Source organism: Pteropus medius, unplaced genomic scaffold (genome assembly GCF_902729225.1).
Source record: "Pteropus medius unplaced genomic scaffold, Ma_sr-lr_union100, whole genome shotgun sequence".
Taxonomy (NCBI): domain Eukaryota; kingdom Metazoa; phylum Chordata; class Mammalia; order Chiroptera; family Pteropodidae; genus Pteropus; species Pteropus medius.
The window spans coordinates 4,539,611-4,683,789 of record NW_024349803.1 but is presented as its reverse complement, the minus strand read 5'-3'; the positions used below and the strand labels follow the sequence as shown (position 1 = coordinate 4,683,789).

Here is a 144,179-nt window from a genome sequence, read left to right as displayed (position 1 = left end):
TGAGCACCTACTATGTGGGAGGTACTGTTCTAGGCTCTAGGGATATATCAGGGAGCAAAACAAATAAGATTCCTGCTTTTTTGGTGCTTGAGGAAAAAGGATTGGGAGCACCTTATTAGATGATGGGGAGGATGTAGTGATAAGGTAACTTTTGGCAAAGTCTTAAATAGAGATAAGTAAGTCCTGAGAGTTCTCCGAAGGAAAAGTGTTCTATGCATAAAGAACAGTCAACACAAAGGCCTTGAGGCAGGAGCATGGCTGTTGCTTTTGAGCAAAGGGAAGAAGCCAGTGTGACTGAAATGGGGTGAGTAAAGGGAGGAGTAGAAGGGCATGAAATCATAGAGGTAATGAGAAGGAGGGCAGGTCGTGGGAGCAATGGAAGCTTTTAAACAGAGGAGTGACATGGTATGATTCCCGTTTATAAAGAATAGCAGATTATAAGGGAGCGGAGTCCTGGAAAATAGCTGACATTTAAGGAATGGATAGAGGAAAGGGTTGTTCCAGGCAGTAAGAATACAGCTGAAGGGTCAGATCCAGGAGACCTTAAGGATATTAAGATCTTGAGACTTTCCACGACATGGTGACTAGTTGTGAAAGAATGGTCCACAAGGCAAAAGGAGACCAGGGAAGAATATTGTCTTGAAGCCAGAGGAAGACAGCTATGTAGAAAGAGACTTGGAATGGGGCTAAGGGTCACAAAGGGGTCAGGAAGAATAAGGCTTGAGGAGTATCTTTTGGATTTGGCAGTGCAGAGAGCTCTGTAATGGCTGCCCCAGTAATGGGTGGGTGGAGGTGGGCATCAGAACCCAGTGGCCTATTGAGGGAGTGGGAGATGAAAGAGTTGCAGGAGAGCAGATTCTTTCGAGAAATATGGCAAAGAAGAGTGAGGATTGTAACTTCACCAAGGCTAGTAGTGAGGGTAAGTTCATCTTACTGATGATAGCATAGATTATTTTTCTTGGAAACAAATGGAGGAGAAATGTTGTGCTCATGAAGCAAACCAGGAATGGAAAAAGAACGTGCAGAAGATGTCCACATTGTAGGAGTTCTGACTTCCCACTTTATAAGAACACACTAAATAGGCTTATAGCCAACAGTTGGGAAGTGGGGTGATTTCTAGGATAATCTTTAATTGTACCGCAAAGATTCTAAAGTAGTACAGCAAAACCCCAGGCTGGGCAGGTAAATTGGGAACTATCACCATTGGTGATTGGCTCTTGTTCCCCACCCACCCTCATTCTCAGACAGAAGTGGCCTTGCTCAAGTTCTTATCATGGATAAGAAGACCAGTTAAGAAATAATTGTCTTCTTGTCACTGGGGAACTTGCCAGTTACATGGTCATTTGTACACGGTATATATTTCACTATCTTTACCTTTGTGTTCTCTGTGACCTTAAAGAATGCCCAGAAACATTGGTTTTTATTAATCTTGCAATAGTGCAACCCTGAATTTTATGCAATTGATTTTTCAGACCCCGCTTTACATATCATGGCAGGTGTTTACTGGTACAATTACTTACTTTGGGCATGTGTTGAATTAGTCAAAGAGAGATACGTTAAGCCTTTCAGTTTCGAATTAGCTGTGAAGTCAGAGTAGAGGAACTTTCCCCCAATTCAGTTAAATAAATGTTAAGAAGCTAGAGATGTTGAATCAGGTTCTCATTCTGTGATTTACCTCTCTGGTACAATCCTTTGAGAGGTCAATTCATTCTTACAGGCCTTTAGGGTATAATTAGGAGTCAGTGAGAATTTCTAAATCCTCTTCTCAAGACTGAATGGTATGTACTCCGTCTTTAAAAGGACTAAAAGGACTAAAAGAACAGAAAACAAAACCCATAATGGAGTGAAATTCATCTCATTTTCATAAGACAACCCATTAGCTCCTATAATCAAGCCAAAATATAATCCTCCAAGGGTGGCAAGGAAGGGGCAGCTAGACTTGGTGAATCTGACCATTGATCCCAAGATTTATCTTGTTTGTGGGAACTTTTCCTCATAGATGTTGCTATCGCTCCCAAGTATCTCACCTTAACACTTTGGCCCAGGAGGGGGCTCACAAGCTTTCTCTTAATTTCTCCATCACAACCAAGAAAGACCAAGATAAACCTACAAGATGGTCTAAAGACTCAGGATAATAACAGAAATAGCAATGACGACAACAACAGCAAATAGTCGATACCATGAGGCAGGTATCGTTTACAGATAAGGAGACAGGCACAGAAACTCAAAAATCCTGCCCAAGCTTTGTTGTACAGCTACTAATGGTAAAGCCAAGACTGAAACTCAAGAAATAAACCAGGATGTGACTATGCGGGTAATATACAAGCAACCAAACAATCTGACACACAAAGTATGGGTGGTAGATTGTATTTCTAAAGATGGTTGTAACAACATCCATCTCACAGGTTTCTGTCTCTGCCATTCGATTGAACATAATTTCATTGTCTTCTCTGTGCTAGGCATGGAAATTGTCCTAGTTTGCTCTCTCACTCCCACTCAGAAGTAGACTTCTGAAACAAGGATTTACGTGCAAGTAGTTTATTTGGGAGATGATGCTAGAAAATACTACTAAAGGAATGAAACAGGCAGGAAAGGGAAGGTTGCCAGGGAAGGGAGTGTTATCAAGTAAGTGACCACTGTGGACAACCCAGGCTTAGTGCTACTGGGGCATGCTCGGAAACAGTGCAGAACCATCTCCATTATTTACTCACCAAATGTCTTACAGGCTGAGAAGTGCTCTCAGAAGGATTAACTCTGGCACCTCTGGCTCACCCTGGGAACTGGCAGAGCAGCCTTCAGCATACAGGATTGAGGGCAGGGGAGGGGCATTGACAACATCTTCTGGAGAGACCTTTTGAGTCTGTGTGCCTGGGTCAGTGTATGAACTCAGAGGAGAGTGGACCAGCAACAGTAGAGAAAATTAAGATGTGATTGAAGCTTACCTTATCCAACTCAAACAAAACATAAAATCCTCTTAGGCTGTGTGCAGGCATGCTCCCACGCTGGCCCCTGTCATTTTCTTCTCTTGATCTTTGCCCGCCCTAAATTGTTCTCTCAGTTGGTTCCCAACTGCCCCACCCCCCCAAGCCTCTGGTGCTCATGGTGGAGGTGGGTGAACACCCATCTGCCTACGCAGATGTTACTCTAGAAGTAGTTACATCTCTATTTGAGAAACATCGACATGGAAGAAGTACCTGCATTGTCCAGAGAGGCTGTGTCGTATACTTTTTGCAACATGGAGCTTGCGAGGGGTTTTTAACTCTAGCTGCTGATGAGTTTAGTTGAAAATTATTGAAAAAGCACATATCTAAAGCTCCATAAGAATGTGATTTTCCTTTATCTGACGAGAATCATTCTTCTTGGTTACATCTAAAATAATTCAATTTGTTGACTCAGGGCCCAACCCAGATGATCAAATCTCTCCAAATTGGAAATTACCAAAAAGCTCTGAGAAAGATTTAAGCTCATAATCTGAGTGCCTTAATATATATGTATTTTCTTTCGAAAAGAGGTGGATTTATCTATCATAGTGCATTTTCCAAAGTTTTTCATTTTTGAAACAAAAACACCAATAATTTTGTTCTATTTAAATTTTATGACACGATTCAGAGATCCTCAAGAGTCTGTGAAAAAAATCCCTCAATAAGATACATGATATTCTTTGGAGGCAAACTTCATTTGAGGTTTCTTACCTCCTTTCAATTATTTATGAGTTTAAGCTAAGGCAGCCTGTGTTTTTATAAAGTGACCCACAAATATTGAATTTTCCAAGGCTACAGTTTCATATTAATAATAATGAATTTCAGATTTCAGACTTAAATATCGAATAGCCAGAAAGTGAAATCTCTCAATTTACAAGCAGATCTTTTAACCATTATTTAAGGAAAGATAGGACAGTGGCTGAAATATGTGATATAGGCAGCACAGCTGATTGTATTGGAAAGCTGTTTCCCCACTATATGCTCACACTCATCTTGCAGTTTTTTAAGAGGCATGCAAAGAGCAATGTTGGTTTTGAAAGGAAGCTTCTTGTGGTAGGCACATGGTAAAAAGAGTTCAGATAAGTGTTACTAAAATATTATTTTAGGTTTTTCATGGAATTAGAGGTGGACACCTTACTCTGAAGAAGCCCTATCCTGAAGAGATGGTGTTATTTAAACTACTTTAACTTAAGGACCATTTTAGGCATCTGGAGAAGTAGCCAATCTCTGTAGTAAAAAAAATAATAATAAAAAATCAGGATTTTCAGGAGAGTGTGATTCATCCCCTTAAGAGCAATTAACTATAGTCTTTTGGTATAAATTTTTAGTCTTCTAGTGTAAAGTGTAAATAGAAAATCTATGTTTCTAACAGCTTTAATACTCTGATAATAGCTAGAATAAGAACAAGGACAGTTAATAAATTGAAAACGTCAATGAATTTTTTTATGGAAGAAACAACAATTGTCATTACTCAAATAGTAACTTTTCTGTAAGAAAGGTTATTGAATAAATATGTGTAAACATCTTAGTGTTTTATTTATTTCAGCAAAGCCCTTTTAAGGAGTAATTTGTATTTTTCCCTAAAAGTTTCATAAAACTAACCCCATCTTGGATATTATTTCTCCTCCGAGGTCTCTTATGTTGGACTTTCTTATTAAATATTTGATATTATGTTCTTCTCCCACTCTTTTCCCCAAAAGCTTTGAAGGCGTCCAAATTTATTGTGATTAGTCAGCCATCCTCTGGGATCTGCGGTAAAGAATTATACATATTCATGCACATGCACAAACACACACACACACAATTCATGCAAAGATTCATATATGCATTCTTCCAAGTTGCTGAGGCTGCACTTTCTGGGGATAGAACCTAGAATTCCTCTGTACAGTAGCTACATGAGTGATAGAAAAAAATAGTTATGGCCATGTATGAAATCAAAATTTTCCTAAAGAAATGGAATAATCGGTAAATGCATCCAAGGTTCAAAGATTTATTTTCTATGACTTACTCTTGGGGTTTATCTGGTCAGCATTTTCCCAAGAGTGGGGCCTCAGAGCACTATCTCTTCTTAGTTACAATTCTGGGAACAGAATTTGCTTGCAGAACGCCCCTCCCACACACTCTATGCCCTTCTCACCTTTTTAGGTGATAACTTCAAGTTAAAATTAGGGAGTGAGGAGGAAATGGTACAGGTACATTTTTCTGGCTGAAATTATGGACTCACATGAATACTAAGCTGAGAATGATTTTTTATTCCTGGGAAAGAATTCTAAGACATTTATTATTATTCTAAGACATTATTTATTATTACTAAGGTTCAGAGCAGTTTCTGTTGCTGTTGTTACCAAGGGAACATCATGCAAAGGTGGAAAAATCCATAGTTTTTACTCTAACTTTTTTGAGGAGTGGATTATTTAAAGAGGAGAATATTAATTAGCAATCAGAAGTATCATGGCATTATTTCCATCTTTCCAAGAGTGAAGCTTTTTCTCTATTTGTGCTCAGAATCACAAATAATTTAAAAAAATCCTTCAAGTTTATCTAGTCCAACCTCTTTCCTTTTCATCTGAAGTAATAGAGGTACAGGAAGGGCAAGCAAAGTCACACAGCAGTTGGTGGCAGAGCCAAGCCCTAAACTACTGTTTCCCTGATCTCTTCTCTATGACCCGTTGTTTCTTACTCTGAGACCTGCTATGCTTTGAAGTACATAACCCAAACCAGTTTTTCTTTCCTAGGTAATCTTCCTCTAAGTTTCCTATGATTGATTCCTTATGAGAAATTACTTAATTTCCCATAAACAAATTCATAGCCCATGAAGGTATAGATTTTACTATTTATTTTAAAGACCATGAGTCATAACTACTAGGCTTCTAAGTTTTCACATATTTTGTCCAGAAATAGGCTACTTGAGAAGACTAATACACAAGGGAAACAATGAGATTCTTCTAAAAGAAACAACGGGTTCTCTTATTTCTTGGCTACCCAAGGAGGAATAGGTTCAATTTCTTTGACAAGTAAATGTGTCAGGCAGCTGGTACTTCTACCAAAGACTTGTGCTCTACCTTCCACAGTGTGACTTTTTACTGGGAATCTAAGAACCAAAATTTCTAGACTCCTTCACATCCATATATGGGCATGTGACTAGTTTTGGCTAATATAAATGCAAGTGAAGGTGATGGGTTATTTCCAGACTGAAGAGTTTAAGAAACAAATTTCCAACCGCACTTACTTTCTCCTTTACTTTTACTTCATAGAGTAACTGACTGCATAAGGGGAGGATGGAGTCAGAAGATGGAAGAAGCATGCATCTTTAAAGCCTCAAAATCACCATGTAGAAGTCTGCTTCCTAACCATAACATCAGTACTAGACTGCGAATGAGAAATAAACTTCTAATGTTTACACTCTATCAGTTATCTATTGCTGAGCAACAAGCCACTTTAAAACTTAGAGGCTTAAAATGACGACATTTATTTTGCTTACAAAACTTTAATATGGATAGGGCTTTCTAGGTCCAGTTGTTCCCTGCTTCACATGGTATCGGCTGGGACAAAACCACTGGAGGACCTACTTTCAAGATGGGTCAATCACATGGCTGGGTGTAAGCCAGAAACTCAGCTGGGGTTGAGGAATGGAGGCCCCCAGTTCCTCTCCATCTGTACTCTCCACTGGCTACTTGCCTTTCTCAAGGCACAGTAACTAGATTCCAAGAGCAAGCATCCCAAGAGACACATTATAGAAGCTGACTTTTTTGAAGTGTGGGCCCAGAAACTGACACAATATCATTTATGCCATCATTTATGGATCAAATAGTCATAGAGCCCAGAATCAAGGTCACAGGACATAGATCTCAAGTTTCAATGAGAAACATGTCAAAGAATTTTGTGGCCATATTTTCCTTAAACCACTGTGATTCCGAGGTTTTTATGGTAAGGCAGCTAATGGTACAACTACTGCAGTGAGAGAGAAGAGAAAATGCCAGTTCTTTAACAGTCTCAGATGTATTGATTATAAGTCAACAACTGACAAACAACAATAAAATCTGCAGAGGGAAGCCTTTAACTTTTATGAATTATAAAATCAAGAGATACTTAAGAGCTTCTGCAAAGCCCTACTGAGTTCAGCTTTAAAATGTACTTGTAGATTTCATGTAAGTCAGCAACAACAAAAAAAGCAAAACAAACAAACAAAAAAAACACTGCAGGATGAAAATAGACAAAGAACATGAATGACAGTTCACAGAAGGAAAAATGTATAGCTGATACAGAAAAAAGTTATCATAGTCATTTGTTAGGTTGGCTGCCCAATATCTATTTCCCCTTCATAACAACACTCTGATTTCCGTTGAGAAGTTTTCACTTTCCCTCTAGCTTTGGTCCAGTGGTTATAATCAGGGCACTGCCCATTTCCAGCCTGAGGGCAGGCATGTGGCTCAAACTTTGTCAACTGGGACTTGAATCTTATGATAGGAATAGAGAGACCAAAACTGTTGGGGTTGCACTTTGTTCTTGTGATGGTGTCATGAGCAGACCTAATCCAATGATGCCCTTCTATACTGACTCCATTGCTGGGTTCCTGCTTCCTTTACAGAAATGTCTGTGTCTTACCCATTCTAAGCCTCATTCTCCAGGTCCCATTAGTTCTGTGGGCTTCTGATGTCCTTCCTTTGCATTCCTCTTGATTTAACCCACCTAGAATGGTCTTTGTTGCTTGCAATAGAAGAACACTGATCTGTACAAATGTTCGCCTACAACAGTAATAAAATAAATATATATTAAAACAATGAGATACAATTTTGCTTTTTAAACTGGCAAAAAATTTCTAAAAATGAATAATACTACCCAGGTTTTTTCAGGTTTGGGAAAAACGACTCTACTCATAATTGCTGGTGGGAGTGTAAATTGGTACAATCTTTCTGTAAGGCAAGGAAATATATATGAAAAAAACTTAAAATGCACAATATTCTTGCATAAAAATTCTATATAAAGACTTAGCTGCTAGGATATTAAAGTGTTGTTTATAATTGGAAAAAATTAGAAAGAATACTTTTGAGCGTGCAAAAGGGCATTATTAATAATCATGCCAAGACAAGAGGCATAAACCAAGACTGTTTCAGGCAAATGGCAATGATCACAATCACCCTATATATAACCAATGACCAGGGGAGGGTACTGTATATCCAAATAACAGATTCAGTCAAGCTATTGAAAATGCTAGTATATTAAAATCCTATGTTTATTTGAGTCTGTTTCTGGAACTTTGTATCACTCCATTGATTCATCTATGTCTTTTTGTAACTACTTAAAACAATTATGGCTTCATGATAAGTTTTAATCTATGTTAAAGCAAATCACCCTATATCAATTTTTTAAAAAAGTTCTTCCAAATGATATTTATAACAATTTTCTCAAGTTCAATGCCCACCCTCCCCGACATGTTAAATTATAAAATTTAATGGAAATAATATATTAGTGAAAGTCAGTAATGTGTCGCCACTCTGTAAATGACTGGTAAATCAATTAGCTTTGCTGGGCTCTAGTTTTCTCTTCTCTGAAGATTATAATAGTACCTACTCATAAGGCTGTTATGAAGATTAAATTAATATATAAGGAGCTTAGGATAGTGCCTGGCTATTATTATTGCAAAGATCAAGTACTAAAGAATCATGTTAAATGGATATTTCAGGAAATAACTACAGTTCTACACATGGATCTTTGCACAGTAGGCGAATTTATAAGAGTAGTCTTACATTTTGGTGTAAGATTCTTAATTTAGGAACCCTTTTGAGAGCATCCTTGATATTAGTCACCCAGTCTTGGTTTAAATATCTTCTCTGCAAGAAAGTTCACTGCTTCTCAAAACCCCCTTGGACAGTGAAAATTTAACATTAATATATCAATTGCTCACATAGTCTCCCCAGTCTATCATTTTTTTTATTTCTATAAAAACTTTATTAAATTTTGTGGAACTGAATATTATAAACTTCTTTCCCTTGTGATTTCTTCATTGCTTTTTACATCTATGTAAAATATATATGGGCAAAAATAATTAATAGATAATTAACAGAATAAGAGGTATAAATGATTAATATATATGAGAGAATGTTTAACTTCATAGTGCTCAAAAGTATGTAAATTAAAATTATGGATTTTTTTGTATATAGATATGGAAAATATAGGAGAAAGATGATTACTTGTTAGGGTGTGATATGATGAACTCATATATTACAGAGGAGAATGTAAACTATTACAAATGATTTGGCGATACGTATTAAAAACCTAAAACTTAATATGATGGTTAATTTTATGCATTAACTTGGCTGGGCCACGGTACTTAGATACTTGGTCAAACATTATTCTAGATGCTTCTGTGAAGATTTTTTGATGAGATTAATATTTAAATAAGTAGACTTTGAGTAAAGCATATTATTTTCTATAATGTGAGTGGGCCTCATGCAATCAGTTGAAGGCTTTAATGAAAAAAAAAAAACTGACCTCCTATGAAGAAGAGGACATTCTGCCATAAGATAGCCTTCAGACTCAAATTGCAGCATTGACTGTTCTCTGACCTACCTTGCAGATTTTGGACTTGCCAGCCTCCACTAATGCATGAGCCAATTCCTTAAAATAAATCTCTCTTTACATAAAAATCCTATTAGCTCTGCTTCTATGGAGAACTCTGACAAATACATTTAGTAATACTTATACTTAGTAATACCATTTATAGGACTTTATATGAAGAAAACAATCATAAATACAGTACAAATTTATATAGCAAAAATAGAAAAAGGAGTAAAAAAGCAAATGTCCAAACCCAAAACCTTGTAATTAAATGGGTAGATTATGCCATATATACCCATAGAAGGAATGATACAATCTGAAATCACTGAAAGCCATGTGTTGGAATAGTATTTGTTGATATGAAGAAAGGCGAACTATCGTATCTCTATCCCTATATGTATATATCTATGTATCTGTATCTGTCTACCTATATCTGTGCTGTCCAATACAATATGTGGCTGTTGAGCACTTAAATATGGCTAGTCAGAATAAAGAACTGAATTTTTATTTTTACTTAATTTTAATTAAATCTAAATTAAGACTTCTGTGGAGTACATAAATGCTATGCTCACCTCCTCCTATGAACATATCAAAATTACAACTAAATTATAGAATGACTATCATTGAGAGCCACCTAAAGACTAGCTGAAAAGAAGTCCTGTAACTACGGATATAAAGAAGAGGCCACCACAAGACTGGTAGGAGGGATGGAGATGCAGAGCAGGCAGGTCCCACATCCATGGTGTGGCAATTAAGAATTGAGAGGTATATCTTGGTTATAAGGGGTCTCTCCTGAGAAGCAGGGTTCCCAGCCTTGTACCAGGTTCCCCAGTCCAGAGCACCAGTGCCAGGATGAGGAGTCTCCATAACATTTGGCTGTAAAAACAAGTGGGGATTGCATTGAAGTGAAATGGAGGGCTGCTGGAGACTGAGGCACGTCACTTGAGAGGCCCATGCACAGATCTGCTCTCTCAAAAACTCACTTATTCTGGGCTCCAGTGCAGGGGCAGCAGCTTGAAAAGTGCCAGGGAGATACAAGGAGAAACTGAATTGACTAGCTTTAGGACAAAGGCTAGAGGGGCAGGGGTAAGGGTAGCTCTCTCTGGGGATGCAAGCACTGGCAGATGCTATTGCATCTTTGTTGAGCAGTCCTCCCACCCAGCTAGCAAACACAGGCAGGTGTCAAAGTTGAGCTCTCCATTTACCTGGCTAATACCATTCACCTAGCCCTGGTGATTCCGTGAGACTCTGACCCATTCAATTCATGCTTCCTGCCAGAGCCACTTCCAGAAGATTTTCACACAAGCAGCCTACCTTGGCTCAATTGCAGACTTTCCTAAGATCTTTCAAAGGTCCATAAACCCCAAACAAGCAGTAGCTGGCCTTATCATTCCCTGTACCTCTTACTAAACTACCCCAAACCTGGCATCAGTGGCTACTGGTCTCAATTTGCATCGTAACTCTCATCAGGTGGCTTCAAGCCTGGCATAAGCTGCAGCTAGTGTTGGCTTGGGACATAACTTCAACTAAGCAGCCCACAAGCCTAGCACAAGTAACATCTCACCTCAGCTCACATTGTGGTGCCCACCAAAGGGTCCCAAACACAGCACTAGTGCAGCCAGCCTTGGTTCACAGCCTAGCCTCTTCCAGTTGCTTCCAAGCCCACCACAAGCAGCAACCAATCACAGATGACTTTGTAGCACTCACCAAGCAACCCCAAGCGGGGCACAACTGGCAGCTAAATTTGACTTGCACAAGAGCCCCTTCTAAGAGGCTCCAGAAACAATGCATCCTGCAACTGGCTTCAGACCACACCAGAATGCCACCCAACCGTCTCCACAAATGACATACCTGAAAGGTGGACTTAGCTGGCACCAGAGCTCCTCTAAAGCAACTCTTGTGCTGTAGGTTTAGCTCCCAGATTACAGCTTGTGTGCTGTAGTCACAGGCAGCCCTCATTGCCAGTCAGTCTGAGGGGCAACCCCACTCACTGATATGATAACAGAAACCAAGGCTCAACTATAACAGGAGGGCACACACAACCGACACAAGGGACCCCCAGAGCACTTGGCTCAGGTGAATAGGGAGAAAGCACTGCTGTGCCTCATAGGACATCTACTACACAAGGCCACCCTGCTGAGACAAGAGACATAGCAAATCTACTTAATACATAGAAACAAACACAGGGAGGCAGCCAAAGCTAAGAGTCAAAGAAACACTGTCCCAATTGAAAGACTAGGATAAAACTCCAGAAAAGAACCTAAATGAAACAGAGACAAGCAAAAAGATCAAAACCCTGGTTATAAGGATGCTCAATGAACTCAGGGGATGAATACATGAACTCAGTGAGAGCTTTGACAAAGAGATAGAAATCATAAAAAAGAACCAGTCAGAAATGAAGAATACGATAATCGCAATGAAGAATACTTTAGAGGGAATCAACAGCAGACTAGATGAAGCAGAGGACTGAATCAGCCATGTGGAAGACAAGGTAGCAGAAAACAATTAGTCTATGACAAAAGAGGCAACAGTATACAATGAGGGTAAAGACAGTCTCTTTAATAAATAATGTTGAGAGAAATGGACAGATGCATGCAAAAAAATGAAACCGAATCAGTTTCTTACACCGTTTACAAGAATAAACTCAAAATGACAAGGGAAACAAAAGAAAAATTTTAAAATAGGAATACATCAAATTAAAGAGTTTTTGCACAACAAAAGAAACCATCAACAAAATGAAAAGACATTCTATTGAATGAGAAAAGATATTCGCCAATGATACATTTGATAAAGGGTTAATATCCAAAATATATAAAGAACTAATATAACTTAACATCAAAAAAGAAAACAATTTGATTAAAACAGGGGTAGAGGACCTAAACAGACATTTCTCTAAAGAGGACATACAGATGGCCAACAGACATGTGAAAAGTTGCTCAACATCACTAATCATCAGAGAAATGCAAATTAAAACCACAATGAGATATCACCTCGCACCTGTCAGAATGACTGTCATCATTAAATCAACAAACAAGTGTTGGCGGGGATGTGGAGAAAAGGGAACAAAGGTGCACTGCTGGGATTGTAAATTGGTACAGACGCTGTAGAAAACAGTTTGAAAGGGTCCTCGAAAAATTAAAAATAAAACTACCATATGACCCAGCAATCCCACTTCTGGGTATTAATTCAAAGAAATCCAAAACACTAGAAATTAGAAAAGATATATGCACCCTATGCTTATTGCAGCATTATTTACAATAGCAACCATGTAGAAGCAACCTAAGTGTCCATCAATAAATGAATGGATAAAGAAGTGGTATACATACATACACACACATACAGTGGAATATCATGTAGCTATAAAAAAGAATGAAGTCTTCCCTTTTGCAACAACATAGATGGACCTAGAGGGTATTATGCTAAAGAAACAAGTCAGATAGAGAAATACAAATACCATATGATTTCCCTTATATGAGGAATCTAAAAACCAAAATAAACAAACAAAACAGAAATCGATTCACAGATACAGAGAACAAACTATTGGTTGCCTGATGGGAGGGGGCTGGGGAAATAGGAGAAAAATATGAAGGGATTAAGAAGTACAAATTGACAGGTATAAAATTGTCATGGGGATATAAAGTACAGCACGGGAATATAGTCAATAATATTGTATAACTATGTATGGTATCAGATGGGTACTAGACTTATCAAGGTGATTATTTCATAAATTATATAAATGTCTAATGAATATGTTGTACACCTGAAACTAATATGCTACTGGATGTCGAGTATAATTAAAAATAATATTTTTAAATTTAAATTTAAAAAGCTAATGCCCAACTTAGGTATTAAAAATCTTTTAAGTGAGTTTGAAACAACATGGGTATTTCAATCTATTCTATTTTATTAAGACTTTACTTTTGGGAGACTGGTCAAGATGGCATAGAATGTAGAGGCTGTGTACGCCTCCTCTCATGACCACACGAAAATTATAACAAAACTACAGAGTAACCAGCACACAGAGTCACCTGAGGTCTGCCTGAGCAGAAGTCCTACAACTGGGGACAAAAATAAGAGGTCCCCTTAAACCGACAGAAGGGGTGGAGATGCGAAATGGCCCAGTCTCACAACTTCTTGTGGCAATTGAGCATCAGGAGAATTATCTTGGCTGCAAAACCTCCGCTCCCCTGAGAAGTGAGGGGTGCCAGCACCACACTGGGTTTCCCAGCCTAGGGTTCCAGTTCCAGGAAGAGAAGTCCCCACAATCTCTGGCTGTGAAAACTAGAGAAAGTTGTGGCTAAGTGAGATAGAGGGCTGGGGGAAAAGCAGACATTCCTCTTAAACGGCCCACACCCAGCCTTACTAAATAGACTCACTTCCTCTGAGCTCACGTGCTAGGGCAGCTGTTCAAGGGGTGCCAGGGACACACGAGGAGACAATGAGCTGTTGGGCCTCAGGGCAAGGGCCGGAGAGGTGGCTTTCTCCTGGACAGAAGTGCTGGCAGTATCCATTGTTCTTCTGTTGAGCCTTTGCCCTTCCCAGCATGCTGACACAGGTGCTCCCATATCTGAGTCACCATCAACCTGGATCGCACAGGTCATTCTGCCCATGTGATTCCCTGAGACTCCGCCTCTCCCAACTCGTGGGCCCACCTAAGCTGCTTCCAGTGGTTTATTTCATATAGATGTTCACGACTCTTGCTGTAGACTTTCTTAAGATCTCTCAAAGGCTAACAAAACTCAAAGCAGCAGCATCTGGCCTCGGTGTGCCCTGTACCTCTTGCTGAGCAGCTCCAAGCCCCACACTAGTGGCAGCCAGCCTTGACCAACCTCAGTTTCTGGCTTGGCCTCTGGAGGCACCTATAAGTTCAGCACAGGTGGCAGCCATATGGGATTGCTTGACTCTTACCAGGTGGCCCCAGAGGTGCACAAGTTGCAGCTGAACTTGGCCTGCAGCTGGAAACCTCCCAGGACTGTGCCAATGGGCCCCACAGCAAACCTACTACATAAAGCCATTCTACTTAGACTGGAAGACTTAAAAAAAAAAAAAAGACTGGGATACTTAGGATCCCTTCCTAATACATAGGAACACAGGGAGGCAGCCAAAATGGGGAGACAAAGAAGCATGTCTCACATGAAAGAACAAAACAAAACTCCAGAAAAAGAACTCAACAAAATGGAGACAAGCAATCTACCAGATGCAGAGTTCAAAACACTGGTTATAAAGATCCTTAATGAGCTTAGGGAAGGAGTAGCTGAACTCAGTGAGAACTTTAACAGAGATAAAGTGTTTCAAATGAAAAAGAATTAAATGCTCCAATCAAAAGATAGAGTGGCTAAAATGGATAAGAAACCAAGACCCTTACATATGCTGCCTACAAGACACTCACTTCAGATTAAAAGACACACAGAGATGGAAAGTAAAGGTATGGAAAAAGATATTTCATGATGGACCTAGAGGATATTGTGTTGAGTAGAGTAAGTGAGAAAAAGACAACCTAAAGAACAAAATAAACAAAACAAAACAGAAACAGAAACAAACTCATAGATAGAGAGAACATTTTGAAGAATGTCGGATGAGGGTGGTAGGGGGATTCATGAAAAAGGGGGGAAAGATTCAGAAGTACAAACTGGTAGTTACAAAATAGTCATGGAGACATAAAGTATAGCATAAGGAATATAGTCGATAATATTGTAATAACTACGTATGGTGTCGGAGAGGAACTAAATTTATTGCGGTGATCACTTTGTGAGTTATATAGATGAATAATCATTATGTTGTAAACCTGAAACTAATATAATATTGTATACCAACTATAATTGAAAAATGAAAAATATTATTTTTTAAAAAAAAGACCACTTCTTTTTAAGAACAATTTAGGTTCCCACCAAAATTTAGAGGAAGGTGCAGAAATTTCCCATATACCTATTCCCACATAGGCATAGCTCCCTCATTATCAACATCCCCTAGTAAAGTGGCACATTCGTTATAAGCTATGAACTCACATCAACACATTATCATCACTCAAAGTCCAGAGTTTACATTATGGTTCATTATTGATATTGTACATTCCATAGGTTTAAACTAATGTATAATATGTATCCACTGTTATGGTATCATACGGAATATTTTCACTGCCCTAAAAAATCCTCTGTGCTCTACCTCTTCATGCCCCCCACAATCTACTTTTTTAACTTTGAATTTTATGAAATTTAAATACAGAATAAGTATTCTTGATGAAAATTGAGCATCCAAATTGGGATAAGCTTTCACTAATGTCAGATTTTAATGGGAATTATTTCTGAAATTTTCTGTGATGGATACATTATTTTTATATATTAGTTCAAAAATTTTTACATATATTAGTTCAAAAAGAAATATAAGGTCATCTTTAGCAGCAAGAAATAAAAAAAATAGTTCCAAATGTGCCTTTCATAGTACAAATATTCAACTTTTCATGAATAAGAGTCTCTAGGCTATTGAAGAAATGATATTTCACTGAGCAGTACCACAAATTTGAGAAAATCAGGCAGTCTGGATCTATATGTAGGTATTTGAGAACATGTGTTAATGTTTCAAATACAACAATTTAACACATTTCATGAGAGCCCTTTTCTTGAGCCATGAACATTTAGTTACTTCCTTATAAATTCTGGCTCTGAGTTAATGTTTTCTTATTCTTGAGGGAGTTTACAATAAGATTTTGAAAAAGAGAAACCGTCTTTGGAATCTATGTGAAAGACAACTTTTCAATCAGCCCTATGCTTGTGGAGAAGTCACGCTTTGACCAAAGAAGGAGAGAGTTTGCAATTGTCATCAACATTTTTCTCCCCTTTCTTTGCAATGTAACAATGTATGAGTTATCTTTGAGGATGATCCTCCAACAAAAAATTTCTGAAACGAAATGATTCTGTTAAGGTAGTTAAATGATCACTCCCCATTGTAACTGTTTTATTCTACACCATGGGGCAAAATGCTTAGGATCTAGAGAGATCGCAGAAATTAGCCTACATTATTTGTGACTTTCTTCCTACTTGTGATCCAGTTAACTCCAAGCAATCCCCAAAGAGGAGATCATGAACTCTATGCACCAGTCCTGATGCTTATAGGTGGGTATTCCCATATCTCTTTATAAACAAGGAAACAGTTTCAGGATCATTAAGAATATGGTAAATATCAGAATTGGTGGCTACTCATCTCTCTCAAATTCCAATGCCAGTGTTCTTGTTTAACTGGAGGGTTTTCACTAAACAAAATGATATAATAGAAACATTTGCCGTGTAATTTTCTTTTACATTAGAAAATAAAGGAAACTCCTGGTTCTGGGAGGAGCGCTTTGCATATAAGAAATGGAAATTAAAGTGGCATCAGACTCCTCAAACCAACACTGGAAACTAACACCATAGAGCGGTTCTGTCATTAATTTGGAGGCAAATTATGCTCAAGTCTATGGTCCATACAGAATTTTATACCCAGGTAAACCATGTGTTAGTTTCCTAGGGCTGCCATACCAAAGTACCACAAATTGGGTAAGCTTTAAACAGCAGAAATTTATATTCCTTCATGGTTGTAGAGTACACATGTCCAAAGTCAAGGTGTTAGAAAGAGTTGGGTTTTGTTTTTTTTTTAAAGATTCTGAGAGAGAATCTGTTCCATGTTTCTCTCCTGGCCTCTGTGGCTGTCGGCAATTCTGAGCATTCCCTGGCTTGCAGATGCCACAGTCTCTGCCTCTGTCGTCACATGGCCTTCTTTTCTCTGTGTGCCTCTGTGTCTTTACGTGACTTTCTTATAAAGACATCAATAATTGGATTTAGAGCCCACTCTAATTTATAACCTTATCTTAACTAATTACATCTGTGAAGATTCTATTTCCAAATAAGCTCATATTTTGAGGTTCCACAGATTTGGGGGGAAGACTATTCAACCTAGTACAAAAACCAAGTATGAGGGCAGAAAAAAAAGATATTTGAGGCATGTAGGGACTGCAAAATTATATCTGTGATGCGCTGGTTCTTAGGAAAGTTACTGGAGGTTGTGCTTTTTAAAAATAAGTAAATAAACTAAGAAAGAGGAAGCCATGGAACCAGATTAAAGGAAATCTAACAAAGAAAGCAGAATTAAGAGTCTTCAGGGAGCAGAAGAGTGGGGGGTACTCCGGGAGTGAAGTCTCCCAAAGCAAGGGAGAGAAACTGCCAAGTATCTGCTACATTTAAGTATTTAGAAAACAAAATTGACAGTTATTGGTAGAGCTGAAATTCCAAGATAAAATAGAAGTTGAATAAGAAAAAGATATGTATAGTCTTTTCTTGGCTCAATACTAACCAATCTTTACAATCTTTACATCTTTAAATAGCAATCCTGACTTTTGATTTAACAAAAACTTAAGGGACTATATTAAGAAGGTAAGGATGGATAATTATGTTAGATAAATTGCTAAATATTTATCAATCATTATAGGAAGGCAGTAGATAATGTCTAAAGTTAATATGACATAAAATTGCAGGATTCATACCTTATTTAGAAATAGAGAGGTAAAAACTTGAAGAAGAAAATAGTGAAAGCTTATATGATAACTTCCAGGAAATAAATCTGGAGGGGGAGAGGAGATGATGGCTATCTTTTATTATGAGCTTTTTAGTGCTGATTATTAAAAAATTTTGAGCAATACTTTTATAGCAATTTAAATTAAAAGAGAAAAGTATAATACAATACGCATAAAAATCACCTAAAGGGTATGTTAAAATGCAGCATCTGTGTTTACACCCAGAGATTCTAATATAGTAGGATTGGGAGGAGGGCTGGAACCTTGCATGTTAATAAGGCTGATGAAATTTTGATGGGCGTGGTCCCTGAACCATACTTTGAGAAACACTTGTCTGGAACACTGTCACAACATTGCTGGGACATCAGTTCCAGCTGGTTTCTGATAAAAACTAAGCAAATTTGATTCTATGCTAGTCATGTCCATTCCGTGTTGGCACTGAAGTAAAAAAATGTTGCATGTTAAAATGCTACTTAATTGAAAGTTATTGTAACTCAGAATAAGGGAAGAAATAAGAGATCTATATTCTGAGGTTTGGAAAGGTTTTCAGGCAGTTGGAGCAAACCTTCCAACCAGGCAGGTTGCGAACATTGGCAGAAACCCTGAGGTCAGTCACTCCTGTGTTCACAGGAGGCTGACTTGGGTCCTGGAAGCACACGCAAGAGGGAATGCCATTGATTCTACCCTGCAATGCAGTCAGCCCATTGTTATGGAATAGCTGTGGGTGTGAAGGTATCTGATGTTGTAGCTCAGCTTCTTTCAAGGAGAATCTTAGAAATGTATCCAGTGAAAATGCTAAAGTGAAAGCTACTGTGAAATCTGCTACTTAAACAGTGACAGAAGAGTCACAGTGACAGCGAATCTACTGTAAAATGCTTATAGAGTCATGATCAGCCCTCTCCACACAACCCTGTTCCTTGGTCTACCTTGAGAGTTACCACCAGCATCCCACAAAGAGTCATTAGGGATGGATCCTAACTTTTATTGAATAGTGGAGCAAACCATACACTGTATAGTGCACTTTATACATGCCAAGTCTCACCAACCAATTTCACAGCTGAGAAAAACAGAAGTTCCAGAAGTTAGGCCAACGTTACATAACCAGTATGTGGTAGAACAAGTCTTACTCTTGCCGTGATTCTAAATTGTATCCTGGACCATCAAACAGCCTACAGGATATCAGATAAAGAATAAGATCACTAGTGTCTAAGCTGTGGAGGGTGATCCGTTTATCACTGCAGATGTGTTCACTGGACAGAATCCTGTTGGTTGGCAGGAAGACTCTCATGCAGGTGCTGCAGAGGGAGCTGAGCGCAGCAACACAGCATGAGAGGCCCGGTGCCGCTCCTGCAAGAGTCACCAGAACACCGACACAGCTCTCTGTCACAGCTATGAATGAAACCCACAGCAAGCTGGACATCCAGGGATGAAGAGGAGCAGGTGGGTGGGTTATAGGAAGGGAGTGGCTGATTTTAGGCAAAGACCAAATTTTAAGATGAGATCACTGGTTGAAGGGTTTCAGGAAAAAAAAAAAAGCTACAGGTACTAAAGAAAGTAGCAAATTCCTAATCACAGAATTTATAAACAGAGAATTTTAGGGAAGATCATCCCATTCCCTCTTCCCCATTTTACATGATAATGAAAAGAAGGAATATAATAGGATTTAACATTATCTTCCATATGTGAGGCGTGGTGCTAAGTATGCCATTTAATTCAATGAGCTAGCTACAATTTTTATTCCAATTTTATTCATGAGGAAATCAAGACCCAGAGATGTGGCGATTCACTCAAGGTGGCACAACTAGTTAGAGGTAGAGTTAGGACTAGAATTCAAGCACCTGATGCCTAATCCTGGCTATTTTTTTCTATATATTATAGCCAATTTCTCTTCCCATGACAATATGTGTAAAGAATATGGTCTTCGGAAGAACCAGACAAATCCAGATCTAAATCCCTTTGTTTCTTGGACTGTATGACCTTCTCTTTCTGAGTCCTGGATTACTTATTTATAAAATGGAGATAATGATATCTTACTCTTCTTTTGCTGTCAGCATTAAGTGAAATGATGTATATAAAATACTTATTACAGCATCTGGTACACAGTAAGAACTCATCGCTTTTTTTTTTTTTTTCCTTTTCATTCTATCTCCTGCCTTAGGTATAGAAATAGTGTCTATTTGTTTTTTTTTTAATATCTACCCTTTTAGATAGTAATCGCCATATATCATATTGATCCAAACAGATCAACTATATATTTGCACACATATGAGGACACATAATGAAATATTTGGAGGGGACAAGAAAAGAATATTGAGAAATAATTTTAATAAATTTAAGAAATACCAAAATGTCTCCTTTTCCTGTGTTCCTAATATAAGGAAGTGGTATTTAGCTGATATTCAGCTACATAATAGAATCATCCAGAACTTTAAAAATGCCCGCTGTCCTGGCTGCACCCCATAGCAATTCAATCAGCATCCTTGGGTAGTAGGGACAGCCATCAGTAGTTTAAAAAGCTCTTCAGTTCTCTCAATGAGCTGTCAAAAGTGAGAACCATTGAGCTACACTAGAGCAGGGTTTCTCAAAGTGTGGTCTCAGCACCAGCAGCAGCAGCATCAACTGGAAATCTGTTAGAAATGCACATTCCCAGGCCTCTCCCAGATCTGCTGGATCAGAAACTCTGCAGCTGGGGTCCTCTAGAGCATTCAAATGCACACTCTAGAGCATTCTTAAGCACATTCTTAAGCACCACTAGTCTAGATATTGAGTCCTCTCCCTTATCCTTTGTCCAAACTAATTATCACGTCCTACTCATTTTACTTTTTTAGATATTTCCCTTATATGTTCATTCATCTCCAACCTGAGCCCCGCTGTCCATTCTTGCCTGGATAACTGATTACCCTGTGACCAGTTCTTCTCCCCTCCAATTCCCTCTTCTCTCAACAGCAAATACCAGTTTCAATAAAACCGCATTCCTTCTCTGGTGCCTCCAGGATAGATTCTTTGACATGGCATAGGAGGTTCTCTATGGCTGGCTTGTACTAACCTCTCTATCCTTATCTCTCAATCACTCCTAGACTCGGTTTAGCAATACAAAATTCATATAGTCATTTCCCCTTCTCCATGAATACAGTGGAGTTTATGGTTTAAACAAAAACCCATTTGAAGAACAAAGAGCCAAGAGAGACAATATTTTCTGCTAAATTACTCACCCAATTTTCACCTGGCTAAATTGAATCCAGTCATTTTCATTTCTGGGTCAGTCATCCCAGCTGGACCATAAGCTCCAGGCATATGTCTCCTTTTACTTATCTGTATATTCCCTTCTCTGGCATAATGTGTGCTACACAGTAGATGCTCAATATATGATGCCAAGCTAAACTTAAAAATCGATAAAATGCACCTACTCATCTGTAGAGCTTCAAGCGAGTGAATTCTAGGCCAGCTCCCAGGTGACTATGATATTGCTGGTGCATGAGCCATCAGCTACGCTTTAGGTAGCTAGGCTTGTGACCCTCCACAGCCATGCAATACTGGGCACGTACAGATCAATTTTATTCTACTAGAAAAAACTTATTTACTTTGCAGAAGTGCTAGTAACTGAGAGGATAAAAGATGATTTATGCTGCTTATTAGACTATTCTCATAATATCCATCATCTTGGAGTCTAATATATTCTTTTGTAAGAGATTTGCAAACAGCCATCTGGTGAGCCAGACCACACAGCTGTTGTCCTCATCACAGGAGGTGAGAACTTGTATAGAGGACAACTTCTACTTGTTACAGAACTTTTTCTCAACTCAGAATCCAAATTCAGTTTGGGAGAGGGAGGCCAACAGGATAGTAGCCAGGCTCCGCATGATAGGCCTTATTCATTCTGCACAACGAAAAATAATTATTGAGCACCTATTAATTTCCTAGCTAACTCTAAGGTGAGAGGCACTGGGGCTGTCAAGGTGGACAGTGGGGAGCTAGAGAAGAAGTTTAGTCAAAGGAATATGTAAGAGTTCTAGGTCAGAGACAGAAAGGTTCCAATTTAGGGTGTCCACTAGGGACTGCACATATTACCAACTATGACTATTTAAATTCTCAACCCCACTGCTCATACTCAGATAAAAGATTTAGGGATTATGGATGCATCTTGAGATAATCATGCTAAACAAAATAAGCCAGGCAGAAAACGTTGAAAATCACATGACATCACTTATATGTGGGATATAAACCTAAAAGCAATAGAGACTCGAACATGGACAGTGGGGTGGGGGGAGGTAGATGGGGTAAAAGAGGTCAAATATATGGTGACAGAAGGAAATCTAACTATGAGTGGTAAACACACAATGCATATCTATCTATCTATCTATCTATCTATCTATCTATTTATCTATCTATCTATCTATCTATCATCTATCTATCTATCTATCTATCTATCTATCTATCTATCTATCTATGACTTACTGTTGAATTGTACACTTGAAACTTAATGGACTTCATTAGCCAATGTCACCATAATAAATAAATAAATAAATAAATAAATAAATAAATAAATAAATAAATAAATGGATGAATGGATAAATAAATAAATAAAGTGTTAGATGAAGTGTTCCAGAGATATCACAGGATTCTTAGTCATCTGTAATTCTGACCAGCTGTTCTGCGGTGCATTGTCCATGTCACATGAGACTACAGCACCTCAGCTATGGATCATTCAGCCCAGAACCCCTGGGAAAAATGTATTATTAGTGCCTATTCCATGGCTCCTTTTGAGGACATGTGATTTTGCCTGCAGATCACTCCATATTCAAAAAGATTGGCTATTTTAAAATGGTTCAAGATTTCTTTTTAAGTTTACTGTTTTTTCTAAGCTTTACAAAAGGGATTTTTCAGCAACTCACCACACTTGCCATGGCCTCAGCTTCCACTAATCCCCAGATTTCCAATCCAGTTACACTGGCCACTTACAAGCCCTGCTCATACACTCCCGAGTTCCCCACTCACATCAGTGCAGAAATACACACACGAGTTTTGCTGGCTTTTGTTTCCTTGTCATTGCTCATGCTGGTTCCTCTCCTCTCCATCAAATGAAACTATATTTATCTTTCACGATGAGTCTGTTTCTTCATTCATCAAATCTTTATTGGGTGCCTTGTAAGTGCCAAGAACCATCCTGGGCACTGGGGGTACAGTGATGAACAAATAAGGATGCTCACTTCGGTACCTCTTGGGGTCACTTTGGGAAGTTTATGAATGGAGTTTCCAAGCAGATGAGAGCCAGTTCAGAAGGATGAATAGGAGGTAGGGTAGGAACTTCTGGGAAGAAGTTCCTTGCAGTGGGAAGAGTTTAGGCTGGTAAGATGAACACAGGTCAGATTTTGCGGGGTCTGTCAAGGCATAAACGGAGTTTGTACTGTAATCTCGGAGGAACCGAAAGGAGAGCATTAACGATCTGTAAGTAAGGACCTGGTGTGAGTCCCATTTATTCCTTGAAGACTTCTCCAGTCATTTAAATTCCAAGTGATTTTCTTTTCTTTCTTTAGTTTCCAAAGCAATTACTGACTCTACTTAACAGCCTTATTCTGAATTCATGCACAGTATTTTTATCATCCTATGGTCAACAACCCTCTGCTGTCGGTTCTTAACATTCTTGTGCCCACGGCACACAATCAAGCATCGTATTTTTGGATTGAATGTCCAAAATACATAATACATGTATTAAAAGTTCCCTATATTTACAGTGTAATTGTTCCTCCAGTGAAACGGTGTCACTTAATATCACCCTCCTTACCCATTATATGCTCGAACTGCTATACAATCTCAAGTGACCACTGAGACATAAAATTCACATCAAAAGTGAATATACACTCAGTGGTAGGTAACATCAACTAATTTTATACATTGATTAAAATTATGTATCTCACGCTAAAGGGGATAAGTTTCCCTGGTGCTTGGTGTTCAAGGAGAACCATTGTTCTAGAATGTCACCTAACTCTAGGTGCAATTTGAGGACATGCAAAAAAAAAGCTTAGAAAAAACAGTAAACTTGACAATGCAAACTCCTCAAGAGCAAAGATACTTATATAAATATTTTTTAATTCCTCACAATTCTCACCATGGTTCTAGATGTAGCATAAGGATTTACTTGAATTTTGTATTTATTTCATGACTTGGTTTACTCTTTTTTAATTATGAATATGTCAGACATCTAAAATGTATAAAAATTTTAAATCAAAAATAAGAAATACCTATTTTTCATCATCTATCATGAGATAAAACATTATCGGACCGCTACTTTATCCCTCCCTACTGTTTTGAATTTGACGTTTATCATCTCCATATATGGTTTTACTACAGTTGTGGGTATTCATAAACAATATATGATACTGCTTCTCAGGTTTTAAAAAGTCGTTTAAGTGCAATCATAATGTATCCTTCTGCAATTCTTTTTAATTCAGTGTTATCTTTGAGATTTGTCCATGTTTATAGAGACAGCTCTCATTTATCAATTTAACTGCTGTATCGTATTTCATTGTATAGATATACTGTATTTAGGACATTTTAGTTGGTTTCAAGTTTTCACTAAAATACACAATGCTGTGGAGAATGTGTTTACATTTGGTTCCTTATGTACATGTGTGAGTGCTTCTATAGGCATATAGATCTACAGTGGGATTGCTGGGTTGCAGAATATGTGAACCATCAACCTAACCGGATATTGCTAAAATGCTATTCAAGGGCGGAACAATTTATACCCCAATGAGCAGAGTGTGAGCTCCTCTAGCTTCGCATTCTTGATAACCCATGTTACTTTCAGATTTGCAGTTCTGATGTATTCTTTATGCACACATTTACACACACACAAACACAACACCAGGATCTTTGGGGAAAAATAAAACTGTAATTTATTAAATGAGTAGCATTTGCTTTAGAACTTCTCAGAGAGCAATAAATGGCTACTTTAAAATTTTTGACGGCCTAGAATTAATTGATTAGATTATTTTAAAATTATACAAACAAGAGTAAAGTTAAGGGAAAAAAAACATTAAAAAAAGTACAAAATTGCCTATAGTATTATCTTACTAACATAGTTGCTTTGAAAATATATAGTGCATACTCATTGACTTGGTAATTACTTGTTGCCTTAACCAGATTGAATGATATTTAAAATGAATTCACTATTGGCTTATTTTACATTTATGTCTATTTTCCAAATATGTTAAATCCTGTACTGGTGTTCCAATGGGTCTGAGTTAGACTAGTTAAATAAAAGTGAAGAAAATTGGTGAATTCACAATGCAAAATACATATGACATATTGAATTGTACACTTGAAATCTATATAATTTTACTAACCAATGTCACCCCAACAAATTTAATTTAAAAAAAATAAAATTTAAAGAAAAAGAAGAAGAATAAAATGAGAACAAGCTTCCAGGTCAGATTTATTTTCATTGTTGAACTTGTCTCTTGCTACGTTATAATTTCCAAGAACAATAGCTGTGGTCATATAGAGTATTTATGCTTTTCCATAATGTTTTGTTTTATTTTGTTGCAGCAAAATTAAGTACACACAAAGCAAAGCATGCTGAAATGTAAAACAAATAATCAGAGCACAAAATAGTAGTTTATCATATTAGCCTGGTCTCATTTTTTTCTCAAAAATTCCATTCTTTTGCAAAGACCCTGGTAAAGAGCAAGCATTAACTATGGTGGCAGCAACCTGCCAGGTGGGTTTCACGGGGCCACCTGTGAGAGATGCGACTTTAGGGTTGTAGCAGAACTGAAGATCTGGACACGGGTTTCTAATTCCGTGAATAAATAGAAGACATTTTTTAGGATATTCTAAGTCTAACCGCTTTTTACTCGAGTCCAATTTGAGATACAGATGTGATGAAAATGATGACAAAAGTCTTCTTTAGGCAGATACATCATCAGAATTAATGCCTGAACTGTACAGAGTTGTCAAAGAAAAGATTCAGTTAACTCTTCAAGGTCAGTTGTCCCAGTTCTCAGGAGAAATAAGATCGTTCCTAGTTTCTCAGTTCTGCTCACTGATGTCTTCACTCAGAAAAGTCTTTCCCGCAGATTTGAAACAGAACAAATTTAGCATGTTATTAGCCAATTGTTTCATGAAAAAGTTCTGCCACTTATCCCTCCACCTTTAATTGATGATATATACTTTCTGGTTAGAACCACATGAAATTACACATGCCAATGGAGAGGTCTATCTTCTTTCCTGCTATGATCATCTTGTGTCCTCACCATCTGTAAAACATAAAAAATACGATTGTTCTTAATGTCACTGGGTTCCTTTAGAATGTTATCTCTGGAGTCTATTCCTTTATATGCCACATATGAAACAAATCTATATGGTTTTTGCCATTTTCAATAGTCAAAATAAAAGTCCAATTCAAGGTGATGTGATAATACGTATAAATGAGTAACATGAATAGAACCAGTATAGATATACTTCTTCCTGGGAAAACACTAGTATATTCATGATCTGAAATTCCATGCTCAGCACATTCAGTGGCTGGTGTCATTGAATTGAAGCTAGAAGGAATGTGCAGTAGACAGCATGAGGACTCTGCCCAGAACCCCTCTGATCTTATATTTAGAATTCATTTCTAGACACCTTCACTTCTCCTCCTAACCCTCTTCCCTCTTGTCCCTTACATCCCCATGTAAGCTTTTGCCTTCACTATCAGCACCTACTATTATTCTTTGGAGGGCTGCCATCCAGCCACTGAAGCGGCTTTAACCACGAGCAGTATGAGTACCTGAGATTGTACAGCCCTCTCTAGGGCAGCCTTTGAGCAATCAGTGATCTACAAATGAGAAAGCCCGACTTTTTACAAATGTACATTATAATGACCAAACAGAAAATCTGTACATTAAGTAGATGAATAAAGCGAAAATATCAGAAAAATGAGAGACAAAAAGAAAAGCCTACTCTCTTTGGGAAAACAAAAGATAAGCAAGTGATATAAAGGCCGATCATTCATCACAATGGATTTTTAGTTTTAACTGTCAAATATATTAGAGATTTGATTTAGATAATTCATACAGGGACTTAGATAATTCATATAGAGATAGTAATATCCCTATACGAATCTCATAAACAACCCCAGCACCACTGTCTTCTGGCCTCCATGGTTTCTGATGAGAAATCTACAATCATTTGAATAGTCGTTCCCTTCTTTTGTCACATGTAGTTTTTCTCTAGATGCTTCAACCTTTTTATCTTTTGCTTTAAGCAGTTTATGATGTGCCTGAGTGGGGTCTTCTTTAAACTTTAAAATCTGTACAGTTATAGCTTTACCAATTTGGTAAGGTTTTGGTCATCATTTCTTCGAATTTTTTTTTTCTGAATAAATCTAACTTTCTACTTTCCTTCTAGAATGCCAATGCAACTGACGTTAAACCTTTTGATATTGTTTCACAAGTCTCTGAGGCTCTGTTCATTTTTTTAAATCTCTTCTCTCTTCAGATTATATAATTAGTCTATCTTTAAGTCAACTAACTCTTTGCCATCTTCACTTGGCTCTTGAACCTATCTAGTGAATTTTTAAATTTCAGATATCACATTTTTTTTAATTCTAAAATTTCCTTTGGTTTCTTTTTGCTATCTTGATTCACTGCTGAGAATACCTAGCTTTCTGTCCATTTCAGGTTGTTCACGTTAATGTCATGGAGCACAGTCATGATAGCTGCTTTAACGCCTTTGATGATGGTGACACCTGAGTCAGCTCAAGGCTGGCATCTGTTGATTGTCTTTTCCTTTGAGAATAGTTCACATTTCCTGGTTCACTCTGTTGCATAATTTTGGATTTTATCCTGAATATTTTGAACATTATGTTGTATAGACTCTAAGTCTTACTAGAATTTTGAGTTTTTTAAAGCAGGCAATGAACATGTGCTGTCTCATCTTTTGCAGGCAGTGGTTTCCAACTCAGTTTAGTGTCCAAAGCCTTCACTATTCTGTTTTGGGACTTTCTCATCCATGTACAACTTAAGGGAGAGCCTGGGACTTATACAGTTCCCACAATTAGAATTAGAGGATCTCATTCTCCAATTCTCCTCTCGCTGAGGTTATCCCTATACACTGACTAACAGGGCCTCTCTTCCCAGTTCCTCTGACCAGAAAGACAGGGTTTCTTTTTAATTTTAGACATCTAGCCTTCCACTCAGCTCCAAACTGTAGCCGCCTTTAGAGCAAAACCATGAGAGAAAAGAAAAGAGAAATGGGGATTTCTTCTACCACCTTTGACAAACTTTTTCTAGTTCTTCCACCTAGAAATATGGGGTTCCCACCAAGCTTTCACCACGTGCTCCACCCCTACCATGCAGCCCCAGGACTGGGGCCTGCCCTCAGCATCAATCCACAAATGAGAGAGAAAGGAAAGTGGGGAACTCATGCCCCTTCATAATGTATCTATTTTTGTTTACTTTTCAGAGTTCTCAAGTAGTTGCTTTTTGCATTTTGTCCAGAGTTTTCAGTTGTAATTAATCAGTGGGAGAAACAGGCAGTAGGGGCTTACTCTATCTTGATGCTAAAGCAGGATTCGTTCACTTTGACCAGAGCCAGATACTTTATCATATCTATATTTTATTTACCTTTTCTTACATCTTATCTTCTCTCCCCTGTCTATATTTTTCATATTTCCTCTATCTTTATCTCTCATATTTTTCATTTTGCTGATTTTGTTCCATATCTATAATTATACCCATATCTAACCTATATTATATGTGTAATACATAATACATAGTATATATATTGAAGTATATATATATAGTATTTTATATACATACTGCATACATATACAGTGTTTTATTATTATATAACTACACCACAATTTATTTATCATATCTACTGTTGGGCATTTTTGTTCTCACTTTGGGGCTACCACAAATAGTGCTGGTGTGAACATTCTAGTACCTGAATTTTGGTGAATATATATTTTTATATTGGATATATACATTGGAGTACAATCGCTGGATCATAGGATCTGCGTATTTTCAGCTTTAGTAGACACCCAGGAACATATATTCTAATATAATTTTGGTATAGGTAAAGATTGTGAATAGCTGCCCCCGAGCCTACTATAGCTTCCTGTTCTCCATCTCCTATTTTTTCTTTAGCTGTAGGTCCATAACCACTTTCTCAAGCAGTCTAAGAAGCTGCCTTCAGCCTCCACAGAGATCTCAGAACCACAGCAACTTTGCTCTCTCCAGGTACCACTGAGGCTGGAGCTCAGCTAGGAGCCCACATCTCAGACCAGGAAAACCCTAGTTGCTAAGGTCGAAAGAAGACCCTGAGTGTTCAAATGTGGAAGGCTTGTTGTATAGTTCCTTCTCACTCCCATTTTGCACAAGGGTGCAGGGCTCCTCCTGCTTACTCACGACCCGTGGTCCTTGCTCTTGTCCCTCTCCTGTTTCCATTCCCTGACCCCACACCAAACATTTATACCTACTTCTAATTCTGGTTTTGTAGAAACCACCGATTCTCTCTTTTGCCTTATGGAGTTTTAGCTTCCTTGACCCCTTATCTTGAGAACCCCTTGTATCCTTAGATGGTAAAGCCCCTCTATCCTATCATCTCTACCTGTCTCAGTGAGTTCTTGTTGCTCATCTTTGACCAGGGGAAAATCCAAACAAAGTACTTCAGCATCTTCAATTCTACTGTACTCAAGGTTACCTTTTTTATCTTGTTGTTTATCATTTGCTGGAGCCGTAATTTTTTCTGAATGTGCTTCTTCCTTGTCTTTCATCATCAGTTCCTTGGTTGAAAAGAGCTTGTATAACTTCTGGATCAAATCAGTCACGGTCTCAGAGCCATTACTGTGATCGTTCCCTAATACAAAGACGTGCTGCTCCTGGGAATCAAATTCACCAAACAGCTCACTGCTTTCTGCCTCTATTTCATACACCTCAGGAATAAGGCTGATGTGACAGAGAAAAATACATTAGCCGAGTCCCTTACAGGATTAAATGTAAATACAGCCAGATAATATGACACGAATCAATTTTGGCATGTGATTAGAATAATCCAAATGCAGTTTGAGGATAAAGTTTGACTGAGAGGTGATTTTTTTTTTTAATATTCCAAAGGGAAATTAAACATTTGTGTCAGTGTTTAGGACTCCAAATCAATATTATTTTCATTACTGAATTTTTATTGAGTACTTAGAGTTGTACTTTGCAAAATCAAATTTAAAAGAATCTTTCCTGCCTGTCGTCATATGGTTTCTGTTTACTAAATGGTAAAAGTTTTTGCTGCTTTTGTAACTTTTTCTTTTTCATGTTTTCTGCTGCTCTAAAATTGTTACATCTAACCTTTGATATTGTAAATTTTATGTTTTGGCAGTACCCAATATTAGAGCGGTGTTATAGAGTTACTAATAAGGTACTTTAAGGGCCTTGTTTTTATAAAAGCAACAGAAATTGAAACATGGTTCTTTCTAATATGGGTCATAGCTGATCTTTTATCAACACTAGATGTGCACTGTCATCACAAAGCAAGGGCATTTAAAACACACACGCATATGCACGCACGTACACACACACACACACACACCTTGCATCTTGAAAACTAAAACACCATTCATTTCAAATTCTTTTCTTAAGAGCTGTTTCCAGCTGTACTATTATCTACTGTGAATTTGTCAACTCACAATGCAGTGTTTTCTGTGCTAACGTTCTTTGGGTTGGGGGCGGTGATGTTAACACACTTGGGTCTCAGCTCTGCGGGAGGATAGTTATTGATGGCGCCTGGAAAGAGAGTGGGCTGGTTAATCTAAATTTTACTCTTCTGTATCCTGAGTATCACCCAAAGTCAGTTCATGTTTTCCTGTGGTTGGAGTGTTTTCAAGAGCAAATTAATTTTATACAGGCACTCTCTGACACTGTAATACCTCGTTGGCAAAGTCAAAACTTCTGAAGTTTTGATTGAGTCAAAACTTCTCATGCGTTGCTATGTCACAGCCTTGTGATATAATTCAAGGACATCTCTTAATTCCTTGTATCATTGTTTCTCTCCCTATAAAAAAAGGATCTTTCTAGAAGACATGATTAACTATTGAAATTATCTGGCCTATTTATCTTGGAGTTAGAAGAAGGCACCAACGTTTTGCAAGTGATAACCCTGTTACTAACTATAAATCCAGAGTCTAAGATTCCTGAGGGTTATTTGAGCCCTGGGGCTTTATCAGGGCCAGAAAATCTGCATCCCTGAGATTCCCTGGTAAACATGTAGGAGTTACAGATAACCAGTCAACGTGGCCTCTGACCTACTCCTAATCCCTAGCACAGGCCAGGACTTGCTTGATGCTGCAAGCTCTTAGGTATGCTACTATACCCATGTCTAAAATTACAACACATGGAGAGAGGCTGAGGCAGCCACTTTCAAAGCCTCACTGTAAAAAGATACCCTTAACTCTCCTACCTGGCTGTGCCCAAGCCAGCTGTCTGAGACAGGCTCTACAAGAGATTTGTGCCCATGGCTCATAAGAATTCAATTCATAACCAGAGGTCATTTATAATTGCAAGATAAAATACAAGTCCTTGGAGTAAATGGAAGGTGGTGGTACTGCGATATTATTTATTATAGGAGCATACCTTGTTAAGAGTTTAGAAATTGAAGTTTAGTTTAATGAACAAGAGCAGAGCTCTGGGGTCAGAATGCAAGGAGTCGAGTCTAGAAATTGCCAACTCTTAACTGTGAGCTTTTGAACAATTTATTTAATGTCTCTAAACCTGTTTTCTCACTTGTAAAATGAGGATACTAATACTTTCCTTTGAGGGCTATACTAAGGATACAATCCATTGAAAGAACTTAGTACATAGCAAACACACACAGGTTAGGGTTAAAAGACACCTTTACCCATATTGGGAGTTTTCTGGCAAAAACTTTAACAATACAGCAGTAAAGTTCAAGGCTAATAAGACCTGAGATTTTTCTCTGTGGTTTTCTCACTGCCTCTTACTCACGTCTTAAACTCCACCACTCTTGATTGAAGTGAGGATCGTGTTACTAAGTCAATTGGTGGATTGTATACAGAGACATTAAATCTATTTATTGCAAAAACAATAGAAGAGAAAAGGTTTAATGACTTACGCCTGATCAAGTGGACAAATGGCTTGACAAACTTGATGATATAATTCAGATCTGGCTTGTGGGTTCGGCCAAGCTGGACTAAGTGATGATCCAGGGGGTGGCTGGCTAATTCTTCTAATTCCTTGTCACTGTGTATAGGACCAAAGGAAAACACAAATATGGAGTAGCCCTGACACTTGGCTCTCAGAGATACATTTCTTAAGACTTCCTTGTCTAATGGGTTGGTTTCTCCAGCAGATATAACAAAGATAACTTTGTTTTTCCTCAGGTTGGGGGTTCCTGCAAAGACATTGTCAATTGTCCACTGCAGAGCATGGCCAGTAAAAACATCTCCATTAAGCTGTTGAAGAGAGTCCCGGAGATGATGTTTCATTTGATATATACTGTCATAAGTAATCAAATCAAATTCCAGGAAGACAGGGCATTCTTCACCGTTGGGCACATAGCCTGGAGGAGAGTAGCTCAGGACGGCCACTCTATCTCCTAAAGTGGAGGTCAGTGGATTTGGGGCAATATGAAAGTAATCAAGCACTGAGGTTATAAAAGCTTTCACTTCCTGAAATTCATCATTTCCTACTCTTTGGGAAGCATCAATGAGGAAAGCCACATCCATGAAATATTCATGAAGAGAGACATCTCCAGGTTCATCATTGAGACCTGGTTCTTTTCTGCCATGGTTTTCATATCCTGTAACAGAATAATTCAAGTTACTCGTTTTAGTAGAAGGATAAATTCAGAACTCCTAGCCAAGGACCACAAATACACAGCATGGGTGTTGCCATGCTTCACTCCCACACCCATGGTAGACATCACTAACCAATTATAGCACTCGTTCCCAGATTCATTCTCCAATTATGTCTCCACACAGTACATGGAGAGCTATTACCATTCAACAGGGGTTGTCACATGAAAAAAAATTTATTTGCTACCTCAACTCAGACTTTGTCAAAGGACTGATTGATCCTCCAGCTATTTGCATATGCAAGATAAGAAACATACAGCTATTTTTAGTGTACTCCATGTGGTTACAAAATTCGGAGTATACATTTGCATGAGATCTAGTTATATGTAATGATTCCAAGAGAAAAGTAGATATGTCAAAGTCACATTTATTGATGTCACAAACATATATACCTTCATACACATATTCAAAAAATGCACCATAGTGTGATGTCATGAAAGTTATACAAATGCTGACTTTAGAATTCTATAATCATTATAAATGCTGACTTTAGAATCCAAACTCTGTGCAAGCCATAATATACTCAAAGACTTTGGTATTCAAAGTGCCAAGCTACAACCAGTTTATCGACCCACAGCAAGATAAGAAGCTTGCACCATGATATAAGTTGACTATATTACAAAACACATTGATTAGTTCAGCTAACTTCATTTTTTTGTGCAGCAAGACTTTCTCAATGAAAGGAACAGTGCTTTGATTTAGATTCTGATGCTAACTTTCTATCTTGTTATAGATCAGCACTTCAAGTAGCATTGCTCTAAGGCTAAGGGATCATGAAACCATGTCCACAATCATGGGGATGATGGCTGGTTGGTAAGGCCACAACAGGAAATACCAGCTCAGAAAGACAAGAAGCAGGTGGCCAATGTTCTTTTTTTCATGAAAGAAGTATGTTTGTGAACCTAATCAAGGAAGAAGTAGATTTCTAACTGGCAAAATTTATTAGTCCCTTTTTGTGTTCAACCCATTATTAATGCTTCACATTTATCACTTTATTTAATCCTCATAATAAAATCCTCACAATTCTTTCTTTTATCAAATCTAATTTATCATTGAACCCATCCAATGTATTTATTGTTCATTCTAGACACTGCAGTTTTCATCTCTACAAATTCTATTGAATCTTTATTTTCTATGTCTCTATTTTTTAACATATGAAATATAATTATAAAAACTGTGTTAATATATTTGTCTACTAATTTTAACATTTGAGTCTGTTCTGGTTTAGTTTTGAGTGCTTACGCTCTAAATTATGGATTATGTCTTTCTGCTTCTTAAGCCAGACATTGTGAAATTTTCATTTTCAGATATGGGATACTTTTGAATTTCTATAAATATTCATGCACTTTGTTTGGGGAGGCAGTCAAGTTACATGGAAACGATTTTATCTTTTTGGGTCTTGCTGTTATCATTTGTTAGGCAAGTCTGGAGCTGTGCTTAATTTAAGGCTAATTATTCCCCATTACTGAGGTAAGACCTTCCTGCGTTCTCTCCCCAGTAATCTATGAATCATGAGTTTTTCCAGTCTTCCTGGTGAGAAAAGGCACTATTCTGGCCCTGTGTGAGTCATTGGCATTATTCTCTAATCCTTTCAGAAGATTATTCCTCCAGGCTCAGATCATCTCCTCACAGGTATGTTATCAGTACCCTGCTCAATAATTAAGGAGGACCCTTTGCAGATCTCCAGGGCTCACTCTTTGTGCATCCCTCTTCTCTCTGGTATTCTGTCCTGTGAACTCTTACTGTCTTGGTCTCCCTGGACACTCAGCTCTATCTCTTCACTATAAGGACTATATTGGGCCCCACCTGAATTCTCCCTTCCTGCACCATGGCAGGAAAACTTCCTCATGGCAGTAAGCTGGTGTAACATAAATTCACCTCATTTGTATCCTGTATCTACAGGATCAATGTCTTTCATTTCCTGTTGCTTTGTGCTTGCGTGCATGCGTGCTTGCGTGTGTGTGTGTGTGTGTGTGTTCCTCTGGTTATTTCAGTTGGGAGGTAAATCCAGTCTCTAATACCCCATCTTGGTAATTTCAAATAGATAATAACTGACCATATTGTTTGGGATGTTCCTATGTTCTCTTCCTTCTCATGAGGGGCTAAGAACTGGTCATTTATCTAGCAGATTTTTCTTTTATCAATACATTTGTCGTAACTGAACAGGATTTGAATTTCATAAGTATGTTTGAAATGAATAGGCCTCCAATTCTACACCAGAAACCTAGTTTTAAATTCTTCTTAGAATTTTTGATAAAGATAGAGGTTTCTGATTAAATTACTAAATATGAAACTGAAAGTGCAGACAAAAGAATATATTTTATATTCTTCTTTGCTGTGGATGCTATATAATATACTTTAGGCCTAAAACATCACCACAAAAAACAATTCTAGACTTTTTGGCTATAGTATGTTAGGAACTGTGAAGATTATTTAAATGGACATTTCTGTCATTTTGCAGTTTACAGTTCTGGAGTTAACTAATTATTACCTGTTCTGCCACTAGGACCTCCGTTTTCCAACGATAGCATTTTGGCTTCTTTAAAGAGGATGAGCAGATCAACACATTTAGTTAAAACACAAGGAAGAATATTTCATAAATATTCTGGTAGAAGATGAAAGGTTGACTTACCATGTTAGTGAAATATTTTTTCAGGTATGCATATCAGAAATATTACCGTTTTTTCCAGTTTTATCTTTATAAATGAGCAAAATCTCAATCCTTTCTCAAAGTACCCAACAGAACTATTTTCTAATGAGGTGTATTTTATCTACAAAAATCTCCAAAAATAGAGATTTTTTTTTACCTACTTACAGGATTAGCATAAGATTCACAGAAGCTAAATGTAGATGATTATGCCTTGAAAACTCTAAAATTTAATTAAACTGTAAGGTGTGATTATTTAACTTTGATTCTAAATTCATCTTATTTAGAAAGGTTGGGCCTTCTAAAACATTTCCTTCAAGAAAATTTCGCAGAGTGTGGATAAAATATACTCATAGTTCATAGCAATGCATATATTTTCTGGAAATATCACCAAGCCAAATTTCTGTCTTTAAGCTTAGGTAAAAATTTCCTAAGAATGGCAGAGGAGGAAGGACTGACTCACTTTATCATGAACAAGACTTGGAAAGAATGAGAAATCCAGCTGAATTTCCAAGGAAGCACCCCTAGAGATTAGCCTAACTTTGGCCAAGATTTAAGCCACAATGCCAAGTACACTTCAGTAACTGTAGAGAGAAGTGTGGGTGGAAAGGGAATTTAGGGAGAAGGGAGAATCTACAAGACTTGAGCCATTTGGACTGGGATTAAGTATGCTGCTAAGTAGCTATGCTGCCTTTCATGGTATTTGTGGGAAATCTCAAGATATGCATAAGTTATCCAGTGGTTTGCCTTGGATTTAGTCCATGGGTGAAAATTATCCATGTGGTCTCCATTGGTAAGCCACATGTACAACTGAAGCTATGTTATGTGTATATTTCTGTTCACATTAACTGTAGCAGGTGTTTTTCAAGTTAACCTTTTTTATAAGTCTTCTCATGAGGCTGGCAATGCTTTCTTTTTCACTTTCCACTTTCTGAGTACTTAATTGAGCACCTAGGACACTTCAGGTTTTGTGCTCAACCTATGCATGTTTTCTTTCATTTAATCTTCCATGTAGCACTATGAGGGTGAAATTATCATCATTATCATTTTACAAATGAGCAAGCTGAAGCTTGGAGAAGATAAATGACTTGGCCAAGAAATGACAACCTGTAAGTGGTAGAGGCAGGATTTGAACCCTACTCCGTGTAACACCTTCAGAAGAATTGGTCATCAGCTATGAGGGTAAAGCAGACACATTAAGGGGCATATTAACCACCTCACCAAAGGCCCCGAAATCTGGTTCGAAGAATGAGGGTCTTAGTCAATTGCTGTTATGTGTGAAGCCACTAGAGAAAGTTTTTTTTCCAAGAGTAGGCAATTATAGGAATTAAATAAAATTTGTAATTTTGTCTTCTGTAGGCATTGTAGAGCAGTGGTTATGAGCAGAACTTTTGAGTTTGAGTCTCAACTGCATTGGTTAGCTCTGGGATCCTGAGTCTCCTCCTTACTTCAGTTTCATTATCTAAAAAACAGTAGTAACAAAATACTGTTTATAAAGTTTTTGAGAGAATCAAATAAAGATTGCACAGTGCCTAGCATATCCAGTATACTCTACAAATATAATCTTTAGAGGGAAACAAATCGTAAAGTCTCAGACATCTGAAAATCTTGCCCATGATACTATATTCTGCAAACCAAAATTTCCCAGGAAAAAATACAGTCAACTGGTATTAGTATAACACAATTTACACATGCATGCACCTGCTTTTGCATGCATGCTCTCAGAAATGAGAAAATATTCTATTGTGTTCGTGCATACTTAACTGCAGAGGAGTTGGCAATAATTTATACACCTCTCCATTTAACAGTGCCATCCCAGGCCTGTCCTCCCTCCTGTCTGGTGAGGTCACCGGTCATGCTCTAAGCTGAAGCAGCACAGGAGGCGGGTACATGAGTGTGTATCTGACTATGTGTCATTGATTTTATGCCAAAGGAAAGTAAAGACACATTTAAAACTCACTTGTTTTGTTGTAAAATTCTCTTCTATGAGGTCCTCTTTCTCCCATTTGTCTCAAAATAGATTTCATCCTTTTCCCAAAAGATTTAAAATAAACGTCTTTCTTGGCCTAGATTTTTCTAGGTGACACTTAAGTCTGCAAGACTCATCCTTGCCATCTACTTGATACTCTGAAAAAACAATCTGCAGAAGCTACCAGCATACTGAGAAAAAGTGATATACGTCTTGGGAGTTATTTACACCCAAACACCTGGATCTGGCACTTTGGTTTTTATGGCATTAATGTGTGCTTTAGTCTCTGGATCACTTTCTAAGCATGGTTTTTTCTTAATAAAATAAAATTTTAAAACAAGAATTACACTACCATAATTATTTTTAAATAACTCTCTTAAATTATTCTCAAATTTGGCAATTGGACATATTTTCTTATTTGTAAATGCAGCCAATGTCATTACTAGACAACATGGCATACATAGTTAAAAGTTAGTATTTTTGTGTGGATGGGCACAAGCTTGAATCCTAGCTCTGCCACTTACAAGTTGTGTGACTTTGCTTGAGGTTCTTAACCTTTGTATCAGTATCCTCATCTATAAAATATAAAACGTTATACTAATATAGTTTGGGATAAAGATTAAATGATATCAGGTATATAAAGTGCTTATCATTGTGTCTGGCACATAGTTGCACTGAATAGCAGTAGCTTCTGTAGTTACCATTACTCCTCATGCATTGCTCAATCATCAAGTGAGACAGTGTATGTAATGCTTTAAGAATTGCACTGCATGGAATAAAGCATTCCATCTGTACTTTTCATTAAACTGAACATTTTCTGACTTGTATCGGGCATTATTTTATACACACAGAATATACTCTTGTCAGACTACAAGTTCCTTGATGACAGGGCTTCTGAGTCTTTTTTAAAAACAGGAACAACAAAAAAAACACCAAACCTTTCCAAGCCCTCCCACCCCCACCCCTCCATCCCCCACTAAAGAGACTAGATCAAGGTTTAATTCAAAACAGGAGTCAAATACATACTTGCTACATAAAAGGATGTCTAAATATTCATGGGAAAATCCATGTAAATGCTTAAGAGAATCCTTTTATGTAATAACACTCCCCGAAGCCTGCCACTGCTACCTCCACCAACACTGCTATCGACACTATTCCATCCTCATACCTTTACTTTTACCACCACTCCCACCCCTATTACTACTTCTTCCACCACCACCATCCCCTCCCCACCATTACCATTATCATTACCACCATCACCACCACCCTGCCCTCTTACCTCGACCTCCACCTCCACCATTAACAATATCACCAACATCTACTCCACCCGCCTCTACCACCACCACCCCCGTCGGCAGCAGCAAACATCTTCGCTGCCATTGTCTTTACTGTCACCACAACCTGCACCGACGTTATTATCACCACCATCTGTGCCCCCGCCACCGCCATCACCACCACCGTCACCCAATTATTATTTCAAGTATCCAAGTTTTCTCCCACTAGAAAGGGGTCTATATGATAAAAAACGTCACTAGAGTCTAGAAGGTTGATTTATTAATTATAACAAATGATTTCATGAAACATAAAGAAGCAATCTCAGTGTACGTTTGAATTCATATAGTCCACCTACCCTAAACTCTCAGTTCACATTAGTTTTGTCCACATGTAAAACCTTCAAGGGAGATAAACGGAATTATAATAACAATATAATACAGTCCATAAAAAATAGAACTACCATGTGATGCAGCAATTCCACTTCTGGGTACTTATCTGAAGAAAACGAAAACACTAACTCAAAAAGATATCTTCATCCCCATGTTCGTTGCGGCACTACTCACAAGAGCCAAGATATGGAAACAACATACATCCACAGTCAACCATAAAAAAGAATAACATCTTATCATTTGCAACAACTTGGATGGAACTTGAGGGCATGCTAAGTGAAATAAGTCAAATAGAGAACAAATACCATAGGATCTTCTTCATATGTGGAATTTAAAAGAAAAAAAAAAAACCAAGATCATAGATACAGAGAACAGAGTAGCGGTTGCCAGAGGCAGGGGTAGGGGCGGGAGAAATGGATGTAGGAGGTCATAAAGTAAAAAGATGATAGATAGATAGATAGATAGATAGATAGATAGATAGATAGATAGAGTATATTAATGAACAACAACAACCAAAAAAAAAAAAAAAAAAAATACCAAAAGAAGCTAACCTACGCAATAAGACTATTAAGATGATAAAATATGGCTATGTTTTGATTTAATAATAAAACTAGTAAACCATAGTCATAATATTTTCAGAACGTTATGTCAAATATGAAGCCAATAAAATCTGAACATCGTGGCAGGACTACTACGGGTTGGAGAGAAAGAAAGGAAGACATGGGAGTGTTTGGAGGAGAGGAAACTACAAAATAATGAATTTTTTAGAACATAAATTGAATTGTATCTTTGTGACAGCTATTTAGGACATTCCAAGTTTTTCATGGGTTCCCTAAGTATAGAGTCTGAGAACAAAAAATAATCTGGCATATATTTTACCACAAGGAATTCAGGAATTCAGGCAGCCACTGAAGCCCACATCAATCTAATTTTCCTGATTCCTATGATTTTAATAGCCACCTGCAGCATGAAAATTGTGTTTGCTATTAAATTATAGCTATAAATACCATATAATCAGTACACTATCAATATGTAATAATTCTGGAATGACCATGTGACTCCAATTGTTACAAATAAAATCAGGGCTATGCATTCTCACTATATTGAGGAATCAATTATGTCAGAGGCTCGCAGTCAAGTGATTTCTTTGTACCCTTCTCCCCGAACTAATTCGCATGTTTTTTTAAGTAAGGTAGAAAAACATACGAATGTGACAAAATGTCACTTTCATTAAAACCTTTAGGTTATTTTTATATTAGCAGACAGAGAAGTGTTCCTGAAGTGGAAAAGTAGAGCAAAAATCCTAAGATCCACTGCCTTCCCAAGAAAACCCAATATAATAAATTCTCAAGCAGAAATAAATGCAATAACCTCTATATACAGTTTAAATTGAGTAGGGGACTCATCTTATTCTCTAAGGAGCATCAAGATAGTTGAGATTGCCCAAAGAGTTCATGAAACATGTCATTAAAATTTAGACTTGACCATAATTCAATTATGATCTCTTTAGAATATGCAATGATATGAAAGCAGAACATTCAGCTGATGTTTCATGGGTGACTCAGAAGCCACTTCTGCTGCATTTAATTCCAGTGCGGATTGAAAATTAGCTGAAGTAAAGATATATATTCAAGTTTGCTACATGATAGCCAAATTAGAAGCAAGCTAAGTGTACAAGAGGTAGTTAAGTACAATCACTCATTGAAAGTATCATTATGAAGACTCAAAAAAATCAGTAGGAAGCTTGCGGCAATATGTAAAATCTATGACATAATATTATGTGAAAAGCAGGATATGCAATTGACTAAAACTATTTAAAACTATATGTCTATGGAAAAAACAAAGAATATATTCCACACTATAAGTAGTTGAACTTGCTAAATTGTTTGATTTGAGACCCTTTGTATTAAAAGTTTATATGGTAGCACAGTACCTTTATAGCTTTTGAAAAATTAGCAGAATCCTGAGGGTAACAATAGACAAGATACAGGAACCATGTGTACCTCTACTGAATCTTCTAGCTCCATGACTGCAGGGGCATGAAGTTTTTTCTAACACAGGGTTTCTCTAACTACGGACAGTTTAACTGGATCATTCTTTGTTGTGAGGAGGATGGCTTGTGCACTGTGGAATGTTTAGCAGCATCCTCGGTCTCTATCCACTAGATGCCAGTAGCATCTTCTAGCTGTGACAATAAAAAAAAAAATGTCTCCAGACATTGCAATGTGTCTCATAGAAAAGTGTAGAGTGGAATTGCCTCCAGGTCGGTTTGTAAGAAGTGATCACTAAATACCTTTCCAGCTTTAATACTTTATGATTGATTCATAATCAAATGACATATTTGCTTTAAAAAAAGAGACCTAATTTGTAGATCAGAAATTGATTAAAATAAATACATTTAGAAAAAATACTAAATATAAAACAAAGACTGTGCATACTCCCTTGAGCTCAATTACAGTTTCATTGAAAAGGAGAGTGTTGCTTCTCATTTTCAATGAAATTCATTTGAAAGAATATCAGTTGACATTATCCTAAGGCCTGGAACTGCTTAAAGTTTTGAGTGAGCCTGAGGCTGATTTCGGGTTAATATTTAACATTCATTACAAATTATCCTGTCCTTCTTTAATCTTGAAAGTAGACTAAATATATTTTAAACACTGAGTCAACAGTTGCAATCTAATTAGAATCAAATCACCCATTTTCCAAAGAATTATGTGTATTTTAATGGTAAGTAATTAGGAGGGACCGAATTTCTAAGGAATTCTTATGTTGCAGATGTTGCAGTGAAAATACATGATAGTATCTCTAAATAATCTCTATACATTGTATTTGGATCTTAAAAAGTGTTTTCTTAGATATTGGCTGGCTGGCTGGCTGGCTGGACGGATGGCTGGCTGTCTGGATGGATGAGATGGATGGATGCTCAGTGGTCTTGGATGAGTAAAATAAAATTATAGCCCAGTTTACTTGGAACTCTTTGGAAACAGGCTTTTGATATAGATTATCCTTGAGCTGCTGTAAGAAGTGGAGGGGGCCAGGAAAGGTGATGACATTGAAGATGAACTTGAAAGTCAGAGCAGGTAAGAAGCAGAGAGAAAGGCACAGGTAGAGAAATAGTAGTTGTGTTTCTTGTGACAGAAGGTGATATATACAACTCATCACGAGCCCACAGGATTCTGAGAACTTCTTAAATTTCTTAAATGGTTAAGATTCCTGACTTTCCCCCAAGTCTCTCAGTTCAAGGGCAGAAAGATCAGCTATAAGAATCATATTATGAACCAGTAACAAGCATAGCATATGGAGGTACTTATGAATATTATCAACCTTTTATTTGTGCAATACATCTGGAACTTATCAAAGCTCATCTCTTAGCACCTGAATAAAACATCTGAAACACAATTTACTCTCCATGAGGATGACACTTGATATAGAAAGTTCTCAGCAGGTTTTGGCAATTGGATAAAGAAAAAAAAAAAGGAATAGCACAAAGTCTCTAGACAATACTTATGATCTGAGAATCAGATTTATTTTAAAGGATAAAAAGTACATATTATCCCTAGGTCTGAGACTCACTGTTTCCAGGTTATCATAACCTGACATAATCCTCCACAGAACTCTCGGCACACTTCAGCCCACTCCAGGAGAAATTGGGTGGGGTAGGGGTAACTAACGAGTTACGTTTTTTTCCTACTACAGCCATGTACAATTATTTCTTCAGCCAGATTGGACCTTTCACTAGTTATTAGCATCTTAATTCCAAGACATCTGAAAAACCAAATGAAAAGTCTATTATCACTGAAAAATGGTCATTAAAGATGGTTGCAAAGATGAGTTTTTTTCTTTCTTAAATATTCAGTCATATCTGTGTTTCCTAAAAAGATTCACACTTTTAAATTATTAGACTTTAAAATGTTTACCTCTAACAAAATATCACAAATGACAGTTTGCTATTCTAACACTGCCCAAACAACTCTTTTTCTTCTTTGTAAACCAAAACATAATAAATTCTTGTTCCTTGAGGACTGTTGTTACTCCCATATGATTAAAAACTCAAAAAAATTAACTACATCTATTAAAAAGAACAAATATTGTATTCTCCTCTTTAAGCTATGTATATCTGACAATAAAAAACTTGTTTTAACTAAAAATATACACATTTGGGGTAAATACCCAGCAGAGGGATTGCTGGATCATATGGTCAGCCATAAGAAGAAATGAAATACTGCCATTTGCAACAACATGGATGAACCTTGAAATAATCATACTAAGCGAAATAAACCAGACAGAAAAAGTTGAAAATCACATGACAGCACTTATATATGGGATTTAAACCTAAAAGCAATAAATGAACAGGACAAACAAACAAAGACTCATGGACATGGACTATAGACTAGTGGTTACCAAAGGGTAGGGATTGGGGAAGGAGAGGGGAGGTAGGCGGGGTAAAAGGGGTCAAATATAGGGGGGTAGGGAGAAGGTGAAGTGGGTAAAGGAGATCAAATATATGGTAGCTGAAGGAAACTGGACTTTGGGTGGTAAATACACAATAGAATATACAGATGTCAAATTATAATGTACACCTGAAAATTATATAATTGTATTAACCAACATTATCCCAATACACAATAAAAAAAAATACATACATACACATTTGAATGCCTTGATGCCATGGTACTACATATACTCAATTTTACTGCATTATCTCTTTTTAAGCCTTATTTTCAACTAATGATTGACTTTTTTATTCTTAATTCTAGTTTCTTTTATGGAAATTTATTCCTTTATGGAAAGTTCAGCTATTTTAAAGTTCAAATATTTATGTTATAGAAATAAAGGATTCAATGTAGGAACATGAATGTTGAATCTAAGGAAAAAAATTATTTATCTAAGGAAGCTACTAAGAATAACTATTATTCATTTTAATGAATAATAGGCATGAAATTGGCCCCTTTTTCTTTTAAACATGTAAATTCTAACAACACACATGATACTTATGACATAACACTTTAGATGCTGGCTTTCTGGCCAAGTGAGCATTTTGGGAGACTCTAGAAGCATAGATGGAATGTCTGAGTAGTCTGTTCAGAATGTCATTTTTTTAAATGAAAATACGGACAAAAGTCCTATGTGTCTGATTTGTTTGAAACTACTAAATCCTGACAAAAGTTATTACTGCTTTGCCATTTGAATGTATAGAGTAGGCAGTGGGGGAGTTTATGCTTTATCATTTCTAGGTATCTCAAAAATAACATATCTTCTCATATAATCACAAATTCTGGACCTCTAGCAAGGCCAACTTTTAAAGTCATTTTAATCTCTCCTTTGCTCTGATGTTCTCTATCCTACCTCGTTCTATATCATACTAACCTAAGATGTGGAATCTAGAGAAATCTCAAATTTGATAAGAATATCAGGGACATTTCTTAGAGCTTATATGAGTGATTTCTTTAGTGGTATTTGTCACCATTTAAATCTTCACTTTCTATTTAAAAAGTAGTTGCAGCTACCATCTTGAACTTGAAAAAAGTTGCTTTAGATACCAGCCTTAATGTATTTAAGTCTCTATTAAGTGTTACGACAAGGACCCAGTGATCTAAAAATTTCTATTGTAACTTTTCATTTCCTTACCAGAAATGAGACTTGCAATTTCTTCAGAATTCTGATCTTTTTCATATTTAGTCATTAATAATGGTGGCATGAACATTTGGCTTGGAATGTAAACCAAATGGTCACTTCCATTGTCCTCAAAAACGAAAGATGAGTCTCTCCCAGCATTTAATTCCTGGCTAACAAAGCTGTTCTCTCCTGAAGAGATCTCATGTGGTTCATTAGTAAACCTAGAAGATAAAAAGGAAAGTTTTAGGTAAATCTAGATAGCTTTGGGAAATGTAAAGAAAGGATTTCAAGAACTTAATATAATTATTTCTTATAAGAAAAATGAGTGGTAAAAAAACTTCATTTCAAACAAATAATTCATGAAGATTCGTTATACTTATTATTTAAAAAGTATAAGCTGATAAATTAAATTTATCCTCTCCCTTTCCCCATTTGCTTATAGCCTATGAATAAGCTAAGTCTGGAATAAACTAAGTCTGATTTGCCACAGAGTTTTAGATAAATGAGAAAAAACTCATTCATAGGTTATTTGGAACAACCAAATAATATATCTCAGACTGATATCAATCATCATAGAAATTATAGAAAATAGTCATTTAACTTACCAAGATTGCTCTAAGAAAAATAAGACGGTACAAAATACATCTCATTGACAACATACCTCTTAAAATGGTGTCTACATTTACATTCTTAGGCACTTGAGAGTTCTCTACGATAATTTGAGAATATTGTGTTTTTATTTAGATGATGACAGAAAACATATTCAATAGAAGTTTATTCTTATTTTTATTCTACTCAAGCAATTTTATGCAATTTCAATGTTCATGTTTACATTTGTATTTGATACTGGTATTTGGCACCCACTGGTACTACTTTAACTGTTGAGAGTTAATGAAGAAGGGAAAAAAAGTCAAACATAATACATAATACATTCACACCAAGTAAAAGTAAAACAATATCATGACACACAGCATGAATGATCGCTGTGCAGTACTGCAGGTGAAGATAAGTGATGAGGAATCGAGTCACCATGTAACAAAGCAGGCAAGCTGAAAGCAGATGCACCTCTGCAGCGTGCATCGTATTTTACATATTTTAACATTATGCACCATATTTTTCCAGTTTTCAGGAATTTTATTTTGGTAGAGCAGAATATCCATTACATTAAATTAGTGTTTTAAATTTGTGTCTTACTGAGCTTGCTTGGATTTGATGCACACATTTGTTTGGATCTGAGAGTTGCATAAGAACTATAAGCATATGGTATTTGCAGCTAGATTTATGTTTGCACATGTTTAAATAACATTATACTATTTTGTCTGCAGTTCCATAAGAATTGATTTTCCTTTAAGTGAGTTAATAGCATTCAATGTTGAGAAAGGCTGCTGCATACGACATTAGTGTCATAATGTCTTCAGAAGGTATTGGCCGTTTGACACTTCCTTGCTAACTACCCAGTAAATGAAATCTGACATTAGAGGAACATGTACTTGCATGAATTTTGAGGAATATCGATCTTGCCATTTTGCTTCTCGATATATGTAAGAGGACTTTATCTGTTCTGAGAAGCTCTTTGTTTAATTGCAATCTGAGAGGATAGAATAATTATGGCCCTAAATTTGGGCTTTCACAGGGCTACACTCAGGGATTCATGCTAAGGGAAGTATAGAGAGAAGAACAGAGCGGTCAAATGGGCCATTCTCATTCTGTTTGAAGTTCAAGATTCATTTAGATTAATTATTTATATTTGTATTTAGGACACAAGGTTTAGGAAAATTATTTATATGGCAATTATATTGAGGGGTCTTTTATGCTACATGTTGGGGATGAAACAATGAATCATGCAGCCCAGACTTCAGTGACACAAGACACTGGAATAAATTGTAATAAGTGCCTCAGCAGAGGTATAAAAAAAAGTACCAAAAAAAAAAAAAGGAAGAACTGTAGATTTTGACTGAGAATAAAGATGGGCTTTGAAAAGGAGACAGCTTCAATCAGAGCCATGAAAGATGGGTAGGCTTTCACTGGAAAGAACAGGGTCCCAGGCAGCAAGACCAGAGGCCCAGGAGGGTGAATCAACAGTTCACACAAGGCAGACAAGAGTCCGGTATAGCCAAAACTCAGCATTTACGGTGGGGAAAAATGTGAAATGAAGTTGAGGTCAGTTGAGTTAAATTGTGGATTCTATTCTGTGAACTACTGAGGAAACCATGAATTTCAAGGCAAATTGTAATAAAGCTTATGTAGATGTTTTAAAAACATCAATCCAGAAAGCATACTCGATGTGTAACTTCTATTACAGAAAATGGAATACATGAAGAGCCATTACTTCAGAGACCTTATTAGCTTCCTCAGCCTAATAACCTGCCATTGGCCAGTTATACACCCATCAGTCCATTCACAGTCATTTGTAAATATAAGAGCTTTCCAACTCACAGGAGATCGTAATTTTGATGATCCTCTATTTCTGAATTGATGAGTCTACAGGCATTCTCCAGCATCGGTGGTGGATACTGATTGAATCCTCCTATTGAGAGAGAAAAGTTATAGTTAGGTTTTTAAACTAGAAATTGCATTTGCTAGGTAAAGAGAATTCCAACAGGAATCTTCTTGAAACAATAAATGTGACTAAAATATTTCAGCAAAATTTGGTTGGGGTTAAAAAAGAAAATAGTAGCAATTCGAAATAGCATTCAAAACTTGATTTTAGAGTGTTTTGTGGCCAAAGAATTTCCAGCGTCAGGCAAACAGACCTCCTCAAATTGTTCATTTAAGGGTTAATTATGAGGCGAAGAGACTCATGATTTCCATATGCTCAGGCTAACAAAATCTAAGGGAAATTTTATTGACTCTTATAAAGCTTTCTTACTCACACTTATGCTAACGAATTAAATATAGAAAAGGTAATATTTTATTGCATGATGCTATTTCTCTGCTTCTGCACCAATTAACACTGATTTTCTAGGAGGAAAAGAATCACTGAAAGGGTTTTAGCTTACTGACCTGAGTAAATCTCTCCACCTCCTTCCCACTGCTGTTCTATAAGCTTTGAAATATTGAGATGTATATCATTTTACCTCTCATGCAGGAAAACAAATAGTTTGTAGTTAAAGGAAACTGTTGACCATTGAATAATCCAAGACTCCATGAAAATATTTCAGAAAATATTAATAGTTTTATAATAATCATATTTCTCTGGTTCTAAGATGAGCATTTTCTTCCATTGCTCTAAAATGAGACTATGCTTTCTAATTAATTACATTTGACAGTTGCTATTAGGGAGGCAAGAACTGCGATACAGTTGTTATTGTCTGTGCTTGTGGGAACAGCAAACAGGCCAGCATCAAAACTTGTAGAAGTGGTGTCACTAGTTTGGAAAATATCCCAGAAGTATTAGGAGTTTTTTAACCCCTAAACAAGTGGTTAGGGGAAAGCAGTGAATTGGATGTATTGAATAACATTGCTCAGGTGAAAATCAAAAGTAAGCAAGATCTATGTGAAAAGATGCTTAACATTACTAATCACCAGAGAAATGCAAAAACCACAATGAGCTATCACTTCACACCTGTCAGAATGGCTATTCTCAATAAATCGATAAACAGCAATTGTTGGTGAGAGTGTGGAGAAAAGGGAACCCTTGTGCATTGTTGGTGGAATCGTAAATTGATGCAACCACTGGAAAACAGAGGTTCCTTAAAAAAATTAAAACTAGAACTATCTTATAACCCAGCAATTGCACTTTTGGGCATTTATCCAAAGAAATTCAAATCACTAATTTGAAAAGACATATGCATCCATAATGTTCATTGCAGCATTTTTTACAATAGCCAAGATATGAAAGCCACCTAAGTGTCCATCAATAGATAATTGGACAAAGAAGAGGTAATATAAATATAGATATTTAAATATTTATATATTTATATAATGGAATATTATTACTTGGCCATAAAAAGAATGAAATCTTACCATTTGCAATGACATGGATGGACCTAGAGGGACTATGCTAAGTGAAGTAAGTCAGACAGACAAAGACAAATACCATATGATTTCACTTATATGTAGAATCTAAAGAACAAAATAAATGAACAAACAAAACAGAAATAGACTCATAGATACAGAGAACAAATTGACAATTGCTGGATGAGATGGAGTTTGGGGGGTGTGGCTGGGTGAACAAGGTGAAGGGACTAAGAAGTACAAATTGGTAGTAACAAAATAGTCATGGGGTGTAAAGTACAACATAGAGAATATAGTCAATAACATTGTAATAACTATGTATGGTGCCAGGTAGGCACTAGACTTATCGGGAGGATCATTTTGTAAGTTATTAACACTATTAACAAACACTAATTTATTAAAACAAAGAGGAAAAACAAAATTATGACTTACGTCTGATTGAGTACACAAATGGCTTTAAAAACTTCACAATATAATCCAAATCTGGTTTATGAATTCTCCCAAGTTGTATCAGATGGTGATCAAGTGGGTAGCTGGCTAACTCTTCCATGTCGTCCTTATGTGTAGAACCCAGGGAAATCACAAATATGACATAGCCTTGGCACTTGGCCCTCAGAGCCATCTTCTTTAAGAATTCCTGGCTCTCACGATTTTCTCCAGCTGAGACCACAAAGATGACCTTGTGTTTTCTCAGGTTGGCTGTTCCCGGGAAGAGATTCTCCATGATCCACAGTAGGGCATGGCCAATGGTGGCTTCTCCATTTAGCTGTTGAAGGGAATTCTGAATGTGGCTCTTCATTACAGCTAGATTGTCATAAGTTGTAAATGCAAACTCTGTTTTAACCACATCTGTCTTTCTCCTGGAACTATCCCAAGGAGAATAGCTCAACAAGGCAATTCTATCACCAGAGTCTGAGATTAAAGGGTCTGCAGCAATGTTGAAGTTGTCCAGCATTGAGCTCACCAAGTCTTTCACAGCCTTAAACTCATCATTTGCTATATTCCGAGAATTGTCTAAAAGGAAGGCTATATCCATGTGTGAATTTTCAGGTACAAGAACCTCTTTGATGCAAACATTTGGAAAACATTTATCTGAAAATATATAGAGAGATTCATCATTGATTCAATGTTGGCACAACCAGACAGTTTTTGGAGATCTTCTTCAAGAGATTTAGTGACTGATTACCAAGAATGAATAATCTGATCAATATCTCTACAACCTCACATCATTTAAATTAATGAGGAATTTTCAATGTCCCAACATTTCTGGGGCCACTAGCAGGCAATATAGGAAGGTCTTTTAAAAGCAAATGTAGGTAGCATACATACTTGAAGTCTACAAGTCATGTCCAAAGTCATTTAGAAAATATTTTCCGTATTAATGCAAGCTACCAAATTGTTCCCAAGAAAAACCACAATTGGGATAATCTTCTAAATCAATTTTCGCATTCTATGGATGTTCCATACATTACAAACAGAGATTGAAACCCCGATATATAGTGTTGGAAAACTGGAAACCTTAAAATAGAATCTATAATTGAGAATATAAATCTCTGATAAAGCCAGATTTAGTAACTCACCCAGAAGGCATTTAATTGTTTCAGCACAATAAATTCTTCTCATTGGTCTTACCATAGCAAAGGGTACAGCGTTGAAGTCTTTCTAATGGTTCATAGTCTCCATCTGAAGGCACTGGAATCACTTGAAATGTGCCAGTGTCGTCAAACTGTATTGAAAAATAAAAACATGCTCATTTGCTCATCTTTAGTCATTATCAGGAAGCCACTGTGCACCCACTTTAAGGATTAGTTGAAAAAACACCTAATGATTATTACCTTGTATTATAGCCCTTTGTTCTATTCAGTGCATCTTTATACACACACACACACACACACACACACACACACACACACACTATCCCCGCCCCTTTTATCCTAAACATCATGCAAAGAAGGATACAAAACAGGTATCAGCATCCCTATTTTATAATGAGAAAACCGTCACAAGATGCCTACCAGATTCATCCAATGGGGCAAGTATTAAAACCTCACTTTTTTCCAATCTTGCATTTCTGTATTGAATTTTTACATGCTTATGACTATGCACCAGCTACGTACCACACATCAGCTTCTGAAGTTGGGTTCTATAGGAATTTTACATTCACAAGTTTTTTTGGCCTCTTTAAGTAGTGACTCCAGTTATTTCCACCCCGATCACTGTATCTAGAAGAAGGCATGCCTTTCAGATGTCCAGTGGACTTCCCAATCACAAATTCCAAATAAAAGTCTATTTCAAAAGGCAGTAGACAGAGTAGTACATCTATTCAAAATTCTTGGTAGTTCACTGCCTGATTTTGTCTGTTTCATTTTTTGCTTTAATATTCACTGAAATGGGCAATATAAAGCAATAATTCATTCATTCAATCATTCAGTGGGTCAATAACTGTTTATTGGGCACTACTGTGTGAGGCGCTATACATGACGGAAGCTTTTGTTACAATGAAAGAAGTCTACCATTCCCGGGTAGTGATGAAGGTATCTCTCAGTCCACAAAGATGCTCATGCTTTTCCTCCTTCTCCCATGGGAAATTAAAGGATTAGGAAAACCACACCTGTTTTTCTGTAAAGTACTGAGTGAGCATTTGGAAATATTTATAATCATTCCAGCCTTATGCTTAGAAAGTATTTACTATATTCCTATTCGCTACTTTTTATGAAATTGGATGCTTTGGGTGTTATTTTGTATTTGACCTTATTGGTCAAATACAAAATGCTGCTTTGATAAATCAAGGAAGTTTGTTCACAGGATTAAACCACACGTTCTTCATTCATTCATTCAAAAAATATTTACTGAATGCCCACAATGTTATAGGTACTGTTCTGTGTGCTAGGGATACAGAAATGAACAAAGCAGATAAAATCTGTACCTTACATTCAGAAAGGGGACATATAATATAACAAATAAATAATCTAGTATGTTGGGAGGTAATATTTTTAGAAGGAAAAACAGTTGACTTCCTATAGTCCTTTCTATCAGGATTGATTATGACTCTCCCTGTGGCTCCTATTTCTAAAAAAAAAAAATTCTTGGATATGTTAGAATGCTGATTCTTTTCATTATTTTCCTTTTTATAGTAGAAATGTATTTATATGAAAATAAACCTTTATAATCTCTTGGATGACATGATGGCTTCATACAGCTCCAGAAACATGTATTTCATGGATAAACTTAATATATTTAAAAATAGTAGAACAGCAGATGGAGAGGTTCTTCAGTTTTAGGGGAGGGAGAGGGAAGCATAGATCCCATAAAAATCTGTGGATCCAACAGGAAAGGAACTACTCTTGGGGAAAATGTTCATACTCATCAAACATTTTACACATTAGGAGTTCGAAGATCCCCTAAACTTCATCCCTCAAAGGTTAAGACCAGTTGTTCAATGAGATGCAGTGAGCAGGTGATAGATTTGAGAAACAGATCTGCAGAAATCTGGTAGAGCACCATATTCATAAGCCCTAACAGACAGAACAGAGTTTGAAACTTGATTTAGCCATTTAGTAGCTGTACAAAACTGGAGAATCACTCAAGCTCTCTGGGCCTCAGTTACCTCATTTTCAAAGGGAGATAACTGCATTGACTTCAGAGGGTTGTGATAATGTATGAGTACGTAGGAACAGTGCTGGCACAGAGCAGAAGCTGAGCGAATGTGGCTGCTATTATTATTGCCTACTGTTATTATTAGATATTAGATTTCATGGACCCTGGCAACAACACAGCAGCAAAAACTGCAAAAGTGCTCAAGAGGCCCCATCTCTCTCCCTACTCCTTACTATTGCCACCCTGCCAGTATCACTATCTTAAAAATGAAGAAGTTGCCAAGGGATCTTACCCCAAAAGTCTCATCAAGGAAAGCCCTTTCATTAAAAGCAAAGACTGCTGGGCTGATATCCAGGGCACTAAGCTCCATGGTGGCTGCGATGATGGATGACCTACTGGTTGCTTGTCCATTGCTAAAAAACACAGCAACTCTCTTCACATTGGCTCCTGCATATGTCCGCTTGAAAATGTTCCGGGCTACAAACCTCATCACATTACCAATGTCTTGGGCTTTTGTAGGGATTTGATATTTTATTTGAGAAAGAAGCTGGAGGAGTTTTTTCTTGCTATGGTAGTCAGACCAACGGATGAGGTAGCTGGTGTCTGAGTCATAGGAAGCAACAAGAACTCTTGCTCCCACAGGGCAATTATTTTCCCTGATGTTAAGGTCTTTGACAACAGAAATGATGATGTCCCTCATTTCATTAAATCTCTGCTCTGTGGTACCGTAGGACTGGTCCAAGGCAAATACCAGCTCTGTCGGATACACTGGGCACTTTTCTACAAAAATGAAAAGCAGAAGTATTAAGTTATTCACTGCATTGAAAACCTTTCCCACATCCCTTACTCCAATGAGGTTGGTTCACACCAAGGTCTAGGAAAATGCAAGTGTTACATACAGCTCTAGAACTAGAGGTACTCACATGTAAAGGAAGGAAAGGAATCTGCTTTGTTGAAGGTGCTGCATAAAGATGGAGCATTAATATTTGGCTATGTAAAGTACAGACTTCACAGCCTCGCTTCCCTAGTGCCCAGCAGAGTCCCTGGTAGATTCAATTCAAATCCATCAAGTTTTATAGGGCACTTACATGGACAAAGTTTTTTTGTTTCGTTTTGTTTTGTTTGTTTCAGAATTAAAGTGAAAGGCTCCATCCTTTGGGATAAGCTCAAAGATCCTGTGGGTCTACTTCAGCAAGCCTCTAGGAGACCAGGAGCCCCTAGAGTTGATATGACCAGCTGCAACGAAAATGTCATCCAAAGGATCTAACACACCGCGCAACGCCAATTACAGTCTAGGCCTTGGGGTGACTATCTCAGAGTCAGGCGGATGAGTGGCAGGCACTTGATGAGGTGAAAGGTATGAATGTGGGTCAGAACGGGGAAAGGAAACATTGTCCGTCCAAGAAGCTGGTGTCCATGGGGTCAAACAGCAGACAAACAGAATGTGGTCAGTCAGAGAGCCCTGTCACTGAATCCCCCAGCAACACAGGATCTACACTGTGAAGAATTTGAGCTGTAAACTGACAAGACTTAGAAAGAACAGTGTGAAGGGGCTGGGGCTGGGAGTCACCAGTTTATAGTCAGGTTGAAACATGAAATTGACAGTTGTAGTTAAAATCAAAAGACAGAAGTGTCTACGTAGAAGGAAGAAGTCCTTTTTTTCCATGGAGGGTGAGGCTTTCTTTCAAATTGGTTTAGTCAGAACACAGTATTTATTTTGGCAAAAAACACAGCATGGTAAGAATACTCACCTTTCCAACAAGCTTTAAAAAAGAGAGAGAGAGAGAGAGAGACAGAAGAGTCAGTTACATTTTTGGAACACACACTAAAAATAATCCAAAACAAAAAATTTCAACAAAGCCTAATATTTTGTTTGATTCTAAGTGCACGTGAATGTAACTGACTAATGCCTAAGTTACAGGGAGCTAAGGCTCAAGGATTAAGGAAGATACACACAGAATTTTATTAATCTGTGAACCTTCCTGACCCTTTCTCCCTGCGAGTCATGGGCAGTAAATTAGCAGAATTTTGGTTGAGATCTGAAACACTGATCTCTTGTCTTAGAAGCAGAATAGATGAGCCTCTGATCAAAAGGCAAGATAACTAAAATTCAATTTGTTTTGTCTCTCCTCTTGTAGCCTTCTGAGAGTCCTTCAGCAAGGCGAGGCTAAAATATGGGGTTTTATTTTCTTCCCTGATGAATATCTTGGGAACCTCTATTTTCCTACAGAACTGTGAGGATTTCCAAATAAACTGTCTTTGCTAAAGAGTAAACACAGCTCCTGCGTTTGAGTGATCTCCATATCTAGAGAGAGGAGGAAATCTCGCCAAAGATTTCTCTTGAGCAAAATAGCATCTGGTTTCTCTAAGGGATTTACTCTGTCAGATGAAGTAGGGGAAATGTCAGCAAATCTTTAAAAAAGCACAGGCCTGACAATTTCTATGCTCATTTTACTAAATTCCTAGGAAGCAAATGAGTCACTTCAATATAATGAAAGATTTATTAGCGCCGACAACAAATTGGCTTCCATCCTGCTGTCCCACAGCACATGCTCCCCTCACATCGACCCTATTAACATCTTTTGTCATTAGCCTGTGCATCTCAAGGCCTGAAATAGATCCCTTTTTTTTCTGACAGAGAACTTCGTTAACCTCCGACCCAACTTTGAGGCTAGAAGCTCAGGCTCTGGAAATAGATACACATGTCTGGGTTTGAATCTAATAAAGCTGGGTGACTTTGAGGAAACTAGTTGACCTCTTTCAGTATGTTTCTTCTTAAACTTATTTTTCCTAAGAATCTTCTTTACTTATACCTGTCCCTCCAAAACTCTAATCATTTGGGTCCTCCTGTTTTATTCTCGACCACCCTCCTCTCTCCCCACTCCCCCTGCAGCCTCCTAGATCTTTTATTTTATTTCGGGCGTAAGGTCCGAGCCACCAGCTCAGGACCCGGGCCCTGAACTCTGTGTGGCAGGGAACTTCTGCAGGACTAAAGAGCAAAAATGTTAGACCAGGTCCAACCTGACAGGGCCTTGGTGATGTCATCTATGAAGTGAGGCCATTTGAATTAGCTCTAAAGGCCCGTCACCCAACTCCTCATCTAAGGTCTGAATTCCAGAATTCCATGCTCACTGATCAGCACTCCTTCTGGTTATAGAACCTGCCCACTCTCCCCCATCCTTTTAATTTCCTGGCTACCTCCTTTCATTCAGTGTTGGAAAACTGCTTTCAAATCCCAAACTCTACACAGGGCAGGACATTACCTCCCCGGCCCCTTCACCTCCTTTGGTCTCCTTTGATGTCCCTGAGAAGACCAGCACCACTTTGAGCGCGTCTGACCGCACATTCGTCTCCCCTCCAATGGCTCTCCCTTTGCCCTCTCCCTGTGGCCCCAGGCCTGGTCCTCACCTCCTCCATGCTGGAGAGCGCTTATGCCTCTCGAGCAATGTCTTTCATAAGGTTCACTCCCTTTGAATTCTCTCATCACTGTTTTCTTCTTGCTTCTTTTAAAGTTGCCCACATTTGGCAGGACTTCCTCATCTCTGCAATGCCATTTCCTATACGTTGGCCACACTCTTTTTTGCTAAAGTGTCTCCCTGGGTTCAACCCGTGGGGTTCGGTTTCTGTCTCTCTGGTTTCATTCTTTGGAATTTCATCCATCCATGTGGCTCTAAGGACTAAAGCACTTGAGTGATTTCAACAGCTGAGTCTCCTTCCCTGGTCTTCACCTTTATTTCAGTCCCATTTCATCAGCTGCCTGTATTTTATTTTAATTTAGGGCCTACCTCTAAAATGTTTAAAGTCACCATGTTTTCCTACCAATTGATTTCCCTTCGCAAATCCTCCGCCTCCTGATCCCCTCCTGATCCGTGGTGATACTAAGCTATTAAGCTACGCCTCTCCCCATCTGCCACATGCTTGCAATGACTACATTCTCATCCAGTCCCCTTCAGTAAAGTCTTTCCAATTTTCCTATTTCGCATTCTTCTAATCGTGATTGTATAAGCATTATTATAAACCACATGTAAATGAAGAAAGACTAATCACCTAAAATTCTACCACCCAAACACAATAAGTTGTTACATTTTTCTACCTTTGTCTCCAGTATATTTCTATGTATATATATGCACATATATAAATTTACATGTAAAAATAACGAGGATTCAATTTAATTTTCTGCTTTTTAATGGCAATATTTTTCATATTCTGACTTCATAAAAACTATATCTGCCTAATATTTTATCAGATGATATACCATAACCTAATTATTCTATAAGTGTAAAGAGTCTGAATGTATAGTTATTTTGTTTTAATGAATATTTCAAAGATCATCTATAATTTTTTCCTTGTTTTGTTTTATTTCCTTAGAATAAATTTTCAGAAGTGAGTCACTGGGAGTTTTCTACCTCATTCTCCCCTACTTCATAATTAAAGACAATGTTTATTGACTCCTGTTTTATTCTTTTGCTGAAACTCTTGTTTTGTCACTCCCAATTACTTCTTTATAGCCAGATTCAATTAGATCCGTTCAAGGAGCCTTCATTAAGTAAGTAAGTAATCGACTAACCCGAAACTCCCTGCTCACCCCTTTAACCTCATGCTCTCTCAGGCCTTTGTACATAACTGGTGTAAGTGTCAGCTTATTCACCCACCATGTGAGTTGGTCTCTAATTGTTTCCCATAGGCATGTTTTCTCTTGCTGTAGGAATCGCACCTTATACATTTAAGATGAGTTAAGGTGTGCCTCACTTACTTACACCCCTTTTCCTCCCACCTTTGATGCGAGCTGTTCCTACAGAAGGCACATCTGCCTTCTTCATCAGCGAAGTCCACCTCCTCATTCACACACCCACACTGCCTTCGTCCCAAGTGCCCTCACCAATCACTGATGCACTTGTCCTATGACACATAGATACTCACGACTATGGTTCCGCATGAACTGGATCAGATCACATTGCTGTCAATAAAAACAGAGAGAGGGAACAGAAACATGAGCACAGTGACCTGTGACTGGCTATATTTATTGGCCGGTGGGCGGGCTGGGTATTCTTTCATGAATAAGGAGATACTTACAGAATATACAGGCTTCCCAGGCATGCCTTTAGGGCCCTAGGAAAATAAAATCAGAGCAAGTTATTGGTATGCGAATTGAAGTCTTTAATGTCAAAACAAAAGCAAAGGAAAAGACCTTCTTTCTTAAAGGCACAGCTGGCAGAGAGCAGTGAATTGGTGGATTGTAACGCTCTTTCTCCACTTAAATCAAGAGGACAGACTTTTTTCAGTGTTAGATCAATTAAACTAAAATCTACCCAGAGTGAACTGAATCATTTACCTAAGGTAAGAAGTAAAGAAAGAAGAGTATTTCTTAAAGACATTTGTACTAAAGATATAACACTTAGAAGGCATTTCTCATTAGAAAAGTTAAAATTGTAAACAGCAGATTTCCCAAAGCATGGCACCAAGGAGAGGATTTACAGAGAATCCAGAGTTAAAGGTAGCTTACAAATCAAGGTGTTTAAAATGCAAGTAGCAGCATACAACCTCTACATACGCGAAATAACCAAAGACAATTATGTAGCTAAATGAGCATTACACAAAAGAAAAGCATACACATTAAGCTCATAAATGCTGAGAGATTACAGAACAAAGGAGTAATTGAGTGAGATTAATCAGGAAAGTTTCCTGAAAAAAGGCAGTCCTTCCTGGACATCTTAAGCTTTGCTCTTTTCTCCTTCCTTTTATCAGGAACCAGCTTCTCCTTGGCAGCCGTTCTTGCAATGTTTGTGCACGTGGATCCCTCTGGGCAACTGATGAATGCTAGGATGCTGGCTTCAAAAAATGCTATTACGTGTTCATATTAGTACAGTATCGCTGGCTCCCCAGCTGCTCAACTGTGGATAGCAGTACAAGAATCTTTTTTCTAAATGACAACAGGGTATCTGTCCATCCATTCATCTAATACTCAGTTAAATGTCTGCTGAGTGCTGAGGTGCCCCACTGTGTGCTGCTGGTATTAACCAGAACTATTGTAGCCAAATCTCTCTAGAGTCTAAATTTTGTGGTATTCATGATTCTACCTATGGGGGAATATTTTCTTCCTGACCCAAATCAGGAAAGTATGCATCTCACTAAATGATGCTGAGTCATAACCTTCCCTATACAAGTTATGGCAGAAAACAGAAAAAAAAAAAAGAAAATGCGCAGCCACAAATACAGAGAGAGAAACAGTTTCTGGCCAATAAATAAAATAGGCAGCCCACATTTTAACAGAGAATCAGAACTGTAGAGTAGGTCCTAAAAGACTTAAGAGTAACTTTGTTTTTAAGCAGAGGTGGAGGATCGAGGGCCTGAGACAAAGAAGCCACATTCTACTGTATTGGCAAGGGCTGAACACAAGACCAGGAAGATCTGGGACCCTCCAAATGAGAGCTCCAGAATCTGGACAGGACATAAATCCAGACTGGACCAAACTGGCTCACAGAGTAGATTTTTACCCACACGACTAAGAATATTTGCCAGTTCTTTGATGTGAAAGAAAGAAAAGATTGTATCAGAATACTCGTTATAAGTAGGTAATTCTCATCTTACTATGGATTCAGTCGTTCACAAAACACCCACTTTTTTTGTTTTCTTTATGAAGTCCCAAGTTAAAGAATCCATCCAGGTAGTGAGAAAATATTCACAATGCACAGACAAGATTAGCAGTTTCTCCACTTCTTACACAATGCTGCCTGTGCCTCCTACACAAAACACAGGTGCTGGCAACATTTAGTTCTTACCTGACTGTGCTCATTAGGGGAGAGAGACATGTAAATAAATCATCACAATAACATGAGAGGAACTAAAATAGAGATGCAAATATTTCATCAGAGGAAGATGTGCTCGACTGCCAGGAAATGCTTTCAGAGCTAACATTTCTCTTATAATGGAATCATAGTGGAAAGTTGCAGGTATATGTCCAAATCTCTCTACAGTCTAAATTTTGAGGATAGGTAGGCAACAATAATGGCTTCGGGAAACTCTAGCAGCCTGTCTAGTGTGATAGAACTTTGCCGGGACACCTTTACGAAGCTTATGCAACCGATCCCTGTTTTAAAACTTCGGTAAAAAAATAACAGTAACAGCTAATATTTGCATTTGACAGTATAGTTTACAAAGAGTATTCACTTTGGATTATCTGATCCTCATGGCTACCTTTTGTGAGGTGGTTAGCACGGGATATGTCATTCCCATTTTAGAGGTAAACTGAGAGACTCAGGAACTGGCCCAAGGCCACATAGCTAGTAAGAAACAGAATCTGGTCTTGAACCCAGTGTTTCTGACTTTAAACTCTGTGTCTTTTCCATTAAACCTAGAAACCTAGGAATCGGCATACTGTATGTGACTTAGTACATGTGGGAATACTTACTCTTCGTCCAGGAGGGCCTTGGAGTCCTTGAGATCCCTCCATACCTTTCAAGCCCCCAGGGAGCTGCAGACAGAAATATGCATTACCTTCCACCTCCTCTTCCATGGGACTACCTCAGTTTTAATGTGACTTTATAATTAAAAATATACTTTTAAAGAAAGCAACTATTAATTCAAGTCAAATAAATTCATTACTTGTAATATAAACAGCCATTCTTAATCATTGATAAACATGCGTTTCCCTCTTAGCCTCTTCATTCAGTGACATACTTTGCTCTGGCACTGGCAGTACATTTAAATTTAAATTAGTCATAAGCTAGGTTGGTGCTAAAAAAAAATAAAAAGCAAATATAATAGACACACAGAGATCTAATAAAAAATTTCCCATCTGCAAAGGATCAAATACAAAAAATAATAGCCCACGTACATAAGAGGATATGGGTGGGCTGTGTCATTCCCATACCTCAAGGTGATGGGTCTGGGTGCTAATGAAATTTACCAGCCAGATGGAAAGTATCTGTTGAATTGAATCTCTTCCACAGATAATGACTACTGACATTACATTCAAACTTTAAAATGAAAGGACGCTTGTCTCAGCATTTTGCTTTTAAATAAGTATAGCATTCCATTCTGTACTTTGCTAATTAGATCTCAACAGCCTTCTTTAAAATGAATACCCCAGATGACCTTGGTTATAGATAGTAGAATTGTCAGAAAATCCTCAGAGACACAGCAGAAAAATGTCAACTTCATTTCCACTCATAGGATTAATATTCTGGGCTTTCATATGTGCCTAAGAAAAGAGCAGAAGGCACTGACAATCCTTGGAACAGCCAGTTATCAATTTGTAAATCTTTATAATAGTTCAGAGTCATGGAACCTTAGACTTTTAGAGTTGAAAATGACCTTTGGTGTCATTAAGTTCAACTTTCATATTATAGAAATAGAGATTCTGAAAAGGTGTGTCGAAGATCATACATCTAGGAAGTGACATTTCAGAAGCCCTTGGTTTGGACTGATAATCTCCACTTATTATTACAACATAAAAGCCAGAGTCTTCCATAAAAGCATATATTATTTCTGGAATTACTTACTCTTAGTCCCCTAAATCCTTTGGGTCCGGGCCCCCCAGGAATTCCAGGATTGCCAACTTCACCCTGAAAATTCAAATATAAGAAATCAATGTTTAGTCAAATGTTAAAATATTTGCTATAAAAAAATAAAAATAATTATCTCCAATCCAAAACCCAATTGATCTTATAACGATACTATATAATAAACACTGAAAGTCATCTATCATTTGTTACTAAGTCATTGATACAATTAGATATTCTAAAAACTATTTTTAATTTTCTAAGAATACAAAGATTTATGTATAAATAGCAATGTATGGCTATCCACTCAGTCACTAAAAATATCTAAAGAAAAATGCTTGTAAATCAGGGAAAACATATGGAGCATTGACTATATAAAATACTAAATAATAGATTGCTTCTAAATTTATGAATTATTTCTGAAAAAAATTGAAGGTAAAAAATATTTACTGTGACTTCGGTGGGAAACTAATTTTAACACTTATTTATCAATATGCTAATTTTACATTTATTCCTAAATTGAAATGTGCTAATTTTCTCCCTTTATCAGTAAATTAGGAAATCAGTCCTCTTCAATGAGAATTTTTGTCCTAACGGTCACTTATATAGTCCTTTCTTGCACACTTCTCTACCTAAGAAAAGAATCTCTTTTGGTAATTCATCAATTAATAGCACTTTTTAAAAAATGCACTTTTAAAAGAGTTCAAATATTGACTATTTTCCTGTAGTCGATTTGATTTGCCTAATTAGACACTATTTTTTTAACTCATATTTTGAATTTTATTTTGAGCATCAAATATGTTGACCACGCTCTTCTAGACAGGACAATTTTTAAATAAAGGTAATCTTATTAAATAACTCCAGTGTATAAAACAGATAATAATGAGAACTACTTTGATTGAAATGGAAGGTCTGTCTGGTTCTAGAGCATGAAGATGGATTTCAGTCTGGTAGGTGATGAGTAATTCTGGAAGATGTTTGGTCAGGAGAGTAACGTAATTTGGCTATGCTTTGGAAGTGACGGTGCTGTCTGGGATGAACTGAAGCAGAAAGAAGTTGTAAGTAGGAGATCAATAAGAAGAATATTGTCATCTTTCAAGTGAAAGGAAATAAAGGCTGCAAAATATGAATGACAAATAGCAATAGCTGAAGCCAAAAGTTTTGAATGAGATCACCGAGGAAGAGAAATCAAGAAGAAGACAAAGGACTAAACTTGAGAGGATACCTAGAGTTAGGGTTTCAAGATAAGGCACATCAGGCAATGAAGGACAGGACCATCTTTTCCAATTTAAATGTTCATGGGAGTTAAGGATGGTCCTCTCTTCACGAAGCCCAGGCAAAACAACTGCCCTGCTATGTTTTTTATTTGTTTATTTGTTTGCTTCATTGAGATCTACAAGCTTATCTCAGTTCTCAAGTAGAAGGTTAAGATCATGGTAATGTCAACAGAAGGTCACATGCACAATACCTTTTGCCCCATATCTCCAGGAAATCCTCTTGGACCCTATAATTTTCAGCAAAGAACATAAACAAATCGACATATCACTTCTGCAGTATGACAGTATGACCATTTTTACTTCTATTATTTAGGTTCATCAAGTAACGAAATAATTGCTTTCCATATTTACCTTTACTCCTTTTCGTCCCATGTGACCATAGCCTGGGATGCCGTAATCTCCCTGTGAACATATCAGTTTATTTCAATATCTTAAAATTGAAAATCAATTGTAATCTATACTGGGGAAATTATAATGCCAGGAGAGAAGCACTGGGGTCTTCCAGGTGGAGAAGGCCTCGTTAGTGACCTTGAACTCTGGAAATATGCTTGTTGTTGTGTTTCCTCACTTTCTGGTATGTGCCCTGGTACTTTTTTAGCCAGCTCTACTCTTCAAACATTGCATAAGTCATTCAGAACTTATGGAGTCAGTGGCTATTATTTGTCTGAGAAATTGGGAGCTGGTCCAGAGGTCATGAGTGAGGAATTCCCTTCTAAAAAATTACAAATGGCCAATAGACATATGGAAAAACGTTATCCTCACTAGGAACCAAAGAAATACAATTTGAAACAGTAATGTGATACCTTTTTTTTTTTTTTTTTTTGGTAAATAAAATTGGTAAAGATAAAAATAAGAAAGTGACAATACCCACTGTTGGTAGGGATGCCCAGAAGGAAGCTCTCTCCTGCATAACACATGGGCGCATATATTGTTTGAATTTTCCTAAAGGCATTTTGCAATAGAGTTCAAGCCTTAATTGTATACATAATCTTTGACCTAGTTGTGCTACTTCTAGAAATTGTTGTGTAGAAATGAATTATGGTTTTGTTCAAAAAAATTTAGTTAGGTACAAGAATGTTCACTTCTGCACTGTCTATGACAGTGAAAAATTTAAAAAATCCAATAATAAGAGATCAGTCAAATGAAATAAAGTACATACATTCAGTAGAATATTTCGAAGTTATTAAAAATGATGTTGAGGGAAAAATATAATGACATGGGAATATGCTCTGGTACATTGTTAACAGGGAAAAATAGAGTGAAATTTTTTTTTTTTGGTATCTCTAGAATGTTAATGATAAGTATCTCAAAATGGTGGGATTGCGGAAAATTTTTTTTATTTCTCATTTTCCATCTTTTATGCTTGGTAAGTTTTCCATAATACCCATGCACAACAATTATGATAAACATTATTTTTTAAAATGAATAAAAAAATTGTTCCTATATTAGCTGCTCCATGGACCAAGAACCTGGTACAGCCAGAGCCACTGGAACAGATGCCCCCTTTCTTGGCCCTACTCCTCTCTTCTTGTTGCTCTAGAGTTTTCCAAGAAGGGAAGAGAAATAGGTGGAGCCATTTTTCAACTGACATGCATCTATATGGCCACATTGGTTGTCGGTATATTGAAAAGTCCTCTATAGCCTCTTTGCATGCTCCCCTTCTCTCTCACTGTTCTCCCTAACTTTAACAGACTAGCTACAGAATGAGAGCTGCAGGGGGTGAAAGAGATGTCCCAGCATCTTCCCAGAAGGTTCTGAAACACTACCCCAGGTGCTTTGACTGATGGAACTCAGCACTTGGAGCTGGGGAAGGGTAAGAGTCCTAAAACCTCACACCTGTTTTCCTCGCTGTCCAGCTTGCCCCACTGGTCCAGGATCTCCAGGGATTCCAAGTTCTCCCTAGTAAATGAGACGAGAAGAGCTTTAGCTTGGTAAAACCAAACCTAGTTCCCACCATAGGAAGTTCTGACCACCAGTTGGGTAGACTTAGGGTTCTCGGTGAGGGTTCAATGCCCAATAAGGAGATAGGGTATTGGAAACTAATAATGATTTCCCCAAAGGTGAGCAGAAAACATCAGCACAACTCAGGGCTGGACTCAGTGTTACAGAAGAACTGAAGGAGTAGGCAAAGAGTGGAAAATGTGCTCCAGGGAAAGTTGTTAATTTGCCCATCCAACAATTATTTACTGTCGTGGAAAATAAACTGTTGAACATGACAGGTATCGTCCTGGTTGGAAAGACAGACAATTAGACAGGCAAACCTGGGTGATAAAATTCAGGGTACTATGGCAGCAAAGAGAAGGAGAATTTCAATTAGATTTGGTGGGGCTACAAAGCTGGCTACCTGACAAAAAGGATCATGGATGCTGAGGCTTGAAAGATGAGTTGTGTGAGCTGGAAAATGGATCAAAGGAGGAGTGAGAATGATCCAGGGGGAGGGAAAGCACTAGTTCGAAGCCTGGGGTCAAGCATGCAGGAGAAAGAGGAGCTACAAAACCTCAGAATTAAACAGAGTCTAACAGCAAAGGGCCTTCTAAGCTACTTTAAAGTCTGGAGATTTTCCTAAAGGCCATGGGGAAATTAAGACTAGCTACATAACTTGTGGGGTTCAGTGTAAAATGAAAGCACAGGTCTCTTGCTCAAATCTTAAGCCTTTCAAGATGGTGACAGGAGAGTATTAAATCAAGCATGAGGCCTTTCTAAGCGAGGCCTCCTGTGTGACCGCACCGGTCCCAGGCCCCCGAAGCTGGCTTTGGGACAGGGAGTTGCTGAAAAATTTTAAGCAAGGGGGTGGGATTCCAAATAGGCCAAGAGTTTGTTCTCCGATAATCTCTAACAGAGCCACTGCAGAGAAGGTAGGATGAGTTACACAGGGAACTACACGCACAAATAGATTTGGGTTCTGACACCTCCCTCTCTTGGCCCAACTCTGCCACGGTGTGCGTTCGTGCATTCAGGAAATCAGGATGTTGAAGAGGTTTTTCAGTGTCGTTTCATGATGAGTGAGATCACTATGTCTCTCCTAGTGAAATGGGGCGGTTTCATGAAGAGGTAAGCAGTTACCACCCAATGGAAGGAAAAGAATATATTAGCAGAAAGTTGGTGGGTGGGTGATGGAATCATGTGAGGAATGAACATGGAAATCAAGAAAAGAATGGAAATAGTTTTTCTCTCAGTATTTGAAACCTATATGAAATCTATTACTTTTTTCCCCAAAGGTCCAGGTCTTCCAACGCTCCCTTTCGCTCCCATTGGCCCAGGAGAACCCTGAAAGGAAACAGGAAACAGAAATGTTTGTGCTACAGCAATTCTTAGAACACTCATTAGATAAGTTCCGCTTTCCTTCATGCCGTTTCCAACAACTCCTTGATGCCTCCTTAACAAGAAACCCAGCAACCCAAGGGAGATATCTGGGCTGAAGCCAGATGATTCAGGCTACAGTCCTGGTCAAAGGACCACAAGCCTTCATCCACAGGGATGCTACTGTCCGTATGGGACCTTAGTGAGAAACAGAAAAGGTGCCTTTGACTCGACACACAATATTTCTGAATATGGCAAATTTGTTGTAATGCACAGATTTTGTTAGAACATAGTATTTTGCTGTCACTGGCACTTTTGTGCACTGCACCACGCACACATACAAAGCGGTATGCAGAATGTGTTTCAGTTTCCCAATCTGAAATGGGTGAACACGTCTTTCACAAACATGCTAGGAAGATTACTGAGCAAACACAGGCATCCCTCGCCTTCTGAACTCTCACCGGCTGAGCTGAAGAACTGAATAGATTCAGAACATTTTTCATATGAATCCCTCACTATCCAAACTCTCATTCCTCACTGTTAGAAATTTGGGAACCAAATAGATTCAGAGGGTGAATTCAAAGTTGGATTTGGGAGTTAAATAAATTTGAGTAGTGAGGGATCTTTGTAAAAGCAATTTTAAATATCTGCAGTCAATGTAGATATGCACGGCACAGATACTTTTTAAAAGTTAGAAAAACCAGCCTAATGTATCAGGTTTCAAAATGTTCATGAGTCAGCAAGATTCGTATTCGTCCAAATGCTTTCTTCAGGCTGATGAAATGGGTCTGCACTTTCCAAATAAAACTCCAGTAAAGGAGAAAGAGGAGGGCTTATGCTATATACAAGGAATCTGAGCTGTGCTAAAAATTTGTCCCAAATTTTTTGTTCCAAGACAATCCAAAAGTGAAATACTTCCTATGCAGGTAATATAAAATAAACTATATATGAAGTTGTTTTTGAAGCAGGAGGGAAATAAAGGTTGGAGACAACTGACTGTAACATTTCTGAGTCACTCACCTGAGGTCCTTTGTGCCCGTCTCTTCCCATCTCTCCTTTCCTGCCAGGAATTCCGTTTAACCCCTTTTGTGGCAACAAAAGAAACATAACATAATGAATTCAATGAGAACTTACTTTCCTCATTAGTGCTTTTGAAACAGCCCCACAGAAAAGCAATGGTCCAACCCTTCGAGCAGCCTTCTAACTCTGAGATTAAGCGTGTGTTAAAAGAGGAATTGAGGGGAGACCCAGATGCAGGGGTGTAGATCTTATTATGGAATTCTCAGGCCGGATATAAGACCTTCATCTCTTTCTGAGAGGGAGGAATGAAAAAGAGACTAAAGGGAGAAATAAAACCCATAGGAGAAGGAAGGACTATAAAACCAACTGTCAGATGGATTCTTTTGATGGGGCGGGTTCCCTGGGCCAAAGTATTTTCGATGTGTAAAATACAGAGCAAAGTTGTTTCAAGTTAGCAGAAAGGGACATTTTAGCAGCAGACCTCATCAGGTATATTAAAGAACGTTTTCTGCCATATTTACCATCAAATGTATGGTTCTTATATGGTTCTCTTACATAGAAAGAAAAAAATAGAGCTGCTGGTAATGTTTCTCATTACCAAAGCACCAAAGCACCAGTTGGAAAATGGCCTTGGCTGCTCCCTACAAATGGTGGTTGGAGCCACTGGGCTAGCCTTGGTTCACTGCCTAAGTATTAAAGAGACCCTGGAGTAGTGGAGGTCACGTCAGCCCTCTCTCCGCAAAGCCTGGGAATGGATATCAGTTGATCCCATGGCTAGTCATTCTAGAAGACCTGCTACCTTGTGGCTTGGGTAAGGGACTCCAGAACCACTCAAGAGAATCCCAAATTCCAGTTTAGTATTACTAATCTGAAACTTCCTAAAAGAAAAATGAATTCCTGGGAAGGTCTTAGAATGGACACATCTACACAGGTCTTTCCAGACCAGTTCAAGTTTAAAGTGGACTCCATATGGTGACTAAATATCCATGTGTTATGAAGCCATTCTCCAGGAATGACTAGCATCTTTCTGACACGGAAGAAAGACAGATATGTCCTGACTCTATCGCCCACATCACTAATGATATGACCAAGAAAAAATGCAAATGGCTCACATAAAGCCCTATTGGTGATATACCAGAAGCACTATCATCCTCTGTGGAGTTAGCTTTAGGTAAATTGAATAACAGTTTCTGATTCCTAACTTTCCTTCACGGCAGTCTGTGGGCAGGACCTCAGCTAAGGAAGGAAAACCAATTTGTTATTGATTACTAATAAAATATTAAGGTCTTAATAATTCATTATTACTAACATGCAGACAAAATACCAGGTGAGCACAAGAGCATGCCTTTTTTCTATCAGTGAGCTGCAAATGTAAGAGCAAATTTGATGGAGCAAAATTACCCAGCTGCGATGGGAAATGAGGGATTCCAGAGACAGGTGCCATGGAGGTGGGAGAGGTAGATTACAAATTCTTTCTTTCTTTCTTTTTATATAGAACAGCCTGCCATCTTCCCATCGGAATAACTCAGCATTATTTATCAATATTTATGAAATATCCCAACATACCTGTGGGCCTTGTAATCCTTCAGCTCCCTGTGCACCTTTAGGTCCAGGATTTCCCGGCTCCCCCTGATGAATGAGAGTTTTCCGTGTTAAGGTTTTCTCCACATAGTTTCCATATAGATTTTCTCTTTAGAGTATCTAGTACTGCAGCACATAGTATACAGGTATTGTTTTGTTTTTCTTGGCTTATACCCTACTTTGCCCAGGATTTTACTCTTCCATATTGTCTAAGAAATGAAAACAAGGTTTTTGATTCTAGTAAAGAAGTTCGCATTATTGTAATCAATTCTCAAGGCATGCGAAAAGCATTCAAGTGCAAACATTTGGGATTACACGGGTCCTCTTGTCTATGAAGTGTCTGTGGAGGAGGCTTTGCCTTAATCAGCCCTGTCTTCTTCCTGGCACCTGAACTTGAGGACACTTATGTTCCCCTCCCCCTTCCCCATCAGTGAGAATCACCTCCAGTGCCTTGCACTTCCTACAACATCTTTGTCAAATGCTCATTCATTACCAGTGCCATTTCAAGTGAGAATCTCCTTGGCCTCATCTACCAAAGAAAACAGGAAGTAAAGGGCACTCACCGGGGCACCATAGTGTCCCCTTTGGCCTTCTCTTCCCTGGAAGAGAAAAGGCAAAGTGTTAGTACATGGGCATTCTTTATAGGCAAACCAGCCTGTCTCATTCCCTAACAGACATAAGTAACAAGCAGCTCAAAGGAATGGCTTCCTCAAAGCACTTTCCAAAAATGAGTTTTCATACTAGGCACTTAATTATAGATTAACATTTGGGGGATTGACTGAAAACCAATCTAAAAGTCATTGTAGACCCAGCTCCAGCCTGACTAACCCTTACAATTATCTAGGAGGCTGTTTGGAGAATCAAACCATTCTGAAGAACCTGCCTCTACCTTTCCTCTTTGGCAAATCCCATAAAGCACTGTCTGCTCATCAGAGCCTTCCTGCATGAGACGGCCACATTCATCTCTCTCTGTCCTGAGCCCCTGATTGTATCTTGGGAGAGAGCAAAATATTGTTAGATACAGTGCTTCCTATAGGCTCACTGGGGGTTGTTTCCATGGAATTCTACAAGGAAGAAATGACTGATAGGGTCTGTTCGACTTTGTGTGGTCCAAATGGCACCTCCAGGTTCATCAGAGAAAATCTGGGCTGAGCTCTGAAGCCAAAATCTGCACCTATTCAGAAGTGATTTCAGGTTGCTAGCTCAGGTGCTCCACCCAGTGGCTATTTTTGCCACATGCTCTTCTTTCCAGAAGGTTAACCAACGGGAAGATAATTCAGGCCCCAGATCCTAACTTCTTTTTCCCTAAACAGCAATGATAAAGTCCGTGCTCTCGCTTCCCAGGCTAACACACCTGCCTCTTCGAGAGAGCCGTGGCACGTTTCAACCATCAATTTACTTTGTGTTGTGATGAACAACTATGATTACTTTAGGTACAAAACAAACACTTTTTAGAATTCTATTCATTCATTCATTGAGTCACTCATTGATTCATTCAGAAAGGTAGCCATGGAAATCATTTCAGAAACACTGCTCTTTTCAACTGCTCACTTTCTGAAGCTTTTTAGAATAAACTACCTGACCAAATATTAGCTCCACCAGGTTGGCTGATGATTAGAATTTCTCCATTGAGGTTGAGGTTGTGCCCCTTGATTCAGGCACTCTTTGCTTTTAAAATGCAAATACCCTTTGGGAGAAGTCACCCATTGTAACTTGTCAGCTGTTTGTACTTTGATATAACTAATAGAACTCTTGACATATGAAAGCAGAGAAGAAACAGTAAAGAAAGGTTGAAGTCACTGTTTCCACAATGTCATAATTCTATCCATTAAAAAACAAGGATAAAATAGCATTTATTCTGTGACAAACAGTATGCACAATGTTTAGGGGCGTGTCCTTAGAAGTCAGGCAATCTCTAGCTCGACCATTCCCTTTAAAGCCTGTGTGGCAAAGAGCGTTTGTACAATAAACTTTAGCCAGGGTGATTAGGAGCACAGACTCTGGAGTGCAACCGTCTGGGTTCAAACCCCAGCTCTACTATTTATTACCTATCTTGATCCTAGACAAGCTGTCCAAGATTCTTTGTTTTCTCATTCGTAATCTGTATATAATAATAGTATCTACCCCATAGGTTTATCATGAGGATTAAATAAATTAATATTTGAAAGTAATCTGATCAGCACCTGGCATAATATAGATGCTATAAAACAGCGGTCCCAAGCTCTATGGTATCAGGGACCAGTGCTTCTGTGAGAATCTAGTGCCTGATGATCTGAGGTGGTGCTGAGGCGGTGATGCTAGTGCTGGGGAGTGGATGCAAATACAGATGAAGCTTCACTCAACTGTTGTGCAGCCTGGTTCCTCACAGGCCACAGACCGGTACGTACCCGTCTGTGGCCCGGAGGTTGAGGACTCCCGCTATAGAAGTATAAATGCTATTATTTATAAGTATTCTTTATGTGTGACAGGAAAAAAGCAGTAGGCCTGGAATGTGATTTCAAGTTCACTGATCCATTTTGGGGGGGCAACAGCTAGTACAATTATTAATTTATATAAATTGAAATTCTGTCAAACAAGAGGCAGTGTCTTAGGTTTGCTTGTGTTCTTAGAATTTATCGATCTCTTAAGATCCTCTGCCCCTCATTAAGAATTCTGGCCTTCACTGGAAAGGTGGCGGTGAGAGTAGAAAAGTTTACTTTTCTAGAAAAACTTACAGTGTTGTTTTATATCTACACTGCCTTACTTAATTCAGGAGAAAAGAGGTTACAGAGGAGGAGATGGGCAGGAAATTGTGTGAAGATGGGGGAGGGAGCGTGAGAGTTTCCTGTCCTTGGAGTGACTTAGAGTAATGGGTTGGTTTGTCCAAGCAGTAATCCCCTGCCGCAGCCCTAAAAGTTCTTTTTAAAAAGTGCATAATTGATGGTGACAGTTATAAAGCTATTCCAAACTAAAAGAATTTTCCCTTGAACAAAAATACACATTTATCTTTAAAATTTATAGCATGTGTTTCATCTTGCTACTCTCTTAATTCTTCTGATTCATTTTAATTCTCTTGTGTGGAAAAGAGGGCAAAGTCCCAAAGAATTTTACCAGAAGCCCTGGGAAGTCTAAGCCATCCTATCGTAGATTCTTTTCCTTAAAACTATGATTCGAGATAAAGAAAAAGAGGAGGAAATAAAACACATTTATCCACTATCTATCCCAGAGAGAAAGGCAATCAACCATAGCTTTCTAAGTGATAAGAAGATTCCAAATGGGTAAGAGAAAAGAAAGCCAAGTATTTTCCATTCTCTCTTGAACAAAATTTAGGGCCAGATCTAAGATGTTGTACATAATTCTCATTCTATGATCTCCATGCTAAGCGCATGATAAGGAGTTTCTAACATGTTATAAATATCATCTCTAACTTTAGTAGTCCACAGAGAGAAAGCGATTTCTTGGTTGTTCCTTAAAAAGAAGAGGAAATCCAATGTTACTGTTTTAGGCTTGATGTCACACGAGATGCTATAAAGTTACCCTAAGATCTCAAGGTTGCCACTGGCTTGGGCCTAACTGCCAGTGTTTTGGTTCATTCAGGAAGAATTTATCTATGATTCTTTTTTCCCAATGGCGATATATGAAGAGTATTTACCCAGTTCGTAATAATCTTATTTAAGCTCAAAGATGCTAAGCTACTCGAGGAGGGCTTTTGTGTTACTGACTCTCTTCAAAAGACATTCAAAGCTTCTGGAAGGTAGAAAGAGACAAGCAAACTATGTCACAGAGGTCCTCAAACAGGGGCAATTCTGCCCCGCCACACACACACACCACACCCCCAGAGACATTTGGCAATGTATGCAGACATTTTTGCTTGTCACAACTGGAGGGAGAACATGCTACTGGTATCTAGTGAGTAGAGACCTGGGATGCTGTGAAATACCCTCTCTAATGCACAGGATAGCCCCTCACAACAAATTATCCGGCCCAAAATGTCAATAGTGCCCATGTATCAGCCCTGGATCAGCCAACTCTGCAGCAAAAAATATTCTGAATGTCTCTATGGCATCTCCAAGTGATAAGGAGGGAAAATAAATGTCCACGGAAATACTTACCCTGCTTCCTCTGGGACTAGGACTGCCTTGTGCCCCTTTCTGTCCGGTACTACCCTAGAAATACAACAGTTCCCCAAGATCATAAGGCAAAATATTCTGAATAAATTACAAAGGCAACAGCATCTAAACCTCAAGCATCTAAAACAGCAGAACGAGAATGTCATGCTAAAATCTTTCTGGATATTAACACTATTGGGTATATATCCATATCTAGAGAAAAATGGTATTGTAACACGCACTACTACTATCAGTTTTCCCATACAATACCACCTCGTAGAAACTTAATAATATTGTCCATGTTATAACCTACTACAGATATAAGGCTCTTTTAAACGTGAATTTAAGGGTGTTTGTTCAATTACAGAAGACTTACATATTTTACTAAATAATTAATTTAGATTTTATGAAAGCTTCAGCTCAATAACAGAATTAATCAACTCTCATGTAAAATAGATCCAATTACTTGTCTTCCTTGTTCTCCTTTGGAGCCCTTCTGTCCTTTGATGTTATTGTTTTGTCCTGGATTACCCTAGAGAAAGATTTTAAAAGTATTTCAGAATCAAGAAACAGCATCTTTATTTCTTTCTTTTTGCAAAATGGTACAATGTTCAAGTAAGTACTAAAGTTATTTGGATTAAGTGACCAGGGGTGTTAGAAAATCTTCCATGTTTGAAACTCAGAGTTTTTCCTGTTTAGAAAAGTATAGCTCACTGCCAGTGTTAACACCACACGTAGGAATGCTATGTTTTCTAGGATTTGACATTTCAGCGATCGAGAATTACTATAGTTTGTAAATGAAAATACCACTACTAAAAACAGAATGCTATAAATAGAATGCTGTCATTTGTTTTCAAAGACTATCAATATACTAGAGTGATGTGAGAATAATAATAAAAGTGAGATTTTTTGTGGCAAACTTCGGGGGTAGGTTAGGACTGTAATCCATGAGTTACCTCGGGGTAAATGCTGCAGAGACAAGTGCTGCCAGCAAGTATTCTCGGGTCAAACAGGAAAAGTGTTAAAAAATGAAAGTAATATTTCCCCAAGTTTGAAGGGGACTTGGTGATAAATGATGAATTATAAGAGTGCATGCTGAAGCCATGATGAATTTCCTCTTTGTATTAGCAGTTCACTGATGCACTAGTCCAAATTTGCTTGTGCCACTCCCTCAAAGATGCATCAAGAACCTCCTGTAATCAAGTCTGTAAATAGGAAATCTGCAAGATCAGAAGGCCAAACAGCAAACCTATGGGAATTCAACCCCTCCCCCGACAAAGGAACTTGAAAGTCTCAACACACCATAAGGATGAGTAAGATGGAACTTTAGTTCCCAGTTCTGAATTTTTAATCAGCCTAGATCAGATGCAGACAGATTTTTCCCAAACAAATATAAGCCTTGGTCAACCTAACTCCCTCACTCTCAAGACAAGTCTTTGCCCACAGGTTAGCAGGAGACATTAGGGAAAGGAAATAGAAACTGTGGAGCAACTAGAAATTCAGAGCTAACTGGGCCCTAATAACTTACAGGATCCCCTGGGAAGCCCTTCTCCCCATATCCCCCAGGGGGGCCTCTGGAACCTGGGCTGCCCTGCAAAAAAGAAAATGAACTTCTAAGTTAGCTTGTAGGAGGGTTTTGCAATGATATTAAAATGTCAAGAGTTGTCTGTTGGGTTTTTTTAAATTAATTAATTGATTGATTGATTATTTTATGGTGACATTGGTTAATGAAATCCAGTAAGTGTCAGCTGTATACTTTAACAGTAAGGCATATATATATTTACACTGTGTGTTTATCTCCCATAGTTAGATTTCTTTCTGTCACCACATATTTGACCCTCCTTACCCCATCTACCTGCCCTGTCCCGCCACCTCCTACCCTCTGGTAACTACTCGCCTATAGTCCTTGTCCATGAGTAAGAGTCGTGTGTTTTAGGAGGCGAGGAAATTAATCAGACAAAATGATTCACATTCTCCTACTTCAGCCAGGTTCCCTCAGACTTCTCAAGCAGGACTAAGTCTAGTTTTAAGCCTATGGTCAGGATCTTCTGTAGTGAGGCTGAGAAATGGGAAACCATCTCATGGTCTAGCATAGTGCTGTCTAATAGCACTTTTGACAGTGATAGAAATATTCTGTATCTGCACTGTCCAATACGGTAGCCACTAGCCATATATGGCTATTGAGCACATGAAATGTGGCTAGTACAACTGAAGAGCAGAATTTTTCACTTTAATTAATTTGAATTTAATAGTCACATATTGCTTGTGAGTACTGTCTTGGACATCCCAGCCAGTCTAGCACCTTGTGACATCTATAATTAAATTGTTCACTGGAAACCTCCACAGGAATGTTCCATTGTCACCTCAAACTCGACTGTTTCCAACTAAACTTGCCCAGGCCAGGATGCTTACAGGCCTCTGGACTGACTCCTCATTTCATGCTCCTCTGGTCACTTAGATCTAGATAGAGGTCTTATGTCCTGGATCCAAGACTAGGGTGAAATAAGCAAGTCACCTAGTGTGCAAAATTTAGGGAAGTGCTCGCTCTGTGCACCACTTCCTGGACGAGTGCTTCTTTAAATTTTACACCCTAGGAGCTCACTCTAGTCTGGGCCCTGCCGTGTGCTTAATATGTCCTGTTTCTGTTCTCCCTGTCTTTGCTTAATTTGAAGGCTTCATCACTTCTCACTTTGACTGTTACAGATCCACCCCTCATCTTTGTCTTGTCTCTATGTCATCTCCAATACAGCTGCCACACTATCACCAAGTAATATTTCTAAAACTCAAGTTAAATTGCGATCTCCTGATTAAAATCTTTCAAAACCTCCCCACGGCCTAATGGTTAAAAGAGCAACCCCTCCTCATGGCTCACCAGCGCCTTCCTGATCTCTTCACCCCCACCTCTTGAACCTCACCTTCCTCTACCTCTACTCTAATGCTCACAACAAGCAGAACAACTTGCAGTGCCCTGAAGCCTCTGCCTTTGCTTATGCTATTCCCTCTGTCTGGAATGCCCTTCCTCCATGCCTTGCTAATTCCTATTCATCTTTAGCTCAGGGACCATTTCCTCCCAGAAGAATTCCTGAACTCCCTCCCCACCCTACTGAGTTGGGTGTCCTTCTCTGGGTTCCCATGTAGATGCTTGCAACATGGTCCCAGTCACATTTGCTACTGATATGTCTGTCTCCCCAACTATACTGTGGAATCCTTGAGGACAAGGACAGTGTGGTTCATCTCTGATTCTTTAGGGTACAAAAAAACATAAAGGCAGAGCTGCTTGAAACCATGTTAATGAGTGTTGAAATGTATTGAAAATTTTAAGTTTCACTGTGACTTGCTATATCAAGGCCACCAAATTAATTTTGTCTCTTTCTTTTGTTTTTTTATTTTTTCTGGTACAATCAAGAGAACATGGAAGCTGCTGACAGGCAAAAGCATTCATTTTCAAGCTTCTGAAAAACATACCCATAGAGGATCCTTGCATGCCTTGCATTTTTCTAGCGGGAAATTCCTGAAAATGACCTAGTCGCCCCCTTGCCCCCCCTTGGAAGGCAGCATCTATTCAGTGGTAACAGGCCTTCATTATATGGTTATGTCAACTGTCAGTTTTATGCCTCATAACCACTGACACGCAGCAATTAAGACTGTCTCTGTCACCAAGTTCTCCTGCTCTGATGTATTGAAAAGTGTTACCTGGGATCCTGGATCACCTTTTTCTCCCTTTTTCCCAGGAAATCCATGAAAGCCCTAAAAGAAGACAAAGAAAACAAAATTCCCATTTAAAAAAAAAATATATATATATCAGCCTTACGCTGATCTTATGGTACCTAAAGAAAAAAATGGCTTGCCTCTTCCCCGTCGACTCCATCGATCCCATCGTCTCCCTGTGCTCCCTGGGAGACAACAGCGGGCAGCAATCAGTTCAAAGGGGATCTCGGTTACACGCTTACAGGGAAAGTAATCCCATGAGAAAATTCAGTTTGAGGAGAAACTACAATACCTTATATCCAGAAAATCCTTTGGCTCCCTGTAAAAGAGTGAACATTTCACTGACATAGCAAAGACAGAACGTGGATCCTGTTGGAGCAGGAAGGGGCTGCCTTCCTACAGGGAGTGACTGTGTATTTCTTTAGTGGCTTTTGGACTTACAATCACAAAGAGGTTACATGGGGAATTTGATTTAATGCTCAAAACTCCTTGAGATTACTAAGAAGAGAATTAATCTACATATGAGGAACCTTACATGTAATTGGAGAAAGGGAAAGAGGGAGGGGGAAATGGAAATGAATAAAATGATGGAGGGAAGAAGCGAAGGACAGAGGGAGAGAATGTCATAAGGAATTTAAAATAACATCTCCAACAGAACCTTACCTTTTGACCCTCCTGCCCAGGACATCCTGCAATCCCTTTATCTCCTGGGGGTCCAATTTCTCCTCGGCTTCCCTGAGAAAAGATACCCAAACAGGTATCCAAAGTGATTCTTCTACCGGAAGCTGCCAGCAGTTTACTTTTCAAGAGTGAAGCTAGCTACAGCACATGGGTACTCGGAGCTTTAGATAAAATCTCCCACAAACTAGTTCGTTTAACTCTGTTTTTCCACTCTAGTCAAACATTTTCCCCGTTAACCTCCAGGACTTCCTTTTCGATCCGCGATCACACAAAGGTGCAGGATGAGCTCAGCTGCTTCACTGCCTCAGACAGCACTGCCAAAAGTTCGGAAGTCACCTCGCTTTCTAGCCACATTTCGAACACTCCGGAAATACACACTGGCCCTGACATCTTGCCCAGGGCTTTAATGCTGCCCTGGAAAAGACAGTATGGCTGATGGTACAGAAGCAAGTCAGTGCCAGAGGACTGGAGCTGCATAGAAACAGTTGATGGGGAGTGACACTATTCCAAGCCAGAGCTCACTGGGAGGCCCACCAAGTTAATGATCTCCAAACTCAGACCATCCATACGAGATGGAAGAGAACTCAATGACGTGTGTGCATCTCCCATAAATTCTGCTTCTCCCAGGAAACACTTAAATACAGGTAAATGATAGAATAAAATGAATCTCGAGAGAAGGACAATGTTGTGTTCCTTGAGGGCAGGAACCCCTACCTGTCTCTTTCCCCATCGTGTCCCTTGTGCCTGGCTCAGAGCTGAATGCACAGCAGGTGCTAATGGTTTGCTGTATGGATAAGTAATTTTTTAGCAATTAGCTTAATTCTCTCCTTCCTGGTAGGTGAAGGGAGAAGAGATTTTCCTTTCTTCTGCTCTGCTTTTTCTATTCTGAGGATTATTCCCAGGAGAGCAGGAGGCCTCGCCCATGGCCGCAGGCTGCTGAGAGGTACAGGAATGCTGAGGCTTCCCACTGACTGCACTCCCAGCCAGCTGTGGGCTCACAGCAAAACAGTAGCTTGACACTAGTCCCCACACTTAAAGCCCTCACCTTGCTGGCTTAGTGGGCTCCAAGACCCTTCTACAGGTACAGGGTGAGTGACTTAAAGCACTTTCCTTAGTGGTCATTTTGTAAACTACAGTCTTAGAGGAATTTATAAATATTTACGGATGAGGAGACCAAGGGTCAAGAAATTGAGTATCTCGTTCGGGTTTCACATCTAGGTCCGCCTTTGAGTGCCTGTCCAAAGTCTGTGCTTATAACCACAACTTGCTGCCTAGATACTTCTTTAACTTTTCCCACCCCCAATGGAGCCACCCATGTGGTTTCAGTACTTCTAAATCCATTTTCAAAATCTGATTGATGAATGGAATGAGAATTCTGATTTTAGGGTCAAAGACTGAGATTAAAAAACCTCTGCATACCATGTAACCATGACGCCACACTTTAGAGAGTGCTCTGCCTGCTTCCTTTTCCATGTACTCAGCACTGGGCTTCACGTCCAAAGAGAGCCCCTCGCAGATAATCCTGATTTGCCCTTCATGGGGCAGACAGGAGCATGCCCACTTCCCTGCCACTGATAAAAATGTGCCAGAAAACATGTAGGTGAGCTTGCTCCTTCCTTCCTCCAGAAAACAGGTTTAGCAAGTGCCTTGTGATTCAGACAAGGAAAAAGGAAAAGAAAAGCAACTCATTTCCCCCCCAAAACTGCAAAAAAAAAACCCCACCTACCTCTTCTGTAGGAAAATAAAGCTTTCTATGAAAAAGGAAATCAACAAGTGTAGGGGGAGTGGGTCACAAAACTTACAGGGCTTCCATCCTCTCCCCTGTGTCCTCTGCTGCCTTTCAGACCTAGAGAACCCTGGGAAGAAAGAGAGAAAATTAAATTTTAGCCATCTTCCATCAATTCAAACTTGTGAAATCACTGGGCAAGATGAAGCCCCTCCCTTCATCTTGGTGGTAGTTTTGGCAGGTGTGGCTGTGGGTTTGGGGAGAGTCTCACAACCTCTAGAGCTGGCTTATGATCTTGCGCTCACCTCTGAAGCCCGCTGCAGAAGGTGGTCCTCCTGATGCCTACAGGAGGCTGACTTTTAGAACTCACCCTGTAGCTTTGGGTGGCAGAGCCAGTGCTGTGCCTCGGGGATTTGCAAAAAGACAGCAGTGGCCACCACAACTCTTTCAGCAGGCAAATTCAATAACATTTCCAAACAGATCATTTTATTTTCTTCTGCTTTTTTGAGAGCTCAAAGAATAAGGACTTCTCCCAACGAGTTTACATATGTTTTTGTTACAATCATCTCTCCTTCTGCCATGTGTGGTTTAACTGCCTCATGGCTTATTTGTGGCAAGGATTTCATTTGAGGTTTGCTTTCTTCTTCCTCCAAGATGGTCCTAGCTGTCTGCTCAGCGATGGGGTAGGGGGAGGAGGGTGATCTTGGAATATAACTCTAAAACTGACCTAAGCAAAGTAATGAGAGAGGAAACTGTGCTAAACAAAACATCATAACTCAGTAAAAAAGTCCAAGATTAAATTATCCTTCCACAAGCATGAACAACACAGGACTCAAGAGCAAGCATTGCACTTGATCTCTTGAAATAAAACAAACCAGACTCCTTTTAATTGTGATATCTAAAACTCATTTGAAAAAGTCCATAAAAGTAAATAAAATATAAAGATACAGCTAAATTATTATAAAATGACTGTCTGTGTGGCCACCACCCAGGCCAAGAAATAGGACATGGCTGGTACCCAGACACAGTTGCCCATGCCAATCACAGACCACTCCCCGCCCCCACCCCAGGGAGCATACTACTGACTTTTAGGAGAATAATTCCTTGCCTTTTTTAATACTTCACTACTTAATCATTCATCCCTAGATGAATGATTAATTTTGCCTATTTTCAAATTTTTTATAAATGGAATCATATCTCATGTACTTTTCTGTGTTTTGCCTTTTTTGGCCATTACCGTGTTTGTAAAATTTATTCATGTTGTTGTTGGTAGCTGCAGTTCATTCATTTTCATCACTTTAGATCATTCCATTGAATAAAAATACCACAACATACTTATCTATGCTATTGTTGTATACTGATCTTTTATAATTTGTTTTTTTTTTTAAAGGACTACTAATCTGAAATGCTATGCCCTTTTTGCAGTTCAATCACGGTCCATTGCTGGTGAAGTACAACTTTCTCTACTATTTCTAACACCTCTTGCCACCTTTTTTAAAAAAAATTTTATTAAATTTATTCAGGTGACATTGCTTAATAATATTATATAAGTGTCAAGTGTACAATTCTATAATACATTATCATCTATAGATTGCATTGTGTGGTCACCATCCAAAGTCAAGTCTCCTTCCATCACCGTATATTTGACCCAATTTACCCTCTTCACCATCCGCCCCACCCCCTTTCCCCTCTGGTAACCACCATACTATTGTTCGTGTTTCTGAGTTTCTCGTTTGTTTGCTTGTTCATTTGTTGCTTTCTGTTTTATATCCCACATATGATGAAATCATATGGTTCTTGTAATTGAATTGGAGAAGATATTTGCAAACAATATCTCTGATGAGGGGCTAATGTCCAAAATATATAAAGAACTCATACAACTCAAAAACAACAACAAAGAAATCCAATTAAAAAATGGACAGAAGACCTAAATAGACACTTCTCCCAACAAGACATACAAATGATCTCCTTTCGAACTGTCTAAAGCAGGTACAAAAATATAAATTGCAAAACCAAGAAGCAACATCACAAAGAAAAAGGAGTAATTCTTAATAGCAGTCTCAAAATTGCACTCTTCTGAAAGAAAACCAATAAAATGCAACTAAACCATTAAAAAAACTAAACTGGCTGCTATACTGCAGAAGTCACGCGAAATGTCAAAGGCAGTTATATCAGCATTAAATGACCAAGGCAAATTCAGCTACTCAGTCTCAGTCCCACCCCCACCAAACTGAGGCCCATTGAGTAAACCATTTGCAACTGAATGACACCTTTGAGCCTTGTAGTCCTTGGGTCCCATGAGGTCCTGGATTCCCTGGACACTTGCAAAGTGTACAGCAGCACTTTCTCTCTGCAATGTTTCCCTGGAAAAAAAAGCAGACTTGAGTGAGCAACAATTATCAAGAACTTCATTACATAAGAACCGTATTCACACAAATTATAATCTACCACCTCTAAGCCCATGCTCTCCCATCAGGTGAGTGGATGCAGAGAATAAGAGGTGCTTTTTAACTTAACACGTTAGAGAGGATGCCAGTTAGCAACTGTGTTGGCAACATACCTTCTCCAAGGAAATGACCTCTATTTTTAGGAAGGACACAGGCCACATAGATGGCCACAGGCCAAGTGTGCACGAGACAGTCTCTTGTTTCCTGGAATTTCAGCAGCATAAGCAGGTGGGGGCTTTTTATTTAATTAGGGGTTGGTTGGTTTTTAGTTTCCTATGCACTCATTTGGTGAGATATCGAAGGATAGACGGGCATGCAAAAACCAAATTAGATGCTCTGCTCTTCCACACATTTTTATATACTAAAGACCACGTGCTGAATTTAGGGCGAACAAAGCAGTCTTTGGAAATACTCATCAAGATTCCAGTTTTGTTCCCATGACATTTTGAATAACTGGATTTTTTGTTCAAAAACTCACCAGATACTGTGACAGCATTGTGCCCAGGTCTCTATTTCCAATGTTCAGGTGAGTCCTGTAATCAAATCCTTTTCCAAATTCAAAGCTGGAAAATTCGTCATGAGAAGTTGTGTTTAGGGACACTACCAGCAGAGCATCAAGTCCTAGGCGACAAAACAACACATATGAAACCAAAGGAATTGTACCTGGAGAAGAAGAAAAGCTACTCAGTGAACAAGATTCAAAGAATCAGAAAGGGCAAAAACAGGAAAGAAAAAATATAAGAGGAAGCAGCAGAACCCAACAGCAGGTTTGCCTAAATTTTCAACATACACACTAGGCAGTGATCCCTGACTTTAGCATGAAATCTCCCAAGAAAAAGTATGCAAGAGAAACTACTTATGCATCTTATAGAAAAACACTAACAAAATTGTTTAATATCTCACCACCTATTTTAATGCAATTTTTAGGCGTCTGAAAGCAATTTTTAAGAAAGGGCATTGTTCTTGTTCAACCTCAGAGTTTTTCTAAATTTTACTGAATGAAAATTAATGATAGTTCTCAAGTCATCTCTACTGCCAAACACCCCTGGGAGCCCAGGCCTGAGAACCTGAGGAAAGCCCAGGGTGATTTCGGTCTCAGCTGAACTCCTGGCCATAACCAGTTCGTTTACTAATTTATTCACTCATTTATTAATTACTATATTCATCTTTTCATTAAACGAATACTTGTTTATTAGGAGCCTATCATGTACTAATCATTGCACCAGGGATACAGATGAATAGGACAGGTATGCTCCTTCCCTTCACAAAGGTGTAGTCTACTGGGGTGGACGAGAATCAGAGAGTTGCTCTGAGATGTGGTGAGTACCCTCAGAGGAAACGTCAGGGTGCTATGAAACTTAAAGGAGAAGCTCCTAACTCAGCTTTGGGAGATCATGGAAGGTCCTGCAAAGAAGTGATGTCTAAGCTGATACTAAAGCATGAATGGAAGCTGGTCAAGAGAAAGAACCAGAGAGGTAGGAGGTGGAAAGAAGAACTGGGGAGTAGCTGAGAGTGGGAAGAATTCTAGGCAAAAGAAAAGAGTATGCGCAAGGACTGGGAGGATGGTGCTGTGGAGTTCATTGGAGGAAGAATGGAAAAGGCTCTGTATGCCTAGAACACAGAGTGAAGAGTAAGGCTGGCGTGGGGAGCAGGGCCAGATTCTGCAAAGCCTCACAATGGGCCATACAGTGGGAAGTGTCGAAGGGAACTGAGAAAGGAAATTGACACAATTCAGCAATAAAGCAGGACATTTTGTTGCCCCTAGGGAGGTCGCCCATGAAAGCTGAGTTCCAGAAGCCAGTGTGGGCCTACACCCAGGAAGTCTCAAACAATGTACCCCATCTGAAAATCAGTAGAGCTTCCTACCTCTGCATGTTACTCTCAACTTCTACATTTAGCTTCCGGCTCAGCCTGAAACTATAACATGGACAGGGGCTATATATTGAGAAGTGCTTCTCGAAGTCCATGTAGCTATCTTTCACATGGAAAATCAGAAATAATAGTAAGTGTTTTAAGTTCTCCAGAAGCAGAATCTGAGAGGAGTTTGTGCGTATGTGCTTAACTGAGGGAGGGAGAGGAGGAGGAAAGGGAAGGGGAAGTTGTAAGCAAGGATGTGTCTCAATAACGTCTTCACCTTGGCCTGATTCATGAGGGACTCTAGGGTGTAAACTATCAGAGTTGACCCTGGATTTTTCTATCTCTATATCATTGATTTCCCCACTTCTACCCCAAGATGGGATATGGCACAGCCCCACACCCACTCCAAGCATCAGGTCATCATCAGTCAAGGCACACGTCTGTAGAAGGTCACAGGTATAAGCACTCGACCATACCAAGGACAGCATTTGGGGCATAAGTGTGCAGGCTGGTCAAGGGGGGTTGCACAGGGTATCAACAGCATCTGCCACAAGTAGCCAGACAGATCCCAAGATCTAGAGCACCTGAATAGAGTAGAGCTTTGTTCAGCACATTCCATGCTTTATTATTTAAATTTCCAACTCAGTACATACCTGCTTCTCTGAGCCTATCCGACTGATTTTCAAGCATTGTGATGCTTTCACCCCCAAGGCCATCTGAAAAGATGAGTAGCACCTAGACAAAGAGGAAAGCAGAGAGTGGGATGTTGTGAGAATGAAATATATAATTGGGAGGGAGAAACACGTGAAAGAATGTGAAGATGGGAGATAGAATGGGACGTGGATACCTGTCCTCGGGATGCAGATTTATCTTCAAACGTGTCCCACAGTGACTGCAAGAACTGTGCGTTCAGATGAGTTGGCCCATTGACGGTGACTTGCAGCAGGCTGTCAAATATTGTTTCCTGGTAGATTTGGAACTTGGCAGGGAATTCTTGGTCATTATTCACCTTAAAGGCCACACTCACGTGCGTCTGTGCGCCTGCTGCACAGCTCACACCCCTGATGGAGGTGATGTCCTCTATGATGCCTGGGAGGTATGATTTTAGCCGGGGGTGACCATGGAACAACTGCTGCCCCAGCAAGTGAGTGGAAATGTCAAACCCGACCACTATGTCCACAAAGCAATCTGGAGACCAAGGGAAATAAGGCCAGAATAATGAGTAGATTAATGAGGTACAAGGAAGGGCAGACCAGGCAGAAAAAGGAAAGGAGTCATGACCCAGGGCTAAAGGGTCTCAAGTACCCAAAAAGTGTCCATGAAGGAAGACTTAAGCTGCTCAAGCAACATATGATGTAGATGTTTCTCTAATACAAGTTCTAATTGCAATTTGAAGTTCCAATCATGATTTAGTCTCATTCTCGGTGGCTGGCTTTCTCTTTCTCTCTCTCTTTCTCTGTGTGTGTATGTGGGGGGGATGGGGGAAAGGTTGTGCATGCACGCATATTTTCTTCTTTTAATGATGACATATTATGATTCGTTAACTCATATTAAATATTTGAATTGTCCTTAGGGATTATTTAATACAGAGGTCAGAAACTCTCAAATGGCTGCAAAGGCCAGGTGGGTAATGTAAATAGTCAAGGGGGCAGGGAGTGAAGAAAATAAATGGAGAGCAATGGCCCATCTGTTCACTGTTCAGTTCTAGCTGAGAGGAGCCATGTGGGAAAGGGGACCCAGTATTGTCAGATCATCTGATTTTTTCAAAGAAAAGCCTAAAATCTACATTTCAAATGTAAACATCTCCCATTTGTAAAAGCTGTCAACTAACTTAACAAGTTGTCCATTCTGGATAGGACAAACACAATTCAGCCACAAGTTGCCATTTGGTCACCTCTACCCTGTCTACTTGCTCGTTTTACACATGAGGAGACAGCGGTTCATAGAAGTTGCTGCTGCTGACCAGAATTAGACCCCTGGCTTTCTGAGTCCAGCCCCAGGGCTCTCTTTACCACTGTAATCTGCCTCCAGGGTGAAAGATCTGGAGAGCTTAGAAAGACAACACATTATGTGAAAGAAGTGGCTTCAATCATAACGACTCCAGAAATAGAAGCACTCTGAGGAATGTCTACGTGTGTTATGCAAATTCCACAAAATGTCATCATTTACTGCTGCTTCCTGTTGCGCTGTCCTCCCAACTCCTAGCTCTAATTCACAGAACCTGAGTCCCAGATGGCTGCTCTCAGCTGGAGCTGAACTGTGCCATCCGCACCAGACGTCTGCTCTCCGTGTATTTTATTCATTCCCTGCCCCTTTGACTCATTTACATTACCTACCTGGCCTTCGCAGCCATTTGTGTTTGTGTTCTCTGGAAATTAAATAATCCCTAAGAACAATTCAAATCTTTACTATGTCATGATTATATGAATGCCATCATTGAAAGAAACACATGGCCGCACGCACACACACATGCTCACACAGACACACACATACACCGAGTCCCTTAAGAAATGGTTTAACAAAGCTAAGACAGAAAAACTTCTCATCAGCAAATGTATATTTTACTTACTTCCTACTAGATACAAGGCATTGTTCTAAGACTTCCAGACATGGAGAGGTAGAAATAGGAGACTGAGTTCCAGGTGCTAAGAGGGGTATAAATACTGTATTGCAGTGAGGGGACAAGGTTGACCAGAAAACACAACCTAGGGCCTCCTCCAGTCTTTGCACCCTTTTCCTTATCTCTGAGGGAGCCTGACTGATCCAAAACCTCCTGGAAAGAGAAAAGAGGTCTATTCTTACTGCACACTATGCTAAAAATATGTTTTGCTAGAGCAAGCCCATAAGACATCTTGAGAAATGGAGAACTAGGAAGATGCAATTAAATAAAAACAAAGAGCAAGGGAACACTTACTTGTCTTCCCGCATCTCTGGCAGATATCCCGAACAATCCTTTTTTTCACCTCCACATTCTTTAATTTATTAAAGTCTTGAAAAGTGATGATTTTTTCAGAATTGCCTGCTATCGGCAGAAGCTGTTCCTTATGAACAGGTCCTATGCCCAAAACCAGGATACAAATTCCAAGGTCTCTCAGGATTTTTACTGCATCTGCCACATTAGCCTGGGGACCCCCAGATGTGATAACAACCAAAGTTTGAGGGACACCAGCATTTCTTCTCCCACCAGCGGATGGATGGAACATAACGCTCACTTGTTTAAGGGCCAAGTCGATTCGTGGAGGCCCTTTGCTCTTAGCGACAGTTTGAATTCGAGTCTTCCACTGGGTTTTACTCAGAGAGTTGTCCAACTCAATAATTTCTTGGTAGCGGCTCCCAAACTGAGCCATCCCAATTTTCATTCTTTGAGATTGAATGTCAAAATTATCAATTAAGTCTGATAAGAAAGTTGTCATGGTTACAAATTCTGAATCAGATACCATGTCAGAGCCATCACAAAAGAAAATCACATCAGCTTCTTGAATGTTACAGGCTGCAATTGGAAAAAAAATAATTTTCCTTATGAATCATTCTAAATTTTCCCTTTACTCAAAGACTTAAATTGCTTTACTAAATACCCGCTTTGGTAGCAAATTGAGATAAGTTAACAGAAGAGAGAATCACCGATTGGCCCTCAAAGAGAAGGAAAAACAGCGAGAAAGAGAAAGGTAATAGATTTTTTTTCTAATTTTAATTATTTATATGATTCATTTGAAAAGACAACAAAAGCTACTCAGAGAAAAAGTTTAAAATGTTTTGGTGTACAACAGAAGTTAATATTCACGACCGCCTTATGAGGAATTATTCTAATTTCAGATACAGAAATAGAATTCAGAGGCTAAGTGACTTGCCTAAGAATACATAATTACTGTGCAGTGAAGCTAGTATCTGGACCTCTCAATCTTTTTTATTCTAAACCCAACATTGTTTTCTATTACAAATTTAAAAAAATAATATCATCAGCCAAGTATTAAAACTTCATGGGGCAAGCGCTACTGGCTAGTAAAGAGGGGCTGGGGGTCATCTCCCTGAAGTTCAATGTGAAAAGTATTAAAACTTCATGGGGCAAGCGCTACTGGCTAGTAAAAAAGGGCTGGGGGTCATCTCCTTGAAGTTCAATGTGAAATGTCCCATAACCAAGGGGGATGATCTACGCTCAGTTCCAATCAAACACAATGGCTGTGGTCGGGGCAGCACTAAAGTGATTTAAAAGGTAATTGAGACAACAGAATGCCCACTATCTCACAGTTCCTTGTAAGACATAGAGATGGGTTACCCAGATAGACCTTCAAGGGAGGACTTGCTGCCTGGCTATGGAAGTGTGGTTAGCAGACAGCCTCCAGCTGCCAGCTCCTTCAGGGTCAGTCTCACTGCAGAGGGATGCCTTGCCAAAGGCCATGCCCTTCCTAAGGCATCTCATATCTGAGAATTAAGTGAGAAGGGGGTAAAAAGACCCAGTCCCAGTCATTTTAGCCTGATGCTGGACAACTCGAAGGGGCAACACTCACTCCAGAGCTCCCTGCTGGGTTTGAAGCTTTGTCAAGCATGCATCATTGTTTTGAGTTCTACTCCTGCCTGTCCTGCTTTCCCCTATTCTTCTACAGGTGTGGATCGCTAATAAAATTCTGGTATCCCAAATTCCATCTTAGCATCTACCTCCAAAAGGTAGGCATGGGAGGTAAGAATAAAACAGTCTCCACATTCCTAGGAGAAGACCATAGTCCTTGCAGTTTACTAGACTTGTGGGGACCCAATGGTAAACAAGAGGCCAAGCCTTCCCAAGGAGCTCATACTCTTCTGACAGATCTAGATAAGAAAACAGCAAATATATGTTAAGTCCTACCGTCAGAGAAACAGAAGATACAGGAGTTGGGGAAAACAGTGGAGACACTATCAGGTATTGAGTCAGGAAACTGGCAAACGAAGGCTGAAGTGTGACAAACAAGCTAGATGTAGCCAGGGGAAGTGGTGGGCTGGTGTGTTTGTGGTGGGTAGAATGGTGCATGCAAAGATGTGGAGGAATTTTTAAGTGACAGGAGAGATTTTGAAGAGGGGAAGGGCAATAAAATGAAATTAGAGAGGTGGGCAGGGTCTAGATAGAACTCAGGAGTTTAAAAATTGTAAACTGCAAGCAGAGCAGCGACATAGTCCAGTGTGTACCAATGTCGAGAATGTTGGACTGTGACAAGATGCATGGAAGGGAGACCAGGTTTCAGGGTAGGAATCCAGGGGAAGGTCAAAACATGCAGAAGAAATGAGATGGTCCCACTCCCTTGGGAAAAGTCAAATTTTTTTCTTAGTTAGAGATTATACCATCATTCAGTATCTGAAACTAAGAAGATGAATTCATTCCTCACTTAAAAGGTAAGGGTATGGCAGTCAGACATAGTCTCACTCAGCGCAGCAAATGCTGATCTGACACGGGACTGGGGAGAAGCTTTTGTTTGGGGTTGGACTGCTTAAAGAGATGGGATTGGGTTAATGTCAGTCTTAGAACTATGATTGGTGTTGGATTCAAAAGTAGACTTCAAATTGGCAGAGAGTAAGGAAGAAAGGAGGAAAGGAAGAAGAGAAGGAAGTTTGTAGGAAGAGAGTGAAGAAAAGAAGAAAGGAAGTTAGTCGATTGATTCATTTGCCAGGTTAGAAGAACTAGGCCAATATACTGCAAGGATTCTGACCTTCCAAGGAGGCACAGTGACTCTCCCTAGATGCCTCGTCAATCTCCGCTGCTTTGAGCTCAAGTGGCAAATCTCCCCCTTTCCTCACTCAGCTATGATATCTTCAGCCTACCCTAACCCAATGGTATCTAATGGAATCGGCTTAGGCCCCTTCCCTCCCTGTTCCTAGCAGCCAGTCTCCATTACCCTACTTTGAATTCCCATATACTTCCTTCTGCACTGGTGGCCCTTATCTAGAAAAGCACACTAAACGACTTGAACTTCCTATGGCCCTACAGAATGCCTATAATCCCATTTAGAGGGCCCTGGATCTTTGAAGACAAAAGTTTATCTGTTTAAACCATAAAACAATCCACTTGAGTTTGGCTTGAAACTGATGCCCAATGGTTGCTCTGAGACCATTGAGCAGATGCAGCAGCACACATAGCCATGAAACGGTGTAAGGTGAATATGATCTTAAAAAGAGCTCCCTTCCGCCAAGAAAAGGCAACAAGATGGCAAGACAGCAAGGAATGCTTCTGAAACCTTCCATAATCTCAAGGCATGCGTGGCAGGGAGGGACCTTAGGATCTTGCTCAATCAACACATTTCTTTTAGAGATGAGAAAACATGCAGCCTGAGCAGAGAAGCGTTCAGCCCATGACAGCCAGGTAACTGGCAGCCATGACATAATTTATTTTTTGCTTAAACTTTTATTGCTACCCCCATAGAAAGTTTTAAAATCACAGCTTACCCTCTTGCGCATTGGTACACATACTTTCTTGTACAGGCAGGTAAATATCTTTCAGTTTGTCGAAATTATCTACGTGGATAGTGTTGTCTTTATTTCCTGCCATAGCCTCAAGTTCATCTTGGTTGGCCTTTCCTACACCCACCGCGTAGATGATGATGCCTTTGTCTCTTAATTTCAATGCTGTGTCATTAAGCGCATTTCGGTCATTGGATTCCCCATCGGTAATGATGATCAGCATCTGCTTCACGTTTTGCTTGATGCGGCTGCCGTGTTCCTCCGTGAACAGGCTGTGTGTGCTCTCAAGAGCCTTAGCAGTGTAGGTCGACCCTCCAGTGTCCCTGCGCCTCCTCAGATTCTCAATGACTGCTGAGCTGCTTGAGTGTGTATTGAGGTAGAAAAGGACCTCAGGTTGGTCAGAGTATCTGAGAGCTCCAAACTGGACTCGATTCCTGCCAACATCCGCTTTCTTCACCAAATGGATAGTTAGGTTAATCATACTTTCTTGCTGTTCCAGATTTATGCTGCCTGAATGGTCCAGCACAAACACGATATCTAACAGTTTAATACTTTTACAATCTGAAAGAAGAAGAAAGCAGGCATCACAAACTTCCACAGAGCATTCTACACAGACAGCTGAGAAGGGAAGAGAACTACCACTTGCTGTGAGCCTACTGTGTGCCAGACACTGCATCTTGTTTAGTTTTTAGAGGCGGCTGTTGCCATCTGACAGAGAAAGAAACTGAAGCTCAGAGATGTACAACTCTCTCAGCTCATTCCAAGGATATTGGTGCCTTTACCTATGTGACTCCCCAAGCAGTGGTTCTTATGTTCTGGTATGTCTCATTAGGATGTGTAATGCCTTTTGCAGGCTTTTCACTGAAAGGAAATGTCAGAAGGTAGCTCGATGTCAACATAATGGTGAGACATGACTGGCATTTGCCAAACTGGCCTGCTGTTCTAAACAGCTCAAGGTTCATTGTATAGGCTGGGATTTTCATTCTGCTCCCTCTGGTTCCAGCTTCCTTCTCAGCTTCTGATAGGCAGACTTTCCCATGTGTACCATGCCTCCGCACACTTATTTGTGCTCTTTTCCCTGATCTCCTGAATTACAACTCAGAAAAAGGAGTGGCCCCAAGTTAGGAGACAGCTAAGGCTCCTATAACCTCATCCCTAGTCCCGAGCCCTCCTTCCTGCACATTAGAAGCCAAAGGACCATTCAAGCTGGGTTGCCGCAGTGTGGACTTTCACTCCTCCCTCTCCCCTCCCTCAGTGACGTAAGCGCATGCCTTCCCAAGGTTGGCTTTCCCCGCCTCCTACCTGCCTACCATACCTCCAATCCTTATTTCCGACATTGAGGTCTCAAATTTTTCAAGTCTAAGATACTGTGGATGAGCCCAGGCTATCTCTGTAAAAACCTGGGGCAATAACCCAGGTTCCTACAAATATGGGTACCTGATTAGACTCATAAATATTTATGAAGTCATGACTAGTCAACAATGAGATTGGTGACTACTCATGAAAATAATATTTTATGAGTATATCTAATATGTGAGCCAGCTGAAATTTTACCTCATGCTAAAGATGGGACCTCCACAAACATTACATTTATTAAAATGAAGAAATGCCAGGAAGAGTGAGTGCTGTGGATTTCAAAGGTGGGGCTGTGGTCTTAAAGTAAGCCTGTCTTAGAATGTCTCAACATTACCAAGAGTTTTGAAATCATTGCTGTCCTTAGAGGAAAAAACAAACAAACAAACAAACTCCAATTAAGCTGTTATGAGAGACATCTTAGCACCACTGCCAAAACTCAGAGTTTACACTGAGACATTTTATTTGCTACCTTCCTGAAATTTTCACACACATAATTCTGAAGAATGAAGCCCAGAGGTAGTCTCTATGTTGCCAGGGAACAACATACAGCACACTTACTAATGCTTTGGTTCATTCTCTAAGTTGTATCCAAAACACAGATAACACCACATAATAGATTTAAAGACATAGGTGTTTTTAGCCTTACATGTGGATTTATAGCAAATTCTCATTCAAGAGCCATTAAAGTTGATGGGCTCAAACTGAAAGTTGCTCAATACAATTAGAAAAAGACTATAATTTGTGAGGTAAAAATGATGACCCCTCAAGCAATCATAAAAGTAACAAAATTTTCCAAAGGGATAGATACATGAATAAGCAAATGTAAAATTCCTACCTAATCGAGGTTAAGAATAATGTGCAGTAATGAAAATGCATACTATATCTTTAAAATACAGTGGGGGAGCGGTGCTTAGGGTACTTAATTTAACTAAGAGGAAGATCAATTTGTATTTCTAATTATTTACTGCTTAACAATGGTTATAATTAGCCAGGAAACAATTCTGGGGATTAAAAACATCTGGGGTTAAAAATTTAGGCGTACAGGTACTAAGGAGTTGGAAGTTTAATGTAAAATTCTGAGACCTTCTTGCGATGTATTTAAAGTCATCGGAGCCAGATTATTTTGTTGCCAAATTAGCTGACAGAATTATTAATCTGGAATATCCTTGGAGATCAAGGGTGTTTTACCATAACATAGATGCGACCGAAACTTAACACCAAAGTCCAGCTAGAGGCCAAGCCCAGAGTACAATCCCACTGTTCACCCCTCTACAAAGTCAACAGCTCCCGTCCTTGAGACTAACAGATAAGAGAGTCACTTACCATGGAGAGTACACACACGGAAGATGAGTTTACTCTCTATTGCTTTTAGATGATCAAATTTCTCAACTTGGAAGACCAGGCTGCCATCCCCACTGATCTCCTCTAGCTGAGTCCTATTGGCGCCATACACCCCCACAGAGAAGATAATCACACCCTTGTCCCGAAGAGCTCTGGCAGGGTCTCTTACACCGTCCTGGGCTTCTCCATCCGTGATGAGGATAAGAAACTTTTTGACTCCAAGACGGGACCCCTTGGGGTGAGTGAAGTATTGATCTACAAAGGTTAGTGCACTTCCAGTCAAAGTGTTTTGGTTAATGAGAGACATTCTGTCTATTGCATCTGAAATTTCTTTTTGTGTAAAGTATTTATTAAGCTGGAACTCTTCCTTATTATAATCGCTAAACTGAACGATACCAATTTGAGTTTTGTCTGGACCAATCTGAACCTTAGCTAATAGATTTTTCATGAAGGTCTTCATTTTCTCAAAATTTTCAAGTCCTATACTTCCAGAACTGTCCACCAGAAACATGATGTCGGCCTTCATGTCTTCACATCCTGCATATTATCAAGAAGATCAGAAATTAACCAGGTTGGCATGGTTCTTAGAACATGCAGAAACAGTAAAGCAGAAATAAATGCATTAAATCAGAAAACATCAATAATTAACTCAAGGAACTGCTATTGTATCTGAAAATTATATTGACTTCTTTAGTAAAAGCCTGCTGACTGGAATCCTAAATCAGAAATCCATTGAAGATTATCCAAGAAGTTTTAAAGAGGAAATGCAACTCCTAAAATTTGTATTAATTCATTCATTCATTCATTCATGTGTGCATACGTCATTTATTCATCATTCATTCATTCATAATTCTTGAAATGTATAAAATGTCAAACATCAGGCTATGTGTGTTAAAGATGTAATGGTGATCAAAAAAAAAGAAAAAAGAAAAAAGAAATCAGAGAAGAAGTAATCAATTCCCTGCACTCATAGGACTAATATTCCAGTGTTTTATATATATTCTTGAAAAACAAAATTCTAAGTAATCTTTACATAGAACAATTTCCTGGGGTAATTTAAAGTGATTCAATAAATACTATAAATCAATACTAGAAACTGTAGTGAAGAGCTTTTACTAGAGATAATAAGTGTGTTAGTAAGCAGTATCCATTCAAGATGAACTGTCCCTTTACTTATATGTAAAATTTGTAGATGCCCTACTGTTTGGAAATGGACATAATATATGCACATGTTTATATGTATATGTACATATATACATGCATAGGAAACCAATTTCTGTAAGTTATAGGGAAAAAACATGATTAATTTGCAATAGAGATTTTGTGTGTATATATACGTAAGAATATATATATAAAATATGCAAATATATTATCTTTATCATGAGTCCTTTTAGTCTTATCACTTTTGTCTATCTGTTATCACTATTCTCTTACCAGCCCCTCCCTCAATACTCAAAGAGTACATCCCATACTATTTAAAAATGAACAATTAGCATCAGCCATAGAAGAATAAAAAGACGCTAATTATTTTTTAATTACTTGTGTTGTGTAAGGCCCACCAGAGGGGACTAAACCCATCATTTGAGACTCAAACCTCTCTGGAGCCATCTGAAAGAAATAGGGAGGTCACCGAAGATACCTGTGGCCTTGGCAAAGACCTCCTGCTATGAAGTACAAAAGACTTCTCTCACTTTCACTACTCCTACTTTCTAAGTAGACTTTTAAATACAGTTTAGCAGGCTCTACCTCCTTGTATCTATTTGTGACAAACTGCCTCTTGTCCTCTAATATTTGTTTCCCGGCTCTTCTGTGTCAATAAAGTTTCAGCTATATAGATGGTTGCCCAGGTAAAGACTATATTTTCCAGTCTTTCTTAAAGCTAGACGTGGCCCTGTGGCTAAGTTTTGGCCAACAGACATAAGCAGGAGTGATTTGAATGCCTCTGGATTTTCATATTAAAACAACTGAGCATGGAATGCTCCCCTAGCCCTTTCTTCCTTTCCACAAATGCAAGGTGAGAATTGGAGTTTTGCTTTTGACATAAAGATGGAAGCGATGTATTGAGCATGGAAGAGTCTCTACTAGAGCTGGGCTGCTTACCCTGGACTATTATGCAAGAGAGAAATAACACTCTGTACTGTATAGTTTGGGGTCTTTTTGTTATAGCCACTCCACCTGCTCTCTAACCAATATACTGTGTCTCACTCTATCCACATTTGCTCTGAGGCTAGTCAGTGTTTCTTTAGACTCTGGAGCTTTGGTTCATTGTTTCCTGCCTCTCTGTTGACCGTCTTATGGCTCATTTTCTCGTCCACAGATTTTTCTCCTTCTTCAGATGTGCCAGTGTTCAGACACCTGAGCTGCAACTACCTGACCTGTAAGAGATGTACTGCAGCTCCTCAAATTGGTGTAGGACCTTCTCCCTTGAGAGGACCTGAGATACAATCTACTTTCCATTTCCTGGGCATCAAGCCCAGGAAACATTAGGGAACCTTTCTTCTTGTACTCTTTCTAAGACCCAACCCTGTCCATAACACTACTATCCATAACAGAGAGAACAATGAACAAAATGGTGACTTAAGATTTTGCTTAAGTAGCAACTTATTTGCTTGTTTATTGGTTATTTTTTTTTTTATTTGAGTGGCTCGGAGAAAATTCCAACACATTTTTAACTTTTGTTAAGTTCAAATAAGTGAGAATTCTTTTCCTTTCCTCATCACTGAACAACTTAATCAACTTCTGCGATAGCTAATTTTAAGTAGCACTTACTATGTGCCAGGCATTCCTCCACACAATAAGGCTGCACACAAGGGACCAAGGCAGATAGACAGTAAGTAACCTATACAAGGTCCACAGCTAGTAAGTGATAAAGCTGGGGTTTGAACTTTGACTCTCACTCCAGCATCTTTAACCGGTAGGCTAACATGTGTCTCAGCAGACAATACTTTCATCTGCTAATACTAGCAATCGACACATACCATCTTCAGTTAGTAAATGGCTATTATGAATAAGATAAATAACAATCAGATACAGGCATTTGCAAATGTATTTTTCCTAAGAATTGTTACTTAATTTTTAATCAGGACAAAAATGCAAATATGTGTTTCTGTTATAAATAAAAGTAAACAACAGTTGCATATGTTCTAGATATGCATTAATAATAGAGGAATAAGGATTGGTGTTTGTTATGCTAACCTTGTAAGGATTCTCTGATGTAGGTGTTGACCTCATTTTATAGATAAGGAAGTTTGAAGCTCAAGTAGAAAAGTCAGTGGAACTCTAATCTACCTAAAGCTAGAGCCCATTTTGTTTCCACTATACTCACTTGCCTCAATTAGTGCATGCTCGTGCATATTCACATGCACAATTCACACACAGAATAGAGTCTCTTACCACTACAGCAGCGAGCTTTGTCAAGGACACAACATTTTTAGCAACCTTCCTACTTTTGACTTCCAAGATGATCTCAGGGCAGCTGTCTATAGAGGAATTCTCCAATCTTGGCAATTGGTTTAAAGTAAGAGGCTGAATCCCTCCATGGTGATAAGGAAAGTGAGGAAAATGTTAGCCAGACAACGGGGTTACATCACTCCTTGTCTCAGCCTGGCTATAAGACTGCCTGAAGCAACAAATTATGAGCAGAGAATGAAGCTTTTTCTTGTTTTGCTTACCTTTTTCAGTGCAGATGCTGTGAACAACTTCATTTTTGATACTTTTTAAAGCATCAAAGTTCTGCCCAAAGTTAACCCTTTCTTCTTTCCCAGCGATTTGTTGCAGTTGTGTTTTGTTAGCCTCCCCAATGCCAACTGCATGGATGGTGATTTGTTCAGCCCTTAGTTTCTCAGCCGGTCTGAGGACGTCATCCGCGGATTTCCCATCAGTCAGCACAATGAGGTGACATGGAACCTCGCTGGATCTACTCTTCCTTCCCTCTCTTATGATTGGCAGCATGAAATCCAGGGCTGCCCCAGTATAAGTGTTGCCTTCGAGTTGCTTAAGGTTAGAAACAGCCTTTCTTAAGTCCACATCATTAGTATAAATATGAATATCAAATTCCACTTTCTTCTTATGTGAATACTGTGCAGCTCCAACTCGGACTTTGTCTGGGCCAATGCTAAACATGTCTATCACCTCCAACATAAAGTCCTTGATTTGCTCAAAATGCTTTTTCTGGATGCTGGTTGAGCCATCGATGAGGAAATAGAGATCGGCCTCTTTTGTATCCACACAGCCTGGAATAAAGACAGAAAATGGAAAGTGCATTCTTGGTTAATTAGAGAGACTATGGAAAGAACTTGGCAAGAAGGGCTTGTAGAGGAACATGAGGCTGTGAAGGTTCTAAAGAATGAGGATCCTTCAGGTTTGCATAGACCCCGTACACTTCGAGTACATCCATGCCCATTTTCTCCTTCAAAATTTGCAACAACCTTGTGAGGAAATTGAAACAGAGCCAAGCCTAGTGGTTTGCCTAAAGTCAACACAGCCAGTAGATAAAAGAGTAAGTACCAGATTCCTGAGTCTCCAGGCTCTAAGTCAAATTGTTTTTGCAATATTGACACTTTCCTTTTTAGACAATTATGCCTTATTATTTCTTGAGAATTGGGGCGGGATAGATGACTTTCTGTTCTTACTTCTCCAATAACCTCTTCTTCCCAGAACAACTAGAATGATATTTTTAAAGCTAGAACCAGACCATATTATGCTTCTATTTTAATGATTTATCACTGCATTTAGAAGTTAAAAAAAATTTGGCCTGATCTTTCCCCCTGCTTTTCTCTCTGACTCTATTTTCAGAAATTCTTCATCTTACTCACTGTGCTCCAACCACACTGGGCTTCTTTCAGTACTTTGAAAGTGCCTCAGGGCTTCTGCACTGGCCCTCCTCTCTTCCTGAGATATTCTTCCCCCGCTACCCAAAATTCACATGGCTGGTTCCATCTCATCTCATCATGGATGTGCCAACTCAAGTGTCTGTTTTGCAAAAAGGCCTTCTCTTCCCTTTCCATGAAAGCACATCAGTCACTGTCTACCCTATCAGCCTGTCTGTTTTCTTTATGATTCCATTCAGAAATTACTTTCTGAAATTTTCTTATCCATTTGTTCACGCGCACAACCTGTTTCCTGCCACAGAATGTCAGCTACACCAAAGCAGAGACTTTGTCTAGTTCTCTGCCCAGTAGGCCTGGTACATCACAAAATTTCAACAATTTTTTTTTTTAAGTAAAAGAGCTCTCCACATTCCTTCCTTTATTGAGCAGATTCTATGAAAAAGTGCTTTAATTTTCCTAATGGTCTGTTTACAAGTCTATCTAGTCATTTGTTGCAATTGGGTAGGAGAAAGAGCATACTTCTAAACTTTAGGTTATTTATGCAATTATCTCATTGAGTATATGAAAGATCTTTAAAATACTAGATAATTTAGTCATTTCAGAAATATTTTCTTTCTTGACAACCTTTTGGCAATTTATAGCTATTTACAGTTATGTCAAGCTAGGGAAGTTGGTCCTTAAGAAATCAGAAATCCTGCAAATAAGTTTGACTCTGAGAATTAGACTATGAAATCAACACATAAAGTATTAGGGCAAAGATAAGCAGTTCACTGTAAAAAAAAAAAGGTTGATCCCAGGCCAGCAACCCTCCCTAGAGCTGTGCTGTCCAACACATTAGCTACTAGTCACATGTTGTTATTAAAATGTAAATTTAAACTACTTAATTTTAAACTATTTTAAAATTAAATAAAACTTAAAAATCGGCTCTTCAGTTCCATATTGGACAGTGTAACCATAGAACATTTTCATCATTGCAAAAAAGTTTGGTTGGACAGTGTTGAAGAAGAATGTGTTCTTTGGCCCAAGGCCTCACCTGTATTTATACAGAGTGATAGAGCTATATATATTTTAAATACAGTCATCCACCCAGTTGAATGCCACTAGATATTTCAGTCATAAAACTAACTCCTTTGCTCTGATTTCACAATCTCCAGTAGTCTTTTGGTTACAATTTAGCTTCTCACTTGGCATGAGTACAGGGACAGAATGAACTTCTCAGAGAAGAGGAATGTCCAGACCTCTGGGCATTGACAGTCTTCATTACGAAGATAATTGTTATTCTTTTTTTATACATCAATCTCTTGGTTTGGCTACTGTGAGTCTCACCTTGATTTAATGAAGTATTGTTTAATAAATTGAATACCTACTTTGTGCCAGATGTGGTGCATATAGCAGTGACTAAGCCAACATAGATTAGTTCTCTGTGTTTGACCATTCTGAAACTACCAAGCTGGCTACCACCTCTAGACCATGGCAAATTCACTAAGGTGTGGTTCTAGTATGAGTTCTTTGGGGAGTTTACTAAAATGCAGGTGCCCAGGCCTTACCCTCAGAGACTGATTCATTAGTTTAGGGGAGGGCTTGGGCCACTTAATTAGTTACAAGATCCTTGGAAAACTGATAAATTTACAATAGATATGGTTGGCATTCTGCTTGTAATCCCTCAAATTCTTTACCATTTTTGTGCACATTGACTCCCAGTGCTTTCATTCCAACAACTAGTACCTATGTCAGTTTGCGGGTTATTAGAATCCTTTTTACTTGGCACTTGAGCTATAAGTGTATGGAAATGTACATTTTCTTCATCTGTGCTGGCACATAAATTCTCTAACTACACTGTTCCTGACTGAGACAACTCTAAGGTATAACCCACACTGTCTCTAGAATGGTCTTGTGGAATTGACCTTCCATGGGGCTTTATCATCCACTTCCTGGTACCACTTCTCCTACCAATCTCCAGTTTTTCCTGGGTGTATTTCCTAATATATCAATTTCACATAAATCCTTGTTTGGCATCTGCTTCTGAGGAACCCAACCTAAGTCAGATACCAATATTTGAGAGCCACTGAATTACTAAGAAGCCATCTACTGAGGCTTTATGGAAGATAGCCATTTTCCTTGGATGGCCCTTGCCCTAACCTTGGTCCGATATCTTCCCATTCAGATATTCTATAATGACATTAATAGGGGTTTTTTTTTTGGTCACATAATTGTAAACTCCGTGAGACCACATTATACATCCCTCCTCTGCCCTAATAGTTGGTATTAGACCAAGGTGACTACCACTTTGAAGGAGTCCCCTATTTATCACTCAGGAGGCAATACAGGTCTTGTTTCTTCCTGCTGCCTTGTAATGTATATATGCCAGAGGAAATCCAGGGCTGGCCCAGGATGCATCCTTAAACCTTCAGTTGAACTGGTCTGAGTTTAAAATTAGCTTTTAATATAATTGAAAGATTACAGTTCTTTCCCATACGAGTGCTGCCAACTTCTAGTTCCAATTATTTGAAAGCATATATCTGCAAAGGAAATATGTGAAGACAGCACATATCCCAGAATGAGATAAACTCAGTCACATCAAGTATCTCTTGGCATGTACCTTTGAAAGAGCTCAGTAAAACTATTGCAGATTCACAAAGCATCTTAAATAGAATATCCTTCATTAGAATGATGGAAGAAAAAAATAATAATAAAGACTAAAAAGTGAGAAAATAATCATGGTTGTGCATAAAGATGATCCCTGCAAGACTTTTATAAGAGCAAAGCATTGGCAAGGACTTATATATCCAACTATTTAGGATATATTAAACATATTATGTTATATCTATATGATGGAATATTTTTCCCAACATAAAAAGTGTTGCAAAATAATATTTAAGCAAATGGACAAAAGCGTATGATACTGATTGATAGGAAAGTGGGAAAGGTAGATAATAGTGATTATACCCAATATACATTCTCTCTTTCTTCTAAACTAATTGAACACCCAATTTTTACCTAGGTAAAAATTTTACCTTGGCTGCCCCAAATAAAGACTACATTTTCAACCTCCCATTTTTACAACTAACTGTGACATGTGGATAAGTTCTGGCCAATAGAATGTAAGTAGAAATGGTATATGTAATTTCTGAGAACATTCTTGAAAAAAAAAAATGAGATGGAAGCCTGCTTTTTTCCTTATCTCTCTTTTTTCTTGCTTGCTGGATGTGGCCGTGATGCAAAGAGCAGTTATCTTGGACTGTGAGCCTGGAAATAAAAGCCACAAGTAGCAAAAATATAGCATAGAAAGAGCAGGGTCCCTGACACTGTGGTGTACCACACCAGCTTGGTCTGCCTACTTCAGGACTTATTTGTGAAACAGGAAAATATAGTTTTATTCTGTTAAAATCACTGTTATTTTTCCTTCTGTTAGCTACATTTAAATGTAATTATAATTGATATGACAAGTAACCCAACTGTACCTTCCTGCATTGTCTAATACTACAGCCGCCAGACACATGTGGCTATTAAAATAAAAAATTAAAATTAAATTAAATTTAAAATTCAGTTCTTCAGTGACACTAGCCACATTTCAAGTACTCCATAACCACATATGTCTAGTGACTGCCTTATTGGGCGGCACAGAGAACATTTCCACCATTACAGAAAGTTCTGTTGGACAGCACTGATATACACATGCTATATTATTTTTTTTAAATGTGTATGTGTGTGTCTGTGTGTGCACGAGCATAGAGACAAAAGAGACTAAAGATAGGAGAAATAAATGTTAAGAATAGTTTTATCTAAAAGATAGGATTATAGACAATTTTATTTTCTTCTCCATGTTCATTAATACTCTTAAACTATTCTATAATTAACATGTTTTAGTTTTTTTACATTTTATTGAGACATGATTTATTTACATGCTAAAACATTTGCCCACTGTAATCATTCAACGATTTTCTGGTAAATTTATAAAGTTTTGCAACCATCACCAAAATCTAGTTTTAGAACATTTCCATAACTTCTAAAGTTCTTTTATGTAATTGAAGTCAGTCCTCACTCCTGCCCTAGCCCAAGCAATTACTCAAATTACTTTTATAATAAGAAAAATATATTTTTTTAACATACCAGTTTTGTCAAGATCCATTTGTTCAGCACGAGTAGAAATTCGGGACCATATTTCATTCTGGAGCTTTTTCAGGAAGTTCTTACTATAAGTTTCCAATTCTGCGTAGGACTTTAGCGTGGTAATTGTCTGTCCTGGAGGGTAGGATACTATTTCTTCTAACTGGGTTTTGTTAGCCCCTTGGATGCTCATGGCAAACACAGTTATGTCCTCCAGACGAAGTTTCATTGCAGCCTCACGTACCTCATCATCTGAGGGTCTGTGAGTAACCAGGACTGCTATCTGAGGCACTCCCTGTGCCCTTCTGCTGCCACTTGACTCTGAGAAGCCTTCTCTTCTCATCTTCTCAATGGCAGCCCCAGCATTGGACTTCCCAGCCTGGAGAGAAAGCTTCTGGATTTGCTCCTGAAATGCAGACTGATTTGTGCTTGATTTGAGAAAAGAAATAGTCTTGGCTGTATTGCTGTAACTCATAAGTCCAAGCCGTATGCAGTTGTCCCTCACATCTAGGGAGATGGTAATGTTCTTCAGGAAGCTCTGCAGGTTCCTTAAATTTTGTCTGGTCCCAAATGACTCGTCCACTAGGAACACAAGGTCAGCCAGCGAGTCTTTCTGACAGGTCACTGGGAAGGGAACTATGGAGAGAGAAAAAGTATGAGGATTGGTACGAACCATTAGCCCACAGTGAGAAAGACACTTTACAGATTATGAAAAGGCATTAGTGAAAACAGAGGTAGTTTATTCAACCAAAGATAAAAATTCTGAACAAGACTTACAAGGTCACTGACTTCAGAGGCTTTGCAAAGCTGTTCCCTTTATCTAAAGAATGCTTCTTACCAATATTAAAAATATGACACCCCCACCACCACCATGACCGTCATGACCACCACCACCATCGCCTCCACTACCACCAATAACCAGCATCACCAATAACAACCAAGCAACCACCATCTCCTGCACCACCACCTCCAGATCTCCCCACCACCAGGACCACCGCCACCACTGTCAAGCACTGTGATACAGCAACGGGTTAGCAGAAACATTTCTGACCTCAGGTAGCTCACTTCTATGGGGAGTACAGATAACTATATTATATTATTTCGGACAGTAATACGTGCTAGCAAGGAAATAAAACAGGTAACTCAACTGAGTTACTATGCTGGGGATATAGGGTGGGGACTAATCTCTCTGAGACATAAAAAAGGCTTTGAAAGGCCTTTCTGAGAGGATCACATCTGGGTGGAGATATGAATGAAGAGAAGGAATCAGCCACACACTGTTCTGGGGGAAGAAGAATTCTGGCAAAAGAAGAGTGGAAGTTGGGAACAAGCAGAAGCCCAGAGTGGTTGGAGCCAGTGAGTGAAGGGAACAGTGATGAATGAGGTCAGAGGGAGGGGGCTCAAGTTATATGGGTATCACGTGATCTTATTTAAATCTTTTAAATGTCATCCCAGTGGCTGAGGGGAAATAATGAATTTAGGGATCTCAATAAGAAATAGTTGCTCTAGTCCAGGGAAAAGATAATGGTTCTTGGACAAAGAAAACATCAGCTAAGATGAAACAGAAAAGATAGTTTTGATACATGAATTAGAGATAGAACAGAGAGGCCTCAATGATAAATCGAATGCTAGTGCTGAGAGACAAAGAGGAAGTGGTGAAAACTCCTGGGTTTTTAGCATGAACAACTGAGCGGATATTCATGGTGTCTTTTTCCAAAATAGAGAAGATGGTGGGAAGAATAAGTTGCAGGGGGAATTCAGATATGCTAAGTTGGGGATACTATTGGAGATGCCAGGTAAGCAGCTGGTTACATGAATCTAGAATTCAGGGGAGAGTACACCATATGCGTATAAACTTCCTTCTCCAGGCGCAAGTGGAGGAATCACAACTGAGGAAAGTGTAGCCAAGAGATAGCTCAACCTTGCCAAGAGCTGCCCATTAGGACTGTGAGCTCTAGAAGTCAGATGATATGTCATACTTATCTCAATCCCTATAGTACCTGGTGCCTGGTGGGAGCCTGGAATTACTTGTGGAATTAAAAATAATTCTCATAAATCTACCAATGTACTTTGAACACCGCACAGTTGGCAAAAACAACCCCCCGACATTACCCATTCTGTGTGTATCTGCAAAGAGCTATTACTATTAATAACAGGAAACTCTGTGCCAAATGCCAAACAAGCCATCTCACCCATATTAAAATGTAGGCACTATTATCTGCACTTTACCTATAAAGTAAAACTGAAGCTCAAAGGTTAAAAAATTTACTCAAAGCCCTTAGCAGCCAAGCCAGGATTTGAACCCAGACCTTCTGACTCTAAAGCCCTTCTCTTAACCTTGAAAGGCAAGAATGGGTCCTGTCAAGTAAAACTTGGTTGTTCTCTACTGCTATAAAGTAAATTAGGAGGAGTAAGAGATGCACGGTAGCACACAGAACCCTCTAAGAAGGTGGTAAAATCCCATTGTACTGGAAAGCTCGGACTAAGCAGCCACCTACAAGGCTGAAAAATCTCCAAGATCTCCAGAGTAGAGGGTCACAGGAGGGTTTCTTCTCCAGGAGAAGGGCATTAGCCATAAGAACTTGCTATTTTCCCCAAGGCAGCTGCGAAGGATGAGGAGAGTGGAGGGAAAGGGACTCACTGGTGTCTCAGGGACAATACCAACTGTGAAGAGCCTTCTAGATACTCACAAATCTATTTGCTCTTCTTGGACTTAGAGCTAGACCTGATTTCCTAGCCTCACTTGAAGTTAGGTATGGCCATGGGACTAAGATCTGGCCAATAAAATGTGAGCAGAAGTAGTGTGCATCTCTTCCAAGCTTAGCCCATAAAAGCCTCCCATGAGTGATCTTCCATCTTTTTTCCCTTCCATCAGCTGCATACCAATTCCCAGGGCACCTTGGAAGTTATATTTGAATACAGAAGGGCCTGCACCAACCTAAGTATCTTAATAGAAAAAAACAACTGGTCTTGAGCACTGGCTCTATAATGTCACAAAGGAAATAAATAAGCTTTTTATTATTCAGGAAGTCTATTTGTTATTAAGGTCTATCCTGGTCTGACTACAAAATCAGCCCATTGCTATAGCCATGGAATTGGTGAATGGTAGAGCAGGAAGGAAGTTTCAAGACCATCTCAACTCCCATGTCTTAGAAATGAGGATGCTGATGAAAGGCTCAAAGAGGTGACATCTGGCAAGTTCACATAGCCAGCTAATGACACTGTCTGGATCTTCAGACCTTGTGTTCACGGCATTTAGTACTACATAAGGTGGCTTCCTTGTCAGAGAAAATGGCACAAGAAAGGCAGAAGTGAGTAAGAGTAGAGTGTGTTGTGTAGAAATTTCTAAGACTTCTGCATGGCTAGTCATGAAAACGAGGATGGAAGTAGGAAGAGATAAGGGTAGAGAGATGGAGATCTGATGATATGGAGATTGGGCGCCCTCAACCAAAGTCTTTCTTACCTTTTATGTCAGCATCAGCTGTGCCTTCCTTGTACCGAGTCGCATCCTTGATGATCTGCGTCATGTTCTGGGAGAACGCACTGAGGTCTCTGACCGTCCGAAGCTTGTAATGGAACTGAGCTGTGGCCATGGCCTTCAGGTTCTCCTCAGCAGCCTGCTGCAGCCCCACGGAGACGATTCTTACCCCATCTTCCCGCAGGGCCCGGGAAGCCTCTTCCACGTCATCCTCGGACTCCGCGGAAGCCAGCACCACCAAGATCGGGGGAAACAGTTTCTTGTCTCTCCCATTTGCCGGTCCAGAGAAGTAGGTCCTGTGAGCTTCCCGGAGAGCGTTTCCTACCTTCAGGGAGCCGCCCAGGAACACAAAGTTCCTCTTGAGGTGGTTCAGCATGAGATTCCTGTTCTTGAAGGTGCTCAGCTGGAATTCACTGTGGAGCTTGTCACTGTACTGGGCCAAGGCCACACGGTATTTGTTGGCCTCTATGGGGAGACTGTTGATCATTTTGTTGATGAACGTTTTCACCAGAGGGAAGGACTTAATTCCCAGGTGATCAGAGCTGTCCACCAGAAACACAACATCTGCATACTCAGGGCCTGGTTCTATCAAAATAAAATGACAACAAACCAAAACAAGGTGATGTTTTGCTCAGCCTTTACATTTCAGGCCACAGCACTCATTGGAGACTATGTCCTAGTGTTCAGGGTAACTCAGGACCCCAGAGAAAGTGTTGTCTGGATGTCACACAGAAGAAACTGTACTTGTTCTTGCTAAAATGTTAACCAAAAGGACTTTAGTAAAGTTAGCCAATAAATTTTTCTTTCTCAGCTCTATACTGGAGGCAATTGACACTTTTTTTCCTTTTTTGTTGTGGAACCCCAAACTCTGATATTGTACTAAAGAATAAACAACATGATACCAGAAAGTCCCAAAGAGGTCTGTCCCTTCCCTATTTCATATTTGTAAAAGAAAAGGAAGGCAATGGCTTAGCCACAAAAACACATAAAATTTATTTCCTATGTGGTATTCCTTTTTTATCTTTTCTTCAATTTATTATGGCCAAGATGCAAACTGACCTACAAAACAAATGGTTTGACTCTGTTCACAGAGACAGGGAACATTGGGACATAACCAAATCAATAAAGAATTAAATTCTTTCTAGCCAGGTGTAGTATAATTCATGACTTTTGCCCCTGGCTTTCTGTTATCTTTGAGAGATTAAATTAGTTTGATATTGTATACCTCCAACTCCAACTAAGTGCTATTTTGATTTTTTTAGTAAATAAATTAATTCTTTGCTTCTCTGTATTTATTAAAATAAAAGTTTGTTGAGGCATAAAAGTTTTTATTTTCCCAAATAATAAAAATAAACATAAAATATACTGATACCTGGGCTCTGATCTGCCAATGTTTCAGTCCAAAGGATTAGGACAAATATAATTAGCAGGATCTTCATTTTGCTAGTGAAGTCTTCTTGCTTTTATTCTGTAAAAAATGTTATTTACCTTATGAAAAATCTCATTGTGTAACAAAAAATAACTACTGGGAGAGTTGGATTAGAAGACAATACACTATAAACAAGTATCGTCATGCACTGCCACATGCATTAAAACATTCATAGTGTTTGGAGTATTTGTTGAAAACAGATAATACTGTTTGCTAAGCCCGTACCATGGTTCAGATACTTTTCCCAGTGCTTCACGAGTATTATCTAATTTAATCCTCACGACAGTCTTACAGAGAGGTACAACAATTACTTAGACAGATAAAGAAATAGTTGTAGTGTCATGATGAGTGGTGAATCCAGGATCCCAACCCCAACAAGGTGACTGCAGAGCCCAAGCTCTTAACAACTGCTCAGTAAGCCTTATACAAAATCTGCGTCCTCACAAAATTTATGTGGTCACTATTCTTTACCCTCTATTTTTATGCCAACATTGACTATTGTACACGTTCATAAGTTGGCCTCCCCCAAAAAACAGCTATCCATGTTTCTTTTCTTCCTTAAACCCTTGTGAAAACTGTTTTCTCATTTATGGTTATAATGAGTTTTACAAATTGCTTTAATTTCAGCATTTCCACATAGCTCATAATCAATTAGAAATCTCCATGGGAAATTATAATCTCACAGAATTTCCATCAAATGAGAGTTTTTCTTTAAAAAAAGGGAAATAGACCAAATGACCCATCCTCAAAAATACAGCTGCCTTAAATGAGATACCGAAGGTATAAGATTTTTACTGGTGTTTACTCTAAAGTTGACTCTTCTAGTAGTTCTTTTGAAGTTGCTGATCACGCAGGAAGACTGAGAGAATTACTGGAAGCTAGATTTGAAGACACCGATAGATCATTTAGACTAAATGCTTATTTTGCTAAGGAGGACCCACTAACTAGGCTCCCTGAATCATGTCAACAATGACGTTCAAATCTATACTCATCGTATTTTAATATACCGTGTATTTTACTTATTCATTAATTTTATTATTGAGATATAATTCATATGCTATAAAATTTACCCTTTTAAAGTGTATAATTCAATGTGTTTTAGTATAGTCACAAGATTTGCATCCATTATCACTAATTCCAGAACATTTTCATGACCCTAAAAAGAAATCCCATACCAATTAGCAATTACTTCTCATTCTCCCTTCCCACAGGCTCTGGCAACCACTGATCTACTTTCTTCTCTATGCATTTGCCAATTCTAGACATTAATATAAAGAAAATCATATAATATGTGGCCTTCTGTGTTTGGAATCTTTCCTTTAACATAATATTTATCCGTGTTGTGACATATACTAGTATTTCGATCCTTTTTATAGCTGAGTAACATTCCATTGTATGGATATACACATTTTAAAAATCTATTCGTCAGTTGATGGATATTTGTTTCATTTCTACTTTTTAGCTATTATGAATAATGTTGCTATGAGCATTCGGGTAAAATTTTTTTGTAGATATGTTTTTCATTTCTCTTGAGCAGATGCCAAGGAGTAGAATTTGGGGCCTTACGATAACTTAAAAACTTTGAGAAACTGCCGAATTGTTTTCCAAAGTGGCTGTATCCTTTTACATTTCCACCAGCAATGTATAAAGGTTTCAATTTCTCCACATCCTCATCAACGCTTGTTATTGTTGTTGCTGTTGTTGTTGTTGTTGTTGTTGTTGTTATTATTATTATTATTATTATTATTGCCATTCTACTGGATGTAAATGGGTGTCTTGCTGTGGTTTTGATTTGCATTTCCCTAATGATGAATATGTTGAACATCTTTTCATTCACTTATAGGTCATTCGTATGTTTTCTTTGGAGAAATATCTATTCAAATACTTTGCCCCTTTTTAACTGGGTTATTTGTCCTTTTACCGGTGTGTCATAAGAGTTCTTCATATACCCTAAATACTAGACTTATCAAATATGATTTGTAAATATGTTTCTCTCACTCTGTGGATTGCATTTTCATTTTCTTAATGGTGTCTTTGAGACACGAGTGATTTTAAATTTGATGAAGTCCAATTTTATCTTTTTCTTTTGTTGCTAGTGCTTTTAGTGTCACAGTGAAATCACCATTACATACTTCACAGTCATGAAGCCTTACTCTGATGTTTTCTTCTAAGAGTTTTACAGTTTTAACTTTTACATTTCACTCTTTGATCCACTTGGAGTTAATTTGCATATGTGGTATGAGGTAGGGATACAATTTCATTTTTCTTTATGTGGATGTTTTGTTGTCCCAGCATCATTTGTTGAATGGATCTTTCTTTCACCACTGAATTGGCACCCGTATCATGTGCTGTTGAATTTGATTTGCTGGTATTTTGTTGAGAATTTTGCATACATGTTCTTCAGCCACATTGGCCTGTAGTTTTTGTTCTTTTTTCTAACGGTGCACTTATCTGGTTTTGGTATCAGGTCAGAGTAATGCCAACCTTGTAAATGAGTTTGGGAGTGTTCCCTCCTCTTCAATTATTTGAAAGAGTTTAAATGTTTCATAGAATTTACCAAAAAAACTATCTCATCCTAGGCTTTTCTGTGTTGGGAGGTTTTTGATTACTGATTCAATAGCCTTCCTCATTATTGGTCCGTTCGGGTCCTCTATTTCTTCCTGATTCAGTCTTGGTAGGTTATTTGTTTCTAGAAATTTATCCATTTATTCTAGGTTATCCAATTTGTTGGCATAATTGTTCACAGTAATCTCCTGATCCTTGTACTTCTTTGGTATTAGTTACGATGTCTTCTCTTTCATTTACAACTTTACTTATTTGAGTCCTCTCTTTTTCATTATGGATTTAGCTAAAGCTTTGTCAATTTTGTCTTTTCAAAGAACCAACTCTTATTTTTGGTATTCACTTCTATTGTTTTCCTTGTCTCTGTTTCATTTAATTATGCTCTAGTCTTTATTATTTCCTTCCTTCTGCTAACTTTGGGCTAAGTTTGTTCTTTCTAGTTCCTTGAGATGTAAAGTTAGGTTGTTTATTTGAGATCTTTCTTCTTTCTTAATGCATGCATTTATAACATTTAACTTTCCTCTTAGAACTATTTTTGCTATATCCTAGAAGTTTGGGTATGTTTGTGTTTCCCTTTTTCTGGAGCCACTAACTGGGCTCTGTAATCACCTCTGGTCTGGCAAGATCATAGGCTGTGTTCCCTGGCAGGGCAGTGCCAATGGCTGGACTCCGCAACTGGGCAGGACTATGGGCTAGGCTCTGCAATCGCTCTTGGTCTGGTTAAATCTCAGGCTGTATTCCCCCAACTGGATGGTGCCACTGGCTAAATTCCATTTTTAGGCAGGACCAGTCTGGGCTTCACAGTAGGTCAGAGCTACGCTCCACAATTAGGCAGGATCACAGGCTGTGCCTTGAAGTTGTGAGGCCGCAGGCCGAGCTCCACAACCAGGTCATCTGCTGTCTGTGCTCCACCGTTGGGTTATACTGCTGCATAGGTCCTCGAGTTGACCAAGACCTCCACTGTATCCTGCAGTTGGGTGGGGCTGGAGACTGTGCTCTGAGGTTGGACAGGGTCAGTGTTCAGGCTCCCTGATTATGTGCGACCAGAGGCTATGCTCAACAATTGAACAGGGCTGCTGGCTTAGTTCCCTGCCAGAGCAGAGCTATAGAATGGATTCTACAGCTGCTCAGGTTCTCTGGTCATGCTTCTGGTCAGGTAGGATAGGAGGCTATGCTCAGCAGTTGGGTGGAGCTTCCTTGCTGGGGTGAGGCCACAGAATGGTCTCCACGGCTGATGTGGCCCATTGGTTAGGGACGCCAATCAGACAAAAATGCCAACTGAGCTGCCTGGTCAGGCAGGCCATGGAGCTGGATGTTCAGATGGGCAGAGCCACTGGCTGGGAACTCTGCCCAGATGCTGGCCACCAAATGTGGCCACCAAGATAGGAGCGCTGGTTGCTATAAGCCACGTTCCTCTTCTCCATCTTTATCTGATCCCCAGAGGTCAAGCTCTAAAGATTCCCCAATGATCCCCTGAGGCAATGCCCAAGTGAGCCTCCTGGGAAGTGTCCCACAATCCTGGGGGAGCTGGGTGATCACCTTGAGTTCTGTTTTCCCACTGGAGAAACCAAATGTCCAGGGGGTGCCTCTCTGTGATGGCACTGTGCTCCTCTTATCCTTCCAATGTGGTCCTTTTCAGTTCCTGTGGTTCCAGCGGTTGTTTTTCAGCCTCACCCTGGGTTCTGGGATTTTCACAGGGATGTCTTGTCTATGGACAGCTGCTATGATGGTTGTCTTCCTGTGAGGACAGTTGAAGTCGGAAACAACCTATGGCATCACCTTGATGATGTCACCTCTAAAGACTCCTGGACCATGGCTGAGAGGGGCTAGGGTTCGTTCACAGACCGCTTTAGGGCTGTGAGGTAAGGGTGACTGTTTCCAGGTCCTTTAGTATATGGTGCTGGTGACAGAACCAAAGCCAAAAGGGGCTGTAACTGAGCTCTCAGGGATACAGAGCTGTTTCGAGGTCCTCTACCAAGACCACAGTCACCAAGTTAATGTCTTGGATGTGAGCCTGCTTTCACAAAATGGCTCGCCTCAGTCTTGAACTGCACAAGGGTTTTCCAGTCTCCTACCTGGATCCCAAAGCTCCCACAAATACATTGTTGTTCAGAGAGGGATGCCAAATTATTGCTGAGGTGGGGAGATGAGTGAAGGACATCATATTCGGTCATCTTGTTGATGTCTCTCACTTCACTTCCTTATTTGATTTTTCCATTACTTCTGCTTCCTTTCACATAAATTGTTCCAATTTGTCTATCTTTCATATTGCTTGCGCCTTTGAGAGAAATCTAATTTTTGAGTATGTATAAGGTCATTTTTCATTCCCTTGGCTAGTAATGTATTCCTGAGGAGAAGGTGAAAGCTTGTGTTCTCCAGATGAGATGGGGATAAAAGAGGATAGCCCCCTACAACAGAAACCTTGCAATGCTATAATCTAGGCCCACCACTCCCAATCCTCTCTTCTAAGTCCCACCTCTTATACAAGTACTTCTGTTCAGGGCCCTGTGGTTATTCTTGGGCAGCCATCTTTATTAATTATTTATAGCTCTTGGTTCTTTGATGGCTCATCCTCCTTATCTCCCCTGTGGCAACTTGAAGTTTGGTAAAGGAAACCGGCAGCTAGTACTAAGTTGCCAGCTTGTCCAAAATGAATGGGGGAAAACTAAAGGAAAGACTGGGGTACAGAGGTCCCAAGACATCAAAGTGGGGGGCTCAGTACTTTGGAGAGGTTGAATCACATCTCTAAGGCTCCTTTTCACCCTAAAGTCTCTGATCCCTTTACACTATTTATGAAGATCTTGAAGAAGAGAGTGGCATGAACAAGTAATACTTTGGGGAAGTTAATAGGCCATTTTGGAGGATCTGTACCCCAAACTAGACTTAGGGGACACAGAAACTCTAAGGTCGAGTGCCTGTTAGGTGAACCAACCAGCTCACTTGCACGCTTTCAAATGCTCAGACTGTCAGAGGCTGAATAGGAATTCAAAGCTAGCATCATATCTGAGGGGAGAGCACCCTGGGCCCACTTCAGAGGGAATCAATAGCCAAACTGCACATCTGGAGTGAAGACTCCACACATTGAATACTGGGAAGCAAACAGCTGGCCTCGCTATTTCCTGTAGGGTTGTTCAGCACATGCAGGCCAGCCACAAAGAGATGGGAAACAAAACTCCCCAGTTGTTGCCAAAAGACAAAATAGAGAGTAATAATGAAATAATGATTAATTTTCTGCTTTCTTTTGATTACATTCCTTTGGTCATAAATGACTGTGAAGGCAAATCTCACACATTCTAAATGGTAAACTGCACTTTCCATGGGGTGGGCCATTTTATAAAATAAGGCATGAGTTCTAAAAGTGACTTGGTAAAGCAGGAAAACAAAAAAGCTTAATTTATGGAAATAAAAGGTATATTACAAAGCTTGTAACCTTCTGACAGGTTCAGACACTAAAAGAAAACTGTTATTTAGTAAGTTACAACACATCAAAGGCACTCGTGTAAGTCTTGAGCCTGCTAGATTGTAAATAAATACGTAAACAGTTTGTTGGAGGTTTACACTGCTAAATTCGAAATCGAACACAGCACAAGTAGCATTCTAAAATGCTAATTTCTCTCTTTCTCTCCTTTTGTAGCCAAAGGAACAAGAGGTCTGGGAAAACAGTAAGAAATAAAGGGCAGATCATTGCGCTGTCTGTACTCTACAGCAGTCTGCAGCTTCTAGGGTCATTGCCACTTGAAGAAGAACCCCAAGATCAAGAGAGACATGTTTGTGATTACATCAACACTTGGATCAGCCTGACCGATCCCTAGACTTTTTTAGGTATCTCAGCCAGTAAGTCCTATTTTGTGCTTGAGCTAGTTTGATAATTCACACGCAGAAGAATCCTGCTCAAAATATACTTGGTAATCTTTGACACTGCTTGGATATCAGACCTGCTGGGAAATCCAAGATTGGGGCCTCTATGATGGTTCCTTCCTACTGCAACTTTCCAGAACCAAACTCACTGGAGAGCTCTCAAATTCCAGGGAGTTTGAGGGTTGAGCGAAAAAGGTGAAGGGATGAAGAAGTACAAATTAGTAGTTACCGAATAGTCACAGGAACGTAGAGTACAGCATAGGGAATATAGTCAATAGTATTGTAATGGCTATGTGGTGCCAGATGGGTGATAGAATAATTGGGAGGATCACTTCATAAACTATATAAATGTTTAATCAATGTACTGTATACTTAAAACTAACATCAAATAAAAATTTTTAAAAAATTCCCAATCACTCCGGAGCTGACCAAACACCATGGTATCCACACTGTTTTTTCTCTGCCCCAAGCATGAACAGTCCTATCTTATGCACAAATTCAAAATCCAACTACACATCAAGATCCACCCAGCCTGCTGCTCCCTGATTATTGCAGCCACAACCACCTTCCATGTTCCCCACATCTGCTCCAAACACTCAGTTTACACCATTATTTTTTAATAGCTGAGGTGTACATTTCATTCAGCCGTATTATTTATTTCTGTGTACATGTTTGGTTATCCTATGTTTAGCATATTTAATAATTAACCATGTTTTCTTCTACTTTGGAGTTCTCCTAATACAATGCAAAGCAAGTAAATCTTGCTAAATTTAATTAAATGGATACAGTAACTTAGGGGGTAAACGCATAGTTGAATACGTAAGAGCATGATCCCATTTCTTTTAAATGTCAAATGCATTTATTTCTAAGATTTAGGGTTGAGGATATTTTTAGTTTGTTTTTGAATTAAAACTTATATTTACCTGAGTAAAGCAAGATAAAATTGAGGGTAAAAAAATCTCAAATATATGATGCAGTTTCCCAGAACAGTGCCAATTTATGACTTTTGTCCCAATGTAAGTATTAACAGTACCTCTTAAGAGGGTCCTAGGACTTCCAGGTTCTCATCTGGCACGTAAGGAGCTTAGGAGTCAACTCTCTATCCTAACATCAAGTAAAAAAGCTGAACGAACTAAAAATCATCAACTCTTCTTAGATTCATCAGAGAAATGAAGTCAGAGGCAAACCATTGCCCAAAAATTGGAGACAGACAGGCAGATACAGAAAATCACAACTTAAAGCAGCAGAAACCAACATGCAGAAACCTCTGTGGGAAGCAGTGTCCAGGTAGGGAAATTTAAACTATAATTGAAAATTGCTGGTGGCCTAATGTGGAAAAATCTGAGTGTTAAAAACTCCTGGCAATGGCCCAGTGTTAAGGGTGGAAACTCCAGTAGCTCAACCAAGTTCTCACAGGAGAGATCTGAGAAAAATCCTCTTGTGTTTCCGGCAGGAGATGGTGAAAGTAACAATTTTGAAATATTCCAAAGAGTTCTATTCTTTTTAACAAGACCAGCCCTCAGGAGAAACTATTTTACCAGAACCTAACCTCTCAGAATTTTACTGGAACCTAACCAACCTGGGGAAAGGGAACACCCAACTCTAGCCCCCTTTAGCTAATCTGAACCACCTAAGAAGGTGGAAAAAATAAAACTGAGCACCTGTGAAGTTCACGGCCCAAAAGCACAGGCTCACTAAAAGACTAAGACCTAATCATAGGACTATAGAATGCTTCCCTCTCTCCACAGCTCACCACTACACTACATCACTACATATTTATTTACTGCAGTTCCTTTTACTCACTACATCATGTCTGGCTTCTGACAAAAAATTATGAAACATGTAAAAGGCAAACCACAGTTTGAAGAGACAGATAAAGCATCAGAACCAGACTCAGATATGGCAAGAATGCTGAAATTATCAGACCAGGAATTTAAAATAACCATGATTAATATGCTAATGCTTTCAATGGAAAAAGTAAACAACCTGTAAGAACAGATGGGTAATGTAAGCAACTAATGCAAGACATCAAAAAACACTGTAATAGAAATGAAGAATGCTTTTAATGGGCTCGTTAGTAGACCAGACATGGCTGAGGAAAGAATCTCTGAGCTTGAGTATATGTCAATAAAAACTTCCAAAACCGAAAAGCAAAGAAAAAACATGAAACACGAGAACTGTGGGACAACTACAGAAATTGTAATATATGTGCAATGGGAATACCAGAAGGAGAAGAAAAAAAGAAACAGAAGAAATATTTGAAATGCTGACTGACAATTAATGTCAAACATCAAATCGCAGATCCAAGAAGCTCAGAGAATACCAAGAAAAATAAATACAAAAAATAATAATAATACCCTATTTATAGTGGGTCAAGGATAAGAATTACATCTGACTTCTCAGAGACCATGCAAGCAAGAAGAGAGTAAAGTTTGGAATATTTAAAGTGTTGAAAGAAAAAAAGCTCACCAGTCTGGAATTCTGCACCCTGTGAAACTATCCTTTAAGACTGAAGTAAAAATAAAATTGAGAGAATCTTTTGCCAGTATACCTGTCTTGCAAGAAATGTTCAAAGAAGTTCTCCAGACAGAAGAAAATAATATAGGCCAGAAACTCAGATCTACATAAAGATTCAAGTTTTAGCAGTACCCAGGATTTATTGTAATCAGGTATATTAAACTACATCAGACACAAAAATGATTGTTATGAAGGAAGACGTTTTTACTTTATTCACAGTCTTCTAGAAACTGTAGCCATGGCACACCATGCAGGGCCACACAGGGAAGAACTTAGGTAGGGAGAGAGAGGAACTATGGGAGGAAGACTTTATTGTGGTTTTCTTGGAAGAAATGGGTGAAGCAAAGTAAGCAAGTTAAGCAGACTTAGAATTATTTGAGTAATATCAGTGGGACTCGGACTAAAGGAGTGATCTCTAGTTGTCGAGAACCTGGTCCTAAGACAATTGTAAAAGAGAGGCAGTGTCCCAGAGTTCAAGAGCCCAATAAGATGAGGCAGGTGAAGGTATGGACTCAGAACTCATTGGTTTGTATAGCAAAGGAGCGCATGCAAGCAAACCCTTTACTATCTCTAGGAATTATCTAATCCTGGGGAATGGCAGTCCCTTCCTGGTCAGCAAGGCTCCGATGCCAGAGCATCAAGAATATAGAAAATAAAAATATATAGTTAAGGCCATAGCATTAGAGTAGGAACAAGTGAAATTAAAATAAAAACTTTCATTTTTCTTATTCTTGATTGATCTAACAGATAATAGTTTGTTCAAAATAATAATAATGTATTTAATGATTATAGTAATATATGTGAAATGAATGACAACAATGATACAAAGGACAGGAAAGAGAAATTAAGGGTATTTGGTTATTATAGGGTACTTGCAGTAGCCATGAAATGATCAAGTGTTATTTGAAAGTGGACTTGGATTAATTGTAAATGTACATTGCAAATTTTAGGGCAACCCTTAAAAAAGTTTTTTTTTTTTTCAGAAAAAAGGATAATTGATATGCTAAGAAAGGAGATAAAATAGAATCTTAATTAAATTCTCAATTAAAACACAAAAAGGCAGAAAAAGGAAAAGATAAAAATACAAACAACAAATAGAAAACTAATAAATATTGTAGATATATTAATCCAACTATATCAATAATCATTTTAAATGTCAATAGTCTAACTATACCCATTAAAAGATAGAGATTATTAGCATATTAAAAAAGACTCTACTATATGTTGTCGAAACACACTTTAAAAATAAGGACATATATATATTTAAACAGTGAATAGAAAAAGATATACCATGCTAACATTAATCAAAACAAAATTATAGTAGCTACGTTAATCTCAGAAGAGCTGACTTCAGAGCAAGGAAAATTTATCAGTGATAAAGATAAAGGGGTATTATGTAATGATAAAGGGTGAATTCTCCAAGATGACACAGTAATCCTTAATATGTATGCCCCAATAACAGAGCCTCAAAATACATGAGGCGAAAACCAATAGAACTGCAAGGAGAAATAGATGAATCCACCAATACAGTTGGAGACTTCAACATCCTTCTATCAGAAATGGGCAGATCCAGCAGACAGAAGATCAGTAAGGACATATTCGAATTCAACAACATCTGTCAACTGACTATAACTGACATCTATAGAATACTTTATCAAAAAATAGGAAACTACACATTCTTCCCAAGCTTACTTGGAACGTTCACCAAAATACACCATATTCTGGGCCATAAACATACGTTAATAAATTTAAAGGAATAGGAATCATACGGTCTGCTTTCATACTGCAATGTGTTAAATATCGATAACAGAACGATGGGTGGAAAATCCCCAAATACTTAGAGATTAAACAACACACTTCTAAATAACACATGAGTCAAAGAAGAAGTCTCAAGAGAAATTTTTAAATATTTCTAACTAAATGGGGAAAAAAAACCAACTTACCAAAATTTGTGGAATTTTGTTCTAAGAGGGAACTCTATATTATTGAATGCATGTATCAGAAAAGAAGAAAGTCCTAAAATCAATTATCTAAGCATCATATAAGCATCCACCTTAGGGGAGAAAAAAAGGAAAATTAAATCCAGAGTGAGCGGAATAAAAGAAATAATTAAAAATGAAGCAGAAATCAATGACATTGAAAACAGGAAATCAATAGAGAAAATTAACAAAACCAAAAGCTGATTCTTTGAAAAGAGCAACAAAATTTCTAAGCCTCTAGCCAGGCTAACTAAGAGAAAAAGAGAGAGAACACAAATCACTAATATCAGAAATTAAAGAAAAGACATCACTATAGATCTCATGGACATTAAAATAATAATTAAGGAATAGTAAGAACAATTCTATGATCATAAATTTGATAACCTAGATTAAATGGACCAATTTTTTGAAAAATACAATCTGCAAAATCTCACATAAGAAGATATAGATAATCTGACTACATTTATATCTATTAAAGAAATTGCATTAATAATTAATAACCTTGCAGAACAGAATGCACCAGACCCAGATAGGTTCACTGGTGATTATACCAAACACTTGAAATTATACCAATTCTCTACATTCTCTTCCAGAAGATGGAAGCGGAGGGAATACTTTTTAAATCATCTATGAGGCCAGAATTACCCTAATATCAAATCCAGATAAAGACATTACAGAAAATAAAATTACAGATCAGTATCTTTCATGAATATAGATTTTTTAAATCCTCAAAAAATGTAAGCAAACTGAATCCAAGAATGTATGAAAAGAATTATACACCACGATGACGTGGGATTTATTCCAAGTATGTAGGGTTGATTCAATATTCAAAATTCAATTTATGTAATCCATTACATTAACAGTCTAAAGAAAAAAAGTTACATGATCACATGAACAGAGGCAGAAAAAACATATGTCAAAATCCAACACTCATTTATAAAAATACTAAGCAAACTAAGAGTAGAGGGGAACTTCCTCAACATGCTAAAGAACATCTATAAAAAAAAAACACCTACTGCTAAAATCAGTAATGCTGAGAACTAGAAACTTTCTCACTAAGATCAGGAACAATGCAAGGATGTTGCCTCTCATCACTCCTTTTCAACAGTGTACTGGAAGTCCTAGTTAATGCAATATGACAAGAACACAAAATAATCATGTTAACAAGACATGTTTGTAAACCTACTTTGTTAAAGAAGGATGCTAAGTATATGTTCTTTTAATACTTATGAACGAGCTCTGTGTACATCCATGATTCAGGATGGTAATATTTACAGTGGCAAACTTTATTTTCACAGGTTCATGACATTCCTTGAAATGGCTTGCAATTTTACCAACGTTTCCAAAGTTGTTTTCATCAGTAGTTCGTCTTTGAAATCTGTGAACAAGCCTTTTAAATGTTTTAACTTAAAACATGTACACATAATTAAATATCTGATTATTGTATTAAATATTTTCTCTCCAACATATTAATAAAGATTCAACATTGTAACCATGCAGCATAGAAACTGTGGAATAATGTGGGCAAGTGCCACCTCAAAAACCATACATCCTGCATCGACTGCATCCACTGAGAGGGGAAAACTGAGAAGTATTTGCAGAGATTTGCTCCAGTCTCAGAACAAGACTTAATATTTAGACTTATTACTTAAGTTAAGCCACTGAAGGAGAAGAATAATAGTGAATAAAACCACACAACTTATAGCAAACCATTCATAGCAACCTCATCATCAAATATTTCATGTGTAAGGTTCTCAGCAGTGATAAAGAACCTGCCTCATCTGCAGGAATGGTTCAGAACCTGGGAGAACAGGGAAAAGCATAATTTGGGTCTACCTGGTATCCATATTTGTTTCTAAGGGGCATTCCCATAGCAACTCTTCTCAGAGCTTGTATGAGGTAGCTAGTTCTGGCACTGGACTCCTCAGAAAAGGTGACAAATTGTCTTTCTCACTCTAATTTGTAAGAAATTTCAGGATCCCTATTTACTCTACTTGTAAAATGTATCATGTAAGCTTTAATATAAATATCCAAAAAAAAACAAATGTTTACCAATGTGAAGTTCTCTTAAGGATTTTTGTTCAGAATTCACAAAGTAACTATATCTTTTCTAAAATATCTAATCCTGCATTCTGGATGAACAACAACAAAAATTAACTTCAGAAAGAGCACTTAAATATAAAAAATAATAATAATAATAATAATAAATGTAAGGTATGAAGCACTATACCAAATTACAAAACTCCTGGTTAAAGAAAAAGCATGCCACCAGTATGGAAGTTTAAGAGTACTTAACTCCCTCCTTCACTTTGAAGGAACCTTGCGTGGAGCCTTGCACATTCTAGAAACTCTGGCAATGTCTGTGAAAGCCATGAGTGCTGTTTTGAGGAAATCTCCAAGGTCACAGTTCACACTTTGAAATAGAATAGCAATTCTCACAAACCACGAGTGTTTCAAAGTTCATATTATGTCTGAATAGACCAGTGTCTAATGCCTTATGGTTCATCATCTGTGCACTTATTATTGTCTGTATCTTTTATTTGAGGATTCCTGCCTGGGTTGAGGGGCCCAAGTGTTAGACTCAATGACCTATAAGTCATTGGTTATCAAACTTTAGCTGCAGAAGAATCTCCTGAAACGCTTGTTAAAATACACATTCCAGGGCCCCAAACCCAGAGATTCTGTTTCAGCAGTTCTGCTGTGGGGCCCATGAATTTGCATTTCTAACAAGGTTCCAGGAGAGGAGATGCTGTTAGTCCTGTACCACACTTCGAATATCCTAACCCTAACCCTTTAAGGTCCTTTCCAATTCTGAGTCTAGCCGTTAAGTACCTAGTCTCAACCATTTACAAAATTCTTTAGAGTCTGGGATTTTAGGACAGCCTATCGGCGCAAAATCACCAGAAAAAGTAATTTTTATACACACCTACATATAGGTCCTCTGACGGCCTCAGGCTGCAAGCCTCCGCTCCCCTATACTCACCGAACTTCCCCGGGGGCTGGGGCCACTCAGAGCCCTAGAGCTGGCCCGCAGCTCCCCAGAGAGTTGCAGGGCGCGCCTACGCACTGTAACCTTTCCGCGCCCCGGGCGCCGCAGGAAGGAGCGCGCGGGAAGCCCTGGTCCACACAGCGCAGCGAAGCGGCAGGTGGGTACCGAGTGAACTAACACTGCGTGCGCTGGGAGGCTCTTTTAAGCCAGCGCTGACCCTTGACCTTGGCCTGGCTCTCTCCCCGCGGGCTGTGACCTTAAACTCTTTGCGTTTTTCCTGTGAGTGTCCAGAGACGCTCCAGCTGCCTGTTGGCTTTGTCCACCGCGGCGGGCGGTGGTTGGCGGTTCGGGAGAAGCCGCGGGCTGCCAAAAGAGCTTGACACCGCAGAGTTCTTCGGAAAGTGAGGGCAACTTTTTCGGCCAGCCACTGAGCTGAGGTCACTGCTACTACTTGGGCTGAGGCTCTGCCATTGAGCGCCATTGGTTTCCTCGGGTTTCCTCAGAACCTGCCTGCAGAGAACCACAGAAAATTCGCACAGAGGGGCAATATCTGGGGGAAACTAGGATCGCTCTCCAGCAGCTTCCAAGAAAGGCAGGGCTGGGAAATAGAGCAGGCAACAAAAATTAACGTGATTTAGCACAGAGAGAGAGAGAGCACAATAAAAACTTGGAAAGCATATTGCCTGTTATTGGATGAATGGCTTATTTTCTATGTTTGCTGGTTTGTTTGTTTGTTTGTTTGTCATGGGCATGTACTCACAGCTGAAATTGTATATGTAAACATGTTCCTGACTCGTGCAGTTGAATTCAGCCTGTCCATGAAGAGACATGCTAAAATTATTTACACTGATGAAAGTTTATTACAAGACCGAGAAGAAATGGGAGCTCTCCCGTGCTCAGCAAGGATCTGTGAGGCACCAAGCCTCTTGATTCTGGTACTGCTTCCGAAGTTAGAAAGTTTCTGAGTATGTCTCAGAAGGAATGGGGTTGGAAAGATAGAACGAAGTTGAATGAGGGCTGTCAGGCCTTTTTCATTTTACAAGTTTTCTTTTTAAATAAAGAGAATATAACTGTGTAAATGAATAACTGGTTTTCCCTTTTGTTTGTTATTAATAAGGGAACAAATGGTTTTCCTCAGAAGACAGCATGTTTACTCTAAGCCAAAGGTGTCCTGAACTTCTGGAGTCCACTTAGCACAGTCAGGATTATGGAATATTCTGCACAGAACAGTCAACAATTCTGTTCCATTTGGGGGAGAAGTCTCAGCCTGGACCACAGGGATAAGGGCCCTGAAACCAGGCTCCTCTCTCCCTAACTTTTTCTTTTGTGTGTGTGTGTGTTAGGGGGTTGGGGAAGGAGGGGTGATGCTGTGAGTATTCGCTGCCCCTGGCACCACCCACCAGACCTGTTCTGACTGTCAAACATGGCACCCCTCAACATTCCCCCAAGAGAGGGAATGAGAATCACCAACATAACCCAATAAAAGCACGAGGTGGGAAGGGATGCACACCATGTTCTTTGTATACCACCACCCAGCGTTGTTTCTAGAACATAATCAAAAAAATAGAAAGAAGGAAAGGAAAGGAAAGGAAAGGAGGGAAGGAAGGAAGGAAGGAAGAAGGAAGGAAGGAAGGAAGGAAGGAAGGAAGGAAGGAAGGAAGGAAGGAAGGAAGGAAGGAAGGAAGGAAGGAAGAAAAACTCAAGATGCCAAAGAATGATTTCTCTGGTTGAGATGCACCCCCATCACCACCCCAAGACTCATCTTTTAGTATCAATGAGTCTCAGATCCTGTTCAGGCTTTAACGGAGAAAGTGCCTTTAGCTACCAGAGTGAATCACGGAAAGTGACAGTTGTGGACTGGATGGTTAGGAAGTTGGAGTCTCAGGGACAAAACATACTTCTAGTTCACATTCGTGCCGGGCCCCAGCAGAAGCTTTGCTCATGCTGTGTCCATATACCTCAATATGCAAAGATTTATTAATTGAGACATTCTTCCCCAACCAAGAGTAAAATCCCAAGGGAAGAAAGGAGGCCTATTTTACTTCAGGAGAAGGGTGGGGTTCTTCATAATTAGTGAAGTAGTATTCAAATAGCATTGGAGTTGACAGAAAGCTGGTTTTTTGAGTAACTTTTCCAGAAAATTTTATTGTAGGAATGTTTTCACTTGCAACACAATTACAATTTAGGTTTTACAATTGCAATTTCACAATTGTTGGAGATCTACAATAATATTTTCCATAGAATTCAACATTTTCTTTTCCTTTCTTTTGTTTGTAAAATTGAAATGGTTTTTTTTTTTTCCGTAAAGAAATTATAATGCAAAATTTGTTCTCTATTGAAAATTACATTTATTCTACTAAGGATCCATTAATCTAATTTGTTTCAGTAGGAGTTTTAAGCTAGACATTTGAAAGAATTCAAGCACTGAAATCACCAAGTTTTCAATTTCCTAACACAGAAAATAGCCTAACTGGGCTAACATTACATTTATCTGCTTCGGTTTCACTTACCATTTTTTCTTGAAAAAGAAAAGATATTAAATAAAAGAAATGAAATCCAGAATTCCAAAATTGTGGATTTTGTTCTCTCAGAATTCATTATTAGTTATATTTGCTTTTCATTAATGCAACCTCTACAATCTGGGTTTTCTGCTACTGTATTAGAGTGAGTGATATCAAATCGTATTCTACTCTGCATTCCTTAATTCCCACTGAGAAATCTTTTTTTGCCACACAACAATGTCATAAAGATTAAATGAAATACTGTATTTGTGTGTCTTAACATTGTGGTGAAAGCTTAATCTTTGGAACATGAGCAACCTAGCTCTGTTTTATGGGCTGTGTGATTTGGGCAAGTTAATCTCTCTCTAAGTCTCAGATTCCCCATCTACTAATCATGGATAATATTTATGCTACAGATTCTTGTGAAAGAAGATAATGCTGGGGAAAATAGAAAGCAGCAAGAAAAAAGATTAAAATATGAGATGGATTGACTCTATAAAGAAGCCATAGGCATGAGCCTACAGGAGCTGAGCAGGGCTATTGAGGACCGAACATTGTGGAACATCATTCATTCATAGGGTCGCCTGGAGTTGGAGCCAACTCAATGGCAAATACACACAAATTCCATTCAAATTTCAAAAATCGTGCAATCTCCAAACTTAATGCTATAGGAATATTAAAACTGGTAATGTTAGAAATAGATAATGTTAATTTACTGGTACAGGTTAAATCTTAGAAGAGCTGTTGTATCTTGATGAGTTCTAGACCTCAGTTTTCCGACTATTATTTTATCAGGTTATTGGAGAGATCAAGCTCTAGATCATATTTTCTCAAATCAATTGTATATAAATATCAATAGAAAGCATTAAAAATACATGTGCACAGGCCTCATCAAAGGCCTGTTGAATTAGAATCCCTGGGTTTGGTGCCAGAAATTTGGGTATTTTAAGGCTCAAAAATTGGTTCTTTTGACCAGGTGGGTTTGAGCACTGCTAGCCCAAAGAATTGATTCACACACTCGAATGCATAATATGCTGATTTACGAATTATGATGTCCATTCAATTTGCCCTTGCTATTTGTAGGACTTAAGAAAGGCCTAAATTTGCATGGCCTCCATCCACCCTCCCTAACAAGTCAGTTTTGGAAAAGCCAAATTATAAAATATGGTTGTTGAAGGAATAAAACAAGAGCAAATAAAACTGTTGTATAGTCTATGTAGTAACAACTAAGCCTTAGGCAACTCCTGCCCAGAAGGAGGTCATAATTTAGTGGGGTGAGGAACAGAGAAGAAAAGTATCTAGACAAACAACAGTAATATATAACTATACAGGTTGATAGAGTAAATATCAAAATTCTACAAGATTACAGTGGAAGTAGCTGTTTATATCACTTGTGGAGGTCAAGAAAGGCTAAAGTGGGGAGATAACCAAGGTCAGGGCTTTAGAGAATATGCAGAAGTTCACCAATGAAGGAAGAAATAATCTATATGGAGGCTAATAAAGCACTCCAGTTTCACTGTGGTAACTTAGAATGGGCAAATGACTTCATTCTTTTAGATCTCAGTATCATCATCCAAAAGGTGAGGTAATTCCAGCAATAGGATTCATTAATCTAAGCTTATGACTATTCAATGTAGTATCTTTCTCATGAATGAAGGTGGATATAAAAATTGCCAAAGCCCAGTGGCAAGATCTGTGTTGTCTACTCCCCAATAACGTTCTCCCTTCTATTTTCTATTTGCCCTTATTAATATCCTTCTTCATTTCAGCATATGCTCATAATAAATTCAATTTCTTAAGTGTGCAGAATGTTTGTCAATAATGAAATCTGAGGTCAATTAGTTCCATTTTTAGAAAATGCTTTATTCTCAGTAGATGTGTCCATCTACTCTGGTAGGACACATGTGGTAGACATTTAGAGGCTTGCAAGAAACAGCCCATATTTCAAACTGTTATAAAGAAATGGAATTGTAGCATCTCTTAATTTAAAATGAGAAGTTACATATCCAAGGCTTCATTTGGGGAGTTTTTTTGTTTGTTCGTTTTATATACATAGGAAGTTAAATATTGAATACTATTTAGTTCAGTGTCAGATCTTCACCAGACTGCAAGTTTATAAAGTCAAGGGCCATGTTTATCTTGTTTACTATTGTATCTCCAGAAACCCAGATGATTACCCAGGTCAGGCAGTACTGGATAAATATTTTTTAATGTAAAATTATAATGAAATGATTTAGAGAAACTTAAAGATTCCCCATGTACAAAGGCAGCTATGTAATTACCCATCCACATTTTACTTCATCTATCTTTCACATCTGGGTTATTCCTATTTGAGAATTTGATTTGACACTTCTATCCAGCTTACAGGTTAATTTCCACTTTTATGGCTCATGACTTATACATCTATCACTGTAATAATTATACATAAAAAAACCACTACAAGACCAGAGGCTCTTAACATTAAGCCTTTATTTTTCTCACGCATGGGTCCCTGGGCTATCTAAAGTGTCTCTTGAATAAGGTGGGTTTGACTCCAAGCTTTGGGTTGGTATTAGGTCTTCTTTACATGTCTCCATATTCTTCTTGGACCAATGGTCATGTTACATGGACCAACCCATTAATGGAGTGGAGAAATATATCCTTCCCACTGTAGTGAAAGGACTCAGTGAGTCACATGGCAAAGGGCATGGATAGAAAGAGAGAGAGAAAAGAACACTAGTCCAAATCTGCTATTGCCCATTCAGATGACTAAACTGAAGATTACCCTTTAACCCATTTTCTGTTTGTCCTGCGACTAATAGCCAGTGGCACGTGTGGCTTCAGTGTTTACCCCAAGAAATCTCACAGATTACAGTCCTAACCTTACCCCCAAAGTTTGCCGCAAAATATCTCACTTTTATTATTATTTTCGCATCACTCTAGTATATAGATAGTCTTTGGAAACAAATGCCATCATTCTATTTATAGCATTCTGTTTTTAGTTTTTAGAAGTGGTATTTTCATCTACAAAATATAATAATTCTAAATCGCTGAAAATATCTAATCCTTGAAAATGTAGCATTCCTATGTGTGATGTTAACATCGTTCTTGAATAGTTATTAGCTGAAGATTCATTTCATGAATCCGATTTATGTTTACATTTCTGTTACATTAGGATTAGAGACAAATTCTATTTAGAAATAATTCCAAGAACAGTTTTTTTATATTTTATTTTCACATTGAAAACCAGTCAGATTTGCTTCAGCCTCAAAGAATATGTTTACATAAAATTAAAATAATGCTGGCAGTGAGCTGCACTTTTTTTTCTAAACAAGAACTGGATCAAGTAGAAGAGGCATATATCATGAACTGCTGGCTTCATGATTAGAGTTGACACGACAACAAATAGGAAGCCTGTTTCTTTATGCCCTTGGCTACAACTGATACCAGGAAAGTTTGTTTGTTTTTACTTTGGTTTTTTGACAGTCTTATAGATGAAAAATAGTATCAGTTGTTTAATTGCACTTCCTTAAATAATAGTGAGGTTTAACATATTTTTTGTTTTATGGCCACTTATACTTCCTCTTGTTTGAATTGTCTGTTCCTACTTATTGCTTATTTTTTTAATTAGATATTTTTCTAATTTATTTGTAAGAACTATTTATATATTCTAGATGTGAATTTATTGTGATATGTAGGTATCTATTATATATTGCAAATATCTGCTTTCGTTTTATCAGTTATCATTTTCTTTGCAAATTTAACTTTTTTCATATAGAAATTTCACATTTTCATTTGGTTAAATGCATTCAGAACATTTACCAAGATAAACCATATAGTAGGCCATTAAACAGATCTTCATATGTTTAAAGGAGTCCAAATTTTACAAAATTTGTTCTCTGAACACATTGAAGCTAAGTTAGAACTCAACAACAGAATACTATTATTTTTCTCTTTTAATTAGTTAAAGTACCTCTGTTTTCTAACATCGAACTATCCTTGCATTCCTGGGTAAACATTATGAGGTCATATTACATTATTCTATTTTTTTAAATTCTTTTTTGTTCTATTCTTATTTTTGGAATCAGTGTTCTCTTAGCTGAGTAAAATGTGTTGCATAGTTTATAATCTTTTCTATGTTCTACAATATTTGATATTAGATAGGAATAACTGATTCCTTGAAAATTTGGCAAAATTTTCCTATAAAATTATTTGAACATGGGCAGGTTTTATTTAGGAGTGTTGGTGGTTAGATCTTTAACTTCTGTTTAAATTTTCTTACTTTTCAGGCAATTTTAATGTTTTGTATTTTTCTACAAATTTTTAACTTTAGTCTAATTTTTAGAATAATTGGCATAAGGTTTTACATAACGTTCTCATTAATGTCCTCTATATCTACACAACACCAAAAACAATAATAATAGCTATTGTTTATATGGTCACTGCCCTAAGCAGTTTTGTACATATTCTTCTTGTAAGTTATACGTGCCTTCTCATGTTTTCCTTCTATAGACTTTTCAAAGTATTGTCTATTCACTAGTGTTTTTAAAGAAATAGATATGATTTATTGATCAGATATCATTTTAATATTTTAGTATTTTCTGCATTAGCTTTGTTATTTCTACTTTACTGGTTTTAGTTTTTTTATATAAATACATATTTTCTCATATCTTAAAAATGAATCTAAAGCTACAAATACTTCCTCCAACTGCTGCACCAGTTGCAACAACAAAGTTTTTTGTGTAGTCTTCTCATTTTTATTCATTTCTAAATACTTATTAACTTTCATTTACATTTTCTTTTTAACTTGCATTATTCTAAAGTATTGTTCCCATTTTTCCATGTATATTTTCTAGTTTTATAACATGAAATCATTGAGCATGTCCTGTTTGGTAAGAACGCTTTAGTATTCATCAAGATTTGTCACTGTAATGACATTGTCTCCCAAATATCTACTCCACTTCTTCCTCACTGTGTAGCAGTCAGGAGGTTTGGGTGAAACTGACCTCACCTCCACATCCAGGAATAAGCCTTGATTGGTCTATAACAATCAGGGTAATCTCTCCTTTGTCACTATATTGGTTCAGGTAATCCTAGGCTACTCCAGTCAGTGTCTGATATTCCTCTGAACACAAAAATTGGATCAAGAGTGGTCCAGGCAGTTGGCCTCTCTATAATGTTTTATGGAAATTTTTGGATACAGATATTCTCTTACTCTAGATAATATGGTGCGCAGGTCTATGGCCTGTAATTCCCACTCCCGGGCCATTTTGCTTCCATGACGGAAGTCAGTCTGAAGACAAAAATAGGATTGCTGGAAGAATTGCACAGAATCAGAGTCTGATTAAACCCTACATGAGTCCTTATTTCTCTAATAACTTTATTTCCTTAAATGTAAGTTCTTCCTTTTGTTGAGCTTGATTTCTCCTTAAATTATATTAGATTTATTTAAATGTTTGGTTGATTTTAATTGTATGGTCATCTTTGCAGTTGAGATTTCCTGCTGTGTGGTCCACTTAGAGGGGAAGAATAAGCAGGAGCTGCTGCTTTCAGTAGGTATTGATGAGGAATAGAGCATTCCTCTGTGTCATGCTTCAGAAGATGGTCTTCTAAGTGTTCTTGTGGTGTATCTCCCAAAACTCAAGACCCTTTTTCCTACAATATAAGCTTCCATACTCACTGCTTCTACTTAGAGCAGTGATATTCTCCTTTGCTGCTGCCCAGCCCAAGAAGGATAAGAATCACAGGTGTTTTTCTCCCTATTTTTACCCCTAAATCACGCAACTAATCACCCTGTTATTTATTCCTGAGCCTTTTTCTGCTTACAGTTTCTACTGTCTCTCTCAGCATGGATCACTCTTGGGTTTTTTAATTTTTATTAACTTTATTGGAGTGGCATTGGTTAATAAAATTATATAACTTTCAAGTATACAATTCTATAATGCATCATCTGTATATTGCATTTTGTGTTCACCACCCAAAGTCAAATCTTCCATCACCCTATACTTGACCCCCCCACACACATCTCTTTCCCTCTGGCAACCACCATACTATTGTCTGTCTATGAGTTTTTGTTTGTTTGTCTTGTTCATTTGTTTTTTGGCTTTCCGTACATATGAGTGAAATCATAGGGTTCTTGACTTTTTTCATCTGACTTATTTTGCGTAGCATGATAGTCTCGAGATCTATTCATGTTGTTGCAAATTGCAGTATTTAATCTTTTCTGATGGCTGACCCTTGATCCTTCTGTCTTTCACAAAATATTGTAATATTTTCCCATAAATGGGCTGGGCTGTGGTTTTCCTCCTTAACTTGAGAATATCTAACTTCCATCTTTAGGAAAATTTTCACAGTTTCTAGTCCTTTGATAGTTTCCACCTCTATTTGCAAGTGTACATACTTATTGATTGGTTTATTTATTTATTTAGTGTTCTATAATTTTTAGGGCTTTTGTGTAAAAGATACTGCAGCATGAGCTCATTCTACCATCTCAAAATGGCTTCCATTATGTGAATCTTATAAATAATACTTCTACCTTTAAAAAATATAAAAATATCCTGAGTTTTTATTATTATTGCTACCTCACAAATAAACACTGGTCTGGATGGCAAGAATAAAAAAAACAGTAAAGACCTAAGGGAAATCAAGTGTAAGGCTTAAAAGAATGCCAGGTGCTCTGGGTCCTTTACTGCTCATTTTACTTGGTTCTCATTATGAACTTATTTCCTGTTTGAGTTAACTCTGTGTTTACATATCTGAATTCTTAATTATTTATTACTGGGCCACCAAACAGCTGAGAAGCTTAAGCATCATAATTCAGTAAACATGTCCCTGAAGAATAATGAGAAGTTTCAAAATCAATTACCAAGTCATATATTGGCAGGAGGAACTGAGTTGGTGCTCACTGTAATTATTCCAGCTAAAATTTCTGTCCTGTGTTGCCTTAGTTCCTAAAAGGAAAATAATGTAATTGATTGAGGCAAGAAACAATTAGAAGGGAACTTGTATACACGTGAATGAATCTTGGTGTTCTGACCATCATATAAGTCTGCAGATGTCTTCAGTTCAATGATTAGGACTTCATCATTATTACTTTTGTTGTTAGAAAAGATTTTTCAGAAGGATTCCAAATGCTACCCAATTTTTGGTGTAAAAAATATAACAAATGAAACCTATGCTCACACCATCTGAAATTCCTGACATATTCCCAGTCAAAAAACTTGAGAAAGAATTTATAAATAGCAAGAAAATCTCTTTTCTTTAAAGTCAAGGTTCATATTTTACATTTCCAAACAAGTGAAGTCTTCCTGAGTTTAATGTAATTTCCAACAGTCCAGGAAGACAATTCTGAAACACCGTTTTACACTACTAATTAGAGAGCGCAATTCTCTGCTGGGCAGGTACATCTTGACCACCACCTTCACAAAACAAGGGAGTTTACTTAAAGTAAAGGATACCTGATTTTGCTTACACAGTAACCACACAGTGAAAAACTCAAGGACATCATGACTGCCGATAACATCTCTTCCGAGGAAAGCCACCTTTTAGAAAATGCTCATTCATCATGATTATGTGAGGTTCAATAATCCAGTCATTTATTTGCTTTTTTGCCACATTGTGCTTGCAGTATTCAGGCATCTTCTGATTTCTAATCAGTAAGATAACGAACTAAGTTAATTTGTGAATCAAGACAGATAGGATTGTCTCCAAGCCCTCTTAACTGAACAAACAACATATAATTGTATGGGCACTAGGGAATTTTCCCCATACTAGTGTCAAAAACTTCAATGACTATGATTCTTATAAATATAAATGGCTTGAATATCATTCAATGTCTTAAAACTTTGCTGATTAGATCTTCTGAGTAATGCTAACTTCAATAGACCTTCATTGCCATGTGGCAAGCATTGTATTTATTCCATTTTGATTCCACTGAATTTACCACAAATCTATTTCAAACTTTTCCACTCCAATATCTTAACCCCCACATGCTCTTGGTGGTCAATTTCCCAGAGAAAATAGTAGCAGATGATATTGGTATCCTACTTGAAATCCATTATGCCATTCTTCATCAGCAGTGTCCAAGTTTTGTTCAGGTATTCCTTCTGTGTGACATTATACTTAGGGAAATTGACCCTATTACCAACTCGGTTTAAGCCAATCATGTCCTATTCTTCTTGCCAGTTGGCATGTGACCTTCTTGCTGATGACACACAAGGGAAGGTCTAAATGTTTTCGTTCTTTTAAAAAGATACACTCTCTTTTCTTCTCTAACATTATTATATTCAAATGAGATGGCTGGTGCTACAGCAGTCATCTTGTGACTAGTTTGAAGATAACAGAGCAGAGTAACAAAAATAACCTAGGACTTTGACAATGTTACTGAGCACCCATAGCTTGTAGCCTGTGGCTGCTGTTTCCAGAACCTCTTATTATCTGAGAGAATAAATTTCTTTATTGAATCAGCCAGCTAGTTCAGAGTTTTTCATGACTTGCTGCTGAGAACATCCTAACTAAAACAATTACTTTGCCACTTGCTTTACTCAAACTGCTAAATCTCGAGCTTCATTCTTCTGAATTTTTGCTGTCTTAAGTTCTGTTGACCTCACCATCGAAAGTTTTCTCATTTGTCTCATTTGCAGAAACCATACACTCTAGGTGTTCTTCCCACAGTTCGTGACATTTCTTTGACTCTGTGTCCTCCTCCAGCCTCCTACCTGTAGCCATATCAAATAAAGCTTAATCCTTGACCTTCTGCTCTGCTTCCCCTGCATGCTCATTCTCATAGAATGATCTCTTAACTCTGAGCATGGAAACACTAACACCACAATCCAGGATTCTTCTGCCCAGTTTTGGTCCACAACTCTCTGCTGGACAGTTCTCTCTGGATGTTCCAAGACCATTTCAATACTGACATTTTCACAAGCAAGCTTACAATCTTTTCCCAAAGACTGGCAATACTGCAAAATTCTGTATCTCTCTCAGTGCCACCATTTTTCTCCCAGAGTCAAACCTTAAAGTTATTTTCCATTATGCCATCTTCCATTCCCTATAAAGATAAGCAGTCACCAAACATGAAGAGCCCACTCAGACTGTCTGTCTGTCATGCCTTTTTGGTTGCCCTCCTGCCTCCCCACACAGTGTTGCTACTAGAGTTGCAAAGTTTATTCAAGATCTGCCTCCTGTCCATTGTTCACTGGCCCAGAGGTGGGAACTTGACTCAAGCTATGTTCCCAATCATGGTTCAGCCATGGGAAATAGGAACTTAGATCACTCCCTTTCCGGGTGCCTAGACTGAAATTCAAGAGTTGTCAGTAACCAGGTTTTCTACCATATGAGTGAGAGAAGTTAAAGAATCCTGACTGAAGAAAGAAAAAAAAAAAAAGAATTAACAAATATAAAAAGAGGAGGAGAAATCCAAACTAGAAAAAACATGTGGTGGAGTTCAGAACTCAGTCCCAGTTGTTTCTGAGACCTCGCTCCAGTCCTATAAGATATCTTCAAATCCTCACAATGAAATCCTTTTTAAATAAGTTATTCTGAACCAGGTTTCAATACCCTCAATAAAAAAGGCATACTCTGTAGAATATTTTATTATTTTCTTGGAAATAATTGGTTCTTTTATTTCCATTCTCTAAACATCTGCTCCAGGCACTCATCCCCTAAACTTCTACAACAGTTGGTTCTTACAAGGTTCACTGCCTCCAATATCTTTCCTACTCAATATGTCTTCTGGTCCAATTCAAGATCAACCTTCTGGAATGTTACTTAGCATATGCTATCTTCTTTCTCAAAAATCTTCCATGGGTCCCTATTGCCTATGTAATTCAATACAATTTGGTGTTACTAGTGCTTTTCATAACTAGCTATGCAAGGTCTTAGACAATGTAGCCCATACTACTTTTAAACTTCCATTTTTTATAAATGTGAATCTTCTGGTTCAGCTAATTTTGTCTTCTTTTTCCTGAACATGCTATGAAGAATTTGATAATTGTACATTTACTTACATTGCTTTCCCTACCAGAAAGGCTTTTGTCCCTCCATTCAGCTATTCTACGAGCATCTTTTCTTTAATGTAAAATTTAGAACGTACTTCTTTTGGGAGACCTTCTTTGGAATGGTAGAGCTCAATGTTGTTCATGATTTTTCCTTCTGTCCTTCCACAACTTTGTTAAGTTCACTGTAAAATAAGTATATTTCCCTATTCCATTTATTTTGGGCTTAGCCTTGTGACATAGGTTGGCCAATGGAATATGAGCAAACATGACAGTGTTTGTTCTTAGTTAAACTTTTAAGAGGATGGCATTTACACCAAAGTTTCAGATCTTTGCCATGAGAAGAACATAAATCAGGCGGCCAAATGAAAATCCAAATTGAAGCCTGAATTCCAGCCCAATCCAGTTGAGTCTAGCCAAAATCCTCTGGTCCATAGTTCAAGTTAAAATTCACGAACTAGAACTAAATATTTGTTGTTTTGAGTCACTGAGATTATGGGGGCTCCTTGTTACACAGCACTATCAGAGAAAATAATCTAACAAATATTTAGGCCAATTCCTTCTTTGAACTTTAGAATATTAATTGTCTTTGTTACTGGTTTTTTACTTAGAAAATGTTGTCTCCTTTTTTTAGGGAATCTTTTAGTGTCCATAATAATAATATTTATCAAGCATATTCTTTTGTATGAGAGACTATACTAGATAATTTAAATATTTTACATCATTTAATTCTCCCCAAAAACCTAGGAAGCAGGCATGGATATCCCCCTAATTTGCTGTGGTTTAAAGATTAGGTAATTTCCACCAAACCACACAGAGGATTAATGACAGAAGAAGGGTTCAAATGCAGAACTGTCTAGATCCAAAATCCATGTTCTATGTGTCTTTTCAACTTGGGAGCTTTTATTGGTTTGTCAAAAAGGGTAAAATCATAGCTTCTCAAATTCATGCAACCAAGAGAGACCACCAAAAGCATACTGAACTTGCAACCTTGTTAAATAAGTGAGGTGTTTTTGTTTTTTTTTTTCAATTTATAAATGAGAAAACTGGACCTCCTAAGGGCAGAATTTCTCTGTTAGTAAGTCCACTACTCCTTCTATAGCCTCTGTCATGGGGAGACTTTAAGCCAGTTAAACTCTGGCTCATTCAACTCAGCTCTTTGAAAGTGAAAGTGAAGTCTATTCACTCTTGTATTTTAAGCCTGCATTTCTACCCACAATGTATGCCCAATAGGAACTAGCAAAGAGCCTGGTCCATCAATATTGCCCAATATTTGTGTGTTCGATCAAGGGAAGGAAAAGGCAGAATTCTGCTCCCCGATGAGTACGAGGACCCTCAGGAGTCACATTGAGTGACATGCCAGCCATAGAGAATGTGATTTTAGTATTTCCAATTTTCCATTATCCTTCTTATCTTCCAACAGAGAGTGGGACCATGTTTATTTCCATTTCAGAAAGCATACATTTTGTATGAGAAAGAAGTTAAGTTCACTTATTTTTGAGCAAAAAATTCATGAACATTATTTCCCTCCAAAGGCTGGAAAAGTATTTTCTCTAACTGAAGGATCATCGAATTACATCATCAGAGAGGGACATGTACTGCCCATGACCCCCCATCATTCTTGGGAATTGTTTAGGGCCACCATGTTATTGACAGCTACCTTGCTGATGATAGATCCACAAGGAGACTCTAGCATTGCTTGACCTGGGTGGGATGGAGGTGGGTGAAATATTTTTAGCTTTTACCTCAACCCATGATCATCTATTATCTACTTCTTTCTAGAAGAAGGTGTCTTTGTTCAAAATACTAATAACACAAGCCATGGAGTATTAACTTGGGTGAACATCAAAGAGTGATCTCTCTCACTTAAGAAGATTCTCAATATAAAAAGCTTTATTTTTGAAGAAGTACCAAAAACCATTTTCTTCAAGATCTGAAGCACACAAAAGAGCTTATTCTCATGGCCTCTGCCTTCCATCAATAGAAGAACTGCAGATTTAAACAGTTTATTTTGTTGCAGAATTAAATTACTTATGAAGTAAAAGAGATTGCAATTTATGAGCCTCACTCTACCTCCACCTCTTCGCTTCCTCTCTCTCTTCCCCTACCCGCCTCTTTCTCTAATCCCTACAGTAGTGACACATCTAGCAGGATAAATAACCAGTGTGGCTGCATGGGAATGGATAAATAAAAAGCTTCATCAACACATGCTTTAAAAAAACAAAATGATTTGATAAAATCCATTAGTTGTTTTTGATAAAACCTCTAGTTAAAATTGAAATATAAGTAAATTTGTTAACCAGAATAGAGTGTTTATCAAGAACAAGAAACAACCCTCTCAACAAATGATAAAAAATGGAAAAAAATTTTCTTGTAGTAAGAAAGAACACAAGGATGTCTTCTGCAATTTGTGAATATTTTCTCTCAGGCTGTTTCTTGTCTTCTCCTTCTCTAACAGTACCTTCCAAAGTTCTTGATTTTGATAAAGCCCAATTTATCGAATATTTTTTTGTATTGTGTTTATAGTGTTCGGTTTAAATCTTTGCCTAACCCAAGGTCACTAAGATTTTCTTCTATTTTATTCTAGAAGTTATACAGTTTTAGATTTTACACTTATTCCTATGATCTATTTTACATTAATTATTGAATATGATCTGAAATATGGATCAATATTCACCTTTTGCATACAGATATACAAATAGTCCTGCACAATTTGTTAAAAAGACTATTCTTTCTCGAAAGAGTGAGTTGCCTTTTCTCCTTTGGTAAAATCAATTGACCATATATATGTTGGTTTATTTATGAACTTTTTATTCTATTCCATTGATTTATTTGTCTATCTTTATGCCAAAACCACGTCTTGATTTTTGGAGCTTTATGATAAGTCTTAAAGTCAGTTAGTATAAGTCTTTTAACTATCTTCTTTTCAAAGTTGTTTTGGCTATTCTAGATTCTTTGCATTTCCATGTAAATTTTAGAATCAGCTTGTCAATTTCCATTTAAAAATTACTGGTGTTTTTACTGGAATTCTGTTAAATCTATAGATTAATCTGGGGAGACCTGCTATCTTAGTAATTTAGAAGTGGTCATGGGAATGAGGAGCGTGGCATAGGGAATGCAGTCAGCAGTAAGGTAATGGTTATGTGTAGAGCCAGAGGGAAGTTAGAGTAATCAGGGGGATTATTTCATAAACTATATAAATGTCTAACCATTTACTGTATACTTGAAACTAATAATAAAAAAATATTGAATCTTTCAATCTATAAACACAGTTATCTCATCTTTTAACTTATTTAGAGCTTTAAATTCTCTTAGCAATGTTTTGTAGCTTTTGGTGTCCAAGTCTTGCATAGCTCTGTGAGATTTACCCAAAACTAGTTCCTATTTTTGAAACTACTGTAAATTATATTTTTAATTTAATTTCTACTTGTTAGTCAAGTTATAATTTGTTTTTTGAGGTATAGTTTACATAAAATTCACAAAATTTACATATACAATTCAATTAGTTTTAAAATCAATAGTATAATTATCAACAATGTAAAATGTTACCATTACATCCACCAGTTCCTTCCTTCGTGTCCTTTTGTAATCCCCTACCCTTACCTCAGGTTTCTGGCAACCACTGATTTGTTTTCTATCATTATAGTTTTGTCTTTCTTAAGAGTATCATGTAAGTGGAATCAGATAGCATGAGTCTTCTATGTCTGGTCTATTTAATTGGCTTTTGGAATTCATTAATATTGTTGGTATATCAGGTATAATTTAATAATCATGTATTTTATTTCATTACACCTTAATAGTAGTCCATGAATGGATAGATAGATCACAATTATTCATTTCCTTGTTTATGAACTTTCAAGTTGTTTCCAGTTTGAAGTTATTATGAATAAAGCTGTAATGAACATTTGCGCACAAGTCTTTGTGTGGACATATGCTTCTGTTTCTCTTGGGTAAACACCTAAAAGTGGATGTGTAGAAGTGGAAATTCTCCAGTTACAAGGACGTGGTATCTCCAGGCGCCGGCCCCCAGAAAGAGCAGTAACTCAGTCACAGAGAGGTGGTATCTCCAGGTGCCAGCCCGCGGGAGAAGCAAACATTCCAAGGTGCAGGTAATAAAACTGTCTACTAGGCCCTGTTTGATCTGAGAGTCCCCTGGATACATTTATCTTTGTACAAGATGTCAACAGCTAACTTCTGCTTCTTGTAATCTGCTTGCTTGCTTATTCAAGAATGTAGTTGGAGGCTTTATAAGCTGCCTCCTCTGGAAGCTGGGGGCTGATCTCCTCTCCCTGCGTGGTAGAGAGTCAGTCGCCGGCTGGCTAATAAAGGCTCATAATTAATCTCAAATGGCTCCGTGGGTCTCAGAATCGTTCGCGCCATAACATTTGGAGGCCCCAGCGAGATCTCTCCAGTGGGGGAGATCTCCGAAGACCTGCTACTCCGGCTGCCTTGGGCAAGGACCTGCCCATCCAGGGGAAGGCCGCTGAGAGATGTTCCTCAGCCCCAGACACAAGGCAGACTCGCCCAAGAGGGCAGGTGGACAAAAAGGTTTAATTCTGTAACAACTGGGCCACGAGCCATCTGGAGCAGCTTCACCAGTGAGTAAGGCTGTGCTTGGATCTGTCTGTTGGTGGGCCCTAAAGAGAACTGGTGGAAGGCTGGATGCAGCAATACTTCCCTACTTCGATCAAGGTCTGAGACGTCAGACTTGACTCCAGGTATTTAGTTTTTTGGTGCGCTAGCGCTTTGTGTTACCTGTATTTTGTCTTGTCTGTCTGTATTGTGTCTGTCTGTCCAGACCGGCCGAATGTACTGTTACCCTCCTATTGCTTTAGCCTTCATAAGTTTACTTAGTTTGATTCTTTCCTTAGGTCTGGCCTCCGTGTCCCCGCCCGATTGGACGTTAGGTCAGAGGCTGATCCTAGCCCTGGCTTATTTGGCTTCTGTGGGGATTTTCTCTTTTCTTGGCTGTTTTTACTAACATGGGTCAGGCTTCCTCCTCAAATTGTCCTACCCCCCTGCAGTGCCTCCTTAACCAATTTAAGGATTTTAAGAAACGAGCCCAAGCCTACGGAGCTAATGTCACTCCCTTTGACCTCCAAAGGTCTGCCAGTTAGAGTGGCCCACATTTGGAACAGGGTGGCCATCAGAAGGGTCACTCGACCTGCAAGCAGCCTTTCAGGTGCGGGATATCATCTACAGAGATCCTGGCCACCCTGATCAGGCTGCATATATCGATGTGTGGGTTGATATCGTTTCTGATGCCCCCAAGTACTTGAAGGGCTGCCGCGGTGGTCAACAGTCAAAGGCGACTCCCAGGCGTATCCTTCTCTCAGCACCGAAGGGGCAAAAGGAGAAACTGTCCGGACAGACACCTAACTCTCTTTACCCTGTCCCACAGGAACTCCCTGAGGACCCCGAGATCACTACTCCTCCCCCTTACTCCCCTCGTAACCCGTTCCTGTCTCCGTCCAACCGGGAGGCAGAACCTCTCTGGAGCCCTCCCCATACCTGCACTGGAGCTGTGTATCGGCCCCCATAAGACCCTGACTCTGCTCCTGATTCCTCGAACCAGGCAGCAGTCCTGGCCCCGCTCCGGCAATTGGCACCTCCGGTTGGGGGAGAAACCCAAAGGCCATTCATGATCTATGTCCCTTTCTCCACCAGTGATTTATACAATTGGAAACACCAGAACCCCTCATTCTCAGAGAAACCCCAGGGATTAATCTCTCTCCTAGAGATTATTTTCTTTACCCACCAGCCGACTTGGGATGATTGTCAGCAACTTCTCCAGGTCCTGTTTACCTCAGAGGAACGGGAATGAATCCTGAGGGAGGCTGCAAGGATGGTATTAGAGCCCAACAGGCAGCCTTCCACCGATCCGGCCCACATCCAGCATGCTTTCCCAAACACCCGTCCGCCTTGGGACCCCAACACTGACCAAGGTAAGGAGTTTCTCCAACGGTATCGCCAGCTTCTGCTCCAGGGCCTCTGGTCTGCTGCCTGACGACCCATTAACTTATCTAAGGTAAGCGAGGTCGTCCAAACTAAGGATGAATCACCAGCAGCATTCCTGGAACGTTTAGAGTCATACCGGTTATATATCCCTATTGACCCGGAGGACCCTAATAATAGGAGAGCTGTGAATTTAGCCTTTGTCAGTCAGTCGGCCCCGGATATTAGAAAGAAACTGCAGAGGATGGAAGGGTTTGAAGGAAAGAACCTGTCTGAACTGGTCGAGATAGCCCAACGAGTATTCAACAATAGAGATGAGGTAGATATAGCACAGACCAAGAAGATGACCAAGGTCCTGCTTGCAACCATGCAAGAAGCCAAGCCAAAGGGACCGACAGGAAAAGGCAGAGGCCAGGGACAGGCACCCAGAGTGAACAATGGACCTAGGAGTCGAGCTAGAGAAGGACCAATGCGCATATTGCAAGAAAAAGTGACATTGGAAGAATGAGTGCCCTGAAAAAGGACAAGCTTCTGAAAAGAAGGCCCCTCTCGTCCTCCTCGAGGACACAGAATGAGGAGGTCGTGGCTCTTACATTATGAGCCCCTGGGAGCCCGGGGTAACTTTACAAGTCGGGGGCAAGCCTATGAACTTCTTGGTAGACACAGGAGCTACCTACTCTGTCCTATAGAGTGCCCAGGGCCCACTCTCAAAGGAAAAGACACTTATACAAGGGGCCACTGGACAAGGGAAATCTTACCCTTGGACCCAAGCCAGGATAACAGATCTGAGAAAAGGAACAATTACCCATTCATTTCTAGTTACGCCAGAATGCCCATACCCACTGCTGGGTAGAGACTTACTACAGAAGTTACAGGCCACAATTTCCTTCAAGGAAGGGCATACTGAACTGACTGCCCACCGGCCATTCTACTCACCTGCCCATTGTCTGAGGAATATCTTTCGCTAGAGGAGCCCCTAATAAACTCACCGGGAGTCTTACCTACAAACATTCTATTAACTGAATTCCAACAAAAGGTTCCTGGTGTCTGGGCAGAAACAAATCCCCCCGGCTTGGCAGCACATCATCCTCCTATTATAGTAACTCTGTCCAGCTCAGCTGCTCCAGCCCGGGTACGTCAATACCCTGTCAGTCAGAAGGCCCAAGTGGGTATTGCTGTCCATATTCAAAGGTTGAGGGAGGCAGGAATCTTAGTGCCCTGCCACTCCCCCTGGAACACTCCCTTGCTCCCGGTACAGAAGCCCGGCACCAATGACTACCGGCCTGTCCGGGATCTCAGGGAGGTTAATAAGCGAGTTGAGACCATCCACCCAACGGTCCCCAACCCTTACACTCTTCTCAGCCAGCTACCCCGGAGTCATCAAGTATATACTGTCCTAGATCTGAAGGATGCCTTCTTTACTTTGCCGCTGGCCAAGGCTAGCCAGTCCATCTTTGCTTTTGAATGGGAAGACCCAGACAAACTTTACTCAGGACAGTTGACTTGGACTCAACTGCCTCAGGGCTTCAAGAATTCCTCAACTCTGTTCAATGAAGCCCTAAGTCAGGACTTAGTCGAATTTCACCAGAGGCACCCAGAGGTAGTACTTCTACAATATGTTGATGATCTTTTGCTAGCAGCTGAAACAGAAGTAGGGTGTAAACAGGCTACTGAGGACCTACTCCAGGAGTTGGACAAGAATGGGTATCGGGTGTCTGCTAAGAAGGCTCAACTTTGCACTTCCCAAGCAATGTACCTAGGATACAATCTACAGAAAGGAAAAAAGGACCCTGTCCTGTAGTCAGATCGAGGTTATTCTGAGGGTACCCCAGCCGCGCACCAAGCGACAGGTTCAGGAGTTCCTGGGAGCAGTGGGTTACTGCAGGCTTTGGATTCTGGGGTTCACAGAAATAGCTAAGCCCCTGTACACTAGTACCGGAGGGAAAGGAGAGAACCTAGCCTGGGGAAAGGAAGAAAGGAAGGCATTTGAAGCCCTGAAGGCAGCCCTAACCACAGCCCCTGCATTAGCCCTGCCTAACCTGGAAAAGCCATTCCAGCTCTTTGTTACTGAGGTGTGGGGAGTCGCGAAGGGGGTCCTGACACAGACCCTAGGACCCTGGAAGCGACCAGTTGCATATCTCTCCAAAAGGTTGGACTACGGGGCAGCAGGATGGCCCAACTGTTTGAGGGCAATCGCTGCCACTGCAGTCCTCACGAAGGAAGCCCTAAAATTGACACTAGGGCAGACCCTCCAAATCATCGCCCCACACGTAGTTGAGTCAATGCTTCGCAGTCCACCAGACAGGTGGATTTCCAATGCTCGAATCATCCAATATCAGGTCCTGCTTCTCAACCCACCTCACATACAGTTCCTGAAAACTGCCACACTCAACCCAGCCACCCTACTTTCTGACGATGACCCTCGCCAACCCCTGCATGACTGTCTTGAGGTCCTAGAGAAGGTCACCTGCATCAGACCAGATCTGACAGACAGCCCTTGGCTGAATCCCGACGCGACTCTATTTACAGATGGGAGTACCTTCGTCTCAGGAGGAGTCAGATATGCCGGGGCTGCAGTGGTTACCACCGAGACCGTCATCTGGGCACAAGCCCTAAGGCGTGGAACTTCAGCTCAGCGGGCTGAACTAGTAGCAGTGACTCAAGCTCTGCGGTGGGGTAAAAACAAAACTGTTAATATCCATACAGACAGCAGGTATGCCTTTGCCATGGCACATGTACATGGGGCATTATATAAGGAAAGGGGGATACTGACCTCGGGAGGAAAAGAAATTAAGAATAAAGAAGAAATACTAGCCCTTCTTGAGGCAATTTGGCTTCCAAAGGAAGTAGCAATCATCTATTGCCCAGGGCACCAGAACTCAGGCTCTGAGGTAGCACAAGGCAACTCCTTTGCTGATCAGACAGCAAAAGAGGCCGCCCAAAAGCCAGTGGGGCCAATTGACATTCTGCTGGCCCTACCACCCAGAGTGCTAACAGACACCCCTACCTACACTTCAGGGGAAGTTGAACTATGCAACAAGCTGGGAGGAAAAGAGGAATCTACTGGGTGGGTTAGGATTCTGGACGGCCACATTGTAGTACCTGAGGCCTTGAGCCGAGACCTTATAATCCAGATTCACCAGAGCACTCACTTGGGAGGGACCAAGTTAATTGAACTGATGAAAAGAGACTATTACATCCTGGGGCTGCAACGAATGGCTAAGCAGGTATCAGCCCAGTGCCACATCTGCGCACAAGTGAATCCAGGGCCCTCCAAGGAAATACAACAAGGGACGAGGCTTCATGGACAGGCACCAGGGGAACACTGGGAGTTGGATTTCACTGAGGTCAGCCCGGGAACCTTCGGATTCAAGTACTTGCTTGTGTTCACTGACACTTTTTCAGGATGGACTGAAGCCTTCCCCACAAAGCAGGAGACAGTTCAGGTAGTAGCAAAGAAATTAGTCTCAGAAATGGTGCCTCGATTTGGCCTGCCCATAACACTGGGGTCCGACAACAGCCCGGCATTCATCGCCCAGACCAGCTAATCTCTAGCAAAGGTGTTAGGGATCAATTGGAAATTGCATTGCATTTAAGGCCACAGAGTTCAGGACAAGTAGAAAGAATGAATAGAACCTTGAAAGAAACTCTAAGTTCAAGCTGGAAAGTGGTGAAAACTGGATGAGTCTCCTCCCCTTTGCCCTGTTCATGGCACAGTGCACACCCTATTGTAAGGGCATCACGCCTTATGAAATAATGTTTGGAAGGCCCCCTCCTCTCCTCCCCAAGTTAGGGAAGAAAAGCTAATGGAAGTTCATAATTTTTTTCACTGCTTAAGTCTTTGCAGGCCCTCCATCTGGCACGGCAGGAGACCCACCAGTTGATCTCTGCCACCAGAGCAACTGATCAGCATCCAGTACAGCCACACAGCCACGCTCCAGGCACTTGGATTTGGATAAAGAAAGTACAGCCCGCCTCTCTTGAGCCCCGCTGGGACAGACCTTTCCCTGTCATCCTCACAACACCTACCGCGTCCAAGGTGGCTAGACGCCATCATTGGATTCACCATACCAGAATCAAGGCTACACATCCGCCACAGACATTAGAGCAATGGATCCTGGGTCAGACAGAGGACCCACTAAAGATAAGACTCTCAAGGGTTCAGTCTGGACCATCTTAGTTGTCTCCGTCTTTCTACATGTTGCTCACTGTCACTCTGGCAATCCTCACCAGCCCCAAGTGTAGAACTGAGACAGGCGTTCCCATTTCCACAGTGAATACTTCTGGCCAACCTGTCTTTAATGTGGACCTCTGCTCTCTCTTAGATCCTCGGTACAACTACAAAACCGGGCCAGAAAACAGCCCCAGCTATGTAGCTAGCTGTTGGAACTTGGTCTCTGATTCCTGGAGTTGTGGATACTGGGACAGAAAAAGGGCCTTCAGGGGAAACAACTGTATATGTGCCCCAGGACAGGAGTCCCTCACGTACTAAGCCAGATGAATATTATTGTGCCTCTTGGGGCTGCGAAACAGTTGCAGCATGGGAGAGTGAACCAGGGGGAAGGGATCATTACCTATCTCTTAATCGCCCTGCTCAATCTACATGTATTAACCTAGGAAGCTGTAACCCTGTAACCCTCACTGTAAAACAATGGAATGCACAGGCCTGGACTACAGGGAAAACATGGGGCCATCAATTATATGTATCGGGAGTTGATCCTGGTATACTCATCATTGTACAGCGGCAGGTCAACCGCCGCTTCTCACCTGTACCGATAAGACCCAATCACCTACTAAACCTCTTGATCCCTTCGCCCCTGCCATCTCTACTTCTGCCCATGCCCCCAAAGAGATTACTGTAAAAGTGGAAATTCTCTAGTTTCAGGGAGGTAGTATCTCCAGGTGCCAGCCCCCAGGGAGAGCAGTAACTCAGTTACAGGGAGGTGATATCTCCAGGCGCCAGCCCCAGGAGAAGTGCAACATTCCAAGGTGAAGATGATAAAACTGTCTTCTAGACCCTGTTTGATCTGAGAGTTCCCCGGATACATTTATCTTTGTACAAAACGTTAATGGCTAACTTCTGCTTCTTGTAATCTGCTTATTCAAGGATGTAGTAGGAGGCTTTATAAGCTGCCTCCTCTAGAAGCTCGGGGCTGATCTCCTCTAACCCTGCGTGGTAGAGAGTCAGTCGCCGGCCGGCTAATAAAGGCTCATAATCTCAATTGGCTCCGTGGGTCTCAGAATCATTCGTGCCACAACATTTGGAGGCCCCAGCGAGATCCTCCCCAGAGGGAGAAGGGAAGTTTTCCCTAAGACCCACGGCCCCATTTGCTCTGGGCAAGGCATGACCGCGTTCAGGGGACGGCCGCTGAGAGACTTTCCTCAGCCCTGGACACTCGAGCGGCCCTAGATCGGAGAGACCGGTGAACAAATATTCCCGAAAATTGGACGTGAGCCTTCTGTTCCTGTCTTACCGGTGAGTTAGTTTAAGAGTAATCTTAGACCTGTGTCTGTCTGTGGACCCTGAGAACTAGTGGAAGGCTGGACGCGGCACAACTTCCCTAGTATGGTCAGGTCTGAGACGTCAGATCCTGACCCTGTACCTGTTTCAGTTTCGGTTTCTGATACGCTAGCGTTTTTGTGTTGCCTGTAGTCTGTTTTGTCTGTCTGTATTGTGTATGTTAGTCCGGACCGGTCGAATGTACTGTTACCCTCCTATTGCCTTGGTCTTCCGTCAAGTTTGTCTGATTGTCTGATCGCTCTGGTCTCTGAATATCTCTTGTGATTTTTGTGATTTTCAGTTTATTAACTCTTTTTTTTACAAGATTTCTTGCTGCTACAGCACCGCTCGAGTGGCCACCTAGTCACTGAGCGGACCTTGTCTAACATTCTTATCTTTCCCAGGACTTTTATTCTTATTCACATCCATCCCCACTGCCATGGGACAAGCTTCTTCTACGCCCACTCCCTTGCGGTGTCTTGTGGACAATTTTAAGGATTTCAGGAGACGGGCCCGAAGTTATGGGTCGTCAGTCACTCCGTTCAATCTCCAGGCTTTGCCAGGTAGACTGGCCAGCCTTCGGAGTCGGATGGCCATCTGAGGGTTCCTTTGATTTGCAGACTGCCTTCAGAGTCAGGAGTGTTGTTTATGGGAATCCTGGTCACCCTGATCAGGCCCCATACATAAATGTTTGGATAGATGTTGTGTCTGATGCTCCTAAGTATCTAAAAGATTGTCAGAGTAAGTCAGACTCTCTGCCAGCGCCCGCCTCTCATACGGTTCTTCTGGCAGGGCCAGGGAGCACTCCCGCAC

The 144,179-nt window shown here is 39.1% G+C and overlaps 2 protein-coding genes across 5 annotated transcripts; one reads left to right on the top strand and one right to left on the bottom strand.

Moving 5' to 3' along the window:
* Window positions 1-25,515: 25,515 nt before the first annotated feature.
* On the bottom strand, window positions 25,516-119,592 carry COL6A5 (collagen type VI alpha 5 chain). 4 transcript variants are annotated; one of them, XM_039837104.1, is made up of 41 exons: window positions 119,431-119,592; window positions 105,475-105,570; window positions 104,088-104,687; window positions 100,628-101,260; window positions 95,360-95,920; window positions 91,671-92,225; window positions 88,977-89,552; window positions 85,483-86,058; window positions 83,416-83,756; window positions 83,222-83,303; window positions 81,190-81,332; window positions 80,535-80,627; window positions 78,341-78,394; window positions 76,521-76,592; window positions 76,150-76,176; window positions 75,998-76,042; window positions 75,843-75,896; window positions 73,678-73,740; window positions 72,616-72,681; window positions 72,153-72,206; window positions 68,625-68,660; window positions 68,047-68,109; window positions 66,481-66,543; window positions 65,365-65,427; window positions 63,997-64,059; window positions 62,512-62,562; window positions 62,352-62,387; window positions 60,884-60,946; window positions 59,791-59,853; window positions 57,456-57,491; window positions 57,303-57,339; window positions 54,134-54,145; window positions 52,675-53,162; window positions 50,418-50,511; window positions 49,218-49,877; window positions 47,265-47,355; window positions 44,841-45,049; window positions 32,191-32,877; window positions 30,749-30,845; window positions 29,773-30,017; window positions 25,516-26,339 (listed from the first exon to the last, which is right to left on the bottom strand). In XM_039837104.1, the coding sequence occupies exons 2-41, from the start codon at window positions 105,539-105,541 to the stop codon at window positions 26,320-26,322; spliced, it is 7,839 nt and encodes a 2,612-aa protein (XP_039693038.1). In that variant the 5' UTR covers window positions 105,542-105,570; window positions 119,431-119,592; the 3' UTR covers window positions 25,516-26,319. The 4 variants fall into 4 exon arrangements, with proteins under 4 accessions (XP_039693038.1, XP_039693040.1, XP_039693039.1 ...); XM_039837106.1 differs by having other exon boundaries at window positions 68,625-68,661; window positions 72,163-72,206; XM_039837105.1 differs by lacking the exon at window positions 119,431-119,592 and adding an exon at window positions 116,412-116,434.
* A 17,960-nt stretch (window positions 119,593-137,552) lies between these two features.
* On the top strand, window positions 137,553-141,673 carry LOC120581918 (uncharacterized). Its single transcript, XM_039836800.1, is given in 6 exon segments — window positions 137,553-138,270; window positions 138,314-138,781; window positions 138,784-139,646; window positions 139,648-141,454; window positions 141,457-141,522; window positions 141,525-141,673. Coding segments are annotated over 6 exon segments (4,071 nt in total).
* The last annotated feature ends 2,506 nt before the right edge of the window (window positions 141,674-144,179 follow it).

What these genes read in the sequence shown, in the direction of transcription:
- COL6A5 (XM_039837104.1), bottom strand. Translation starts at nt 105,541, where the DNA reads ATGAAGATCCTGCTAATTATATTTGTCCTAATCCTTTGGACTGAAACA. An exon ending in AAGGACTACAAGGCTCAAAG is followed by an intron (nt 78,395 to 80,534) that starts GTGTCATTCAGT and finishes CTTTCTTCCCAG; the next exon opens with GGTTCTCTAGGTCTGAAAGG. An exon ending in AGGGCTTCCCAGGGGATCCT is followed by an intron (nt 72,682 to 73,677) that starts GTAAGTTATTAG and finishes ATCTTTCTCTAG; the next exon opens with GGTAATCCAGGACAAAACAA.